This window comes from Phyllostomus hastatus, unplaced genomic scaffold (genome assembly GCF_019186645.2).
Source record: "Phyllostomus hastatus isolate PE091 unplaced genomic scaffold, TTU_PhHast_1.1 phas_contig_209, whole genome shotgun sequence".
NCBI classification, from domain to species: Eukaryota; Metazoa; Chordata; class Mammalia; order Chiroptera; family Phyllostomidae; genus Phyllostomus; species Phyllostomus hastatus.
Window position 1 is genome coordinate 3916887 of NW_025333735.1, and position 144179 is coordinate 4061065.

At 37.6% G+C, this 144179-nt stretch overlaps 4 protein-coding genes, 1 non-coding gene and 1 pseudogene across 5 annotated transcripts; 4 read left to right on the forward strand and 2 right to left on the reverse strand.

The window, feature by feature from the left end:
• The first annotated feature begins 17037 nt into the window (after positions 1-17037).
• CTBS (chitobiase) lies at positions 17038-35563 on the forward strand. The gene is made up of 7 exons (XM_045835582.1): positions 17038-17267; positions 20124-20262; positions 20765-20973; positions 28625-28796; positions 30575-30672; positions 31268-31429; positions 35016-35563. Exons 1-7 carry the CDS (start codon positions 17091-17093, stop codon positions 35205-35207), a joined length of 1149 nt encoding a protein of 382 aa, XP_045691538.1. The 5' UTR covers positions 17038-17090; the 3' UTR covers positions 35208-35563.
• On the forward strand, positions 27472-27575 carry LOC123816600. The gene has a single exon (XR_006785306.1). It is a non-coding gene; the product is annotated as a U6 spliceosomal RNA (small nuclear RNA).
• Positions 35564-36851: 1288 nt separating the features above from the next.
• Positions 36852-77096, reverse strand: SPATA1 (spermatogenesis associated 1). The gene is given in 16 exon segments (XM_045835317.1): positions 36852-36879; positions 36881-36939; positions 38970-39068; positions 43949-44127; positions 47904-48026; positions 48686-48809; positions 53366-53426; positions 54089-54203; positions 57682-57910; positions 58015-58068; positions 60819-60841; positions 60844-60913; positions 60915-60939; positions 69789-69895; positions 76991-76999; positions 77001-77096. Coding segments are annotated over 16 exon segments (1401 nt in total).
• A 1681-nt stretch (positions 77097-78777) lies between these two features.
• Positions 78778-79113, forward strand: LOC123816400 (annotated as a pseudogene).
• A 12886-nt stretch (positions 79114-91999) lies between these two features.
• Positions 92000-99648, forward strand: GNG5 (G protein subunit gamma 5). The gene is made up of 3 exons (XM_045835440.1): positions 92000-92200; positions 95803-95946; positions 99428-99648. Exons 1-2 carry the CDS (start codon positions 92120-92122, stop codon positions 95926-95928), a joined length of 207 nt encoding a protein of 68 aa, XP_045691396.1. The 5' UTR covers positions 92000-92119; the 3' UTR covers positions 95929-95946; positions 99428-99648.
• Positions 99649-100360: 712 nt separating this feature from the next.
• RPF1 (ribosome production factor 1 homolog) lies at positions 100361-117041 on the reverse strand. The gene is made up of 9 exons (XM_045835427.1): positions 116800-117041; positions 115347-115403; positions 113840-113920; positions 104026-104121; positions 103297-103450; positions 102040-102122; positions 101476-101657; positions 101160-101286; positions 100361-100587 (listed from the first exon to the last, which is right to left on the reverse strand). Exons 1-9 carry the CDS (start codon positions 117013-117015, stop codon positions 100546-100548), a joined length of 1038 nt encoding a protein of 345 aa, XP_045691383.1. The 5' UTR covers positions 117016-117041; the 3' UTR covers positions 100361-100545.
• Positions 117042-144179: the final 27138 nt, after the last annotated feature.

Below are 144179 nucleotides of genomic sequence, written 5' to 3' on the forward strand. Positions count from 1 at the left end.
TCCCACCTTGTGGAGCTTGCTGGTTTGGGGGGAGGCTGTCACATAAACCGTGAACTACAAGGAAGCTTGGCATACGAGCAATAGAATTTCTCAACAATTTCCATGGAAGCCCAGGGGAGAGAGGCAGTCGTGGGGCAGGGTGGAGAGGGCTGCTCAGGAAATGATTTACAGAGGGGTGAACCTTGAGAGGACCCTTCAAAGGGGAGTGGGAGGGAGAGGAGCCTTCTGGGCAGAGAGGACAGCAAGCAGAGAGGCTTGGAGGTGTCCCCCACACAATGTGGCTTAGGGGGCCGCCTAAGAAACAAGACCAGTGGACCTCACACTGAAGCATGCATCCTAATGCCTGGAAGCCTCAGTACAGTGCATATTGCTGGGCTCCTCCCTCAGAGTTTCAGCTGCATTAAATCTGGGGCAGGGCCTGAGACAGTGTTTTTAACAGGTTCCAGGTGGTGCTCCCCTTGCTGGTCCAGGGCCACTCTCTGAGAGCACTGAGAGGCCAGAGCATCTGGGTGGGAGTGGGGAGCCAGGGAAAATGTGGGAAGTAGAGCCAGGATTCACAAGCTAACCCAGGAGCTCAGATTATATCACATCAAAAACTATAGGCATGTTTAAGGTGAAGAGCGAACAATCAGATCTAGGTGGCAGAGTGGATGGTAAGGGCGCACTACTGCAGACAAGAAGACACATGCGGAGTTGAATCGGGGAATTGTGGGAGGTCTGCACTAGCTGGGCAGAGTCCAGACCCAGTGCTGGGTCCCAGCCCCTCGGCCCAAGCCCCTTTCCCTCGGTTGTCCCTTTCTCTTCATCACAGAAAAAGAGGCACATCTCTCACTCCATCTCCTCTGGATCTGCTCTCTTCCAGGCACGTCTTTCCTCCCCTACGTCTTGCCTTAAACTGTGTTGGGCCAATCCTTCAAACACAGAGGAGCTCCCAGAATCACACTATCCTTTCATTGCTATTATTGATCATATTCATTAAACAAAAACTTCTCAATGAGGGGTCATCACCTGCCCCGTTTCCTCACGCCCAGTCCATACCCCTCAGTCCCGCTCTGCGCCTGTACAAACAACGAGATAGCAACTTGTTCACTTACTTGCCTTAACCACAACCCCCGTGTCAGCACCACAATGTCTTAAGAGAACCCTGCATGGAGGCTCCAGTAAAAATAGTTAATAAATGTTGAACATGTCACAACAGAATTGAATTTTTAAGCCTCCAACCATTATTAACCTTTCTATTTCAAAACAGCGTACATGAAATTAATGCAGTAGAAATACATTCTTGTTCCTAACTTAGCCAATATAACCCAAAAATGTCTAAATGATGAAGTTAAAATAAAATGGTGGCTTATGTAAAGTATAATTTCATTGAGATGTATGTCTTCTCCAGATCTGACTCTCTACCCCTTTGAAAATGGACTTATGCAACTTTGTATTAATTGCTGCAATAAAGTATTTATGAATTGCCTGTCCTTCATTTGTTTCTAAATTTTTAATAATTTTTATAGGCTTGAGAAAAAATGGGGCTTATTTGACACTGGGGGCATAAGCAAAGCCTACTCCTTTTTAAAAAGATGTTACTTATTTATTTTTAGAGAGGAAGGAAAGGAGAAAGAGAGGGAGAGAAACATTGGTGTAAGAGAGAAACATTGGTCAGTTGCCTCTCCTAGGTGCGCTGACTGGGGACCAAACCTGCAGCCCAGGCTGTGCCTGGACCTGGAATCAGCCGGCAGCCTTTCTCTTTGCAGGACAGCACCCAACCTGCTGAGCCACTGCAGTCAGGGTGCAAAACCTACTCCCAAAGGCTGTTCGTTCACATGTTGTAAAGAAACACGGGATGTCCACTGAATCCAGCTCAAGCTCTTAGATGTATAAGAGGTGTACACGGGATTGGTTGATTTCCTAGTAGGCAATTTTCTGTGTTGCTTATCACTAGAGATCTCACACTTTTGAACTTTTCCCTCTCCTCTGGACCATTTATATTTCAACCGTAAATCTTTGACGTCTATAGTCGTTTCACAGATACTTTCCAACAGTGAGGGAGTTGGAATATTTCCAAAATAAATTTCTGACTCAGGAAGGGTGCATTTTATAGTGTCAATGAGTCAGAAGAGCTAAGTGATACAAACGAGACAGAGAGCCCATTCATTATCAATGTATTTGCTCCTTTTCAACGTTTTTCTTCCACTTTCTTTATGTTGTGACTTTGCAAAAATCCTCAGTTTTCTCAATGGTTCATATTCTTTCCTGGAAGCAAAATGAGTGATTTTATTTTTCTAATCAGTGAGAACACCAGCAGAATTATTATTATCAGAATTTTCTAGGATTAAGGGTTTCTCTTTGTAAGGCAAGACATGTCCTCTTTTAAATACAGTTCTAGGTCCCTTTACTTTGTTTGATTAGGGAGAACAGAAAGCCTGTGATCTTATTTCCCATGATCTCCTTCCACTGGACCCCTCCCCTCCAGAGCGCTCACGTGGGCGGCGGGGAGGGAACTCCCCACAAATGTGCAGGCAGGGCTGAGGCTCCCTCTGCTGCATTGCTGAAGGGAGTCCTGAGAAGCCGGGGGAGGTGGTGCTGCAGGAAGGGTAGGGGAGGGAGGAGAGGAGGTGCTCTCTGTCCTTCTCTGACTCCATCAGAAGAGGAAATCGGCCACATCAAACATGTGAGGCTCTTCAATGAATTCCAAGTGTTTATCTTACTAGTTTAGTTTCTCTCTCCAGTGCAAAATATTTTAGAGGTTATTTAAAAACTGCCAGATTATTTTCTCTTTCACATTCGTTCCTGACTACTCAATTTGAAATTGGCTTTCTTGGTTCTCCTTTTCTTTTTTTAAAAATTTTTATTTATTGATTTTATAAAGAGAGAGAAGAGGGAGGTGGGGAGAGGGAGGGAGGGAAAGAGAGAGATTTGTTGTTCCAGTTACCACTGATGAACTCATTGGTTGATTCTTGTCTGTGCCCGGACCAGACACTGAAACCACAACCTTGATGTATTTGAATGACGCTCTAACCAACTGAGTGACCCCGCCAGGGCCTTGGTTCTCCCTTTGTCATTGGGGAGAAACCCAGCCAACCTCTGCCTGCAGAAATGCCACACTAGATCTGCCCCTTCTCATTCATATTGTTACAGGGTGCAGCCAAGAGGGGGGACCCCAAATGGGCATTTGAAATGGGCTCCAGAACTTAAGGTGTCCAGGAGATTTTAAGATGTCTCCATCCCCCCACAGTGTGGGTTGGGGGAAGGGACAAATGGAGCAGGGCCTTTGAGATCTGTTTTGCATAGCAACAGCCTTGCAGCTACCCTCTGGTGTGGTCATTTAACTTATCTATAGCCTTTGGCTGGTCACTTAGATATGTTAAATAGCTGTGATCATCTCTGAGCCAGGGGAATGGAAGTAACTTCCCCACCAAGACGTGACTGAGGGGCAGATCCCCCAAGCTACAGCGCCTGCGTGGGAGCTCGGAGAAGATTGGCTCCAGGACATGGGGCCACACCTGCCCAGACTCATGATGGCAGCCCAGTAAAGCTGGAAGATTATGAATTCTGGCAAGTGAAGTCGAGTGTGGGAGGAGTCGGAAATGAGGCTGCAGAGGAAGATTGGCCGCGGGGATTTAAAACCCAGACTTGGCGGCCATTAGGAGAGAGAACCACTCGGCTTTGACGGAGTGGGGAGTCTCCTCTTCCCGCAGCCCTGAGGAGGGGGAACCACGAAGCCTGGACAGAGTGGGGACCCCCACAGCTTTAGAAGGGGGAACCACCACCTAGTTTTATCAAAGATCCCGGCGACTCAGCCGAGGGTGCTGAGAACCCAGGGAGATCTCCCAGTCGAGACGGAGGACTAACTAAGAACCAGAGGACTGCCTGAGCCATGGACTTCTATTTCCTTTCCTGAGATACGGTACTCTGGACTGGGCAAAGGGGGAAGGAAGGAAGGACTGTGTCTGTTTGTGGGTGTTTTAAGGGACTTTAGGATTTTTGATGAAGACATTAGGTCACTACTTGAAGTCTGTATAGCATTAAATAAACATTTCCTTTCCTTTTCACGAATCTCTGGCATTGAGAGACGTCTTTCCTAGAGCGGCAGACATAACGGACCCGGGGCCTTCTTTCAATAATAGTATATTGTCCCAGGCCCCCCTTATTGTGTTCTGTAACAATATCAGAGGCCAGTCTCAAAATGACAGTGGTGACCACTGGGCCACTGGTGATCCTCCCAAAGGGCAACCTCACTGCTGCCCTGGGCACGGTGGTTTTCCTGAAAGCTTGTAGTTTTCAGGAATAAAAGAGTTAGGGAATTGGGGAGAAATTATAGCATGTGAAGGTCTAGCATGTCTTCAGGTGTGACATCATGGAAATGTTCTCTGGCTCTTTAAATGCTATGTCAAAGTTTAGCCCATTTCTGCAGGGTCTGACACCAAGCAGACATTTGATAAATATTTATAAGATGAATGAATAAACAAATTGATAGAATGAATTAAACAAATGCTTCATAAATGCTAGGAAAATTTGTTATATATTTTTTCAAATGCTTTGATTTGAGAAATGTCTTAGCCATTTCCCGCAGCCCTGTTCCCAGATTCAGTGCCCCCCCACTGACAACATGGTGGCTACTGGCCCGAAGACACCCACCTTCCTACCATCACCAAAGCCGACTGCCCTAATGGTGCCCGCCTCTTGGTCTCTGTTAAATCTGAGTTCACCAATGGGACAGTTGGAGACCATTATGCCCCTAAAAGTATTTTGAACACGATCATATTCTGAGGACTCTGTCCATATGTTGCGTGTGATGCTGAACTGCAGAGCCACACGGATGTGAACTCGACCTTGTGCTTGCTGACGTTCCTCTCCACCAAAAGGACAACTGGATGATTGTAGGCAAGATCAAGGACGTCAGCCCAGCCAAGAGAAGCTTACGAAGTCCAATAAGACCATGTGTGTGAACAGCCTCCCACTCAGCGCTCAGCTCCCCGGCACCTTCCCTGGGTCAGCACCACAAGGGGCATGGCAGCAGTGCCCTCTCTCCTGAACCAGTGCCATACGCATGAGATCAGAGGTTTTCAAATTGTGTCCTACCCAGTCTGGGATGATCTGTCAAGGACCCTGGTGGCCAGTGGGTCTTGCTGTGGAGCCGGTGCAGGGAGACGATCTTCAAGCCCCCTTTTTAGTTGTAGGTCATAAGCCCCCTTTCCTCCTCACCAGGAGCAGATATGACAGCCAGGCTGGCTGGGTGCCACGCGATGCACACACTTTAAGCAAAACACAGCACACATGAAACTCAGAATTGGGTAAGTTATTCACAAGCAAGGCAGCGAGCCCAGTGCAAACAGTGAGGGCTCCTTCTCTCCAAGGAAGGGATGTTTCAGGCTGGAGGCCCACTCTTAAGCAAATACAATAATGAATGGACAGGAAAAGAGACTGCAGTAACAGCTGTGCTGTCCGGAGGGCGAAAGCGGGCTCAGCAGTGACACACACAGAGTCAAACGAGCAAAAGCAGCCTCGGGGGCAGCAGTAACCAGGGCAAATAGGGGATTCACTGGTGTCTTTGCAGAAGCAAAGGACTAGAGTTGGTGATAATCATGCCACCAAATTCAAGCACTGGGCTTCAGAAATACATTCGGAATACACTGGATAGAATCTAAATCTATAGTTATTCACTGGACATATTTTGATGAGAGGATATATATTAAAATGTTTTGTAAACAGCAAAATGGCAATTAAAATAATTATTTATATACTTGTTATTAATGATATAATGATCACAAATATATTATTAGTAATTAAAAAATGTCAAACTTTTTACTCTATATTAAAGAGGCATTTAGTCATACTATACTAGAGGCATACTAGTCATACTATTTGGCTATACTAATAATTTATTTTTTTTTATTTTTTTTAGATTTTATTTATTTATTTTTAGAGAGGGAAGGGAGGGAGATAGAGAGAGAGAGAGAGAGAAACATCAATGTGCGGTTGCTGGGGGTTATGGCCTGCAACCGTGGCATGTACCCTGGCTGGGAATCGAACCTGGGACACTTTGGTTCCCAGCCCGTGCTCAATCCACTGAGCTACACCAGCCAGGGTGCTATACTAATAATTTGATATGTAATTTAAACAGGCCTTATATCCTGAGTTTCTAATTCTGTAAACAATCGCCACATGGTAAGGTACCTACCTTGCAAGGACGACCAACTGAACTCTGTCAAATAAATCTGTGCTAAACGAGGCCAACATTCTGCATTTTAAAAATTTTGCCCCATTCCTATTCTTTCCAAAATGAGTCAGCCTGACTTCAGAATTCTTCGAATTATCATTTTAATGGTTTCCCATTACATCCAATTTTAGTTTTTTGTTACATGGTATGTAATGAAGCTTCAGTTTTGACCATAGAGTAGACATTATTTTAAAAATTTTACCTGATCTGTGATATCGTGGGCTCTCTCTCCACTTAAAATGACAGCAGTGTCGTTTTAGTCTTACTAATTTATTTCCTTTAGTTCAAACACAGCAGGGACCTATCAATTAAAACTCAAATCATCCTACAAATCTAAGGTAGGTCTTATTTCTCAAGTGAATTCTAATTCTGCAAGGAACCCATCTTCCATCGCTGAAGAAAGCGAGCCCTCGCTAGGGTCATCCGGGCAAGACATGCACCACGGGGTTTGGGAATGGACAATGAGAGCCGCTACTATCACGTCTCCTGCATGCCAGAACAGCTCAGGGCATTTCTATTATTTTATTTTTTTTACTGTATGACTCATCTTTTTTGAGGTATCTAAGTAGTCAAATCCATAGAAACCAAAAGCAGAATGGTGGTTGCTGGGGGGACGAAGGGATATTGCTGAAGGAGTAGAGTTTCAGAAATAAACAAATTCTGCAGACGGGTCGCACAACAGTGTGAATACCCTCGACACACACAGCTGAGCTGCACACTTAGCAATGGTTAAGAGGGCACATTTTGTTACATATTTTTAACTACAATTAAAATTTTAAAAAGTCATATGATTTAAATTAAAAAAATAACCAACCAGCAAAGCAGGATCAAGGGGCGGTGGTGGAGGATATTAGCAGTTCTTCCTTTCTGAGAGCAGGAGGAAATAAGAGGTCAACCCAGGTTCCCACTCCCCTCACCTCAGCTGCCCCATCTAAGGACACCCCCTTGCCTCCCTTACTGGGGACTGGTGAGGGGCAAGTGGCAGCTGGAGGGGCAGAAGGATGAGAAGCCCTGACCATTTAGCTGGTACCCAGACGGCTAAGGATCATAGCTGCTGTTTTCCCTAACTTCACTGTCCCCTCTGAACACACATTTACAACTTACTTTCCCCTCAATATGAGTCTTAGCCTATTTCTTCTCTGTAAACGTAGTGTGGAGGCTGAGAGGTGAGAAATGTGATGTAGACACTCATTTGGGGTGTTTCTGCCATCCTGTTTATCCCACCTGTTTCTTCTCCCCAGGAAACTGTAGCTGATGTTCACCTGGAGGCGGGGTGGATGGGGTGATAGGTGGTAGGTGATAGGAAGCCCCTTTTGGCCATGAGAGGAAAAGTCAGCCTGGAGGGGAAGGCCGCCATTGCTTTCCCTTTTGCTCAAATGTGATGTTGCCCTTTCTCATGCCCCCTCTGCCTAAAGCAGCCAGAGCCACTGGGGGTCCTGGGCATGGGCTTGACTGAGGGCAGACATGCCCTTCACCACCACCTCAGGGGGTTCCTCCAGCCTCCACCTCCTTCTGCCATTTGGCATGGCCCATTGCATTGTCCATGTTCCCAGGACCTTGACCATGAACACTGCAGTTGAATTCCTTAGTGTGCTGGGTAGGTTTTCCTAAGCTTTTAGGTCTCTTTTTCTCTCTTTCTTAAAAAAAAAAAACAACTCCTCTCCATAGGATACATTTATTGATTTTAGAGAGAGAGGAGGAAAGAGAAACACTGATGTGAGGAAAAACATCAATTAATTGCCTCATGTATACCCTGACTGGAAATCAAACTCCCAACGTTTTTGGTGCACTGGATGATGCTTGAAGCAACTGAGCCACCCAACCAGGACTAGGCCTCTCCTGATTAGGATGTGGTTAGTTCCACAAATGAGACAGGAAGGAAGAAAAATGGAAGTAACGGTACATGTACGTCTTTTTCTTTCCTTCCTTCCTTCCTTCTTTCCTTCCTTCCTTCCTCTCTCTTCCTCTCCCCTCTCCCCCTTTGCTATTACAGTTGTCCTGGCACTTTTTTTCCTTACAATGGAAGGGGATATGAGAAAGAAAAAAAAAGCTATGGGCCAGAATTGGATAACTTATTATTTTACTCACACTTTTCAAATATTTAAATTGGTTTTAAACCAAAACAATGTTATAGCACTGTAAAATATTTTTATTGCCTAGTAAAGGCAAACCATAAATTACAAATAAGCTGTCTTCTGAAGTTTTGATGTTATATCAGGTAAAAACTCAATTATTTTGAAAAGTGTATCTTCATTAAAAATAAGAGATTACACTCTCAAAGCTTTAAAAACAGCACCCCTCTCCCCAACTGCCAAAGAAACATTTGTAGACTGTTCGAGGTCGTTCTGTAAATTCTATACAAAAGTTTTTGTGTCCTTTTGTGTTTTGAAATCTATTCTGGTTGTTTGAGAATTCAAAAAGAAAAGATGTGGAGGGCAACGTGAGTGGTAAAGGCAGGAGTATCAGGAGCAGCCCAAGCAGTGGCAACCACAGCGACACCCGGAGCTCCGACACTGGCGGCAGCAGAAGCCACGCCCAAAGCGGTCCCCACAGCCACCAACACGGGGCAGGAAAAGCAGATTCTTCCAGGGGCAGCAAAGGAAGCGGAGCTCAGGCCGTACCTCTGTCCAATGCTGTCTGCCAGTTTTTTAGAGCAAGAGACCATGCAGCAAAAGCATGAGTTAAAAGATGGTTGGTCAAGGTAGAGGGGTGCCCTATCGCCGTGTTTTTCAAATTTTATTTTTTAATCAGTGAAAGCATTTTATAACAGCCAATATATGTTAACATAATACAGACAAAATAGGGGATATTAGAATCCAAATTTTCTACTTGAACTTTTTTGCTTCTTTATTATAGAGTCCAATGTTCTGTTTGAGCATGAGAAAAATGGTCTCAAGTTAACAATCTATGATTATGGCACTGAACACTTTTTATTATGGGAAAACATGCAAGCTAATTCTTCCTTTACTATTACCACTAACATTATGATTACATGTTATCATTTTTATGTCTGTCTACTTACTAAAAATACATAATTATATTTTTTGTCCTCTTTTAAAAATAAAGAGCCAACATTCTTTTTAGATGACTGGAGAAATCTGTGGTGTATGTGAAACAAACTGGAATTCCGAATGTCCAATAGCTACCGAGCTAAAGGTGCAGTGAGTGTTAGTCAGTCTTCGCTGTCTCCTGCAGAGTGAATCCAGATTTCTGCTGCATAATCTGAAATGCCAATTTCTTACCATCTTTTTACTTTTAGTTAACCAAACAATATTGCTAGGATTAAACAGCAATAAAGATATGAACCTGGGACTAGAATTCAGGTCCTTTGATTTCATCCAGAGGTGGCCCATCTTGGACCTACTGAATCACAAATTCTAAGGGTGCCCAAGCAATCTGTTTAACAAGTTCTGCCAGTGATTCCTACACATGCTGAAGTCGAGAGAGATCTTAATTCAGCAGAGCTAGGGTGAGGTCCGAAAATGTGCATTTCCAGCTAGTTCCCAGGTGGTGCTGATTGGATACCACACTTTGCCAACCACTGCTCTCCGGGCTCTGAGCATCTTTGGAAGGGTGGGAGGGTGGGGGGGCGGTGGGGCGGAGCATGAGCTAAGACTGACACATAAACAATTAGCAATCAGATGAGTCTCTGAAACTGGGTGGTGATGCCTTGATGCCCGAGAGCAGCAGAGAAGAGGGAGTGAAGATGACAGGAACTAGGGTGAGAACAGGAGGCTGACTGGAGAGGGGGTCCTGTAAGCAAAGACCCACAGGCAGGACAGAAGGCGGCCACCTGGCTGGACAGAAGGGCAGACGCGGAGAAAAGATTGGCTAATCCAGATTAGGCCAGATCATGGAGAAATTTGATAGTCAGGCAAAAGAATACGGACTTGATGCAGGAGTTCTGGCTGCTCTGGAGCAGGAAAATGACCAGAGGGTGCAGGATATCTGACAGGTGAGTCTGGGTGGACTTCAGGAGGAAGACAGGAGAATGGCTGCTGCAGCTGGAAAGCTGGGAGGCGGCAGGATGTGGCACAGGAACTCGCTGCAATGGGGCGGGGGTGGCACAGCCAGGGCTTGAATGCTGGCTTCGCTCCTTGTAAGGAAAGGGCTTCCAGGGCAAGTCAATCCACGTGCCTTAGTTATGTTATCTGTGACATCTTGGGAAAGTCAACCTATGTGCCTTAGCCTTATTACCTGTAAAACGGAGCTGAGAATCATCCAAGATCTATGATTTAAGAACAAGGATTTGAATTGGTAGCAGCTAATAAAGAGGAAATGTTCCAAAATAAAAACAAACAAGCTCCTCTCAAAGTTCTGAGCATGAAAGAATGAAAGAATGGTAATAGCAAAAAGTACAAAGGGGACTTCAAGATGAGGAACATAACCTGACTCCCTATGAGAAACAATATTTCAAACTAAGCTTGAATCAAATCTATGAAAAGCAGAAACATATTATTTGTGTTTCTAGTTACAAAGTATTGTCTTTTCCTGAGAGAATTGAAATAAGATCTTTATTTTGATAATATTTTAGTTCTGGGAAAAGAATTTGCATTGTAACATTTGTCACATACAAAAGTGCAGTTAGTCATGACCTTGAACCTATGTATGTACCCAATATATGTTACAATATTAGTATCTTAATTTTAATTATTTCATGAGGTCTATAGTATTCAATTTCCATTATAGTCATCAAGAGAATTTCTAAAGACAAATCACTTTCAAAATGTTCTTTTCTTCTAGACTACACTGGTATTGATGAGCAGCAGAATCTAGTCCACAAGCCTGAGGATTTGGTAGAAATGGTTGATGCTCTCACTTCACATTCCTGTAATAAAATGCAGTGCTGCATAGGAAACTGTACTCCACAAGTTTAGACCATTGGTCAACTCATTTTAGATTTATTTATTTATTTTTATTTTTAAAAGATTTTTAATTATCTATTTTTAGAGAGAGGAGAGGGGAGGGAGAAAGAGAGGGAGAGAAACATCAATGTGTGGTTGCCTCTCATGTGGCACTCACTGAGGACCTGACCTGCACCCAGGCATGTGCCCTGACTGGGAACCGAACTAGCGACCCTTCCGTTCACAGCCCGCGCTCAATCCACTGAGCTACACCAGCCACGATTAGATTTATATTTTAATGGGAGCTCACAAATACTATTGAACTGGATATTTGATGATGTGAAAAAATATTGTTCCATCTACTTTATGGTTTTCCAACAACCTGTTTTGAGACTTGGAAAAGAATGCCCTTAAGTGTGTCATAGCCAATAAATTCTGATTTTTAAAAAGAAAATGTGAGTGTATAAAAATGCAGCTGACGTTTGTGTGGTGATTTTTGGATCCTACGACTTTACTGACTTTGTGTATTAGCTCTAACAGCTCTTTTGGACCTCTAGGGTTTCCTGTGTGTGCGATCATGTCCTCTGCTAATGGAGACAACTTTGCTTCTTCCTTTCTGATATGGATGCTCTTTATTTCTGTCTCCTTCAATTTACTGAGATCTTTTAACATTTCTCTCAATAATTTTTGTACTTTTCTAAACAGAGTTCTTGCACGTTGCACATATTTTTGTTCAATTGAATCCCAGATGGTTGATGTTTTATGTTGCTACTGTAATTTTTCTTTTTGTGTTTTGCTCTGTGGCATGCTACTATAGGATACACAATGCTGTAATTTTGCATGGCTCTATTTTAATAAAAATAGTTAATTAGATTTAAATTGCCAAAAATAAATTTAAATTTATGCTTTGTTTAAAAATGTAATAACAAGACAATTTGCACAAGAATGGTTATGGAAGCTTTGTTCATAATTGCCAAGTTGAAAGCAATTAATATGTCCTTCAGTAAGTGAATGGATAAACTGTGGTACATCCAGACAATCAATGTTATTCAGAACTAAAAACAAATGAGCTATCAAGCCATGAAAAGACATGGAGGAAATTTAAATGCATTTTACTGAGTGAAAAAAGCCAATCTGAACAGGCTCTGTACGATATGATTCCAAACATACGAAATTCTGGAAAAGGCAACACTATGGAGATGCTTAGAAGATGAGTGGTTGCCAGCAGTGCGGGGGGTGGAGGGAGGGCTGGGCAGAGCACAGAACACTGTTAGGGCAGTGAAACGATTCTGTCTGATTATACAATGGTGGGTACATGTCATTCTACATTTGCTAAAACCCCTGAAATGCACACACCAAGAATGAACCCCAGTGAAAACTGTGGACTCTGGGTGATGGTGATGCGCCAATGTAGGTTCATTGTAACACAGGCCCTGCTCCTGTGTGGGACGCCAGCAAGTTTGCTGTGAACCTAAAACTGCAATAAAAAAGGTATAATCATTAATTAGTTCATATGCTGCCTATTCTAGGATAAAAATAACTTTTTGGAAACTTAAACACTTTGTTTTACATTTACTTTAATCTACTTTTTAAGTGAAATGTATTAAATTTCATGTTTTAAACACAACTACATTAAAAAATCCAGCTAACTACACTTTACTTTTGAATTCTTAAGATCATTACTCTCAAGAGAATAAAAATAGTGTGAAAATCTTGATTATTATAGTATAACTAGTGACTTTATTGAACCAAAGACATGAAAATAAATCTTATGGAATAAGTAAAAAAAATAAAAAAACCATCAACGTCTATGTAATAAGTAAATGTTATCACCTTAACAGTTCATTGATTTTCAGTCATAAAAACAATAGGTTTACAAAACACACACTCACATACGTAGATGTATTTATTTAGTCATTATAAGCCATATTTCTCAAGGTAGAGCATAGTTCGTTGGCTTGGTTATAGCTTTAAAGTCTTTAGTCTTCAAGTGTGTGAACTTCCACGCACCTATGCCCTGAAGCAGCACAGGTTAGAGGCGTCTCTAGAGATGCCGGGAAGCCAGGGCTGTTGGCAATCATTTTACTGTAAGGGGAAAGCCTGCCTGAGAATGGAGCCAATTCCAAGAGAAGCAGCAACGAGAAGTGGAGAATGAGACTGAGGACTGGGGATATTATTGGAGTCACTGGGTCCTGAAGATTTATACATGAACTTTCAGTTTCTTAACCTAATAAATTCCCTCTTTTTCACTCAAGCCAAATGGAGTTTTCTGTCATCTGTACTGTGCATCATAACTTACATGGAATCCTGATTTTTGGTTTAGAAAATGTGATACTTTCACATGTTAGCAGCGGGAATAAGATAGCAGTGGGCAAGAAGAATAAGAAGGAGCCGAACCTTGGAAGTTTTGGAAGAAATCTGGCACAAGTGAACTGTGGCAGTAAAATAAATATGAATGCCACTTGAGGTCTCTATCTGTCAACGATCACTTCTTAGCGTTATGCCTAAGATCATATACTCTAGTAGTCCATAGAGAAACTTAAAGACTATTTACAAAATTTGCATATGTGTATGCACTTTTCTAGAGACAGTGTTCATAGCTATTTTTAGGTCCTCAGAAGGAATTCTGAACTTCTATATGTTTAAGAAACTCTGCTGTACTAAATAGGGAAAGAATTTTGAAAAGGTGGTAGGATGTAAAAAAGAATAAAAACTAGCAAATGATAAACAAACAAACAAAAATACCTTGTACTTTAGAAAGACTATGAAAGCATTAATTATGGCGGTGTTCTCCCCTTACACACCACAACCACCTGCAGGACCATTACCTGGGGCTCTTGTTTCAAATAGTCATTCCTGGTCCCATACAGACCCAGTGAATCAGAATGTCTGTGGGGAGGGCCTAGGACTCTACATTTTAAGCCTGGTAGGTAATTATTATCAAGGCTAAGGTTTGAAAACCATAGAGTTACTGCTTGTATTAAGGGGGGGAAGACTGGAGTTCAGAAAAGTAGAAGATTGCAATAAACCACATGAAACAATCTGAGTGTTCTCATCATCTGAATGTGTTACTTACTGGTAACTAGGCTACTTATAGGTTTCAAAGCAACTTTATTGCAAGTATTCAAGTCTTTGTTTTTTCACCGCATACTACTGAAAGACTACAGGAAATACTGCTTGAGTCTTTGGATGTTAAACTTTGTGAGCTGCACATTCCAGACAGACCTATACATGCCCTTGGAGTTTTTTACTTTAAGAAACAGTTTGCGGCAGGTTGGAGTATTTTGTTCTGTTCACATCTACGGAAACAAGAAAACTTTGAGTAAAGGTGTGTAAAGTTACAGTTCTTTAAATATTGCTCTGATGATGTGTATATATGAGTTTCAAAAGGAGCAAGAGAGTAAACAGTGAGAAGCAAGTCTGCCTCATCCCATTATCTCTCAGGTACACAATTTTCTCTTCTCAGAGGCAAACACTGTACCAGCTTTTCTTGCACCCACAGCATACAGGTGTCCCATGCATACACAGGTACATAGCAATTCCTCATTTGGGTAGTATGTAGAAAAGAGAGTAACAGGCCTGAGAGTGCCACCCTCAGAAAGGCCTGTTTGCAAGGTTGGCCCTTGGCTGGCCTCAGGGAACTTGGATTTTGGTTGGTTTCTACCATCTCCTTAGTCTCTAATGAGTTTCCATGGTGGACAACATTTCACGGGTCAAAATTTCATGCTGCGGTAATTAAGCCTGTCCTATGTGACTCCATGGGGAGTGAACTCTTAGAAGCTTCTGCTTGGTTTCCTCCAGCCTTTGCCCCATGTGTCTTTTCCTGTTGCCAATTTTGCTTTGTATCCTTCTGCTGTAATAAATCTTACCTGTGAGTACAGTTTTTGCTGAGTCTTGTGAGTCCTTCTAGTGAATTACTGAACTTGGGAGAAGTCTTGGGAATCTCCAGCACAGGGAGATATGCGTTTTCTTCCGTATTACAGAGTAGTCTGACACTATAGGAATCAGAAGTCTCTTTCCTTGTTGGTTACAAGACAATTAGATTTAGTGACACCATTCATTTAAGAATGTACTATTTTATTGAGTTTATCAATCAGTCTCATTGCTACACCACCATTATTGTATATCTCAGTAATAAAAAGATGTTTTCCCTGACTTTCATTTGACTATCTGTTTGTTCTGGAGAGAGGTGACTACAGGCAAGTGGCTCTACATGTTATTTACAAATTCTCTAGTATGGTTTAATCTGACCTTGATGTTCTGTGATGCTTAGCAGTTACGGGATTTACCATCTTTTTTGGGTGGGTAGGGGTTGGGTGGTTATTTATATCTTTCTCCTGTTTTAAATCTATTTCCTGGGTCTCTTTTATTCCTCTTTCATTTTTTGTTTTGGTGAAACACATTGTCTAGTAGTTTCTTAAGAAAGCATGTATAATAGGTAATACTTTGAAAACTTGCATGCCTTTCCACTTGACTGATATTTTGGCAGGATTTTATGTGGAATTATATTCTTTCAGAATTTCAAATACATTGCTTCATTGTCTTTGAGCTTCAGGTGTTGATGTTGAGAAAGCTGATGACATTCTGATTCTCCTACATGACTTTTTTTCTCTTTGGAAACTTTTAGAGTCTATATTTTGCTCTCTCATTCTGAAAACTTATGTCTTTCAGTCCTGAAAGTTTTCTTGAATTATTTAATTGATTTCTTCCTTTCTGGACTGCTCTTTCAATTTTCTTTTCTTTCTCATTGAAGAGTATTTTTGCTCTATTTTCCTCAAATTGTCTTTAATTCCCTCTCATTTTTTGCTATCTTCTTTCTAATTTCCAAGAACGCAATTGATCCATCCACTCCCATTTTTTGTTGTTACATCCTATACAGGCTATATTTTCTCTTAAAGTTTTGGGAGTATTTCTGAGAGTTTTTAAAAAGTGTTTAAAACACTGCAGTGCCTGTTTCTCTCATATTCATTTTTTAATGGTTGTTGTTTAGGTCTCTTCCTTTTATATTATTGGGTTTTCTTGTTTGCTGTCCATGACTTAAAAAGATAAGAAGTAAAAAGGGAGAAAGCTCTGAGTGGGTCAGGCTCTTGACTTTGAATTTCAGTACAGAGTAATCTGGTGCATGGTTTGTGGAGAGCCCTGATGTCGGTATCTGTGGTCAGGCACAAGGTCACTTAGTTCCCCTTTTAGATGCAGTATCCAAGCACTTCTAGAGATTTTACTCCCTTCAGAGAATTAAACCTAAAACTTCAGCCTAGGTGGGAAAGGCGCAGCTGCATAGAGATACAACACTGGAGGGAAAACATACAGCGATCTAACTGCTTTTCAAGCAGCTTTCACTAATTCCCCCTTATTTTCAGAAACCCACTCCACCCCCCTTGAATCCCATTTTCTCAGTTACCTTTTGCAGCTCCAGAACCTTTCCAGGTGTCTAGTTTAAACTGAGTTCTCAGCTTTCCCCACTGTCGGAGCTGGGGCGCGTACCTGTCATACTTGTGCTTTCCAGCTTCCAAAATATTGTAGCTGTCATCTCCTCCTCCCTGTGGGCTTAGGTCCCCGCTCCTCCGAGGAAGTGGGATTGTGGATGACCATATTCAAACAGCCATCTTAACTCAAAATGTATATCTCTACCTTAAAAAAATCTTTTGGCCATTCCAATTCCATCATTCTTCCTTCCTTTTAAAGGACACCTACTTCTCCACTTGGGAGCAACTCTGCAACTGCAGACTCCACAAGGAGTACACAAGCAACTAAGAGCTGCAGGATGGTTGGTGGGGATACGAAAGGTACAGGTGATACTTACTCGATGAGCCCATCTGGTGGGCAGAGGCCCTGGCTCAAGGCAGTCGCCTTTTAGAGATCCCCTTCTTCTCTATCCAACCCTGAGGCAGCCAGCCTTGGCGAATGCCCAGCCCTTCCCCTTCCTAGGTCAGGAGCACCGCCCTTGCCCGCCCCCTTCCTTAGAGCTGCAGGCTCCGCCCCTCCGAGCCTGGCCAGAGAAACCCACTTGCGCCACTCGGTGACCCACCGGCATGTCCAGACCGTCGCTCAGACTCCGACGCGTGCCAAGGCAGGGTTGGAGCAGCACGCCTGGGATTGCTCCGCTGCTACCGCTGCTGCTGCTGCTGCTGCCACTCCAGGCTGAGGCCAACTGCCCGTGCCAGGATCCAGCGCTGTGCCAACCCATCCGCAACCACCCCAACTTCGAGGTAAGCGCCTTTCGCGTCGACCCCCACCGTGCCCCTCCCCGCCCCGGTCTGGTCCTGCAAGCTTGAAGAGAAGTTAGAGTAGAACCTCTAGAAAGAAGTGGTTGCGGCTGCTGAAACCCTTTTGACCACTCGCCCAGGGCTTTTCTATTTATGAATTTCCTTTATCTGGTAGATGAAGAAATTCTGGCTCAAGAGAGGTTGAGTAACTCCTCCCACGTCTGACAGCAAGTGATTGGAAGAGGCAGGCAAGTGTTCCAACCCAGATCTGACTCCAAACACAAGCTTCTGTCTTTACACAGCAGTGTCTCAGCCGTGCACTCTAGCCTTACAAGCACAGGGCTAGGATAATGAGCTGTTCCCTGAGCTGGAAGACCCACTGGTTTTCAAGCGGACGAGGATTCCGTTTGAAGGAATCTTTGGGCTCCAAGAATGCACTGGAGGGCAGAACGTTTTGCTTATCTTTGCTTTTCTATACTCACCACGCCTTTCCTTCAGGCACCTCAAAAATCATCCTCGAAGGTGGATAAAAATAGGTCTGTCAATAAATTTTCCTTCTACATCTAGCAATTTGTAAGGCCTTTGCAACTTTAATCAAACTGTTTTGTGGGCAACATGAAAACTGTCTGACTGCTAGATTTTGATGACTGCAGCGGGAATGGACCTCAGAGAGGTGTAAAGGCTTAGTCCAAAGAGTATTATTGTGTAATGTAGGGACAATGGCCAGTTCTTAATCTAGCAGATAAGTTTGATGCTGTGGCATTTCAATGCCAATAAAAATAACACGTAACATTGTTTAGAGAAAAAATAAAAGTGGTGAAAGTGTTTATGATGGAGAACACTCTTAGCAGGTTGGACAGGGTTTATGGGCATTTGGAAAGTGAATTATGCAAACAAGCAAAATTGTGTTCATTGTATGTTCATGGTAAATGGTCTTTTTCTCTACTGACCTTTTCTATATTTTTCAAACCCCATGGCTAGATTCCATAGCTTTTTTTCCCTTGTATTTTCAATTAGTTCACCCAGCTATTTTCCAGGATTTCTATTATATGATAGAGTCTCAGTAATTTTTTTTAACAAATTCAATTTTAATTATCAGAATTAAAATAGTGGTTAAGGTTTATGATGGAGATATGTGTCTAAAAACAATGAGCTGTTCAATTTCACATTTTCTAATTTTTATCATTTCAACGGAAAACTCCTTAGCAGAAAAATGAGTTATGCACAGTGAATTCTGAAAAGTGAAACAAAACATAAATCTAGAAATTAGAAATTTGAGAAATGTCCAGTTTAACTTTAATAGCTAGCTCTCCCCACCAACCTTCCCCATCTGATCCACTCACAGTGGACCAGTAATCAATCAATCATGCTCCCCTGTCCCCCTACTTCTCTCTTTTATTTCTTAATGCAAATCTTAAGCTACACCCCTGCTTAAAATACTCTAATGACTTCTCATTGCTCTCAGGATAAAACATCAAATCCTCCCTGGCCTACAAAACTTTACTTGGTCTTGCCATGACCTACCTTACTAGTTTTACCTGATCCCATGTACTTACAGGATTGTGTTCTAGCCACACTGACTTTCTTTTGGTTCCATAAAATCGGAAGTCTCTTGAGGGATTGAAACCTTTGCACTTTTTGTTCTCTTTACTGAAAATGCCTTTTTTTTTTTTTTTTGGTTCATAGGTATGTCCCTTCCATTCTGTCCAGATCATTCCACAGATTTCAGTCCTTCCCTGAAAGTGTGTAGTCCTCAGGGAAGTTTTCCTGCTCCACCAGGGAAGCAGCTCCCCTTCCCTAGGGAGTGCACAGTTCCTGCACTCCCAGGCAGCCCTGAACGTTATTGTACTTGGACAATGGACCTGTTCTCCCTTTTTAACCTCTTTGTCACTGATGCCTAGCAACATCCTCTCCCTATTCCTTACTGGAGTTCAATAACTATTTGCTGAATTAATTAACACCTTATTTGGGATAAAATAATAATGATCAGTGAGCCTTCTGTGCTTCTAGAATTATCTGTGTGGTAAAAGTACTGGAAAAACATAACATCTCCTGCTTTAGAATTTAACTTGAGCACTATTCTAAGAAGTCAGGCTGACTAAAATCATTCATAGCAATGCAGTATCTGTGGCTCTGCCTACAGCAGCCAGAAACCTGAGGATTATCAACTCCCTCTTTTTCTTTTGCCTTACTCATTCAAATAGTCACAAATCCTGTTAACTTTGCCTCCTTAGGATCTTTCAGATCTGTATGTTAATCTCACGTATGTCTGCTGCTCCACCGTGTCAGTTGAGGTCACCATCATTTCTTGTTAGGATTCTTCCAACAGCTTCCCTATTAGATATTCTACCTCCAGTTTTAGCCTCTCTTGAATCCATTTCCACTTCAGCTGAAGGGATTGTTCTAAAATGCATACATAAATGCAGACCTAAAATGGCAATGTGTAGATTCTCCTCTAAAACCCCTTTCTTCAGGATAAAATATTACTAGTTTTTCAAGAGGGCTTTCAAGGCCTTTATGATTTAATCCCACTTGCTACTCTCTGGCTCTTCCCTGCTGTTGCAGTCCAGTTTTAGGGGAGAGCCATTCTCAGGATTTAGTTACACCACTACCATGCTCTCTGCCTCCAGGCCCTGGCACTTGCCACCCTCTCTTCTTAGCTATCCTTTCCTACCTTCCAGGCTGGGTAATTTCCCCTGCCACCAATACACTGGTACTCCTACCCCAATGTCTTCTTCACTGTTATACTCTCAGTACCCCAGTACTTGACGTATGTTTGGTATTTAATGTTATTTTGGGGGGTCAGCATGATATTCTTCTTGGTTTAAGTGATGGTGTTTATCCCTGGTGTCCTGACAGGTCTTTGTGTTTGACGTTGGTGGCAAAACTTGGAAATCTTATGACTGGTCACAGATTACAACTGTGGCACTTTTTGGAAAATATGACTCAGAACTTATGTGCTATGCTCATGCAAAAGGAGCCAGAGTAGTGCTAAAAGGTGAGTACAGTTTTCACCAGATGTGTCCCCACAACTGGTAAGTTTACTTGCATCATTTGCTATTGTTGTTTTCCAAATACTTCCCTTTCATTGTTCATCTGGCATATTTTTTAACATTCTAAACTCAATCTTGATATTTTTAATTCATTTTACAAATGCAAATATTATTAAAGAATTAAACAACCACAGCATTATCTTGAGCCAAATGTGACTCCTCATTGGCATGATGACTTTTAGCTAGTCATAGTCCCCAATTTCTGCTTCTACTTTGAGAATGATTTTACTAATTACTCGAAACAGTTATTTTGGAGGTGAATAAGTAATGACTTTTTATTACTTTAGTATATTATTTTTTCATTTGGAAGACAAAGTGGGAGCTTAGTATTCCAAAATAATGAGATGTTTAAAGGACATTTTGATCTCTTTAGAATGGGTTTGTGAAGTAAATGTCATTAAACTGTGAAAAGCATATATGCACAAAAGATGTATATTTCTTTCACAGGAGATGTATCCTTAAAGGATATCATTGATCCTAATTTCAGAACATCCTGGATAGCTCAACAAGTTAACTTGGCCAAAACACAATATATGGATGGAATTAATATAGACATAGAGCAAGAAGTTAATTATTCAACACCTGAATATGATGCACTGACTGCTTTAGTCCAAGAAACTGCAGACGCTTTCCATCATGAAATTGAGGGATCACAGGTAAAAAATTCCTTTGATATATTTAGGAACCACCTAAACTTATTTATCAAAATGTATTCTTAAATGTATAACTAATAGAATCTAGGATAAAAGTTCAGCACTTATATCTTAGAAAATATTTCTGGAACTCTGACAGTTTTATTAAATAAATTTTATAGACTGTTTAAAAAAGATTTTGTTTATTCATTTTTAGAGAATAGGGAAGGGAGGAAGAGAGGGAGAGAAACATCAGTGTGTAGTTGCCTCTTGCATGCCCCCTACTGGGGACCTGGCCCACTAACCCAGGCATGTGCACTACTAGACTGGCAATCAAACCACAACCCTTTGGTTCACAGGTCTGTGCTCAATTCACTTAGCTACACCAGCCATAGCAAAATTTTATAGACTTTAAATGTGCTAAATCTAATCTCTGTGGACATCAAGACACAACATGGATTCCCCCACCTTCTAGCCTCACAACAGGACTAGAAATATTAGAGAGACAAAGGGATCAGCAAGAATCAGGAAGGGCTATGTTGTTCCAGCCCTGCTTTCACCAGTGAAGGACAGACAGCTCTTGCCTCAGAGTAGAGGCACTTCTGGGTGTCTCAGCTGCTCCACGGACTTTGAATTACTTGTAAAGCACCTAAGACCCACTAAGGCTCTAAGAACTAACTCCACAGGACTAGTCAGAGCTATGACAAAAGGCAGTATGCTTTCCCACTGCCATAATGAGCATGATGATTAGAGCAGTAGATCAGAGCACAAGACATCTTGTCAGGCAATGTATGGGTAACAAAGGATAATGTGGCCCCAAGATTAGTGATTCTCAAACCTGGCCATATATCAAGATAACAAGACAGTCGTAGAAAAAGTATACACACACACTCACACTGGGACCCACTCCCAGGGATTATTATTCGCATGGTTTAAGTGAGCCTAGAATCCATATTTGTTTTTAGAAAGTTTTATAGGTGATTATGGTTGATATTCTGGACCAAATGGAGACTCAAGAAACTCCTTCATTTCCCTCCTCACATGGACACACAGAATGTACAGCTACAAATGGAACAATTTCCTTAGAGAGAAATCCAGAACCTAGCTACATATATAGCGACTGAGAAAATAACCACATTGAAATTGGTAGGAAAGGCTGAGACACACTCTGCCATAAACCCCACCCCTAGCACCATATAATAGGGAGGGAACCCTCTACTCCAGCTTCTGAGGAGTGAGGGGTTTGGAATGTACCTTTAGTGCCCCAACTTTTAAGGCTCCTATGTGAGGGATGAGTCGCCCAAACACCTAGCTCTGAAAGCCAACAGGGCTTGCATTCCTCAGTCCCACAGGATTGTAGCAAACAAAGAGGAATTTCCCAAAGCACCCCAGCACTTGTAATGGGTATTTGCCCAAGAGCTCAGCTCAGAAAGAGCAGGAAAAAAAAATCCCTAAATTTTCCCAGGAAGGGTTTGACTGCATACATTACAAGTTGCTGCCTAAGAATATGGCTTCTAATTAGCACACATTTAGGTAGTGACTGCAATCCTCCCCAGACCCCAAAGAAAATAACAAGATGAAACATTATAAAAAGATCTTAATGTAACAGATAAAGTGATTTACTCCATAATGAATTCAAAATAATAGTCATAACGTGGCTCACTGAGAACAGGAGAGCAATGTCTGAACAAAATGAGAATTTCAACAAATAGAAAATATTAAAAAGTACTAAACAGAAATCATAGAAATGAAGAATAACAATAACAGAACTGAAAAATTCAAGAGGGGTTCAACAAAAGACTGAACCAAACAGAAGGATCAGTAAACTTAAAGGCAGAGAAAGTCATCTAATCAGAAAATAAAAAGAAAAAAAAGAATGAAAAAGACTGAAGATAGCTTAAGGAATTTATGAAACACATCAAATAGAGCTATATGTTACAAATATTTATACATCCAATACTAGAGCATCCAGATATACGAAGCAAATGCTAACATATCTGAAGGAAGCAATAGACAGCAATGCTACAATAATAGAGGAGGACTTCTATACTCCCCTGTCAGTGGTGGAAAGATTATCCAGAAAGATAATCAATAGGGAGGCTTCAATAAGGAAATACATATTAGAACAAAGTGATCTAACAGACATACAGCAGAACAATCCATCCAACAACAGCAGAATACATATCTTTTCAAGTGCCCAGAAAACATTTTCCAGGAAAAAGCATATATTAAGCCACAAAATACATCTTAATGATGTTTATGTTACTGGGGAGACCTGAGTCAGGGGCTGCCTCTCCTCAGTTCTTGTCTTGCTTGCAATAGAAGAATTCAGGCAAGAGACAACACATGTAGTGGAAATAAGATAGCAAGTTTATTTATGAAACACGTACAAGCACAAACTGCAAGCAGGCACCAGGCTAGTCTGAATGCCCCATGTATAGAGGAAATAAAGTGAGTAAGTTTGTTGTATACACTTGAGCACCTGGCTACAAGTGAGCACTCAGCTAATCTGAGTGCCCTGACTCTCGGGAATCCAGGAGTTATATACTTTAGTCAGCTTCTAGGTTCCCCCTCCTCCTCCTCTTCTAGACCTTGGGATCAATACACAGTTTTAAAGATTTTCTTTCTCAGCTAGTGGAGATGCATTACAAGGACTCCCCTCCTCCTGAGTTATCATAGTTTTGGCTATCATAGTTTTGCTTGTGATGTTCAGAACACCTGGCAATCTTATCAGACTAGGCTCAAGGCTGCTGAGTTAATTGTTGAAACATATCTCCCTTTTGTTTCTAGCTCCTGTTTTAAGTTCTTTGTTAGATTGTAATGGTGGGGGCACTGCCTTTATTTCCCCTCTGTCTGCTCATTCCTAGCTGCTACCTAACATTTAGAAGACTGAAATTATATCAAGCACCTTTTCTGACTACAATGGTATGAAACTAGAAATTAATTACAAGAAGAAAACTGGAAAACTCACAAGCACGTACAAAGTAAATACTATGCTACTGAACAACCAAAAGGTCAAAGAAGAAATCAAAATTGAAATAAAAATATCTTGAGTCAAATGAAAACAGAAACACAATGTGCTAGAACTTACGGGATGTGGCAAAAACAGCTCAAGAGGGAAGTTTATGCTGATAATTGCCTACATTAACAAGAAAGCTCTTGTCCTGGCTGGTGTGGCTTAGTGGATTGAATGCCATCCTGAAAACTAAAAGGTCGCTGGTCCAATTCCCAATCAGGGCACAGCCAAGGCTGCCAGTTGGGGGAATGTGAGAGGCAACCAATCTATGTTCCTCTTGCACAATGATGTTTCTCTCCCATCCTTCCCCTCTCTCTAAAAATAAATAAATAAAACCTAAAAAAAAAGAAGAAGAAAGCTCTCGAATACCCAAACTCACTTTACGCTTCGAGGAAACTAGAAAAAGAACTACTGAAGCCCAAAGTTAGTAGAGGAAGGAAATAACAATGATCATAGTGAAAACAGATGACTCTGGCTAAGATGGAGGTGTAGATACACTCTGCCTCCTCACATAACCAAAAGGACGACAACAAATTTAGAAACAAAAAAATAGCCAGAACTTCCAGAAAAATCTAACCGTATAGAAGTCTGACAACCAAGGAGTTAAAGAAGAAACATTCATTCAGACTCGTAGGAGGGGCAGAGATGGGCAGCCTTGGTGGAGAGGACACATGGCAAGGCGGTGGCTGGCATACAGGGCAGTCCCATATTTGCGTGTGGGTAAACCAAGAGGAACAACTGGGGAGTGAGACAGACTGTGCAGGGTTCCAGAGTGGGGAAATAAAGCCTCAGAAACTCTGGCTGTAAAAACCTGTGGGTCTTGCAGTGGTGAGAGAAACCCCCAGCCTCACAGGAAGTTCATTGGAGAGACCCACAGGGTTCTAGAATGTACACAAAACCAACCACCCGGGAATCAACACCAGAAGGGCCCATTTGCTTGTGGGTAGCAGAAGTGACTGAAAGCTGGTTGAGAGCCTAGCAAGCAGCATTGTTCCCTCTTGGACCCCTCCCCTACATACAGTGCCACACCAAAGCACGGGCTGCCCTGCCTTGGTGAATAGCTAAGGCTCTACCCCTTACAGTGTAACAGGCACATGGAGACAAAGAAATATGGCCCAAATGAAAGAACAGATCAAAGCTCCAAAATACAACTAAGCAATGAAGAGATAGCCAATCTATCAGATGCAGAGTTCAAAACATTAGTAATCAGGATGCTCAGACACATGGTTGAGTATGGTCACAAAATGGAAGAAAAAGTGAAGGCTATACAAAGTGAAATGAAGATAAATGTACAGGGAATCAACAACGATGGGAAGGAAACCAGGTCTTAAATCAATGGTTTGGACCAGAAGGAAGAAAAAATATTCAGCCAGAACAGAATGAAGAAATAAATTCAAAAAAATGAGGAGAGGCTTAGGAACATCCAGGACAACTTTAAACGTTCCAACATGCAAATCATAGGGGTTCCAGAAGGAGAAGAGGAAGAGCAAGAAATTGAAAACTTATTTGAGAACTTCCCCAATCTGGCAAAGGAAATAGACTTCCAGGAAGTCCAGGCAGCTCAGAGAGTCCCAAAAATGATGGACCCAAGGAAGCACACACCACGGAACATCATAGTTACATTACCCAAGATTAAAGATAAGGAGAGAATCTTAAAAGCAGCAAGAGGAAACAAGACAGTTACTTACAAAGGAGTTCCCACAAGACTCTAAGCTGATTTCTCAATAAAAACCTTACAGGCAAGAAGGGGCTGTAAAGAAGTATTCAAAGTCATGAAAGGCTGGGACCTACATCCAAGATTACTCTACCCAGCAAAGCTATCATTTAGAATGGAAGAACAGATAAAGTGCTTCCCAGATAAGGTCAAGTTAAAGGAGTTCATCATCACCCAGCCCTTACTATATGAAATGTTAAAGGGATCTATCTAAGAAAAAGAAGATCAAAACTATGAACAGCAAAATGACAACAAACTCACAGCTTTCAACAACAGAACCTAAAAAACAAAAACTAAGCAAACAATTAGAACAGGAACGGAATCACAGAAATGCAGATCATGTGGAAGGTTATTGTGGGGAGGAGTGAAAGAAGAATGGGGGGAAAAGTACAGGGAATAAGAAACATAAATGGTAGGTACAAAATAGACAAGGATGAGTGAAGAATAGTATAGGAAATGGAGAAGCCAAAGAACTGATATGTATGACCCATGGACATGAACTAAGGGGTGGGGGTGCTGGTGGGAGGAGGGGTACAGGGTGGAGGGGAATAAAGGGGAGGGAAAAAATGGGATGGCTATAATAGCATAATCAATAAAATATATTTTAAAAAGAGTGGAAACAAATGAAATGGACTATAAAGACAATAGAAAAGATAAATGAAACAAAGCTGGGTTTTTTTTGAAAGAATGTTAACAAACTTTTAGCTATGAAAAAAGACTTCAAATAATGAAACTCGCTAATGAAATAAGAGACATTACAACCAATAAAACAGACATCCTAAGGGTCATAGGAAACTATTATGAACAATTATACACCAATAAATTATATAACTTAGAAGAAATGGATAAATTTTGATGAACATACAACCATGTTACTGTTGGTAGGAATGTAAACCAATAAAACCACTAAGAAAAACAGTTCCTCAAGAAACTTAGAACTAGTATATAATTCAGGAATCCCATGTCATATATCCAAAGAAAACCAAATCACTATCTCAAAGAGATATCTGTGCTCCCATCTTCACTGCAGCATTATTCATAAGAGCAAGGATATAAAGTAGCTGAAATGTCTGTTAACAGATGAATGGATAAGAAAATGTGATCACACACACACACACACACACACACACACACACACACGCACATTGGAATATTATCCGAGTTTTAAAAAGAAGGAGAAAAGGAAGGAAATCCTGCCATTAGTGACTACTTGACTAACCTGGACAGAATTATGCTTAAGGAAATATACCAGGCAGATAAAGGCAGATACTGCATGGTATCACTTATTCTTGACCTTGTGTGGAATCTAAAACACAATTTGAATGAATAGAAACAGAGAGTAGGTGGTTGTCAGGGGCTGGGGGAAATGAGAGGCTAGTAAAAGGGTATAAGCATTCAATTGAAAGATTAATAAATTCTGAGGTTTACTATATAATATGGTGACTATAGTCGATAATTATTGTATAAATGAAATTTGCTTATAAGGTAGAACTTATATGCTATCACCAATAAAAAAAGTAAATATGTAACATGATGGATGCATTAATTAACTTGATGATGGGAATCCTCTCATAATATTTATGCATATCCAATCATCCCATTGTATACTTTATATTTCAATTTTGTCAGTCATACTTCATTAAAGCTAAAAACATAGATTTTTAAGCCTAGACCATGACTTTTATGAAGACAGGGACCAGCTCCTTTAAACATGTCTAACACAATGTTTAAGAATTGTTTACTGAATGAATGAAGGATACCTGCCTTTCAAAAATTTAAAATCTAGTGAAGGGTGCTCCCTTCGGCAGCACATATACTAGAATTAGAACAACACAGAGATAAGCATGGTTGCTGTGCAAGAATGACATGTAAATCTGTGAAGTGTCCCGTATTTTTTTAAAACAGAAAATCTAGTTAACTAAAAAATATATATATACATAAAATATATTTTATATTATGTATTATATAAGTAATATGAACCAGTGATTCTAAACCTATCTCAGAATCACTTGGCAGTACTTATTAAAAATATACCCAGTGATTGATTCAGTAGGTCTGGGATAGAGGCTAGGAACTGTATTTTAGTCAAGTTGTGCTAGGTTATTCCAGCATATTTGGTCAACATGAATTTGAGAATTGTTGAAAAATTAATAAATGGTATAAGCATTTATCTGTGGCTTTATGCAGATAGGGGAAGTTTGTCAGTGTGGAAATCAGCTTTGCAGATGAGTACGATTTTTGTAGATCAAGAGCAGCAAATCTCTGGTATGCAGGCTACCGATGCTCTCCTCACATAAGTCTCAAAATCTCATTCTTTACATTGCTGTTATTAATAAATTAGAATTGGTATGTGCAAAAGATAAAACACCACTATTCTTTAATGCTACCGTTGGAATGAACCTATCATAAAAATGTAATTGTAAATCAAGGGCTCAGATTTCCTACGCTGGCCAGTTAGCTTGTGCCAACATATGGCCCGTTTAGCCTGCACAATTTAAAGGGAAAACTTTTGTTTTTTAAGTCTTTTAGTGTGCCGCTTTCATTTTCCAGTTGCTTAAAGCCCCCATCACACCTTACTGTCATTACACCTGTTCCTTTCAATCTGTGAGTTTCCAGTGTAGCCTCTGAAGACATTTGAGCTTAAAACTCCCCTTCTACACCGTTCTCTACTCCTGGTCATTGTACACATCCAAATATGTCTGGTCCAAATATAGGTCCATTATCCAAATGTAAATAAAAAGCATTGTCCAAATATATGTATGAGTCCATGTAAGTAAAAAATATATTTTTTAGAACTGTTCTACTTCTCTACATGAGTTAAACCCTACATTCATATATGAAAGCAGTTCTGTTGTCTTGGGTTGTATGAGGCAGAGAATATGTAATCAACAAAACATCTGATATAATACACATATGTTAAAAAAATGGTGTGCATTTCTCCGCAGGTAACCTTTGATGTAGCTTGGTCTCCAAAGTGCATAGACAGAAGGTGCTATAATTATACTGGAATTGCAGATGCTTGTGACTTTCTCTTTGTGATGTCTTATGATGAACAAAGTCAGGTCTGGTCAGAATGTACGGCAGCAGCCAATGCTCCCTGTAATCAGACATTAACTGGTAAGATACACCAAATAATCATTTATTACTGATATTAATTCTGTAATCTAACACTAATATTTCTAAGTCATCTGTATACATTTTCCAAATGTAAAGCTTTCTTGAAACATTTAAAAAGCACTTAATTTGGAGAACTTTAAAGTTTACAATAAGTTTTAAAGTTTTCACTTATTCTTCTGAAAGTCTTGTGGGATAAGTATGTTATTTAATAACTGCCTAATACAGATGAGATGAAAAGTTATCTTGATTGCATAGCCATTAAGTGATATGTAGTTGAAACTCAAGCAAGTGTTTTAACTTCAAGTCAACATACTTCCCTCAAACTCACATGAAGATATTTGCCTATCTAGAATCTGACAATATATTTTTGTTGAAATGCCCAATGTTAATTTAATAGCAGAGATAGTTATGATGTGACACTTTCTATACATGATTGATAGGATTGGCTTTACCTTCTTTGACATTTGCTGTTAGTACACATGCTGTATTACAAACTACCTGCATACGCAGGAGATATTGTGGGCTCCATCCTGGATACCGCAGTAAAGCCAGGGTCACAGTAAAGCAAGTCATGGTCATTTTGCAGGTGGACAGTCTGTCTTTAAATTGTAAAACAAGCAACTTCTTTTCAATGCAGTAAAGAGGGTATGCCTGTATAGCATTAGAACTGAGAGTACTTCCTCTCATTCATATGATGTGGTCTTTGCGTTGTCTGTTCCAAAGTTTGGATTAGTTTGTATTCCATCAGCCAACTGAATAAAAGGTTGCTTGTTATCTTATGGATTCAAGGGAAATTTTCTGAGATAGTTGGCACTGACTAAATTGTTGTTTGGTAAGTAAGTAAATCCTTTCTTTTTCATATAGAGGTAAAACCTTACAACCTGGCCTCATTTTATCATGTTGTAATTGGACAGAATAGTCTGATCACAAGCACATACTCTTAAAAATTTGGCAAATAATGTAACTGTGTTACAATTAGGAAGTAACTAATCTAGTGTTCCCAAACTGTGTTTCATAAAAAAAGATGATAATTATGTTTTATCAATAAAAAGTTCATAATTAAATATATTTGGGATATATATCCCACCCATCTCTTGGATATTTAATGGTATACAGTAACTTCAAAGGCTCTGAAAAGTACCAAATTTATTTAACATTCTACATAGTCCTGAAACCTCTCTTGGTAGGAAAACATATTTTGTAGCATTAAGCATTTAGAGATTGATAGTACTAGTAATTTGTTTATTTTTCTTTGTTTCTGTAACTAAAGATTATATAATACAGAGTAAGAGGGTGACATTTCTCATCCCCAGCTGTAGTTGACCCTTTTAGGATATTTATAAAACATGAAACACTTGTGGTTTCTCTAAGAAATTCTGAGACCTTCCTGGACAGATAATTTAAGACTTAATAGAGCTTTATCAACACTTTAGAATCTTGAATATCAAATATATATCTTAGCAGTTAATAGACACAATCACCATGCTTTTCTGAAATGTATCATTCTTCCTAGGGTTAAATTTTGTAATTTTTGCATCAATTTGAACTTAATTGTTCTGAATGTTTTTATTATTTAAAAGAAAGGGCTTAGAAAATGATTTATAGTTTATAATTCTTAAGGGATGACTTTCAGAATATTAGAGGAACACTGTGCTAGTATTTTGTATAAATTTACCTGTTTTTATAAATTTAGATTCTGAGCAGCTGTATAGCTTGTATGAACATATTAATAGTCATATAAAGATAAAAATATGCCTTTTCTATCCCTATTTGATTAGCATATGATGACTACATCAAGATGGGCATTAACTCCAAGAAACTTGTAATGGGTCTTCCCTGGTATGGTTATGATTATACCTGCCTGACTCTATCAGAGGTAAGAACAGCTCATTTCTTTCCTTCTTTTTTTAAGATTTTATTTATTTATTTTTAGAGAGAGAAGGGAGGGAGATAGAGAGAGAGAGAGAGAGAGAGAGAGAGAAACATCAATGTGCAGTTGCTGGGGGTCATGGCCTGCAACCCACGCATATACCCTGACTGGGAATTGAACCTGTGACACTTTGGTTCGCAGCCCGCACTCAATCCACTGAGCTATGCCAGCCAGGACAGAACAGCTCATTTCTTATGTAATTTTTAATCTTTCTTTTCTATTTTATATCTTGTATTTATATATATGTATATACAATATATACTCTATTTGGAATTTATAAACTATTCTATATAGAGAGTATGTAAACTTTAGAATTTCTGAACTAAGTTTGAGACCAAAAAGGAGAGTTTATTTTTAATTATTCAATCACATAAAAGTTCCAAGTGTTTTATATTTTCACTTAATAATGAAATTTTATTTTCATACTGTATAGAAAGGACATCTATTTATAGTATATATTTTTCTAATAATAGTTTTCTGACGTAGTTTTTAACATATGCTTAATCGATACTCTATAACATGAACATTTTTGTATTTCTAGGATCATGTTTGCACCATTGCAAAAGTCCCTTTCCGGGGAGCTCCTTGTAGCGATGCGGCAGGACGTCAGGTGCCCTATAAAATAATTATGAAGCAAGTAAACAGTTCTATTTCTGGAATCCTGTGGGATGAAAATCAAAAGTCTCCATATTATAACTATAAAGTAAGACTTTTCACAAGTTATGAACATGTACTTCTATTAGTTTTTGAAGTTGCATATTGTGTATTTGATATGGAGAATTTTTATCAGTTTTCTTTTAAGGTACCACATACAGACTGTTGTTTAAAGATTTGACTTGCTTGTTTATTTATTTATTTAGAGGGAAAGGAGAAAGAGAGGGAGAGAAACACTGATTGGTTGCCTTCAGTATGCACCCCACCCAGGCATGTGCCCTAACCCAGAATTGAACTGGTGACGTTTCACTTTGTGGGATGGTGCCAGGGCCAGACTGCTGTTTACATTAGTGAACTTGTCTTTAAATCTGTGTAAACATTAACTTTACTTCCCTGTGAGCAATGCAAGTTATGGTCATTGTGGAACTGTTCTGCACGGGACACTTGTCACTGTGGGTGGTGTAATAAAAACATGCCTATCACAAGCAGGATTACTGCCCTGGCCAGTGTGGCTCAATTAGTCAAAGCATTGTCCCGTAGCCAAAAGTTGTAGGTTCGATTCCAAGCTGGGGCACATGCTTAGATTGCAGGTCTGATCCCCAGTCCAGACATGTATGGAAGGCAACCAAAAGATGTTTCTCTCTCACACTGATGTTTCTCTCTTCCTTCCTCTTTTTCTAAAAGCAATGAGAAAATGTCCTCAGGTGAGGATTAAAAAAATAAGATTTCCTTAATAATTAACAAATATGCATAATGACTATGGCTTCTAATGAGCTTTGGGCCAAAACAGGTTGCTAGCTCCGAAAGCCTCCATTTCAAAGTAGATAAAGACACTGATAAGGCTCCTATACAGGAAGCTAATGAGGCTGAGAGCAAGAGATGCACCATCATGGACTTTATAATAGAAAAGGGCATCATTTCAAATTAATTTCACAATTCAGTCAAACTATATGATATTAGACAAATGAAAGACAATGTTAAAATTAGAGACTGAAAAATATTACAAACAGACTTGAAGAAATGGAGTGAATGATCAGCAGTTCTGTCAGGTAGTGTTTGATAAATAGGAATTGCAAAAGAGGCAAAGAAGTTATATTTTTTTGTAATTTACCTTTAGTATAATAAGAACTATCCATACCTTACAAATCTAAGTACAGACTGTATTTGAATTTACTTTGGATTATGTTACTGTAAAAAGGAGCCCTAAAATGATATGCCTTAAATTAATTCTAGTAAGAATATATATTTTTAAAAAGATTTTATTTATTTATTTTTAGAGAGAGGGGAAGGGAGGGAGAGAGAGAGAAACATCTATCAGTTGCCTTTTGCACACACCCAACTGGGGGTCTGTTCCCGCAAAATGCAACCCAGGCATGCGCCCTAACTGGGAACAGAACCGGTGACCTTTTGGTTTGCAGGCCAGTGCTCAATCCACTCAGCCACACCAGCCAGGGCAGAATATTCTTAACAAATTGTCTGGTACTCTAATTAAAAAATGACTGCAAATATATGTATTTAATAAATTACAATGGATTTAAATCTATACATGCCTGTATATCAATTACATAGAAAGCTTTACTGTAAATTTTTCTAAACTTTAGAATCTAGTGTACATGCCTAGTAATTAAACTATGACATCCTGTAACCTTGTCTTTGCCAAACAGTATTTATAGAACTGTATTCTTGGAACTGTTAATATTACACACACACACACACCCCATGGTCAAATATATTTGGAAAGCAGTGCACACTATATGTCCCTCTTGGAGATTTAAAATGTACAACATTCTATTAAAGGATTTGAGAAGTGCTGCAGTACATAATCCATTTAATTGTTTCACATAGAATCTTGTTTTCCAGCACTCTTAAAAACATGTAGGGGGATGAGTGTTTCGTGGATATCAGTTTTGGAAAGACTGTAACCAATTATACATAGAAATATAGAATATAGAACAACAGTTGACACTGTAATGTAGTATCTTTGAATTCCTGACTTATTTTTTCCTTAGTGAATAAGAAGACACATTCTTTAAGGTCTTAGAATTCAGGAAACATTTTGAGGAGCCTTGAAGGCCATTCATTCACAGGCACTTTAGACAATGATCTAGTTATACCTCTTTTGTTCCTCTTTTTATTCATTGTAACATTTGTAGCAGCCGAAATTAAGTTTCCGGTGTGACTGAAGAGAATCATTTTGCCTTCTTATGCTGTCTCAGCAATAGTAGCTTCATCTTGGTACTTAATATTCTTGAAGGCATTTATGCCTTAACCAAGCATATATCAATGTTATATATGCTCTGTTTTTCAACCTTTAATCATTCACTATTTTGAGGCATTTGAAATTCTTAATAGTGTCAAAAGTGCTCAAAGTACAAGCTAGAATGATGGCAAATTCAAAGATATAGGTATTTGGGTTTGTTCCTAAATCTTCAAAAAGAAATACTTCTATATTTAGGTACAAGTTCTTCAAATAGCCTTTAAATGGTGAATTACAATTGTTACTAAAACATGCATGGCTTTTAAGTTCTAAATATTTGAAAGAACAGGATATAAGATATAGTACAGGATATACTTGTATGTAATGAGTCTACTATACTTAAATATGCCATAGTTTTATTTATTTACCAAATGACTATTGTCCTTCAGTGTAGTCATGTTGAGGAAACTATTCTAATTCCAGTGGTGCTACCATTAAAAAAAATGTTACTGGCTTTAGTGGAGAACTGCCTTTAAAAATTTTTCCCCAATGTATATAAAAATCAGTAAATTATTTTTAATCACAGGTTATTCTCTTTTTTACCTCCTATTTTCCCCCTTCTCTACCCTTTTGCCTAGATCTTCTCCTTTCCACTTTCCTTTGTCCTTTATCCAATCAATGATATACCTTCTAAAAGGGACTCTTTGTACTAGATGGAATAACTGTGGGGGAGGAGGACTTTACAGGGTGAAGGTGAGCATGACAGCATTTTCTAGTTCACAGTTCTTCATCAGCTGTGTGCATAAGGCATCCATGGAGTCCAGATCTGACAGGCTCTTCAATGAGTGCTGTAAGACCTAGAAAAGGAGTTACTTTTCTCATGTATTGTCATTACCTTCTTTTGATTTGACTAATTCATCATAAGCAAAAGCATCTGTTGAGGTCCTAACTAGAAACTGTAGAGAATTCAAAAAAAGGGTGTAAGTTGGATTCAAAGAACCACAGCAGCGATCTTCTTTAGTCTTGGCTGAATATCCTACTAACCTAATGGAACATAAAACGCAAAACAGACAAAAACCTATCAGCACACTAGGCCTGGAAAGTTTTGATTCAGTAGGTATCATGTAGTATGGGTTCCATGAATTCATACTTTTTAATCATCAGATTAGAGCAAGGAAAGAATTTTAGGCAAGAAAAAGACCTTAAATATAAGACATTAGGAGGTTTATTTATAGTAATCTCCATTGTTGTAAAAGTGCCACAAGCAATGATATCTACAAAGTCTCACATGAGAACCATGGAGTCACAGAACTGGGAAGTGTTGTGCCCTTAAATTTTTATTATTCACTGTATCCTTTTTGAATCCTTGAAATTAAGAAATGCTTTCCCTCTTATTGTACCGAATACTCAAAATTTACATTTTCATTTATTTGTACAGGACTCTGCTGGCCGTTTTCATCAAGTGTGGTATGATAACCCGAAAAGCATTTCTTTAAAGGCAACATATACACAAACCCGTGGCTTACGGGGCATTGGCATGTGGAATGCTAACTGCCTTGACTACTCTGAAGATGCTATAGCCAAACAGCAAACTGAAGAAATGTGGAAAGTCTTAAAACCGAAGCTGTGACGTATGTGAACATCTTTTGTCAAACTTAAGATTTAGAAAATCATCTATGTAAACAGATCTGGTTTCTTGAAAAGACAAAAAAATTTATGTTGTTGACATGTACCTATATATGTTACTTATCAGTATAATTAAAACAGACAAAGAATAAAGAGATATTTTGATTGTTTATATTTGAAGATGTATAGATATCTTAATTATCCAGCAACATAAAGGTAAGAAGTCGACATCCTATATTAATTATTCCTTTATAAGATGCTTTAATACTATAATTAGGAACTACTGCTTTCAAAATTTTATTATGCTGTTTTCCCCTTAATATTAACATGTATGCTTACAAATAAATGCTGATTTTTAAATATGTGTAATTTGAAGTGAAAATATTTGCTTAGAATAGATTTTTTAAAACCTAGTCTTTGAGAAGCAGTTTACTTTGTACTTTTTTTTCAATAAATCTAAACTTAAACCTGCAATTCATTCTCCTCTTTAGGTTCATCACACTGCTGTAAATAGTTTTCCTGACTCCATATGGTACTCATGCTCTCTGAGGCATATGAGCTAAACTCAAACCTCTGGAGAGAGAGGGGAAAGAATATAAAAGATTAAAATGCAAAGTACAAGAAGATAACTTAGTAATATTTTAAATTAATAGGTTAGAGCTACCTATTATTTTCCGACTAGATTTTTACAGGTAGTTATGGATGACATTTTTTATGTGTGGGTATATCTGATATAGGATATCAGATACAATAGGAAAAGCTTGCTGTTGAACCTGATTCTACCCCTTGTCACGTACCCTTCATCTGTTGTCATTTACCCTTCCAATTACTAATATTCCTTCACTTATGGACATCTATACTTTACTTCTTGGCTAGTTTTCTTTTCATGGTTAAATTTTTATTTTTATGTATCTGCATTTTACTTTAAATTATCTAAACATCCTGTTTTCTCAAGCAGTTCCTCTTTCAAAAAGAGATATTTTGTGCAAAGAACCTTTATAAATGTTCTTTATCTCAAGGCAATTAAGAACAACATTGTGTGCACTTTATTAGTTCCTTTAAATACTTAGACTAAAAGTCTGTATCCTTGAACTCTAGACTTACACAAATCCTGCATTCCCTGCACATTTTCCCCTCTAAACTGAAATAAATGACTCAGTCATCTGTTATGAGAGTATTCCATCTCCTACTTACACAGTTATTATGGCAGAGTAACAGCAACCACTTTCCATACAATTTGCTGAATTTCTAGTGTCTTTATATAAATTACTGAAAAATTTAAATTCTTAGACACTAAACTGTCATAACTCTGAATGCAAATTCAGTATCCTTATTCTTTTGTATTTCCAGATTGCTTTTAATTAAAGTGCAATGAGTACATTAAACAGTATCTATTTATATGCAAATATATTCCTATTTATTAAGAATATGATTTTAATCATATTTACAGTCATATTAGCTACATTTAAGATTATTTAACAATAACCAAATGGGCATCATTTTACTTTTATTTATCTGTTTCCTGAAATCCTTTTTATTACCAAAGGATTTGGTGAAAAATATAAACTTTATGATTTACATAAAATATTGCCATGGAGAACAAATGTCAAACAAATCTGATCAAATAAATATTTAATATTTTACATACCTAATTGAAGCTGTAAAGATGTATTAATATTTTTCTGTGTCAGTGCAGCTTTCAGTGTGGATACATCTGAAATTGCTTGTTTTCTCATCTATAAATGAATTATTTTTCATAAATGAACTTCATTTTACCCATCTTAAATTACATAATTGTCATCTGAATGAAGGTTTTTTTGTAACTGTTTTAACTGTCTTCTTTCATTTCCCTTTAATGCCTTCACTTGCACTGAATTACTAGGTTAAACTTATAAATCAAAAGTCCTGCTTATTTACTGTTGGGTAACCTATCAAATAATTTTACTTAATAACATAGTCATAATAAAATTAAACTGTTCTAAAAAACCTAAAGTGAAACAATTTTTTATCTTTTGCTAAAGCTTCAAACCTTGTTCTAAAGTGAAAAGGAATAGTTAAAAAAACCCATAATTACAAAAAACCTTAATTCCTAGCCCTGAGAAACTAAAGTTAAGAAACATAATACAGTAGTGTTATTCCACTCTTCTAAGTGAATTAATCCTTTATTCTACCAAAAATGTCATTGAGACCTATACTACTAGTTATCCCCTTTTTACAGTTGAGCAAACTGAGATGCCTAGAAGTTAAGTAACTCACTCCAGGTATAAAACTAGTAAGTGGCACAGCCAGGATTTAAACTCAAGTCAGTCTGGTGCCACAGCCCTTACTATTCCGTGTATTGTCTGTGGACCGAAGCATTCATATCACCCAGGAGCTTCTTAGGAATGACGACTCTCAGGCTTTACCCCAGGACTGTTAAGTCAGACCCAGGTGATTTCACACTGAACTTTGAGAAGCACTGCTTATGCTATACCAACTTGAATATGGTTGCAACAGACTCTGGCTAGGTTTCTTGCCCCTCAGTTCTGACTCTTATAGGTAAGTTTGAAGTAAATTATTCCAAATATAATAATCAATAGTAATGATGTCTACTATGTGCCAATTAGACACTATGGTTAAATGTAGAATTTCCCCCTCAATCTGTATGCTGAAAACTGTTCTCTTTTTCCTATTAGTCTTTCCTCTTTTTTGTGCCAGAAATTCTAATATGGGTTAAAACCATTCATAAGTGATATTTATAAGGTTAAAATATACAAAGATGGTAAGATCTAATGTGCATCCTTTCCAAAAGAAAAGAACAGTGAGACTCTTGATTGAAGACTCTGGAGGCATTTGTATTACTTTCTTTTACCCACCCAACTATCAGTAAGTGCACAAGTTTCCACACTGGCTTTCTCTCTGTTTTTTTGAATATACAAAGTTTCATTCATTGAACCAATTATCTTTTGAGTACATACTGTATAATAATGCTAAATATTCATGTTTACTTAAAAATGCTCCTTTGCCCTTTTCCTTTTCTGTATTTTAAGTTTCTCAATGCTGAGCCAAGGGCTAGCCTTGAGAATGCCAGTAGTGAAAAGAATCTAGAACTCTGCTGTGCAGTATAGCAGCCATTTGCCAAATGTAGCTATTTAAATTAAAATCTATTCAAATTAAATAAAATTTGAAACTCAATTCCGTAGTCATCCAGCAAGCTACATTTCAAGTACTCAATACCCTTATGTGGCTAGTGGCTACCATACTGGACAGTGCAGGTATGGAACATGTCCAGCATCACAGGAAGTTCTCTTGGATAGGGCTCAACCTAGCAAGGGGTCATTATTCTGTCATCAAGCTATTTCTGGTGAAGAGGTGAAACGAGAGCATTCATACAAGTATATAAATGAAAATAACTGTAGAAAGTGAGATAATTACCCAAGAGAGAGGGAAAATTAATGAAAATTAAATTTTAAAAAGTCAAACTTATTCATGAATGACTCTAGCATATGAAAACTACTTCTTTGAAAATATTTTATTGAGCCTTTGTAGTGATTCACAGGGTCCTTTTCCTTTAATTCTTACTGGAATTTTTACTGAATTTTACTTTGACCTTGATTTAACATGCATCTTTTCAGGATTTAGTGGTCATTCTTGCATTTTTTTTTCACATGTGCTCTTTGTCAAGGTAACAATATTAAAACAGTCAGTCCTTCCTTCTTATGCTATTAACACCCCAAGTTAAAACACCAACAAGTTTTATCATTTAATCAGGAGAAATGAAAATTACCTTAGCTTCTATGATGAGTTTTATTTTCTGAATATCTGATTTTCTCTTAAGTTGGTCAATTGCACACTGTACCTCGGTGATATGAAGTATAAGGTTATTCTGTGTGAGATATATTAAGATGTCTTTATTAAGGATAACACCTATACATTTTAATTTTTAATTGCCTTGCTAACATAAACTATGATGTGATTAACAAAAACCAAAAGCACAAATCGTGAAAAAAATCTATTCCATAAAATAAACATTGCTTTGAAGTAAATTACTATTAACCTGTTGATTTCTTCAGTTTAGGGACTGCTTTCTCTTTTGTTCTTCTATCATCATTCATGTATTATAAAAATAAATAGGCAATTTGCAAAAATTACCATGAAATTAGTACCACAAATGCCAACTATTACTACAAAAGGAATATGCTTAAGATATTAGCAAAGCTTTAGAAATTGGCATAATGCTTTATTAGCTGAGTGAGATTAGCATTACTTTAACATACTTAATAATAAAGTGGTACATTTCATATAAGAAAACTTATTTAGTACAAGTAAACCTATTTAATATAAGAACACTTTTGGTTACTTTTGTTTGAAAAGTTTATGAAGTATATGGTCAACAGAAATTACTTAAAAATTTAAGAAGCCTTTATGAAAATAACTGTCATATATTGAATTGATATAATGGCTAAATAGATACTACTAGGTATGCTAAAAATTTGTATCAGCTAATATGGACAAAGCATTACTTGAGCTTATTTAGATTTTACATTAAATTTATCTAAAATGGTAAACATTTGCTCTGGCCAAGTAGCTTGGTTGATTGGAGCATCATCCTGTACACCAAAATGTTGCAGGTTTGATTCTTGACCAGGGCACATACCTAGGTTGCAGGTTGCTGGTTCAGTCCCAGGTCAGGTGCCTATAGGAGGCAACCAACCAATGTTTCCCTCTCACATTGATGACACTCTCTCTCTCTCCCTGCTCCTCCCTGCCTCCCCCTTCCTCTCTTTCTAAAATCAATAAAAACATATCCTCAAGTGAGGATAAAATAAAATAAAATAAAATAGTAACATTTTACTCATAGAAACAGAGAACAGATTGGTAGTTGCCAGGGGTGGGGCACAGGGGAATTAGGTGAAGGGGCCAAAAGGTACAAACATCTAGTTATAAGTTAGTAAGTTCTGGTGGTGTAATATATAGCATAATGACTATAGTTAACAATACTGTATTGTATATTTGAAAGTTGCTAAGCAAATAGGTCCTAAAAGCTCTCATTACAAGAAAAAAATTGTAACTATAAGGCAATAGATATTAACTAGACTTATTGCAGTAATCATTTCACAGTATATACATATTTCAATTCATTGTGTTGTGCACCTTAAATCAATACAATATTACAAGTCAATTATATCAATAAAACGGGGAAAATATAAATGAGGAAATTTTTAGTATTTTATTATATTTTGCTGATTATGATTTTTCCCTGTTTGCCCCTTCCCCCCAGCACCCCCACTTCCTCAGGCAATCTCTCCACCATTGTTCATGTCCATGGGTCATGTGTATAAGTTTTTGGCTACTCCACTTCCCATACTGTATTTTACATCCTCATGGCTATTCTTTAACTGCCTATTTGTGCTTCTTAATCCCCTCACATCTTCACCATCCTCCTCCTCCCCCCTCCCATCTGGCAAACTTCTGGTAACTAACTTCTTTTCTCTTGCTGCTTTTAAGAGTCTTTATCTCTAAACTTTGGCCTTTTAATAATGACGTGTCTTGGAGTGGGCCTCTGTGCATCCATCATAACTGGGACTTTCTGCAAATTCCTGGACTTGCATGTCTGTTTCCTTCACCAAATTAGATAATTTTTCTTTCACTATTTTTTCAGATAGATTTCCAATTTCTTGCTTTTTCTCTTCTTCTGGTACCCCTATGAAGCAAATGTTAGACCTCTTAAAGTTGTCCCAGAAGCTGTTTATACTATCCTCATTTTTTTGGATTTTTTTTTCTTGTTCTGTATTGTTGTTTTTTCATTCTGTATGTCCCAAATCATTGATTTGATTCTTGGCTTCATCCACTCTACTGTTGTTTCCCAGTAAATTGTTCTTAATTTCAATTAGTGTATCCTTTGTTTCTAACTGGATCTTTTTTATGCTGCTCATTAAGTTCCTTGAGCATCCTTATAAAGTGTTTTGAACTCTGCATCTGATAGATTCCTTAACTCCATTTTACTTAGCTCCTTTTCTGGAGTTTTGATCTGTTCTTTCATTTGGGCCATGTTTCTTTGTCTCCCCATTTTGGCAGACTTCCTGTGTTTCTTTCTACGTATTAGGTAGAATTGCTTTGACTCCATATCTTGATAGTGTGGCCTAACGTAGTAGGCATCCTGTAGCGTCCAGTGGCACAGCCTCCCCTATCACCCAAGCTGGGTACTCAAGGTGCACCCTTCATGTGGGCTGAGTATACCCTCCTCTTGTAGTTGAGCCTTGGTTGCTGTTGGCAGATCAATGGAAGGGATTTACCCAGGCTAGCCAGCTGCAAGGACTGGCTGTTGACCACTGACCACCCACCTCCACCCTCCGTGAAGGATCAGTTGTGCAGGGGAGGGGCAAGGTGGTGGTGCTCTGACGTGGTCTGTAGCTGTCAACTGGGTGTGTTAGATCTGGGTTTAGATCTGGGTTAGATCTGGGTTTCCCGAGTGGTGCAGGCCAAGGTCATCCCCCACCTGTGTTTTGCCCAGTGCACCCTGCCTGAGCTGTAAAGCAATCTGAGGTGGCTGCTACTCATGCTGGGCTTGGAGATTCCCAGGTGACACAAAGCTGTGACTCTAACCTAGCTGCCACGAGGGCTCACTAAAGCCAGCTGTTGCTTGTTTGATAGGATTTAGGAGCTAAGACCAGCCATTCTCATGGAAAAGCTGCTTGGATGGGCCCCTAAGTTAGTTGGGGTGGAGCCTCTGTGGATCTCCAAAGTAGGTCACACAGTGCTAGCCAGGTTGATGGAGTCTCAGATATGGCACCAGCCTACTGATTCTGTAGGGGGAGGGGTCAGCAAAGGGACAATGGCCTCTGCTCACCCCGATGTCAGACACTCCAGTCTCTCCCTGTATACCACTGGTGCTCTTCAAGCTGGCAGCCCAGTGCTGGAGCTCACAGGGAGCGAGTCTGAGTATGTTAGTCCATGTGTGGGTTTCCCAAGAGGAAATGCTTAGAGATCCAGCAGCCACTTCCACTGATTCAATCCCTGCCAGTTGTTGCAGCCAGAAGTTGTGGGGACTTATCTTCCTGGCACTGGGATCCTGGGCTGAGGGCCCTGGTGTGGTCTGGGACTCCTCACTCCGGAGACATCCCTCCAGAATTTTTATGTACGTGGGTGTGGGGCCAGCCCCTCCTACGAGACTGGGTGGATGTGGTTTCTTTAATTCCATGGTTGTCAGACTTACATTCAGCTCGATTTCTGACATTCCTGAGTGATGGCTGTTCTATATTTTATTTGTAATTTTGATGTGGTTGTGCAAAGAGGCGAGCCACGTCTGCCTACATCACCATCTTGACCAGAAGCTGAACTTTTTAATATTTCATCATGTCTAAAGTTAACTCGATAATCTTAATCATGATTAAGTTTTTATATGGTTAACATATAAAAACTTTTTTGGGTAAGTGGAATAGGGTAATGAAAATTAAACAGATATGTAACTCCTGGAATTTGTTTTTTAATTATATGGTGTAATTACTCAATTTAAAAAATAAACTTCATGTCTCTGATTTTTCAATACTCAAGACTATCTTAAGAAAAAATAGACAAAATTTTATATAATTTAATAATTCTAGAAAATCAATAATTTGAGATTCCATGAATGTTATTAACCTCCCCACACATAAAAGAGGAATGTAGTAAATAACTGTTTGTCTCTCACTGTATTTCATCATGTGTTCATCTCTTTCCCATAGAATCAGAGAAAATAAGCCTAACCTCAGGGACAGAGTTGTTTGTAATTGATCTAAGTCAGCATATAGCATTCCCTGGTAACTATTATTATTCCAGGGTAGGCCTGGTTGATCCCCCACCAAGCAAAAGGGCAAGTTTTGTATATTCCATCTGTCTGGAAGAGGTTCTTTGTTGGTTTGGAGGCATATAACCCTACTTGCCATTGGCAACTCTATTGCTACCATGAAGGAAAGGCATTCTGTAATCAAACCAACATTTGAAAATAATCAGGAAATACTGGGTTGGCCAAAAAGTCCATTATGTTTTTTCCATAATACAAAAGACACATTTTTTTCATTATCACCAATATCTTTTTTAACTTGGATATTTTCAGTATGTTGGCTATTGCCTCACGGTATAAAATTGATTGTTCTCAATTAATGTCTCGATTTGATTGCTATCAACTTCAACTATTCTATTTGACTATGGAGCAGCATCGTCCAGTAAGAAATCTCCAACATGAAACTTTGCAAACCATTTTTGACATGTTCGATCAGTCACAGCACCTTCTGCATACAGTGCACAAGTCTTTTTGCATTTCAGTTGTGTTTGGACCTTTCTTGAAATAATAAAGCATAATATGTTGAAAATGTTGCATATTTTCTTCCATCTTCAATATTTAAATGGCTACACAAAAACTCATCGATTTTGATAAGTTTTTTAAAATGTACTCTGATATGACAGCTGTCACAATACAATCTAACAAAACTGTTTCGGACGAAGCTGAAGACAACTAAGTGCTATGAGAGCCACTATAGGGCAAAAAAATGATACAAACTTTTTGGCCAACCCAGTACCAGAAGCACCTAGACATTTAAAGACATCATCACACAGGTGATTGTATCTCCTCAGCATCATGAATTTTCTTATTGTTTAAGCCAGGTTTAAGTCAAGGTTTATTTTATCTGCAGCCCAAAGCATCCTAAATATAATAATACTAACAATTATAAAGCAAATATTTTAAATAGAATTTCTCTAATAGAATGTGAACACATTTAGTAGCACCTTAGAGTTTGTGATGTTTGCTATAGTCTTCAATCTTATCTTGATCTCCCTAGCTTTAAGCTGCATGAGCAGTTTTTTATAGTAGAGTTCTAAATCTTCTTGAAATTTTACTAAAACCTCCTCCAATGATGCTGTCACTTTCTTTGTTTCAAAGTATTTTTTCTTCGAACTATCACAGGCTATAAAAAAAAAAGCAAAGGCTATAGTTTGAGTTTGATTAAAGGATTCAACTTTTAAATCTAAAAAGGACCCTAGAGTTAAAGTCTTCTATTCCCTCCTCTCCCTCCCTTATATGCCCAGAAAATTAGAACTAAGAGAAATATTTCTTAAATAATAAAAGTATTTATCTACAAATATAGTGAAATAGTAGTATATACAAAATCCATGACCAAGTTTTTCTTTAAGCTTATAATTATTTCTGGAAAATATTTATTAAAAATATTATATATAGCAAAATGCCCATAATTTTTATTTTGATTACTATTCCATAATCTGATTTGATTATGGAAACTTTATTTATAATTATGAAAGAGGCATAACATACTTTTTCTGATTTTTCCTTAATTTCTTCAGCCCTCAAAATGACATGTTTTGTGATATCTGGTGATGCTGATTCATCTTCTATCAAGATTATTCCACCTATATCCCCAAAATTGTGTGGATCAGATATCTCAAACCTGACACTCTGAATTAGAAATTCAACACTACCAGCTAGGGAACTGCTCTGGCACTGATGAGATTCTAACTATAAACTTAACAGCAACACCAACTGCATGCTAGCATACCAGATTATGTTCGTGTTCATTTTTTTCAGATTATCAAAAAGAATGTAAACCCCATATTTAAAAACTCTATATAGTGATTTTATTAAAAATATACAACTACATTGAACTTAACTCAAAATTTTAACTATTGCCCTATATATAATCTTTATACCTTATAAAAGAAAGAAAAGAAAGCATTTCTTTCTTTCTTTTTTTAAAAAAGATTTTATTTATTTATTTTTAGAGAGAGGGAAGGGAGGGAGAAAGACAGGGAAAAAAGAAACATCAATGTGTGGTTGCCTCTCCTACGCCTCCCACTGGGGACCTGGCCTGCAGTCCAGGCTTGTGCCCTGACTGGGAATCGAAATGGTGACCTTTTGGTTTGCAGGCCAGTGCTCAATCCCCTTAGTCACACCAGCTAGGGCTTTTTTCTTTTTCTTTTTTTTTTTTTTTAAGATCTTTCTAACTGATCTCTCTGCTTCTGTTCTTGTCCCTCTAAAGGCTACCATGTAACAGCCATCCTGAATATTCTAACATATTTTAAAAATCACATAAATTCCTAGCTTAAAAAATCCTCCAATGGACTCCCACTTTACTTAGAATAAAATCCAAATTCCTAGAATTGGCCTATCTGTTCCTTGCTTTTATTTTTTATTTTTTAATACCACTCAAGGATATGTTTATTGATTCTTTTTTAAAGATTTTATTTATTTATTTTTAGAGAGGGAAGGGAGGGAGAAAGAGAGAGAGAGAAACATCAATGTGCGGTTGCTGGGGGTCATGGCCTGCAACCTAGGCATGTACCCTGACTAGGAATCGAACCTGTGACACTTTGGTTCGCAGCCCGTGCTCAGACCACTGAGCTACGCCAGCCAGGGCTTGTTTATTGATTTTTTAAGAGAGAGGCAGGGAGAGAGAGAGAAACCTCGATGTGAGAGAGAAACATTGATCAGTTGCCTCCCATATGTGCCCCAACCAGAGATTGAACCCACAACCTAGGTATATGCCCTGACCGGGAATCAAACCTGCAAACATTTGGTATATGTGACAAGTCTCCAACCAAGCCACCCAGCCAGGGCTTCTTGCTGAACTTTTGATGTTAATTCTCTCTACATTCCTCCTTAGTTATCATACTCCAGCCACACTGGCCTTCTTTCAGGTCTTAAGACTGAAAACTCATTCCTATTTTCAGACCTTGACATTTAGTATTCCTTTTGTTCCTACTATTTTCCCCCTATCTCTTTACATACTTGCTTCCTTAAAAAGCAAATCTTAATGGTATCTCCATAGAAATGTAGCTCTTGGAAACCCTAGTTAAAGCATCTCTCCTGCCCATCACTCTCCTACACTCTTTTCAAGTGACACCTCAGCTCTAATTAATAGCTGATATTGTCTTATTTGTTAAGCAAGCTCCTTAGAGGAAGGGCCATGTTTGTTTTATTTACTGCTATATCCTCAGCAGATAAAACAATGCTGGAGCCCTGGCCAGTGTGGCTCAGTTGGTTGGGCACTGTCCAGTAGGGCATATGCTTGGGTTGTGGGTTCAGTCCCCTGTCGGAGAATGTCTCACATTGATGTTTCTCTCCCTCCCTTCTCCTCCATCTAAAATCAATAAACATGTCTTTGGGTGAGAATAAAAAATTTTTTAAATCAATGCTGGAACTCTAACTGGATAGCTCAGTTGGTTAGAGCATCATCCTGATACTCCAAGGTTTCAGGTTCAATCCCTGGTCAGGGCACATAGAAGAATCAACCAATGAATACTCTCTCTCCCTCCCCCTTCCCCTCTCTCTCTAAAATCAATAAATAAAAATTAAAAAAACACAGTGCTGGAATGGAAGCACATAATAGGCTCAATAAAAATCTAATGGCTAATACATGCCTTTAATTTGAAATGTTCCTGTTAAAATGGAAAGTGACTGATCATTCTCATTTTATAAACCAAAAGAGTGAGGCACAAAGAGGAGGAATAACTTACCTAAGTAAAAGACTGATCTGGTATTAGAATCAATCTTTCAATTTCTAGTCCATTCCTTGAATCTGTCTAATAAAATTGCTCATTTAATGTGCAACAAGGTTGAGTCACTGCCATCACTTTCAGATAACATTTTAATACTAGGATGTAGAACATTCAAAAATGTCTCCTGAAATTGTCTATAACCTTCCGTCAATTCTAGTACTGAAGCAATAATTTTGCCGTAAATTGAGAATCCTAAAATCAGTTAATTCCATATGAACCTGTTACCCTTATAATTCTCAAGTACAACCCAAAACGCAGGACTCTAAAATCATTTGACATCTTTCAAACCATTAGCCTATACTTTCTCCACCCTGGCTCATTTTTTTCACTTCTACCAGTCCTAACAGCAATGTTTCTATTTCCATTGCAAGGAAACTACCTACTTCTACCTAATTCCTATTCATTCACTCATTCACTCATTCTTTCATTCATTCAGTTTAGCAAAACAGACAGACACACATAAAAAAATTAAGCACCTTGAGGAGACTAAGGAAACCCAGGATTCTAGAGTGAGATATAAGCTGAGGTTGAATGGTTAGTGAGAAAATAGCCAGTTGAAATGGGGAGAAGAGGATAAAAGGAGAAGGTAGGACAAGCAGATGGACATGGCAGAAGGAAAACCATGCCTGAAGGCCTGAATCCAAGAGGAGGCACACTTCAGATGCTGGCACACCTTTTCCTGGATGTGTTTCTTATCTCTTCCATCTAGTTTAGGTGTTCTTCCTCTGTATTCCTGCATAGAGTTCTGTAATTCCTTTATCACAGTACTCATCAGGATATATACCATTACTGCTTAACTTGATTATCATTTCCCCATTGGACTGTAAACTCTTGAGGGCAGGGACAAGACTGTGCCTGCCTATTAGTATCAGCTGCTAGAACGGTGGCCAAAATCAGTAGGCACTTAATAGTTATATAGTAAATGAGTAGAAGAATGAATAAATGAATGTCCCTTATGAAAAATATTGGAATTTTAATAAAAATACTCTACATAAAGCATGTTGCATTTATTGTATTAAACAGAGTTAAACAATGATTTAATGTTTTCTGAATTGAACTCATATCAAGTATACCACTTAAACCATAACAGTAAAATAGTAAATACTAAAAAGCATAAATTCTATAAAACTTAAGCTTTTTATAGTGATAAAAGATATGTAATAAACTTTACCACGATATTGTCTCAATGTGCTTTGTTCATACTGCTTTTCAACTTTTATTAGCTCCTCTTTAATTCTTTGCAGATACTTTCTTTCTTCCTTTACTTGTTTTATTTGTTTGATAACCTTCCTTCCTAAAATATAACCCATGCTCATCAATGTCTGAAAGCTAAAAGATGGTTCATTTCCTAAAATATAGTGTATAAAACTTAAATGTAGTTTAAAATAAGTTCTACCCAAAATTTTATTTTTCTTCCTGCAATATAGTATTTGCTGCTATAGAAAACTCTGAGGAATCAATTCCCTTTCTGAGAATGATACCTAAGAGGATTTACATATATGTGAAGAACACAGACGTCCCATACATGTGTAAAGCTAGGTAAAGCTCAAGTAGTTATATGTCTTGGTTTAATTCTTTTGGTAAATTTATCTTGGGCCCAAAGTTATTGCAATGAAATCTTACATGAAAAATGTAAATTTTAGAGTGTATTTTTTAAAGCAGAAATCATATTAGTGACCAAAGATATGCACTAATTAACATAAAATGTGTATACTTTAAAATAATGTAACTTCTTTGTGGTAAAATATGCATTAAGTTATGATTTTAACCATTTTTAGTGTATAGGTATTATGTTATTTACAATATTATGCACCCATCACCACGACCCATCTTTGGAACTTTTTTTAAACTTCTCAAACTGAAAGTCATTGCTCATCACACAATAATTCCCCATTAACATCATTTAACTTTATCTCACAGAATCATCTGTACTTATGGTATCATCATACTTACTATGAATCTCTAGTGAAGAGATTTCAGTTATTCCTGGAAAATCAGCAGGGACATCATTTCCTTGACAAGGAAGTGAAGGAAAATCTTTAAGATCTGGTAAGGTGATGTATTCTTTTTTACCTATCTGAAAGAAAACATGAAAATCAGTAAGATTTGGTAGGGCGATACATTATTTTCCCCCCATCTGTAAGCATTTGATAATATGTAACAACAATACATTTTTTTACTTATATGGTGATTTTTTTTTGCTTATAAGTATTTATACTTACAGACTCTTTCTTGTGCTCTAGCTTCTCCATTCCACTATTACTTAGAATGGCTTCCAATGTAAAATTTAAGAAAAAGAATCTATTATTGTTTTCTGAATATGATTTTCTTCGAAGGTTTCTGGCCTTAGTTATTTTTTATGGTAGATAATGTTTACATTTTTCTAAGCTGGCTATGATTTTTTTCCATATTGAGTAAATTTTGATCATTTAAATTTGCTTAGAAAATTGGATTCGCTATAGCATTTTCAAATTTTTGCACACATTTTGTTTTCATATATTTTATCTCTTCTATATTTGTGTTATAGCACCTTTATCTTTTCTGATTTTTGAGTTTCTGCCCATTTTTGATAAACTACTACAAGCCTTAGCAATGTTGATGTTTCTCTTTCTACCACTTTATGGATCTTGAATTGTTTCAATTCTGCTAGTTTTTTCTACTTCTGTAACTTATTAGTTTCTACTTTATATTTCCTTAAGCCCTTACCACTACTTTGTTTTATAATTCTTTTTCAAGTTTATATTATTTTATTTTCTTAACTTATAAAATCAGTTTCTCACAGGATAATGGCAACCTCCTAAATCAGAATCTTTCCATGTATCCTCCCAACTACTATAAAAAGAAAGCAAATAAAAGTACCCATAATTTATACCTACAGCACAGCTAGGACACAGAATCCTTTAATTTACACATGCTTTAATCTACATGTAAGTGGAGAAATAAACATAGTAGGCCAGCAGATTGTGTTCAGGAGCCAACAACTAAGCAGAGTCATACATGACTATGCATTAAAGAGAAGTATGTGGATCCTGAGAAAGAAGATAACTATGAAGAAGGGCTTCTAGTGGCTAACTGGGCTCAAATTCTAAAAAAAAAGAGTCTAGCAGCCATTTCTATACAGGAGCCTCTCATACATACTGCACTTCACAGAGAAGCCTGCATGCACCTATGCGTCGCTGCACTGAACTGCTTGCCTGCACTGTCTGAGCCAGCCCTTACAAAGGAGTTCCTAGAATCCCATTTTAATCCTAGGAGCTGCTTAGCGATATCTCCACCAGCATCTTCACTGACCAATCAGAGAAGTGCCATTTGGACCACACTGCAAGAGAATTTGGAGTCCTCATTTGCATGAGAACAGACCAATCAGGGACCAGGGGCAGGGACTTCCGTATCTACAAGCAGCTCCCTCTTTGGCTCAGGGAGCACACTTTCCTTTCCACCAGAGGCTGAAGGTTGTTTCCCTGGCTGAGCTGAAACACAGAGATGTCTCACCACAGCCGAGTAGAACAGACGAACAAAGGACAGAGCAGAGTGGCATAGAATGGAGCAGACAGGCACAGTGCAAAGCAGATGATAATGGAACACAACAGAGCAGAGCAGACCATCCAGAAAGCAAAGCACAGCTGTCTAGATGAAGAGGGGCCTGGTCCCACATCACAGCCCTGCTGCATCACTATTGAGCTATTTTGCACTGAGTAAAGTTTCTGTCTTCACCATAGACCAAACTGGAGATTTCTGTTGGTGTTGAATTGGTGCCAACAACCATGAATTGACAACTATGAACAGATGACACAGGAAACATCAACCACAGTTATATCTGAAATAAGAGGCCCTTCCCATGCAGTGAAGAAATAGTGAGAGTAAGAATAAGATCTGGTTAATCAGAGCACTTTCTATGAGGAATCTAGAAGAAAAGGGCTTGTAAAATGTAGGGGGCCAGAGGTGGTAATCATGAGAAGACGTAACTTCTGAGAGGAAAATGCTTTGACAATAAGAGTTACTATTCCTTTGGGCATAGATGGTAAGAAAGAAGGAGAAAGTAGGTAAGATAAGACTTGTGAAGAATTAAATTAGTAAGAAAAGTATCCAAAGAAAACAAACTCCTTCCCTGCCAAACCCCATTTATTTAAAAATAAATGGCTGCATTTTGTTGTACCAACAGAAGAGGGTGCTCCTAACTAAGAAGCAGAAAAGCCATCAAAATACGGCTCTCTCTTCCTCTATAAGAACACCTGTTTGTTATTACTGATAAAGAAAAGTCCAACACAAGTAAACATGAACAATATCTATAAAACAATCTAGCATTCACAGTTAGTTTTTTTAAACCCTCAAAATTGATCTAACAAGCAAAATAGAGATAGACTCATAGATAGAAAGCGAGCTGACAAATCTGGGCGGGGGAACTAGGAGGGTATAGGGATCAAACAAAAAAAAAGAGAAAGAACTCATGGGCAAGGAAATAGTGTGATGACTGCAGGGGTAGGGGGTTGGATGGCGGTGGGGGAAGGTATGGGGGATAAATGTTGATGGACAAAATAAAATATAAGTAAATAAATAAATACCCTAAAAATAAGCACATTTTTGCAGATATTAACACTCTAAATTAAAAATTTAATAACTAAGAATAACAATAAAAACATAACAGGAACATGTGAAATAAAGTTGGCCAAGCAGAAGAAACTAAGGAAAAAATAAAATAGTCTCAGAAATAAATAAATCAGTAATTATCCAAGGAGGATCAGATATGACCAAATATATAGTAAGGATAATGACGAATATAAATTAAATGGGCAAAGAAAATGAAACATAAAGATAATAGTAAAATATATCAGAGAAACAGTAACAAATATAAAAGGCAAAGATAACACTAATTGTGGTAACTGAGAAATAAATGGAATGGATCTGCTCTTTCAAGTGTTTGCTAATTTTAGAAAACATTCTTGAAACAAAAGAATGGCTGTGTTCCACATACACAATGGAACATTACTCAGCCATAAAAATGAAATTTTACCATTTATGAAAAATGGTAAAATGAAAGCATGAAACCATGAAAGCATGGATGGACCTAGAGGGTTGGTTTTATGCTAAATCAAATGTCAGGCAGAGAAAGTCATGTATTGTACCATATGATTTTCCTTATATGTGGAATCTCAAGAACAACATAAATGAACAAACGAAATTGAAACAGACTCTTATACACAGAGGACAGACTGATGGTTGCTAGAGGGGAAGGGGGTTGGAGACTGAGAGAAAAAGTGAAGGATTATGAAGTACAGATTGGTAGTTACAGAATAGTCATGGGGATGTACAGTAAAGCATAGGGAATATAGCCACTAATACTGTACTATGTATTGTGCCGCACGGGTACTGGAAATACCAGGAAGACACTTTGTAAAGTATATGATTGTCTAACCATTATGCTATAAACTGAAACTAATAAAAAATAACACTGCATATAAACTGTAATTGAAAAATTAAAATAATAAAAATATAAAAAAACATTCTTAAGTCACAGGCCTTACTAAACAGACTGCAGGCATAGTTTGCCTACCTCATTTCTCCACAAAATTTTAAGTGTGGAAGCAGTAAGGGAATATTGTACCAACAATATTATTTTATAATATTTCTATTATAAGTTGAGACTTATCCATCTAACTGATGATTGAAAAAAACATAGAAAGAGAATTTGGAAAAAATAATATGTGGAATACTTAAACAATGTACTCAGCAAGGTACACTATATGGCATAGAATAGAGGAAGACATTTGCAATATACATAAGCATCAATTTTCAGTGTATACTAAAAATTCCCACTAATCAGCAATCTATGGCAGGTAACCTAATAGAAATACTTGAAAAGTTACTTCCAAAAAAGTTTTCAAAATGGAGTCCACATAATACAAAATCATGATCAACTTTAAGGGTATCCTGGGAGGTTAAAATTCCAACTTCAGTGAAATAGCATTAATCACTCATCAGACTGACAAAAATTTTAAAGCATGAAGGTAGCATGTTTTATTAATACCCAATAACAACAGAACATAATTTGTTGGAGATGGCATGCCTTTGCTCCAATACATATTTAATTGTAAATCTATGGGGGCTCTGAGCTGTGATTCTCCTACCAGTGCTTGTCTCAGACTCCATTCAGTATTCCAATCCATGACAGACTGGACATCACTGGATCAGCTGGACTATACAACACAAGTGGCAGCTCTACTTGCAATGCCTCTGGGGTCACCTAGTGAGCCATTTTGCTTTGGGCCCACTCAAAGTTGGCAGTCGTTTAGATTACTTGATTGAAAAAAAAAGATTGGCACAGCACATCCAAATGTGGTAAATCTCTATCCAAATTCCAAAGAAGTCCATCAAGTGACTCATTCTCAGTGGTAGCTGGGGCGAGATAAAAACCTAGCTTTCCTTTTAAAGGGCATACCTCAACATGTCCCAGACCATGGAACTTCCAGAAATTTCACTGAATTGTCAGGTCACTGAATTATCTTGATGCTTATCTCCCATTTTCTAACCTCTAAGGTTAGACAATTTAGATATTTTAATATGCAATTTTATTTTAGTTTCAGTATAAATATTAGGTTTCAATATCACACTTAAACAAACACCTTAAAATCATACCTGACTGTCATGTCTTCTAATGTTATTAACTCCATCATCTTCATTTCTCCAGAGAAACTGACTTAAAAGAAATGAGATTTGAAAGTCATGTTAAAAATGATTCCATGTATATTAGCCTTTCATATTTTATTTCATCTTCTATAAACAGATGTAACACTAAAATTTTTTAAAGTTAGCCTGAGATCATTATCATACTACCTTTCAATCTCTTTAATAATCAATATAAACTACACTTAGTATTTGCAATAAAATTGTGTTTCATTATATTACAGCTAAATTCAAATCATAGTCCAATGTCTTTTGCAAGGGAAATAACTGGAAAGTCTATAAACATATTTTGTTTGTGGTTCTTTTGTAAAAAATAGTTTATAAAATTCCTTATTTTTATATAATTTAAGTACTATAATTTTTTAAGTACTGATTTGAATGAAATGATAACAATGTGAAACTCAAGCATACTGATTAGTTTACCCATAACCAAGAATCAAAGAGAGGCTGAAAAATTAGTTCTAAGAAATGCAAATGAAGACAGAAAGTTTTCTGTAATTAGGTTGGCCCTGATGACAAAAGGATTACAACTGAAATAAATTTAATTTAAAATATCACTCATTTAACTCATATCTTTGTTTTAGTTAGAAATCCTTATAACAGTACTCTAGATATCTCACTCTTCTTCTTATAGTTTAGATTATGATATGTGCGCTGAATATTTATACTAATTACCTCTTTTTGGTGCTAAAATAGTCATTATTTGAATCTTCCAGTGATCCTGGCAATTCAGAATTCCTGAATTGATTTTTTAAAGTCTGGTTTTCTTTCAGAGTCTCTTTCTTCCCAGCTGATGTTAATGTTCATCCAGGGCAAACAGAGTTCATAACATATTAGAGTTTATAACATAACAAAGAAAATATTAAAATTTTGTTTTTATATGAACATATTATTATCTTGTCCTATGACTCAGAATATTCATGAAGTTTACTATACATAATAAAAGGTAACAATTTCCAAAATAAATTTTATGAGATATTTCATGAAAGTGAAAGGGGAATTCTTTGGTCAATTCAGTTTGGGAAAAATTGGTAAGTAACTCTAACAGAAACACAACCGTGTACACACACACACACACACACACACACACACACACACTCCTACTGCAAGATTTCTCTGTTTTTATGTACAATGTGAATTTTCAAGAGGGAGGTGAGTTGGGTTTTACTCAAACTTAATTGTCAAAGTGTCTTTTTTTTTTCATGTAGCATTCTGAAGAACCCTCTTTGGAAATTTCTGGTGTAGAGAGCATATATTTTCATTTGCATTTCACTTACATTTCCACTTATAATATCTCCCTTTATGTTAACAGAATTTTGAATCTGGCAGTGATTATATAGATTTTTTCCCCTTGGACAAATCAACTTTTTAATTTAGAAAAAAATAATGAGTCATATTAATATTTGAAAAGTAATTTTATAAGGACTATCACAATATTCTGCAACCTGAAAGCCTATTGGTTTAATTTTAGTCTGGCTGCTACCATTTATTTCCCAGGTGGCACTAGAATAATCATTTAAGGACAGCAAACAGAATTTTTGTAAAAAATATATTCAATGCAAAATGAACAAAAAATAGGTATGTCAGCTGTTTAAGAGCTACTGGTAAGGTACCACCCACACAATCCACTGCCCCCAAAAGAAACAATACAGAACTGATTTGATTCTGAGTGACAGTTTGATTGGTGTGGGACATGTTCCTCTTATTAGTAGTAGCAGTTTGGAGCATAATGCACTGCATTATTTTTAAAAATAGAGAGGGGGTTGATAACTGTGTTTTTGAACTGTGAAATGTTTGCCTGGAAAAGAAAAGAGTAAAGAATTTGAGCAAAGAAAATAGCATTTGCAGGATACAGAGTAGTGATATATGTAGCATTTTTGGCAATCAAGAAAAATTCTGTATAACTCTAGCACAATGTTACAAAGCATGGGCTTTTAGTCAAACCATAAGATTTCAAGTCCTGGCACTGTCATAGTAGGTATGACCTGAGGTAAGTTATTGCTCTAACTTCAGTTTCCTTATCTCTAAAATGACACAGTGCATGTAAAGCACCCTGCACAGCACGCAATCCTTAGAAGTCTCTTCAAGTTCTGATTTCTATTCCACTGCATTTCCCAATTCAGTTATTTCCTCAGTCTGTTCTCCATATGGTTGCCTAAGTTGTTTTTCTGGAACTTAAATCCAATCATGCCACTCCTGTTAAAAATTCCAGAATGCTTCCCACTGCTTACATAATTCCTTAGCTCTTTGCAAGCAAGGTTCTTAAGGTTCAAATCCCTACCTACTTCTCCAGTCGTACTTCATGGTACTTGTTCCTCCTCTTCCTACCCCTAAACTATAATAATAATGGTGCTAATAACAATAATAGCTAAAAATTATTGAAAAATTATTGAACTTATTACCTTATTGAGAAAATCCTGAAAGCTCCATTCATATCATGATCTATATGAAAGAAAGGCTTCTGGAATTAGGCAGTGACAAATCTGCACAGCCCAACATTTGTAACCCTGGGTTTGAAGTCAGAGTATGAGGGTCCTCTGTGCCACCTTAAGGAACTTGGGCTTGAAATAGTAATCAATGAGTGTTTCAAAGGTGTTTAAACAGGGGGACAGATAATCCAACTTGTAACAAGAATGATTGACAGGATCTAGAGGGTAGACTGGACAGGAAATTATAAGCAAGGGGGGTAGTTAAGACGGTTTTTAAGGTTCTTTTACCTCAGAATTATTCTACAATAAAGAAAATTTCAAAGCTTAAAGTCTGAACAACTGGAAATATGATGAAAGAAAAGAAAGGAGTCAAGAAAATATACTGCTTTGGGGGCAGTGATGGAGTCAAGTATTAAACATGTTAAAGTTATGTCAACACTGAGCCCTGGCTGGTGTGGCTCAGTGGATTGAGTACTGGCCTGAGAACCAAAGGGTCACTACTTCAACTCCCAATCTAGGGCACATGCCTGGGTTGCAGGCCAGGTCCCCAGTGAGGGGCGTAGGAGAGGCAACCACAAATTGATGCTTCTCTCTCTCTCTCCTTCTCTCCTTTCCTCTCTCTAAAATAAACAAAACCTTGAAAAAAACCCCAATCCTTACAAAATGAGAAGACATAGTACACAGACTAGCAGGAAAGGACAGAAGATAACTAATATAAGGGAATACCCATTTCAATGTGCAAAAATGAGTAAAGCAATACTGTACTCTTTTTTTTCCTTTATTAAAGGATTTATAAAACACACTGTGCATGTTATTATCAGCCATATTTGATAATATCATGATATTATTGTGAGGGCTCAGATAGTTTGAATTCTCAGGCAGTACTAAAGGACAATTTGGCAATTTTAAGAACTACACAACTATCATCAATAAATGGTAGTATATATATGGAAAAATACTAAGAAATCCTATCTCATATCACACATGAAAACTAATTCCTGGTAGACTAATTAATACAAAATCACATGAGAACAGTAAATGTCAAATGTGCCTGTGGTTAAAGAAGGTGCTAAGTTTGGAAGGTCACTGAGTATAGTGTAAACTTAGAATATAAGAATTGCTTTAATTGCAGATAGAAAACAATGCAACTGTTTAAGATCAAATGTATTTTGCAGCTGGAATGGCTGTTGTCATTAGCCTTGGCTAGGGAGATTCATTTCATTTGCAAATGTTTAGTATATTTACTTTTTCATTACCAACAGTTTATTTAGTGCATAAATTAAGGGGGAAAAATAGAGTGTAGTACCAACTTTATTTATATAAGTTTAACTTTGATTTTTTAAAATTACCTACCAGTTTTTAAGAGCTGAATTTTTAGTAAATTGATTGGTATAGTAAGATTAAAAGTTTAACATTTTTAAAAATACAAATGTCTACCAAGATTAAAATTGTTTTGCATTGGTTTAGAATACTGTTTTGCTAACTAAGAGCCTTCTGGATTTAAAATAATACCAAGATTTTATGCAGTAATCACTTCCTTCTTCTCTCATTTAGCCTTAACTTTATCTGCAACTATAATGTTATAAAAGAAGTAAAGGTGGTAGAGTTAATTTAAGCACAGTAAATGTTTTGATTTTGTTCCTATTTTAGCATAGTACTTAAATTACTTTTTTCTCCCACCTAGTGAAACTATTTTAATATCCCCAAATTGAATTGTAGCTTTCCCTTTTATGGTGCCTATATTTATAAGACTAAATTGGCTCAGAATTTCCTTACAGGCCTGAATACTAAAATATACTATAATAACCTCTTTGTCTCTCCCATTGCAGTTGAAATCACCTTTTTCCTTATTTTTGTTGAGAGGCTTGTTCAAAACATTTTCTAAAAAACTTGGATCTGTCCCAGGTTCTTCCTTTGACAGAGTTACACTAACTGGTCTGTGAATTACTTCGACAGCCTCAGCAACACCATCATCAGTCTGCCGCCCATCTAAAGAAATTGTTGATACTGAGTAAATATTTCCAAAATGATCCATTACAGGAAGCAAATATAATTCTGATTGAAGAGCCTAAAACATATAGGAAATATTAGATAATTAGAAATTTAAAAAACAGTAAGTTAAAAAATTAGCCAATAAGATAAAGTTAGCATAGATTTAAAATGTCATGTTACATACATATGGAGGAACAATTTGAATTTCAGTTCTGATTCTTGTTTTGCCTTCACCTAGAAATAAATAAATGAGAAAAAAATGAAAGCTTTTGTGAGATTTTTCAATTCTTTTTACCTCTACTTTTTTTCCCCTCAAAGGCACACACCTATGTCATAGAAATCTAACCTGAAAGCTGGTAACTAAGGCTAGATTCTAGAAAATGTAGAATATAGTCCTATTTCTATTTTCTGTACTAAACATAATAGAAATTCCTTGTTATTTAATAATAATTATGGCCATCATTTGCATGAACTTACTGTGTGCCAGGCACTATTCTAAGTGTTTTTCATAGGTTATTTCAGTTAATACTCAAGATTTCAAGTGATAGGCACACATATTGTCTATAGTTCACAGGCAAGATTGACGCAGAAACTAAATAGCTTCCCAAGATTTTATAACTAGAAAGTTTCCAAATTGGGATTCAAAACCAGGTAATCGCTCCAAAGTGCAACACTGTACTCTTTATTTCTTAAATATTTATTTGTCACCCATTCATTCAACAAATATTGAGGGCATACTATGTGTCAGGCAGTGTTATATATAGTAGGGGTACAATGGTAAACAAGGCTAAGTTCCTGCTCTTATGTAGCTTAACATTCTACTTTGGGAGAGCAGATGTTAAGTAAACATGACTTAGTATAGGGATTTGTGATAGAATAATGTAATAGAGTATGCCTTAGAGAATGAATATCTGAAAACTAGGTGGTCAGGGAAGGCCATTTTAAAAAGACGATACTTGAGCTGAGACCTGATTCATGAACAGGCAAGCTACTAGAAAATCAGGGGTGATTTCTAGGCAAGTACAACTATATTATAAATCAGAAGTGAGTTCGCTGTTGGAGACCAAAGGGAGATTTTTGTGTCTAAAGTATAGAGCCAAGTAGAAAATAATAGTATATGAAATCTGAAAATCAGCCCATTCTTTAGGAACTCCTTATCACTTGCCTAACTTTTGCAAGAGTTTCCTGATTACAACCCCTGCCTCTAGTCTCTGAAGGCTTTCATCATGTCATCTTTTGTTCAAAAAGTCCAACATTTCAAAAAAGAAATCTAAACTCATTAATCTGGCATTCAAGACATTCAACAAACTACTTTTACAATTTATCTACTATTCCCTTTCACATGATCAAAAATGAACCACTTACTCTTTCTCAGCTGCCTGCTTCTCCACTCCTGTGCTCATTCTATTTTCTCTGCTCAGAAAGCTTTTCCCACCCAACATCTTTGCAAGATCAGATATTTATCTTTTAACATCCAAAATGAACATCACTTCTTCCTTGAAGTTCTCCATCTCCCCTTTTCTCCTGCTGGAAGTAATCTCTTTTTCTTCTGAACATACAAAATATGCTATTTTATTTATTAATGTATTTTATCTTCACAACATTGAATATTCTTTAAGGGCATAATCACTATCAAATTCTTTTTTCTCACTTTATATGCAGAAAAAAATCAATAAATATTTGTTGAAAATAATAAAATATTAGAAGAATTTTAGAAGTTGACTTTAAACTACCTTTAAGATCCCTTCCAACCTAGGATTCTGCGCTTAATATTTTATAACTTTAATATCATGAAAAAACTTATGAGAGTTATTATTCATTTTTTTCCTCATTTGAGGAAAACTAACCTAAAAATCAGTAATTTAATATCCTGGCAGATTAAGTACAACTCTGATGACAAAAAACATCAAATCTAGCTGTTGATTCTAAAAATTCCACATAGCAAATTCCTCTACAGTCCTACTTTGAGGGAAAATGTTTACTTTTTCCATTAAGAGTCATAACTTAATTTGTTCAATTAACATTTAAATGTCTCTTGTTAGGTACTGATTATAAATATAATAATGAATAAAACAAACTCCCTCCTCATAGGGAACTAGAGTCTAATGACAGAGTTAAATGTTAAACAAATAATCACATTAATAAATATAAAACAATATATATTATGTCAACTAGAGTGGAATAGGAATATACTGAACATTTACATATGAAAAATCTTGACTAAACAAATAAACCTTATGTACATATGAGAAACCACAAAATTTAAGATCTGATGGATTCCTGGATTGAGAATTTCAGCTAGGAAGCTCTCTGCTTAGAAAATCCTGGAACTAAATAATAGAAACTACAAATAGGAGCAATCAGTAGATAATAATAGCTGATACAAAAAAAAGATACGTAGGAGTTATATCATTTCACACCAACCAAGGCTAGTTGTGGCACATGCAATGAGAACCCATTTTTCTTTAGAACACATGTACTTGCTTAAAAAGCATTTAAACACTATCATTTAAATCTAAAGATATGGCCCTGACTGGTGTGGCTCAGTGGATTAGGCATAGTCCCACAAACCAAAAGGTCACCAGTTGGGTTCCTGCCTGGGTTGTAGGCCAGGTCCCTGGTTGGAGGTGTGCAAAGGGCAACATATTGATGTGTCTCTTCCTCTCTTTCTTTCCCTCTCTTTCTTCCTCCCTTCCACTCTCTTTAAAAATAAATAAATTAAAAAATACATTTTACTTATATGATTACATTTTAAATTTGTCTTCATGTTCTTCCCAGGGAAATTTGCACATAAAAAAATACCCTCTTCATTTTAGTGCCTAATAATATGCCAATAACATCCATGTGTTCTTGATGATTTTAGTGATACTTTCATTTCATTGTGATTGTGTAGTTAAGGAGCTGAGTTGATTAGCATTTAAAAAATATTATTTGTTAAGATATACTTTTCTTTAATCAAAAGGAAACAAAATTTTAAAATTTACCACAGCTAGATTATTTCCAATGTATTCAGAAATAAAAATTTTTCTGCAACAGCATCTTCACCAAGGAATTCACCAAGACACTCCCTCAGGGCTTGTCTTATAAGTAAAGTGAGGAGATACTCTGAAATATCATGACATTGCCTTATAATGTAAAACAAAGTAAGTTTCAGCTGTATTAAAGATTGATAACTTGCCCTGGCTGGGTGCTTCAGTTGGCTGGAGCATCATCTCATGCACCAAAAGGTTTCAGGTTAATTCCCAGTGATGGCCCAAACCTAGGTTGCAGGTTTGATCCCCAGTTGGAGCACATGTACAGGAGGCAACCGATCAATGCTTCCCTCACTTCGATGTTTCTCTCTTTCTGTCCCCTCCTCTCTCTCTAAAATCAATTTTTTTAAAATATCCTCAGGTAGCCCTGGCTGGTGTAGCTCAGTGGATTGAGCGTGGGCTGTGAACCCAAATGTCGCAGGTTCGATTCCCAGTCAGGGTACATGCCTGGGTTGCAGGCCATGGCCCCCAGCAACCGCACATTGATGTTTCTCTCTCTCTCTCTCTCTTTCTCCCTCCCTTTCCTCTCTAAAAATAAATAAATAAAGTCTTAAAAATAAATACATTAATTAATTAAAAAAATATCCTCAGGTGAGAATTAAAAAAAATTGGTAAATTTATGTAGCTATCTCAAACACAAATACTAATTAAATGTATCACATATATCTGAATATATAATTTCTATGTTCCTTGGCACTTCATAGGCCTTTTAAGGTATTTTTAAAATTTTATTTATTTTTTATAGAAGGAGTGTAATGGGGAGGGGATGAAGAGAGACATAGAGAGAAAGAGATTGATTTGTTATATTCATTGATTGCTTCTTCTATGTGCCCTTCTACGTGACCAGAGATCGAACCCACAGCCTTGGCATATCTGATGAACTGAACTAACCAACTGAACTAGTTGGCCAGAGCTATAAATATTTTGAAAATATATGATTAAAAGTCTGCCTTTTTAAATTGTGCAAATGAACACTTAATTAAAAGCCCTTTTTAAAAAATCCTCACCTAAAAATATGTTTTTTTATTGATTTTAGAGAGAGGGGAAGAGGGAAGAGGAGTAAGGGAGACAGAGAGCCCAAAACATCCATGTGAGAGAGAAACATCAATTGGTTGCCTCCCATCCATGCCCCAACCAGGGATTGAACCTGCAACATTTTGGTGTATAGGATGGCACTCCAACCAAGGGGACCACGCTCCAATTAACTGAGCCATCTGACCAGGGCAAAACTTTTTTGTACTAAAAGAAAAATGCAGAGCAGAAGATGGTGGTGAGATAGGTGGGAGCTGAACCCACTTGCTCTTGCACCCAACTAGGACACCTAGCCGATCTTCCAAAGAACAGAGTGAACAGCCAATAGAATTCCAGCTGATATGAAGTTTGAAGCCAAAGGTTGCCAAGGACATCTAAAAGCAGATGTGTAAGATGATAAGATGTAGAGCTGTGAGAAGACCAAAGACAGATCCAGAAAGAAGTCAGACGGCTAACACCAATAGCTGAGACAAATTTCACTTCGCTAGCCCTCAGAACTTGCATTTTATTTTATTTTTTTGTTTTTATTTTTTTAATTTCTTTTTTCCATTTTTTGTTGTTTGTTTGTTTGATTCCATTGATCAGTTTTCTTTATTCTCCCTCTCATATTGCAGTTTAATTTTTCTTCTTTCACTTCACTTGTATTCCAATAACACACTACTCTTGGTCTTTTACTTTTTATTCTTTTTATTCAGATGATATGTTCTTTAACATATTATTGTTATTCCAAACCCCACACACCACCCTTCCCTGGTCTTAATCCATTTTGCCATCTTTCTGAGCTTTATTATTGTTGTGGTTAACTTTATTCTCTCACACACTATGCCAAGTTTCTATCCCTTACTCTCTATCTCACCATCTAACCACACATAAGTGTTCTGCTTTCCAAAGTCAGCTCACATTCTTTTTCCCTTCTAATATGAGTGTTATTTATTTTCCACCTTTTATAAAAAGTGGCTAGTTGGGTGAAGTATCATGGTTATTGCTGTACTTCTCCAAAGGATTTCCTATCTGTTCTCTACTTATTAGTATTTTAAATCCCATAGAATACTCTCCTGCTATCTCACTCCATTTTGCCTTCTCCATGCCCCCAATCACATACAAGACAAGATGGGAGTTGTGAGTAGCAGCAAACCTGCTGGAGGAGAGGACCCACCAACAAAGGAGCCACTAACAGGTACAGCCCAAGTACAATAAGAGAGCCCATACAAATGGAAGAAAGGGCAACCCTAGAGCATCAAAACAAGGAGAAAATGACACTGTAGCACTGAATCCCATACAATTCCTACCACAGAAGTTCATCCTACGAAGATAGCTGGCAAAGCAGAGCCTCAAGGATCACAGAAACAAACAAAAAGAGTCACCTAAAATGGGGAGAAAAAGAAAGAAACCACAATCAAAAGGAATGGAAGACTCCCCAGTAAAAGAGCTAAATGAAATGGAGGCTAGCAAACTATCAGATACAGAATTTAAAAGAATGATTATAAAGATGCTCAAGGAACTCATACACAACTACAAGGAACTGAGTGGGAACTACAACAGTATGAAAAGGAAACAGAAAATATACACAAGAATCAGGAAGAAATGAATAATACAATATCCAAAATAAAAAAACACACATACACACTAGAAGGAATTACAAGCAGGCTGGATGAAGCAGAGGACAGAATTAATGAGCTGGAAGACAAGGTAGAAAGAAATACCCACATAGAGCAGTTGCATGAAAAAGACTCAAAAAGAATGAAGGGTTATGGGAACTACAGGACAACATGAAACGCAGCAACATTTGAATCATAGGAATACCGGGAGAACAAAAGGAACAAGGGATAGAAACCCTGTTTGAAAAAAATAATGACAAAAACCTTTCTGAACCTGGAGAGGGAAAGAGCCACTCAAGTTCAGGAAACACAGAGGGTCCCAATCAAGATGAACCCAAAGAGGCCCACTCCAAGACACATCATAATTAAAATGCCAAGTTTTGAAGACAAAGAGAAAATCTTAAAAGCAGCAAGGGAGAAACAAGGATTAACATACAAGAGAGCTCCGATAAGGCTAGCAGCTGATTTCTCAACAGAAACGCTTCATGCCAGATGGGAATGGCAAGAGGTATTTTAAGTAATGAAAACCAAAGGCCTGCAACCAAGACTACACTATCCAGCAAGGCTCTCAGTTAAAATGGAAGACCAAATAAGGAGTTTTCCAGACAAAAGTAGACTGAAAGAATACACCTCCATCAAACTAGCACTGTAAGATATGTTAAAGGGATTGCTTTAAGAAGAGGAAGAAAAAGAGTGAGAGAGAAAGGATATAGGTACAAAGGGGGAAAATAGCAATAGCAATGAATAAGTACCTATCAGTAATAACCTTAATGTTAATGGATTAAATGCTCCAATCAAAAGACACAGGGCAGCTGAATGGATAAGAAAACATGACCTGCACATATGCTGCCTACAAGAAACCTGCCTCAGAAAAAAAGACCTACACAGACTGAAAGTAAAGGATTGGAAAAAAATACCCCAAGCAAATGGGCAGGAAAAGAAAGTTGGTGTAGCAATACTTATATCAGAAAAAAGAGATTTCAAAACAAAGGCATAAAAAGACACATGGAAGCACACTTCCTAATACTCAAGGGAAGAATTTATCAAGAACACACAAGCATTATAAACATATATGCACCCAACATAGGAGCACCCGATTATGTAAGAAAAATCTTGCAGGACTTCAAGAGATATATAGATAGCAACACACTTATACAGGGGATTTCAACACCCCACTGTCAAAAATGTGATTTTAACACCCCACACTTATACAGGGGATTTTAACACCCCAATAAAAATGGAAGGATCTTCCAAGCAAAATATCAACAAGGATACTGTGGCACTGAACAATGCCCCAGATCAAATGGACTTAACTGATATAAATAGAACCTTTCATCCAAAAGAAACAAGATACAAATTCTTTTCAAATGCACATGGAACATTTTCAAAGTTGGACCACATGATAGGATAGGATATAAAACAAGCCTTAAAACATCCAAGAAAATTGAAATCATATCAAGCATTTTCTCAGACTACAAGGGCCTGAAACTAAAAACCAACCTCAAGGAAAAAACTCAAAAACACTGAAATTCATGGAGATTGAATAGCATGCTATCCAACAATGAATGGGTTAATAATGAGATCAAGGAAGAAATTAAAAACCTTCTGGAAACAAATGAAAATAAACACCCAACAATCTAAAACTTATGGGACACAGCCAAGGAAGTCATGAGGGGAGAGTTCATAGTGATAGAGGCTTACCTAAAAAAGATGGAAACATTTCAAATAAACAACCTAACCCTATACCTACAAGAACTGCAGGAACAAGAACAAACAAAGCCCAGAGCAAGTAGAAGGAAGGAAATAACCAATATCAGAGCAGAATTAAAAGACATAGAGACTAAAAGAACAATTCAAAGGATCAATGAATCCAAGAGTGGTTCTTTGAAAAGATTTATAAACAAAATTTATAAGCCTTTAAGCAAACTCATCAAGAAAAAAGAGAGAGATTAAAATAAATAAATAAATAAATAAAATCAGAAATGAAAGAAGAGAGATTACAACTGATACCACAGAAATACAAAGGGTTGCAAGAAATTACTATGAACAAATATATGCCAAGAAATGTGAAAACCTGAGGAAATGGACAACTTTTTAGAAAAATAGAATCCTCCAAAACTGAATCAAGAAGGAGGAAGCCTGAACAGATCAGTAACAGCTGGTGAAATTGAAGCAGTAATCAAAAAACACCTGGCACTCAAATGCCCTGGACTGGATGGTTTCACAGGAGACTTTTACAAAACATTAAGGAAGAGATAACCCGTATCCTTCTCAGACTATTCCAAAAAATCCAAAATGATGGAAGACTCCCAAATTCTTTGTATGAAGCCAGCATCATCCTAATCCCAAAACTAGATAAAGACACAACAAAGAAAGAAAACTTCAGGCCAATATTGTTGATGAACACAGAGGCTAAAATTCTCAACAAAATATTGGCAAATTGCAACCAGCAATACATTACAGAGTTCATACACCATGATCAAGTGGGATTCATCGCAGGGAATGCTAGGATGATACAATGTTTGCAAATCAAAAAATGTAATACATCACATAAACAAAAGGAAAGACAAGAATCACATGATCTTATCAATAGATGTGGAAAAAGCATTTTGTAAGGTACAACACCCATTTATGATAAAAAACACTCAGCAAAGTGGGAGGCAGCATACCTCAACATAATAAATGCCATATATGAGAAACCTACAGCCAACATCATACACAACAGGCAAAAACTAAAAGCTTTCCCACTAAGATCAGGAACAAGACAAGAATGTCCACTTTTACCACTTCCATCCAACATACTATTGGAAGTTCTAGCCTCAGCGATCAGACAAGAAAAAGAAATAAAAGGCATCCAAATTGGAAAGAAAGAATTAAAACATTCTTTGCCGATGACATGATAGCGTACACAGAAAACCCCATAGGCTCCACCAAAAAAAACTACCTGAACTAATAAGTGATTTTGGCAAAACAGCGGGATACAAAGTCAATATTCAGAAATTGAAGGCATTTTTGTATACCAACAAAGGAATATTAGAAACAGGAATCGGGGGGAAAATCCCATTTGCTATAGCAACAAGAAAAATAAAGTACCTGGGAATAAACTTAAATAAGGAGGTAAAAGACTTGTACTCAGAAAGCTACACAACTCTGAAGAAAGAAACTAAGGAAGATAGAAGTAAATGGAAGCATATACCATGTTCATGGATTGGAAGAATTATCATCAGAATGTCCATACTACCCAAAGCAGTTTATAGATTCAATGTAATCCCTATTAAAATACCAATGACATATTTCACAGATATAGAACAAATATTTCAAAAATTTATATGGAACCATAAGTGACCCCATAGCCTCAGCGATTCCTCAGCGAGAAAGAGGAACAAAATAGGAGGGATCACAATACCTGATATCAAACTGTATTACAAGGCCATGGTAATCAAAACAATCTGGTACTGGCATAAGAACAGACACATACATCAATGGAACATAATAGAGAACCCAAAAATAAACCCAAGTGTCTATGGTTAATTAATATCCAACAAAGAGGACAAAAGCATAAAATGGAGTAAAAATAGCCTCTTCAACAAATGGTGTTGGGAGATCTGGACAGCTACATGCAAAAAAAATGAAACTTGACCACCAACTTACACCATACACAAAAATAAACTCAAGGTGGATAAAAGACTTGAATGTAAGTCATGACACCATATAAGTCCTAGAGGAGAGCACAGGCAGGAAAATCTCAGATAGTTCATGCAGAAATATTTTCATCGCTATGTCCCCTAGAACAAGGGACATAAATGAAAGAATAAACAAATGGGATTTCATCAAAATAAAAATTCTGCATGGCTAAAGAAAATATCAGCAAAATGAAAAGGGAAACAACCATATGGAAAAATATATTTGCAAATCACACCTTGGACAAGGGTCTGATCTCTAAAATATATAAAGAACTCACATGACTTCATTCTAGGAATATAAACAACCCAATTAAAAAAATAGGCAAAAGACCTGAACAGACACTTCTCCAAGGAGGATACAGAGGGCCCAGAGACATATGAAAGGATGCTCAGCATCACTAGCCATCAGAAAGATGCAAATTTAAACCACAATGAATTACCACTTCATACCAGTGGGAATGGCTATCATAACCAAATCAACAAACAACAAGTGCAGGTTAGGTTGTGGAGTAAAGGGAACCCCAGTACACTGTTGGTGGGAATGCAGACTGGTGCAGCCACTGTGGAAAACTATGGAATTTCCTCTGAAAACTAAAAATGGAATTGCCTTTTGACCTAGCAATTCCACTTCTGGGATTATATTCTAAAAATCTTGAAATGCCAATTGAAAAGAACCTATGCACCCCAATGTTCATAGCAGCACAATTTACAATAGCCAAGTGTGGGAAGCAACCTAAGTACCCATCAGTAAATGAATCAATAAAAAAAATGGTACATTTACACAATGAAATACTATGCAGTAGAAAGAAAGAAGGAGCCCCTACCCTTCAAGACAGCATGGATGGATCTGGAGAGCATTATGCTAAAGGAAATAAGCTAGGTGGTAAAAGACAAATACCATATCATCTCACCTATAAGTGGAACATAATCAACCAACCAAACAAACAAGCAAAATATAACTGGAGTCATTGAAATAAAGAACAAACTGACAGTAACCAGAGGGGAGGGAGGAGAGGGATAATGGGGGAAAATAGAGGAAGGTTCATCAAGGAACATTTATAAAGGACACATAGACAAAGCAAAAGCAGGTAGGATTGAGGGTGGTAGGTGGGGATGGGTGGGGCAGGGGGAAGTAGTTGGGGGAAAATAGAGACAACTGTACTTGAGTAACAATGAAAAAAAAAAGGAAAAATGCCTGTGTACTTTTATTAACTACCCCAATTTTATTGTTAAAATAAAATTTTGCTATTTATATTTATTTAATTTTTTTAGAAAGAGGGTAAGGGAGGGAGACCGAGGAAAGAAACATACATTGGTTTTCTCTCACACACCTCCAACCAGGACCTGGTCAGTAATCCAGACATGTGCCCTGGCTGGGAATCCCAACAATATCTTTTTGGTTCATAGAGAGGCACTCAACCCACTGAACCACATCAACCAGGAGGAAACTGCTTTTTATGTCCTTTTATACATATATTAAAGAATGATTTAGCTAAAGGTATATATTTTGAAAGTTTGATAGGACTAACTAGGGATTAAAAATTTCTTTGATGCTCAAATATTGTCAGGCTCCACACAGCTTTGTTTATTTAGGGATACTTCATTCCTCAACATCTAAAATATAAAGCCATCATTTATGCTATTTGTTTTGAGTTCCTTTTTTTTTGGATACCATTAGAAACATTATATAATTAATTATTCAAACAATAAATATTTATTGAGCACATATTAAGTGTTAGGTATTTTTCTAAGCAATAGGAATATGATAATCAACAAAACAGACAAAAATCTCTATCCTTATAGACTTTACAATCTAGTGGTATGATAGAAAAATTAGCAACATATAAAAAATACAATTCATAAGACACTGCTAAGTACTATAGAGGAAAATAAAACAGGGAAGACAGTTTAAATTACAGTGATCAGAAAAGATCTAAACAAAAGATAATACTTGAGTAAAGACCTGAAGGAGATGAGATAGCATATGCAAAGGGAGAAAGAGCATTCTGGACAAAAGGAACAAGTACAAAGGTCCTGAGGAGTCTCCATGTCTTGCGTGTTCCAGAACAGAAAGGAGGCTAGTGTACTTGAAAAAAGTGGTGGGGAAGACTGAGGTACACACAAGAGAAATAAGAACAAGCAGTCAGATCACGTAATGTAATGTGTGTGTCTGTGAATGTGAATGTACATATATATGTACATATAAGGGTACATACATATATAAATATACTGTTTCTATTTTAAACACTTCAGTGAAACGTCATTGTTGATATACTAGTTTAGCCCCTATTCATAGCTCTTCAAAAGGTTTCTAATTTCAGATAATTTCTCTCTTAATTATCTTTGTGTATAACAATAGTAATGCAGATTATACCCTGTTTTTTGGGTTGCAGAACTATGTCTAAGTGACATCTGTTCCTGTAGAATTTTTTGATTTAACTGTTATATAGCACTAGTTATTGATAGTATTCATTAAGTTAAGAACTGGATCCATCACATGGACAAGATATTTTTCACTTACAACTTTAAATTTCCAGAAAGCATTTTTTTCTGTAGAAAAAAAGATTGCTGTTTCAGGAATGTTGTAACATGACTACAAAAATACTCACCTTAGAAATCCAGCTGAAATGAATTTGTCAACAACTTCTACTAAAATTGTGTTTAGCTTATAGTTCCAAGATCCCTCAGGGGCATAAAACACATGAAGTTCCAAGAACTAAATACAGTGAGAAGAACATCAGCTATGATGTTTTTCAGCTTGATGTTTTTCAAGAACATCAGCTTGAAAAAAATATTTTTCAAGTGAAAAAACCTCAACTGATGTCCTCTAAATTTTAAATTTAATAAACATAATTGAAATGAAGATGTACTACATTCATCCTTCTGAATAAACACAAACTGAAGAGCAAAAATTTGTTAAGTTGGCTACTTGGATCACATTTTCCTTTTGAAACAAGGTCACAGATGTGGTCCTAGATTACCCTAATCTCTCTGACATACAGTGTACTTTCTGTGGCTTGCAGTAAGCATACTAGACTACCAAGGTCAGTTTTCTTACTACCAACATTCCCTGCTTCCCCAATTTCCTAACTACTTAGTTCCATTGGGGTGACCTTGTGGACTCCTTATCATTTATGTATTGTTCTCATAGCGCAGTGTGAGGCTTGCTAGTTCTCAGCACCTACAAAAGGGTGTTTTACTGTGGTTTAGGGGATATTTTGGTTTCCAAGAATTCCAGGAAGAATCTGTTCCTGACCAGTGATGGGGAAAGGCATGGTTATTGTTAAATAGAGCATGACTATAAGCTTAGCTTCTCCGTACTTACATATACTATCTTCTTTTGTATTAAAGTTACATTATGACTTCAATTAAATTTATCTATTTAGAAGAACACTTAGATTACTACATATTAAAAGTCAAAGCATTTAAACAATCATTCTCTACAATATTAAATATCTGAAAAAGCTAACATTTTGGAGTAATAATGACACAAAATGTTAGTAATTTTTTATTTATTCATTTTAGAGAAAGAGAGAGGAAGGTGGACATAGAGAGAAACATCGATTTGTTGTTCCACTTATTTATGTATTCATTGGTTGATTCTTGTATGCGCCCTGACCAGGGATTGAACCCACAATCTTGGTGTATCAGGGCAACATTCTAACCAACTGAGTTACTTAGCCAGTTGGCTAATCAAAGATAAAAATGTGTCTTGAACTGAATGTTTTGCTCAAGCTATTTTCATAGACCAAGTAATTTACTTCCCCATTTTTTATGACAGAATATTAACCAAGAATTAAAAATGTCTCTACAGCTCTGATAGTTAAGTATGCCATATGCTACATGGTATTTTGAACACCAGAGTATTTAAATATTATTCCAACCTTGGCCAGGAGAATCAGTTGGTTGGAGCCTCATTCCTTATAACAAAATATTGTGGGTTCAATCCCCAGGTCAGGGCCCATACCTAGGTTGAGATTCAATCCCTGTTTGGGTCACATACAGGAGGCAACTGATCGATGTTTGTCTCTCTCCCCCTCCCCCACTTCCTCTCTCTCTAAAAGCAATAAATATGTACTTAGATAAGAAATTTAAAAAAGATTATTCCCTAGCTATGCTCTATTGTTAATAGCTAATACTACATTATACTATTATTTCCCTAACATTTAATAGCTATTAAATATTTGCAAAACTTTCAAAAGTCTGAAGTAAATATGACCTTACCTTTTATAAAAACATATTAATATTTTATAGAAGAAAAAGTATCTCTGGAAATAAGCATTTTACTCTATTTGCTTTTATAAACCAAATAAATTACTTCAACATTATTATAACAATTCATGAACTAAAATTCAGGGATTTGTATAGATTTTAATTCCATAATTGAATAGGCAATACAAGAAAAAATACAGCTAATAAAACATTTCTTAGCCATTGAAACATTTTGTGATGTAAATTTACTTATGGTGAATTTATGTTTATTCACTTATTCAACAAATATTTATTAGTGCCTACTATGTGTTAGCACAATTCTAGACACTAGGGATATGTACTGAATAAATCAAATATCCTTCCCTACAACACAGCTTACACTCTAATGAGGTACCAGGATAAGAATAAGGGTGGTAAAGGGTAAATGGGGTCAAATATGGTGACAAAAGAAGATCTGACTTTGGGTGGTAGGCACACAATACAATGTACAGATGATATATCATAGAATTAGATGCTTAAAACTTATATAATTTTATTTACCAATTTTACCCCAATAAATTTAATTTTTAAAAATCCAAAAATAAATATTCATTTTGAGCAAATCCTCATATTTAGCACATAGATTGACTTAGTGTGTATTACTAAACATTTTAAATTATATTAGAAGCAAGCTAGAAAGCTAGGAAATAAAAAGGTACTTTTTCTTCACATACCGAGTAGCAGCCTGGTTGACGATGGGGAAGGAAGAGGAGGAGGAGCAAAAGGAGGAGGAGGAGGAGGAGGAAAAGAAGAACAGGAACAGTGAGGCAAGTGAGGTGCTACCCTCAGGTGCAAAATCTAAGAGGGCATCAAAAGCTCAGTAATTAAGGTAAATATTTTTAAAAATCTATTAAATGCAAAAAAAATCATCATAAATAAAATATCAAAAACTTAAAGTACTATTAGAGCCTGAGGAATAAGGAAAAATATGGACCCCAATATACATATTTCTTTTTTCTACATTTGGTTTATTTTTATTTTTTAATATATTTTATTGATTATACTAACACAGCTTTTCCAGTTTTTTCCCCCTTGGCCCCCTCCACCCCGTATCACCCATTCCCTCTGGTAATCCTCCAGCCCCCCTTAGTTCATGTCCATGGGTCATACATATAAGTACTTTGGCTACTCCATTCCTATCCTGTTCTTAACATCTCTGTTTATTCTGGACCTACCAATTTGTACTTCTTAATCCCTGTACTTTTTCCTCAATTCTCTCCCTTCCCCCTCCCAACTGATGACCCTCTAAATGACCTCCATATTTATGATTCTGTTTCTGTTCTGTTTGCTTGCTTAGTTTTTTAGACCCAATTGCTGATAGTTGTGAATTTATTGCCATTTTAATGTTCATAGTTTTGATCTTCTTCTTTTTCTTAAATAGGTCCCTTTAACATTTCCTATAATAATGGCTTGGTGATGATGAACTCCTTTAGCTTTATCTTGTCTGGAAAGCACTTTATCAGCCCTTCAATTCTAAATGACAGCTTTGCTGGAATGAACAATCTAGATTGTAGGTTCTTCTTTTCATCACTTTGAATACTTCTTGCCAATCCCTTCTAGCCTGCAAAGTTTCTTTTGAGAAATCAGTTAACAGTCCTAACAGTCTAACGGGAACTTCATTGTAGGTAACTCTCCTTTTCTCTTGCTGCTTTTAAGATTCTTTATCTTTAACCTTTGGCATTTTAATTATGATGTGTCCTGGTGTGGTACTCTTTGTGTCCATCTTGTTTGGGACTCTCTGTGCTTCCTGGTCTCTGGAGTTTTATCCATGAGGAAGCTGTCCGCTGGTACTTGCCCTGATGCCAGACACTTCAGTTTCTCCCTGTGTGCCTGTGTGCCCTTCCACCTGCTGCCCTGCTGCTGGAGTCTAGAGGGAGTGAGTCTGCATAAGTCCTAAGTCCGTTGCGGGACATTTAAGAGGAACCTGACAGCTTTTTTCTGCTGCTCCAATACCTACTGGTTTTCACAGCCAGAAGTTAGGGGGACTTACCTTCCTGGCACTTGAACCACGGGCAGGATGATCTGGTATGGGGCTGAGACCCATTGCTCCTGAAGTATCCCTCCCAATTGTTATTTGCCACACAAATAACAATGGGTGTGGGACTGCCCATATTTCTAAAAAAATGCATTTTTTAATGGTTAACTTTTTGCAGGACAACAAACTAACTGAAAAAATGTTGAACATTGTAAAAGTACATATTAAAACTCATAACATTATTTTAGGTTAACTCTTCTGTTTATATCAAACATAAATTTATTATAATTTCACTCTTCTTTTTTTCTTTATTCTTACTTTCCTTGTTTTAATGGAAGCAAACTCATCAATAATAACTTCATAAAACTATTAATCACTTAAAATACTGGAAAAGTTATATATATATAGGGGCACATATTTTGTCTTTTTTCTTGGGCCCTAAAGTGGCTAGGCATGGTACTATCAAAAATGTTGATATCTTGTTCATTATGGATTTTTGGCATTAATATTTCATTTTTGAAATCTTGTATTACAATATCTTACTGAATTTTTGGTGACCCCCTTAAAGTTTTCACACAAGGCAAAAATTGATCCATTATACAGTACATTAGAAAGTGATAAGTTTCTAATAAAGAAACTTTATTAGATAAAATAGTCCAGATAGTTCTCAGAGAAAAGGTGAGTGCTGAGTAAAAACTTGCAGGTGAAGAAGGAATTAGCCAAGGGAAGATATATGGAAGGGAAGATCTCTGGGAAGATCTCCAGGAAGAACTAAAACAAAGGCATCAAGGTGAGAGAATTGTAGTACTAGTATAATTGAAGTAGACAGTGCAGAGGAAAGAGTAGTAGAAGATAAAGTAAGAAAAATGGGGAGGATGAGGAACAAATTATATAAGGCCTTCCAGGACATTGTTAGATCCTCATCTTACAAAATGGGAAGCCAATACAGGGTTTTAAAAGAAGCATGAAAACATCTGACATATTTTTATTGTTTTAATATAGAAAATTCTAAATATACTTACAAATAAAAGGAATAATACTAGGGATGTCCAAATATCTACTATTTAGATTCAAAAGTTAACACTGGGCCACATTTACTTCCTCTCTCTCAGCCACTCAAAGTAAATCAGACATCAAGACCACCTACTCCTAAATACTTTGGCATCCATCTCCTAAAAATAAGCATTTCTACAACATGATCACAATACCATTTTCACATCTAAGAAACATAACAATTACTAAATGTCAACTAATATCTAGTCCATATTCAAATTTCCAATTGTCCTCAAAATTTTTTTTGGATCTAGGATTCAAACAGAACACACTGCATTTGTCAAGTTTTTTAAAAATCTTAACCTGGAAGACTTTTCCCGAAGGCTTTTTTTTCTCCTTATAGCTTTGACTTTTTAAAGACACTAGGGGTGTTTTCTTACAGCTTCTTCTGCATTATGAATTTACTTTATAAAATCCTTATGGGCCAAGAATACTTTATAAATGATGCCCTGTATGTATTTATTTATTTTATTTTATTTTACTTTCTTTCCTTCCTTCCTTTCTTTCTTTCTTTTCTTTCTTTCTTTCCTTCTTTCCTCTCTCTCTCTCTCTCTCTCTCTCTCTCTCTCTCTCTCTCTCGCTTTTCTTTTCTTTTTTCTTCCTTTCCCCTTTCCTTTCCTTTCTCCTTTAATTTCCCTTTTTCTTCCTTTTTTATCCCCACCTGAGGACATTTTTTCATTGATTTTAGAGAGAGAGGAAGGAAGGGTCAGAAACATTGATGCAAGAGAGAAGCATCCACTGGGCTTCTCTTAGGTTACCTCTTCAGGAGACCCATTGCTCCTGAAGTATCCCTCCCAATTGTTATCTGCCACACATGGGTGTGAGACTACCCACATTTCTAAAAAATGCAGTTTTTAATGGTTAACTTTTTGCAGAACAACAAACTAACTGAAAAAATGTCGAACATTTTAAAAGTACATATTAAAACTCATAACATTATTTTAGGTTAACTCTTCTGTTTTTAACAAACACAAATTTGCAACTGGACTGAAGATTGAACCCGCAACATAGGCATGGTCCTGACTGGAAATCCAGCCCTCATCCTTTTAGTTATGGGATGACACGCCAACCAACTGAGCCACAATGGCCAGGGTTGGTGCCCTGTATTTCATATTTCTTCACATAAGGACACACATAATACGGTACTTCCAAATCTTGCTATATTTAATAATGACTAAAGGGACAACAGAACCACCTTTAAGGGACAAGAAAATGGAAACTGTTATGAAGCTATTTGAATAAAGTGTGAGATGATGTTGGCTCAGTCCAAAATGTTAGGAGTAGACGTGATGAGAAGTGGCCAGATTTTGAACATAATATAAAGCTAGAAGTCAATCCTTTAGAAGTGAAGTTTAAGAAAGGAATCAAGTATGATTCCAAGGTATTTGGCTTCAAATACAAAAAGGCTGGAATAGCCATCAGCTAAGATAGGGAAAGGGTTTTGGTAACAGAGGTTTTAGGATGGGGCAAAGATCCATAGGTCAATTTCACAAATGTTAAGTTTCAGATGTCTATTGGTCATCCAAGCAGAGATGTAAATAGGCAACTGAAAATATGAACATGGGGTTTGGGAAAGAGGACTAGGATAGAAACTTAATTTTGGAATCCTTAGCATAAAGTTAGTATTTAAAGTTATTGGGCTAGATGAGATAACCAAGGACTAGTGCACATAGAGAAGAGAACAAAGATCTGACCCCTGAAATTTTCCTATATTAAGAGATCAGGAAGAAAAAGAAGACTGAGCAAAAAAAAGACTGAGAATGAATAACAAAAAAGGGAGGAGGAAAAGCAAGATAATGTGTATATTAAAAGCCGAAAGAAGGAATTACGTTAAGGAAGAATGAGTGATCAACAGTGTCAACTGCTGTGCACAGATAGATCAAGTATGCAGGGGACAAGAATTAAGCAGTAGATTTAGTAATGTAGAGGTGAATTTAAAAACAGCGGTTTTGGTGGAGTATTGGAGTAAATGGTTGGAGTTGTTTTAAAGGCAAAACAGGGCAAAGCTATGAAATAGTTGTCTAGAACAGTGAAAGACTGAATGAGTGAGTAGAAGAGAGTCTGGTTGCAAAAGGCTCCAGTGGAGGTTCATGGTCATGAATTTAAAGTGAGAATAGTCCTTAAGCTGGTATATTTTTCTCCAGCCATGTTCTGCTATAGCCATAGGTGTAGAATTAGATTAACCAGGGTTTTGTGTTGCCAAGGAGTAAAATGAAAAGAAAGAGGAGCAAGGAGTCAAAAGCATTGGCAAGATAGTGATCAACCCTGTCCTATGGTATTTAAGCCAGTTAAGGAGGGCATCACAAGGTAGGAATAAAAACAAACAAACAACAACCAAATAGGTGACTGGAGTTCCCAGTACAATAGGGGTATTTAGAGGAAGTGCGCTAGAGATCAGACAATGGAATACATGGAGTTGGATTCAAAGTGAAGTTAATATCTAATATTTTATGTAATCCATATTTTTGCTTTGCCAAAATTTTTCAAAAATAGGGTTTTCTTATATTTTAGTAGTATAAAACATTTTCTTACCTCTGATGAGGTAGGAAGGTCGACTTGGATTGAGGGACAAATTTGCCAATGTCTGAATGGGGTAATTATCAGCTGGAATTTTGTGGGTGTTTTTACTGTTCCTCATTTAAGTAATATAAAGGTCATCACAGATTTTTGACTTGTTTAAGATAGTATTCCACTCATTTCTGGTCCCTGATTCATTCAAAAAGTGAAAAAAAATGCATAAAAGGCTTTAAAATAAGGTCAAATGACAACTCAGGTATGTATACAATCTTATTATAATTCATATAGACATATTACTAATAAATATGGCTAATAATTGCAATACAATTACCATACATCCTATACAACTAAATAAAGTGGTAACTTATATTATGATAGACTTGTGACCAGATACATTTTAAATAATTCATTTTCTGTTGGTCAGGAATGAAGATAAATACATATAGTATCTTCTATAAAATAGAAATATACTTTTGGAAGTGAGAAGACTAAATTTATACAAATTGCTGTAAAATGATAAAAACTGTTTCACCATATGTATTTCTTCCCGGCCTTGTATATCTCAATAATAAATGTTAATGATCATTCCAGATGAAAATGCTACTCTTTAAGTATACCAGGCTATATTTTTGTATTATTTCCTGTGTTTTTCCTCAGAGAATTTATAACTTACAAGAATACACAATAAAATTTAAAATGTATAATAAAAATTAAAAATTAGGTAGCTGAAAAGTATTTATCAAAGTTGGAAATCCTTAAGAATATATACATTATCTTATATTTCTGCTCCCTATGTCAAATATTAATTGACCATAGAGACTTGGATTTATTTCTGGGCTTTCTATTCTGTTCTATTGATCTATGTGTCTGTTCTTATGCCAGTACCAAACTTTTGATTACTGTGGTACCCTAATGTTCATAGCAGCACAATTCACAATAGCCAAGTGTTGGAAGCATCCTAAGTGCTCATCAGTAAATGAATGGATCAAAAACTATGGTACATTTACACAATGGAATACTTTGCAGCACAAAGAAAGAAGGAGCGCCTACTCTTCATGACAACATAGATGGATCTGGAGAGCATTATGCTAAATAAAATAAGCCAGGCAGTGAAGACAAATACCATATGATCTCACCTATAAGTGGAGTATAATAAAAAAACCCCAAAAAAACAAGGAAGCAAAATATAACTTGAGTCACTGAAATAAAGAACAAACTGACAGTAACCAGAGGTGGGGGGAGAGGGGTAATGGGGGAAAACAGGGGAAAGGGTCATTAAGAAACATGTATAAAGGACCCATGGACAAAGCCAAAGTGGGGGAAGGATTGAGGGCAGGAGGTGGAGGTTTGTGGGGCAGAAGAAAGTGGTGGTGGGAAAATGGAGACAACTGTACTTGAACAACAATAAAAATAGATATATACATAAATAAAATAAAATTTGCCCCTTTTGGCACACACACACAAAAGAATATATACACTATCATGGCAACAACAGAGCAGAAGACTTTTCAAGATTTCAAAGCTTTGTTCCACCGTGGTTTATGTTAAAACAGTGATATGAATCCAACAAAACTTAAAATTCTTGTGACCTGGTACTGATTACTGCTCTGTAAAGTCCTGCCAGAAATGACTAATCGTTCTAATGGCACAAAAATTAAAAGATCACATCTTGGAACACACAAGCTTTTAAATCAAATTAGTTTCACATTGTACTTCCTATATAAATTTCTTACAATTAAAACTTAAAAATGTGCTTTGTGGTGGTTGCACCGGTGTGTTGAGCAGGAGAGGTGGCTGCTGCAATGGATGTGTTCCTCATGATCCAGTGCCACAAGACCACCATCTCCACAAACATCAAGGAGTCTAGCACCATGTTTGAGCTGATGTACATTGTCAAGGGCATCATCAAGTGGCCACCTCAGAAGCGGCCCTGTGCAAGGATGACCAACTTCTGGATGAAAGCAAGACACTGGTGAGTATGGCTTCACAAGTCAACAGCTCTGCTGCAGGCCCCAGCCACTGTGGGGCTGGCCTTTCAGGCAGATGATGCATTTGAGGCCCTGCCCATCAAGCCCTTTTCCAGCCTGCCAGAGCTGCCTGTTGTTTTGAAGGCACAGGACTTCAGTGAGAAGGCCTGAGGCCTGCCCCGCTCACCCAGTGCCCCATTCCCCCATCCAGTGTTCTATTCATCCCCCCCAAAAGAGATTTGGGTGCCAAAAAGAATGTGCTTTGTCATTTTAACCATCTCAAATACTACTTAAAATACATTAGTACTTTAAGAAAACAAGATCTGCCCTGGCTGGCGTAGCTCAGTGGAGTGAGCTCAGGCTGAGAACCAAAGTGTCGCAGGTTCGATTCCCAGTCAGGGTACATGCCTGGGTTGCAGGCCATGACCCCCAGCAACTGCACATTGATGTTTCTCTATCTATCTATCTATCTATCTATCTATCATCTATCTATCTATCTCCCTCCCTTCCCTCTCTAAAAATAAATAAATAAAATCTTAAAAAAAAAACAAGATCTTTTCCATTTCTGTATCTACCCAAAAGCTCTTTCTCCCATTGTACTAATATTAATCTCTATTATAAAACTAAGTGAACCACAACTCAGATACATCTATAGTAACTTCCTCATTAGCTAAGAATTAGTAGTAATAATCTGTAATAATTACAGTACATTAATTGGTATGCAAATAGAGGACAAATTTTAATTCCTGTGGGTACATTAAAAACTTGATATTTTTAATAAGAACAAATTTCTAATTAAGCAAACTCAAGAAAGATCAATCAAGACCTGCTTTATTATTGTCCTAAGGTAAACTGACTGACCCACTATACTATGGAACAGCAAAGAAGGTATGTTTTAAACTATAATTCTTTTTACCATTTCTGGTTGGATCAACACTGAAGATCAAATCCTGGTTGACCAGAAACAAATAAAATGGCCGAGCATGAAAAGATGAGCTCTTGGGAATTAAAACTGGAAGAACTCAAGATTCAAGTATGTAGTTAGTAGATACTGAATCAAAAACAATGGAGAAAGGGAAGTCACAAAGTAGTATCATAGCCATGAGGTAAGTCTATGTTATGAGAAACCAGTAATTATTTGTAAACAAGGACAGAAAAAGAGACAAAGAATAGAGAGAATAACTAACTGGCAGTGAGGAGGAAACTGAGGAGATACATAGGCAATTCATGTTTATAAGCACTAGAGAGGAGAGTCAAAACTTTTGTGGTTAAGCTCTCTAGCCTTGCATCTACTCCCAGTTTGGCCTATCAGTGAAGTATAGTATTTGTTTTATGGATTTCCATGAGATAACTCTCTCCACTACTGCTCTGTGTTGCTCTTTACAATAATATCTTAATTGCTTGAGGTAACTGAAGTCTCTACTATACTGAACCAACACAGGCTTCATTAGCCTCTTTAGGCATGTTTGGAATTTGTAGTTGATCTTAACCAAATCACATTTCACTTACTAACTCCTAACACATAATCTTTGATATTTTCAAATTCCTTACCTATTATTAATTAGCTAATTAACAAAACAATGGCAACTCATACAAAAGAAGATTGAGAGCTTAATAGCCAAATACAAAGTGATGGTCTAATGTTCTAGTCTAATCTCTCACTTACTGCATAATTTTGCTTCATAACTAACCCCCTGCCAGAAATAAAAAATTAGCTTTATCTTGCATACTAAATCCCATCAACTGATAATTGGCATATTGGCTGCAGAAAAGTGAGAAACTGAAAAGGACCCCAAAGCCACATCAGGCCTCAGGAGGAAGATACAGAAATAGATTATTAACCACAGGATTAGGAAGAGTAACTGTTGGTAGATATATCATCTATCTGAGTTTTCTGATTACCCCCTACTTTAAAGACAATTAGATATCATTTATTTCTCTGCACTTTCCCAAAATGATTTTGGGAATCAGTAGCAGAGCTGAAAATCGAGCTTAAGAATTTCGTATTTAGCTGTCCAGTGTGGTTAGATTGGTTGGAGTGTCATCCCATAACTAAAGGGTTGCAGGTTTGATCCCTGGTCCAGTCCAGATGAGAACGGGAGGCAACCAATTGATGTTTCTCTCTCACATTGATGTTTTTCTTCCTTCCTGTCTCTCTGAAAGCAATGAAAGAAAATGTCCTAAGGCAAGGATTTTTTAAAAAAGTAATTTATTGTTTTACTTTTTTATTGTATTAGGGTGACATTGGTTAATAAAATTATATAGTTTTCAGGTGTACAATTCTACATTATCTGTACACTGTATTATGTGTTCACCACTCCAAGTTTCCTTCCATCACCATTTATTCCTCCTATATCCTCTTCCACCTCCTCCAACCCCTCTTTCCCTCTGGTAACACTATACTATATTGTCTGTGTCTCTGAATTTTTATTATTTTTTTACTTAATCCCTTCATGTTTCTTACCCATCCCCAAACCCTCTCCACTCTGACAGCTGAAAGTTTGTTCTCTGTCTAGGAATCTGTTTCTATTTTTTTAGTTTATTTTGATTTTGTTCATTAGATTCCACATATGAGTGAAATCATATGATACTCATCTTTCTCTAACTTATTTCACTTAGCATAATTCTACATCCATCTATGCTCTCACAAAGGGTAAGATTTCCTTGTTTTTATGGCTGAATAGTATTCCATTGTGCAAATGTACCACAGCTTTTTTATCTACTCATCTATCTACTCATGGACACTGGGCTGTTTCCAAATCTTGGCTACTGTAAATAATGCTGCAATGAATATAGAGGTGCATATATTCTTTTGAATCAGTGTTTTGAGTTCCTTCAGATATATTGCTGGAAGTGGAATCAGTGGGTCATGAAGCAGTTCCATTTTTAATTTTTTAAGGTTAACTCTGTACTGCTTTCCATAAGTGGCTGCATCAGTCTACATTCCCACCAACAATGCACAAAGGTTCCCTTTTTGCCACATCCTCACCAACACTTGTTCATTGATGTATATAGCCATTCTGACAAATGTGAGATTATATCCCATCCTGGTTTTAATTTGCATTTCTCTGGTGACCAGTGACATCAAGCATCTTTTCAAATGTCTACTGGCCATCTGTGTGTACTCTTTGGAGAAGTGTCTACCTAGGTCTTTTGCTCATTTTTTCATTAGGTTGGAGTTTTTTTGTGTGTGTGTTGAATTGTATGAATTCTTTATAAAGCTTGGATATTAACCACTTATCAGATGTATCATTGATGAATTTGTTCTCCCATTCAGTGGGTTGTCTATTTGTTTTGTTGATAGTTTCTTTTGCTGTGAAAAATCTTTTTAGTTTGATATAGTTCCACTTATTTACTTTGTTTCCCTTGCCCAAGGTGATATATCAGAAAAAATACTGCTACAAGAAATGTCAGAGATTTTACTACCTATGTTTTCATCTAGGATTTTTTGGTTTTGAGTCTAACATTTAAGTCTTTAATCCATTTTGAGTTTATTCTTGCGTATAAGAAAGTAGTGTAGTTTCATTTCTTTTGTACATATCTGTCCAATTTTCCTAACACCACTTATTGAATATACTATCTTTACCCATTGTATTTTGCCTCCAAATATTAATTGACCATAAAGGCAAATGGATTTATTTCTGGGCTCTCTATTCTGTTCCATTGATCTACATGTCTGTTCTTATACCAGTACCATGCTGTTTTGATTACTATGGCTATGTGGTATCGTCTGATATGAGGTAGCATGAGTCCTCAGCTTTGCTCTTCTTCCTGAAGACAGCTGTGGCTATTTGGGGTCTTTTGTAGTTCCATATAAATTTTTGGAATATTTTTTCTAGTTCTGTGAAATACACCACTGGTGTCTTGATAGGAACTGCATTGAATCTCTAGATTGTTTGGGGTAGTATGAGTATTTTAATGATATTAATTCATCCTGTCCATGAACACGGTAAATGTTTCCACTTATTTGTACCTTCTTCAAATGTTAATCATAGTGATTAAGGGAGCTGGGGTTGGGGTTATTGGCTCTTCTTCAATTTTTTTCTTCAGTGTCTTATAATTTTATGAGTACAGGTTTTTCACATTCTTGCTTAAATTTAATCCTAGGTATTTTATTTTTTTGATGTAATTGTAAATTGGATTGTTTTCTTAGTTTCCTTTTCTGATAGTTCTTTATTAGTGTATAAATATGCAACTAATTTCTGGATATTTTGTATCCTGCTACTTTAGTGAATTCATTTATCAGTTCTAATAGTTTTTTGGTGGAATCTTTAGGGATGCTTAAGAATTTCTTATTCTCTGTTCAGTGCCCAGAAATAAGGATTCTGGTGATTTTTTACTTCTTGTCTAATTTGATAATAGGGCATATAAAGAAATGTTCAAGGGATTTTAGAAAATTCTAAATAAATACTAAAGTTAGAAACCCCGAATGGGCTACATTTAAACATAGCAATACAGAATCTCAAAAAAAGTAATTAAATTGACTGAGAGGGAAGCAGGTTTCAAGTTCTATATAATCTATAAGACCATTCATTCATGTTATCAGGCTAGAGGGATTCATTTGCCTATGCACATCAAAGCACAGTAAGATGTGAACAGGAGTTTAAAGAAAAGAAAGTAAAGATTGATTTAAGGAAATGCACCAAACCCAGAGTCACAGGTGAGATATTGTTCTAAGACCTGGCTTCCTGATGGCCCACACAGGAACAGATTGTATATGGAAAAAATAATTAACCACGGTGATTAACGGAGTTGGGATTGTGAGCTCTATTGATTGGTTGGGGTCAGGGTAGAGAGTATTAGATCATTAATATCAGGTCCTGATGTCAGCCATGGAATCATTCTGTCTGGCTTCATGAGGGTGTGGCCAGTAGGGTCTTTGTGCTTTCATGCACCTGGGGCTGAAACACAGCTAAGGTCAAGATATTATCTGCAGTTTGACTGAAACTCTTTTCTTGTGGTCAACATGCCTGAAGCTTATTCTTAAACATTTGGATGCTGACCAGAATCTGATATCCTAAGGGCTTAAATATTACAGGAGTGGACCTGTAAGGAAGGTAGGGAGTAGGTGAGTCAGGTATTATTAGACTGGATGAGGTCAACTGGAATCAAGAAAAAAGGAGATAAAGTCATAGTAAAGAAACAGAGTTTCTGTACAGCTACATTCATTCTAAGCCTCAGTTTCCCAGTCTGTAAAGAAAGTGGCTACAACCTTTACAGCTCTAATATTCTTGACATAATTCCCAATTCTTTTTTTGTGGGAGAGCTGGTGTAGAAAAAAGCTTTATTCAGTGCAAACAGCTCTTTAGTGCTACAGTGTAGCTGTGAAAACAGCATGGCTGTGGAATAGCTCTGCAGCATAATTCCTCATTCTTAAATCACCAAGGCATGATGTCAAATCTGTTCAGGATAAATTCAGGTTACATGTATGTCTTGAGAATTCTGCCTCATTCATGGTTAATCTGTAAATAAAATTCTCTAATCTGAATTCCAGCCAAGATGGAGGTATAGGTAGATGCACTTTGCTTCCCTGCACAACCAATAGAAGGACAACAACAAATTAAAAAAACAAACAAAAAACCCAGAACTGCCAGAAAATTGAACTGTATGGAAGTCCAACAACCAAGGAGTTAAAGAAGAAACATCCACCCAGACTAGTAGGAGGGTCAGAGGTGGGCAACTGGGGAGGAAGGCACATAGCAAGGTGGCAGCTGGCAGACTAGATGGGTGAGGCAGCAGTGGGCAGACTGGGCAGTCCCATATTCATGTGTGGATAAACTGGGAAAAATAACTGGGGAATGAGACAGACCACACAATCCAGGATTCCAGCACAGGGAAATAAAGCCTCAAAATTTCTAGCTATAAAAACCTGGGGGTGCGGTTGTGGCAGTGGGAGAAACTCCCAGTCTCATAGGAGAGTCTGTTGGAGGGACCCACTGGGTCCTAGAATGGACACAAACCCACCCACCTGGTAATCAGCACAAGAAGGACCCAATTCACTTGTGGGCAGTAGTAGAAGTGACTGAAAGTGAAACAAGAACTGAGCAAGTGGCATTGTTCCCTCTCTGACCCTCCTCCACATATAGCACCACAATGCAGTGAAGTGTGTTGCCCCACCCTGGTGAATACCTAAGGCTCTGCCCCTGATAATGTAATAGGTGCACCGAGACAAAGAAGAGATAATAGAAGAGAGGCCCAAATAAAAGAACAGATCAAAACTCCAGAAAAAGAACTGAGTGGTGAGAAGATAGACAACCCCTCAAGCACTGAGTTCAAGGCACTAGTATTCAGGATACTCACAGAAATGATTGAGTACGAATGTAAAATACAGGATGAAGTGGAGGCTATACAAAATGACATAAAGGAAAATGTACAGGTAACCAACAGTGACGGGAAAGAAACTGAGTCTAATCAATGATTTTGAACAGAAGGAAGAAATAAACATTCAACAGGAACAGAATGAGGAAACAAGAATTCAAAAAAATGAGGAGAGGCTTAAGAACCTCCAGGACAACTTTAAACATTCCAACATCTGAATCATAGGGGTGCCAGAAGGAAAAGAGGAAAAGCAAAAAATTGAAAACTTATTGGAAAAAATAATGAAGGAAAAACTTACCCAGTCTGGTGAAGGCACTGCAGAAGACTAATGCAAGTCCAGGAAGCTCAGAGTATCCCAAAGAAGTTGGACCCAAGGAGGAACACACCATGACACACAATAATTAAGTTACCCAAGATTAACTATAAGGAGAGAATCTTAAAAGCAGCTAGAGAAAAGGAGACAGTTACCTAAAAGGAGTTCCCATAAGACTGACAGCTGATTTCTCAAAAGAAATCTTATAGGTAAGAAGGGGCTGGTAAAAAGTACTCAAAGTCATGAAAGGCTAAGACCTAAATCCAAGATTATTCTATCCAGCAAAGATATCATTTAGAATGGAAGGACAGATAAAGTGCCTCTCAGATAAGGTCAACTTAAAGTTCATCATCACCAAGCCCTTATTATATGAAATGTTAAATGGACCTATCTAAGAAAAAGATGAAAATCAAAACTGTAGTACTAAAATGACAACAAACTCTTGACTATCAACAACTGAACCTAAAAAAAAAAGGAAAGAAAAACCTAAGCAAACAACTAGAACAGGAACAAAATCACAGAAATGGATTCACATGGAGGGTTATCAGTGAGGAACAAGTAGGGGGAGGAAGCAGGGAAAAGGTACAGGGAACAAGAAGTATAATTGAGCCCTGGCTGGCGTAGCTCAGTGGATTGAGCGCGGGCTGGGAACCAAAGTGTCCCAGGTTCGATTCCCAGCCAGGGTACATTCCTGGGTTGCAGGCCATGACCCCCAACAACCGCACATTGATGTTTCTTTCTCTCTCTCTCTCTCTCTCTCTATCCCCCCTCCCTTCCCTCTCTAAAAAATAAATAAATAGAAAGAAGAAGAAGTATAATTGATAGGTACAAAATAGATGGGGAGGTTAAGAATAGTATAGGAAATGGAGAAGCCAAATGGCCGAAGGACATGAACTAAGGATGGGGGGTAATGGTGGTGGGAGGGGGGGCAGAGCAGGGGGGAATAAAGGTGAAAAAAGTGGGACAACTGTAATAGCATAACAATAAAATATACTTAAAACATTCTCTAATCCATTTAAAGAAATACCAGTTCTAGGCAAATACATTAAATGCCTGAGGGCAGTCCAGAATTCCTAAGTATTTTATAGTCCTTAGACTTGTAAGACCCATAGAGGAACAAAGTTAATTTTCCATATAGGCCCTAGTGTAGACAAAATGGTACACATCTTGATTTGGGATATTCTCAGGATTGTGGACAAAACCCTTACTTGTCTGCTTTTGTCTCACTGATCTGTAATTCATTACTATGTCAGTAAGAAGAACCCAGTTTCCACTAACACCATGATGACATGGAGCCAGGATGGCATGAATCCAGGATGACTAAAACAGGATGATACACACCAGACCATCACTTGCCTTATGCGAAAGAACTGTGCTCATCTGCACATAGAGAACTTTTCAACCCCATTCCTCAATTTTTGTTCTGTTCCCCCTCTCTCCTTACGAAAATCTCGTCTCCACTGAGATGTGGAGATGGGCTTTGGGACTCAAGTCCCCCATCTGCCAGGTGGCCAACACCTGAAAATTAACCACTTTCCTATACATCAGTACCTGCCTCTAGAGTATTGTCTTTCATGGTAGCAGGCAGACGGACCTGCTTTTGGCTACCATATCAGCAAAAAGTATATATTTTTTGGTGTCCTACAGAATTTTTGTAATTAGTTTATGTGTGCCACAAGATGAAAAAGGTTGAAAATCTCTGATCTAGATGATCACAGCCTTGAAAAGCCCCTTTTCAGACCCCTCCTTTTAAGATGTAACTACCCTAAAGAGAGCAAATAATCTTAACTAATCCTGTTACCCATTTCTGCCCTGCTTGTTCCCACCCTCAGGTTCCCTCCTTAGTTTCAAATGTGTAAAGGAAACTGCAGATTCATTCTTGGGAACATTTGAGATTTTGTACTTTGGTATATATCCTCTGTTTGGTCCAAATAAACTCATATAAATTCTCTACAGGTTTGAACTTTTTTTTTTTTTTTACATTAACAGGATATATTGGGGGCATCTGAGGGTGGAGAAGGGTCTCCCAGAGAGTAATAGAATGATAAAGAACTAGAATCTATGTTTGAAAAGGAATTATAGAATATGTTTATCCATATATCTTTTCAAGCTCTTTTAAGCAAGTATAATTTTCATAATCATAAAACAGAACATTCACACAAATTTCTGCTGTTAAAATTAGTTATTAGTTTTTATTAAAGATTTTATTTATTTATTTTTAGAGAGAGGGGAAGGGAAGGAGAAAGGGAGAGAAACATCACTGTGTGGTTGCCTCTCATGTATCCCCTACTGGAGACCTGGCCTGAAACCCAGGCATGTGGCCTTACTGGGAATCTAACTAGGGACTCTGGTTCACAGGCCAGCATTCAATCCACTCAGCCACACCAGGCAGAGTAATATTTATTAGTTTTTAAAGAGACATAGACACCTTTTTGCCTAGAATAAAACTTGATGTCTGATGCACAGTGCGATATTTCTCTTGGTAAATGGTATTTGAATGCCTGCTTACAGGATATCTCAAAGTTTATATTCCCCAAAAGAGAGCTCAAGACCGAAATGACTGAAATAATTGAGCCTAAAACATATTTAGAGCTGAATATATAAAGCCAAACCTTGTCTCACTTTTTCCTCACTGTCAGTACCAGTCAATATGGAAAGCACAGTATGGGTTTTTAAGAGGTAGAAAAAATACATCCCCTCCCTGTGCCCTCAATCTCATTCTGTGACAGCACAGGGACTTGGGCCCAGGAGTTTCCACTGGGTGGCCAGGAAGCCAAGTTAGAAATAGGTCGTCAAAAGGAGCTCAGGATAAGCTGACCATAAAAATGTCAACACCCCTCCACTACCTGCTCAAAAACTCTCAGAGGTAGTTGATTTTACCTCTCCTCTAACTGCCTGCTTAAGCTACTGGTCCATAAGTACAGTGGATCAAGATTTGACCACTATACAGGATCAAATAAGCAGTCCATCATCTTGCCCCCACAGGGCAGGGGTGGACATAACAACCAGGCAACTGCAATGAAAAAAGGAAGTCACAGAGCCCTAATGAAAAATTTGGCAAGCCTACTTTTCCTCACTTTGGCTCCATCTTATAAAAGCAGCCAAGCTAAACCAGCCCCTGAGCCAGTAAAGAGAACTTTCCTTTGTGCTGCCTTCCTCGTGCTTCTGCATAGGCTTAATTTTCTGGAAATGTATCTGGGGTTTCCTCTTGATTTCCATCTTGGGGAACCCAAGAACTCCAACACCATTAATAATTCCTTCCTATGAAAAAACAGAGTTTTGGAACTACACACATGTTCAGTGATGAAAAGAAAGGCTGTTTTCACTTCTGCATGTATCTTCTGGGAAACCTTCCAAAAAGGGACAAAGCACAGTGATAAGGTGTTTCTGACATTCTGCTCTTACTGGTGTGGTTCAGTTGGTTGGGCATCGCCCCTCAAAGTGAAAAGTTGCTGGTTTCATTCCTAGTCGGAGCACATGCCTAGGCTGTGGGTTTAGTCTCCTGTCAGGGCACAAACCAGAGGCAACCGATCAATGTTCCCCTCTCTTTTTCCCCCGTTCCCCTCTCTAAAAATAAATAAAATCTTTAAAAATTGTTTGTCATTTTTTGGACCAGAATTATAACTGCTGAGATGACATGTTTCTGTAACATGAAGTAACAGAAAAATAGAAAAGTGTATATTTTAAAATTAAAGGGTATTTAATGGTATCACCACCCATTCATAGATATTGATTTAAACATGCAATAAAGTCTTATAGTGCTTGTACTGGGTACCTAAATTAGGTCTTTGTTAACAGTTTCTTTTAACTAAATTTCATTATAGTTCCATACCCAATGAAAACTAATTATTGCTCTGATATATGAGCAGCTCCATGGAAACAAATGTTACTTACATATAATGGGATAAAAATCAGGAGATCTAAGTTCTAGTCTTGTCTATACCACAAACTAGCTTAGTAACAGTAGGCACGGGCCCCATTCTCTCCAAACCCCCATCTGCTTGGTGACTACAGAAACAAAGAAATATAAAGTCACTCTTTGAGGAAGAAGTCAGAATTCTGATTTTCCCCTTAGAGATTCAACTTGGGGGGCGGGGAGAGGGAAAGGGGGGGGAGAGAGAGAGAGAGAGGGAGGGAGAGAAGGAGAGAGGGAGAGAGGGAGAGAGAGAGAGAGGGAGAGAGAGAGAGAGAGGGAGGGAGAGAGGGAGAGAGAGAGAAAGGGAGAGAGGGAGAGAGGGAGAGAAAGAGAGAGGTGTATGTTGACCATTGGCTTTTAACTATAAAGCAAGGCACTTAAAACTTAGAAGTATTGGATTTATTCAAATACTGAATCTAGACTCGATAAACTAAAAAACTTAGGGTACTAATCGAATAAGGCAAAGATTTCAGGTAAATTTAAATGGATTGTGCTCTGCTGACAAAACAAAACAAAAAAAGGGCAGATTTCTTGGTTGTGTTTTCTTGCCACTCATTGTTATAAGAATTCTCTTGAAGGTCTTAGTTTTAAATCACTGTGCTGGGTCAAAAACCATGGCTCGTTTAGGGGATATTGATAGTTCATAAACTGTATTTATTGCTAATTACTTCAGATGCAACTGCATTTAAAATGAACTCAATTTTTCTTCTTTCCTACTCTAAATTGAATCCTTTATAGATGGACACTGCACAAATTTGTATATCTTAACCTGAGACAGCAATCCAAACCCTGTGGTCGATTTGTGTAGTATTTCTTAAAAAACCTATAAAACTTTTTCTGTGGATATTTAAGCTTAAAACAACACAGGCTTTGCTTATTCCTCAACACTATTCCTCACAGAAGAGGAAATTGAACTATGTATTTCCTCCGATCCCTTCTAATACTAACATTTCACGGTTCTTAGAATTTAGAGGCGTATTCTACAACTACTGTGAAATGAATAAAACATTCTTTGAGTAAAGGTATTTATTTTTAATCTTCTAAATCTGTAGGGCATAAATGATATTAGCCAACAAGCTACCCAAAGTAAAATAATTTAAAATGCTGCTGGGAAAGAGGGAGAAGTGACAGTTATCAAGATTATTCTGTCATATTCTTTACAAGTACAATTTCATCTCATTCTCAAAAACAATTCTGTGAAAAAAGTTTTATATTTATTTTTATTATTTATTATTATTTTTTTATTATTTATTTTTGAAATGAGAAAACAGAGTCTCAGCCAAGTTTAAGTAGCTTGCCCCGGGAGACCAACGGCAAATAGAGCCAGAATTCAAACCTTCGTTTATAACCCTAGTCATTACATCCATTATATGAATTAAGTACAATGCTCAAGTACACTGTACATTTTTTGTGAAATGATTTAAATTGTTCAATAAATAAGTTAGGTTTTGTTGACATACAGCAAATTATATATGGAATTTTTCATTATAAAAAAATTGAAATGCATTAATAATGAAATTATTCATATTCATAGAAATCATCAGTATATTCGTTGATGGGCTATCGCAACAGAATAGGAAACATTTGTCGTAAATGCTGTGACATAACACATAATTTTCCCATGGGTGCAACAGCCTATTTTGCTTGATAAGATACTACTTTCTCTTCAGAAAACCCCCCTGGAAATCAATTTCAAGCAGCAGGTAATAAGTTACAATTGAAACACAAATGAACAAACTTTCCCGAAACATGCACAAAAAATTAGTTTTATTTTTTAAAGTAAAATCAGCACTAACCCCCCAAATGAAATAGGTAACAAGAGAAGACACGTGTAATCTACAACCAGCACCTTGGCTTTTCCACAACCTCTTCCAAAAAACCAAGAGGTAAGAGGCAGCAGAAGCTACACCTTGAGAAGATCCTTTTTTCTCTAGGTAACCGGCGCCCCTGCTCCCCGCAAACCGGCTGCTCCCCTCGGTGGGTGGCGGCGACGTCCGCACTCTTTCGGAGTTTGGGCTCCGACCTTGGGGAAGCGGGAAGCGGGATGAGTCGCGCGTAGGGCAAACTTGGGTCTATCAGAGACGCGTCTCCGTGGAGATGGGCTCCAAGTGTCGAGCCGGTTACTTCTAGCTCCCACGTCCTGGCGGGGCTCTCAAGTTCCCAACCTCAACCTCAGCCGCCAACTCCGTCAGGAAAACTGGAACTTCCTTGTCAACTCGCCACGAGGTATTTTATATAACTCCCTCAAGCGTCTGACTTTCACTCACCAGTCCTCTTTAGAGTCTCTCTGGAGTGTCCGCGGCCAACGACAGTCCGTACTTCTCCCCAATCGGCCTCCGGGTAGAGAGAGAACGGCTGGGCTTCGAGTCTGCGCTCCCGGCCCGCAGCTGCCACGCCCACCGTCCGCTCCGCCCCCTTCTCGATCCCCTCTCCGCTTTCCTCCGGCTGGCGCAAAGGGGAGGAGCAGAAACTGCGCGCGCAGAGGACGCGCAAGCGCGCCGAGGGTGGAGCCGCTGCGCGAAGAACCGGAAACTTAGAGACAAAGTTCCGAGCCCCGCCCCTGGCTTTGCTACCCCGCCGTCTGGCTTTGCTGACCCACTACCGACAAATCGGCCTAGTTTGCGTGCACCATGTCTGGTTCCTCCAGTGTCACCGCTATGAAGAAGGTGGTTCAACAGCTCCGGCTGGAGGCTGGGCTCAACCGCGTGAAGGTGTGCGGGGGCGGGCGGCCGAGGGGGAGGGGAAGGCAGCGTCGGTGGCGAGGGCTGGTGGGAATGGGCGGCAGAGCTCGCTGGGGCGGGCGGGACTCCTTTCCCCTGGGGAGGTGTCCGCCGGCCCAGGCGTCGGCCGACATTTAGAGACTGACTCGCGTGGCTCGGCGCTGTGGTCTTGAGGCAGGTTAGAGCTCCCTTCCGCCCCAGAACTTTCCAAAGCGGCCGGCCGCAGGCCTGGACTGCGACTTTCGGCATTCCGACTCTCCTCCTCTCTCCCTTTCTCCGGGGAGACTTCTCGGCTGGGCCAGCCGACAGCTAGCTGCCCCGCGCGCGGTCCGCACCCTTCCCGTCCCTCTCTACCAGCCTCCACCGTCTCTTGTTACCCGACAGGGTTTTATTGTACTTTTGGTTGACAGTAGACGTATTTTTTCTTTTCGTGTTCGTGTCAAGCCACTCCCTTTAGTAGTAGGTTTTTTCCTTTCACCCAACGAACACATACTTGAGAACGAATTCTTGCATAACTTGAACTGTAGATTAAAGAAGCATGTTTTTTTTTTAAACCTTCCCGGTGTATAAGGCCACCACTGGTGCCCTGTATAACCAGCCTCACACAAAGCGTGCAATTCATACCTATTTGGTAGTTTGCCGTTACCTGACCTTGGGGATATCTACAGGTCTGCATACCCCAAAAGTGGTTAGTGTGGGCTAGTTTTACTTATTTTGGTGTCTGGTTAGCATTGACCTTGTCTTTTGTTCATGAACTTTGGGGAAAAAGCTTTTTAAGTGTGTTGATGTGACAACCTGTTATGGAAGTGCTAGTTCAAGTTTCTCCTGATTTTTAAAAAAATTCCAAGTGGATTGGCTTCGTTCTGTTACGTTAGCTTACATATAAAACTACTTGTAATTAAAAAAAGAAAAAAAAAAAGAAACGGGAGTAGAATATAAATCATTTATTCTATTCAAAGCAGCAGCCATTTTCCAAGATGATTTGATTCTTTGCTCATCAGTCTACTCTTGACTTCTCCCAGAAATGTTTTGTAGAGTAAGATGGTATCTCACTTACTTCCTTTAGTAGAAACGTCAGGGACCTCAGGAGGACAGGGAAATTCCCATTAGTCTTGGTGTGGGATTCCCCTCCCTGTCCTGTAAGTTCTGTGGACCCTTGCTGATGGAATTCATTTCTCTGATCTCCAGATTCCTTATCCTTTGGGATTTATGGTCAGTCTTGGTTGGATTTAACTTTGAAGTTTGACATACATTTCTTAACCGCCCATTACATTATCATTCAGGTGTGCCTTTATCAGCCCTGGAAATAAAAAAAAAAATGCTGATTGAACGAAGCTGTGTTAATTTAGTTAGGGGTACTTAGCTCTCATCTCCAAAGAAAATGAGGTGAAGTACTCAGAATAAAGTACTCGAGGACTTTGTTGTGAAAACCTTAGCCCCTCTAATAACTCCTCAGCATGATGCCTGCATCCTATACTTAATTCTATAGGAGGCTTCTGGTTGGGATCATTAAAGCCACCACAAGTGACTTGGTTTTAGAGTTCTCAGTTTGTCTGATGCCAGGGCTGGGGGAGGAGGGGCACATTCCACCTTGGGACTTGAAATGAGCTTTTCTTTAGATGAGTTGCAGAATGTGGTTAGTTCATTTTGTGCATCTTTTTTTATCCCTGAGCCTGGCTAATGCTTTTTTTTTTAGTGATATTTTTAAGCTATCACAAGTTTACTGTTTAAGCCTTTGAGTACAGTTAATAGAAATTGTCACAAATGCTTGATAAATTCTCCCATATGTAGGATGACCATACAATTAGTTGCTATCCCAGGACACTTTTGAGGTTGAAAGAGGGCACTAGTAATTATGCAATATTATAAGGTTTTCACCTCCTGGATGGTTACTATTACAGTGTCTTAGGGACTAGCAACTTGTTGAGTTTCATGACTTTTGTCTCAGTTTCCCCACTCCATGGAAATTCTCAGTGACTACTTTCATGTTGATGGATACTTGGCTGGATTTCTGGGCATTGAGATCAGTTTAAATGTCACCTCCTCAGAGACAACTTCCTGTAGGTCACATTCTAACAAGGCACTTTAGAGCATCTTGTCTTTTTCTCTTAACTGTCAGCTCCATAACGGCAGGGGCTTTTACATATTCTCAGTGCCTAGAGGTATATTTGTGAAAGGGAGTTTCATTGGATCTTACTGCACTTCAAGCAGAAAATTAAGATACATTACTGTATTTTTACTGCTGTTTAATGTGAATGAAATCAAGTTGTAAGATTGTGAAAAATGATACCACTTTAGCTTTATACCTTCTTTTTGGAGGGAGCAGAGTGGCCATTTAGCATAGTACTTGGTACCAGGTATTTGAAAACTACTTTATACAATTACTAAATAAACTTGTGGAACTCTTTACTTGGACTGTTGTATAAGTCAAACATACAAATAGATTCTGAGAGCAGAGTTTAGATTCCTGTCAGAGTGATGGATCCTTTTATCAGGTTAATGTTTGGGGTACAGGAGTAGTCTACCAGCTGTCTTGGTATAGAGACAATCTTTGACACTCTTAACTTCCTTTTCAAAGCCAAATACCCCAGCTGGACTGGACACCTAACTGCTCTCACTCTCCTTGAGGATAGTTAAAACTGAGAATAAATGATTATTTTTCCCATCTTCCTGTACTTCAATTCAAGACTTAGGATTTTATTCATTTGGGGCATCTTTTAGGCATCCATATTCCACACCTGAACCATTCAGTTCACTGTTTTTATACCCTGCATCTCCTTACCAGAATATATACAAATAGTAGGTATTTAAATGATACAGTATACTGTAAAGCCATGAAGTTCCTTAAGTCCTGTTTCAGTGGCATTGCATATATATAGCAAAATTATTAAATCACATTTAAGGCAAATACAATTTCTTAAAGGCAGGCTGCTCAGATTGTTAAAATTAACTGAAGTTTGCTATCAGCTTTTCAATCATCTGACACTGGGGAGAAAGCTGTCACTTTCCAGTAACATTAAACAGCTGATGATACATAATGCCAAAACAATGGACTGAGCGGTTTATATTTATTTATTTTTAAATTATTTTATTGTTCAAGTACAGTTGTCTGCATTTCCCCCCGCCACTCCCCTCCCCACCCCCCTGAATGGTTTAGATTTAGAACACTGTATTCATTCACAGTAGTAGCATTTTTTTCCAGTAATATTGCTTTCAAGGTGAAATAATAGTTTGCTAGAATTTTAATGCTTTTTGCTTTACCTGTTGTATGTACTGCTCTTAATAAAAAGCACGATGTTGCTTACCCTCAAGGTTGCACTTGAACAGCCTGCTTATTAATAAACTAGCAAAATGTGCTGTACTTTGCAGCTAAATGGAATTGTACTGTTTGTACTGAATCATTTGATGCCTTTAATAAGCAAAAGAAAACAAATTATAGTCTTACATGCAGTGCTTTAAGAGCTCAGTAGTGACCTTCAGTTAGCTTGTTTTGAATTAAGAGAAATGTTTATTGCAGGTATTTTGAAAGATTTGAGAAAACTTTTCCTTAAAACATTATCACCTTCTACTCTTTCCCCCTTTGTTATGTATAGGTTTCCCAGGCAGCTGCAGATTTGAAACAATTCTGTCTGCAGAATGCTCAACATGACCCCCTGCTGACTGGAGTATCTTCAAGTACCAACCCCTTCAGACCCCAGAAAGTCTGTTCCTTTTTGTAGTGAAATGAATCTTTGAAGGTAAGTAAAACAACAAAACCCACACAGAGCAGGAATAACTAGTTGTCTTTTTCTTTGCCGTTGTGCACTCTTGTTTGGCACTGCAAGTTTCCCGTCTTGTTTTGTGAGAATTGACAAAATTTACTGTTTTAGTAGTCATAAAGACTAATTGTTTCTATTTTATTATAAAGAGGGTTAAATAGATGATTTAATAAAGAGTATAGAAGAATAACTAGGAAATTACACTGCTGTAAGAAGTGACAGTTCTTACAGCATAGCCTAATGGTGTATTTTGAGGCTCCTAGATACTAATTTTTGTGTATGTAACAAATAGTTTTTAAAAATTTGCACTGTTTATGGTGATTAATAGAATTAAACTGTAGGGCAGCATAGCAAAGAATGGGGATTTGTGAATGCAAAGTGTGACAGTTCAATATGCTGATTTCTAAATTGTAATGTGTGCCTTCCAGATCAAATGTCAGTGTGTGCAAAAACATATTAGTCCAAAACAGATGTGACCAACACATGCTCCAGATAATTTAAGAGTGTTTTTAATAAACCTTCGTAGTCAGCCTGTGTGCTCACTAGTATTGACCTATGAGAAGCAACCTTAAACTAATAGTGCTTTTAAAAAAAAAAAAGGTATGGTACACACCCTTTACAAACATTCTAACTCCTCAAAGTCCAGGAAGCTGCTTCCTAAAATACCATGTTACATAGTTGTGCCCTCCCTAATTACTCTTTGTAGACTTGGGAGTGTCCAGGAAGCTTCTGTAAGTGCAACCTGTTTCCAGTAAATGCAATGATTGGTTAAGTAGGCTGATTTTTGAAACAGCAAGGGGGTTGCAGGGGGGCACCTTTGAATAACAGGTTTCCATACAAAAGTAATTCTTTTTAAGTCTATCTCCTATTTAATAGTTCCTTGCTTCTGGCAGTATTAATTGTTCATAGCAGTTTTTGGAAATTGCGTATTTTTATGGTATATGAAGATCTTTTTGAAACTTCTGTTTCAGTTCTATTCACTTTACAAAATGGCTTATTTTCATTTGATAAAAAGTACTGCTAAGAAGCCTGGCTCTTAACTGGCTGTTAAGTCTATATTTCACAGCAGTCTACAGGTAAGTGTTTAAATATGGCTGGGATAATAACCCAGGCTTCAAAGTAATATAGTGGTTATTAATCTTGGCAGTATTTGTGGCTATAAGGATTTGAGACATTTTTTGCCAGTTAAAAAATATTCTGATGTGAAAGCATTTCTTCTCCAATTTGATGTATCTACAAATCACTTTGTTAAAATGCAAATTCTAAATCTGGAGTGAGGCCCTAAATCAACATTTTCTACAAGCTCCCAGGTTATGCTAGTGCTGGTGGTCCTAGACCCACAATGAGTGGTAGTAGCATGGGTACAAAGAATCTACAGGTGAATCTACACTCATAACTTTTAAAAATATATGATTTTTATAATTAAAAAGCAAAACAAAACCCCAGCACAGGTAATTTATCAATAACTAGTATAAGGAAAATGACAAATTACCATGATCAATATTCCTAGAAATAACCATGGTTAGCAGGTATTTCCATTGAAGAGAAAAAAATTTAAAAAAAGAGGATTGCCCTAGCTGGGTGGTTCAGTTGGTTGGAGCACCATCCTGTACACTTATAGGTTGAAGATTTGATCCCCTGCCAGGGTCAGGGTGCATACAAGAGGCAACTGATTGATGTTTCTCTCTTTTTCTCCCTTCTTCTCCCTCTGAAATCAGTAAACATATCCTTGGGTGAGGATTTTTTAAAAAACGAGGATTATAGTATGTAGGTTTTCATTCTGCTTTTAAAAACACGTATTTTCTTATTTCATTTAATATTATTTGTAAATGAGATGTTTGGTGGTTATATTGTAACTTAATTAAACTTTACTGAATATTGAAGTTTCCAAATTTGAGGCTACACTAAAAGGGATGTTTTGACATTTAAATTTTATTAACGCTAGTCTTATGAAATTTTGGTATTCCACCAGGATCTTGATGCTGGTCCCTTGCCAGCCTATTTGCTACTATTTTTCTGCCCCCCCCACCTTTCTTTCTTGGGTTGGCCAAAAACATCTGTATGGATTTTTCTATAAAATAAAAGATATTTTTCATTTTTACCAATAACTTTATTGATTTTGGATATTTTTAGTCTGTTGGCTGTATCCCGAGTTATATAACATTGATGGTTCTCAGTTAATGTCTTGATTTGATCACTATCTACTTCAACTGGTCTACCCAACCATGGAGCATCATCCAGCGAGAAATCTCCAGCACAGAACTTTGCAAACCACTTGTGACAGGTTTGATCAGCCACAGCACCTTCTCCATACACTGCACAAATCTTTTTTTGCATTTCAGCTGTATTTTTAACCTTTCTTGAAATAAAGCACAATATGCTGAAAATGTGTATGTTTTTTCACCTTCAATATTAAAGTGGCTACATAAAAATTCACCAGTTCTGATAAGTTTTTTTAATGCATGCTGATATGACAGCTGTCACACAATACATTGTAACAAAATTGTTTCGAATGCAGTTGAAGACAACTAAGTGCTACTAGAGCCACCTTAATGGAAAAAATCAAACGACCTTTTGGGCCAACCCAATAATTTGCACTGACTGCACACTTTTGTTATAGAATATCTCAACCTTTTAAGTATAAAGATGGACCTTGTATCTATCATCCTGAATTAAATAATTTTCCCCATCTCCCCAACCTTTGTCCTTAAGCCTAATTTTCTTTTCTTTATCCAGGATTGATTTGTTCAATAAACACACAAGATTAAACCCATCTTTAAAGAGTTTAATAAAAGATATACTTTTACTACCTTTCCACATAGGTAGCATCTTAAATTTGGTGTGCCTGTGTTTTTGCTTTTTACAACACACATTTCTTAGTTTATCTCCCACATGTAGATATTTTAATGGCTGTGTATCTTTTTATCTACTACCCTGTTGAGTTACAGTTAGGCTACTTCCAGTTCTTTGCTGTTAAACATCACTATAGTGCCTATCAGTGTACAAATCTCCCTTTGTGTATAGATTTATCTAGGTAAATAGAAGTGTGATTGCATATTCTATTTTACCGGATATTACCAGACTGTTGTCTGCAATGCTATTGCTTATTTTGTAGGGGTGTTCAGATTTTTCTCAGCATTAACAGATTTTTGTATTAACCTTTTTAAAAATTAAGATCAGAGTGTATTCTGGAAATAATCTTGGCAAGTTAATCTTTAAGTCTTTAGTTAAAAACCATAAATGATACATACTTTAGAGTGGCTTTGAAATTAAGTTACATTATAGTCATTTCCCATCCTATTTTTCACTTTTTCCTAGAAATTCTGTGATGTGTCTGCTTAAAGTACTTGATAAACTGTCATTTAGATGAATGCTGTGAAAGTAATATAAAATATACTGCTGTTAAAAAAAATCTTGCTCTTTGACACTTAACCCTGATTCACCTTTTTTTCCATTTCAGGTGTTCTAAACCACTTTTCATGAACCAGTGAATATTCGAAGAGAGCTAAATTTGAAGCTTGTACAAAAAGCTTATCCCTATAACACGTGCCACACTATACAAACTTCTGCTTTGTCAGTCCTTAACATCTACCTCTCTGAATTTTCATGAATTTCTATTTCACAAGGATGATTATTTTATATACACTGAGAGAAGCATTCAAATAAATACTTACTATAAAAGGGTTTTTGCTTAATTATTGGTAATATACGATATATTAATTTGTTTTGAACACCTAAGATAAATGGCAATTTTCCCATTGTCATTATGGGTTAAGTTATTACTGTTTGTTCCACCAACTCCTCTCACATAACTCTATGTCTGCATTTCCAAGACTGCTATAGAAGTAAAGGTAAGTTGCATACTTCTTTTAAGGGTCAGGGGAAGTTACTAATAGTACAGTTTCTATTCATGAGTTATTTATAGGGTTAACTGTTTTAATAACAAATTAATAAACTCCTTATAAGGGTATTACCATTATACATAAAAACCTAAGAACTTACAACCTAGAGTACCACAATACAACAAATGAGGTACAATGTAGTAAGAAAAAAGGACCAAAGATTGGCTTTAATAATTTGTAACTTTGCTTCAAGTCCTTGGGAAACTTTTGCTTTAAAATATTTACCTTTCTGACAGGCTTAAGGGAATGTTAAAACACTGCAGACACCTGGCCTCTTAATCATTCAGAAAATTGAGTTAAAAACTATGTGCCAGATCAAAGATTAGTCTGATATAAAACCAGTGTGTTGGTTACCTAGTAATCTACCGGGCACCATTTTTCTGACTCACATGTTCCATGAAGGTGCATAGGGGAATACTATATTGATTTTTGATTCCAACTTAATTACTCAGCTATCAAAAATTTAAGAAACCTAAATTGCAACAACTTAATCTCTTACCAAAATGACATTTATTTGTATTTCTTACAGAAACAGTAAGTGGTAGGTAATTCATGGCACTAGGTAATTTGTGCAGATTCGAAAGGTGTTATCAGCAAATGCCCTTTTGAAGTGTCTTCTGTCACAATCTCAAGATAGACCTGCTCAGCAAAATCCAATATTACTCCTTCAGTTGCTTTATAAGTGGAATTTTCTTCTACTTGTATCCATTTCCCGGGGCTGAAAGTTAAGGGGTAAAAAAAAGTTAGTAAACAATCTATGGATAACAGTGCTTAAAAATTTGGGTCTCTGAAGTATCAGTCTTTAGGTCTAATATAAAAGGTGTTGGAAGTTAACTTTTCCAATAGCTGTATGTGTAAAATATATACAAATTTAAAGTAAAAATCACATATCAGTGAAATACTGGTTACTAGATAGAAAAGAATGTTTTAAAATAATGTTTTCATTTACAATTTATTATGATCTCCAAGTGTCTACAGTTCTCAAGCACGTACTAGAATCAGGGTAACACGGGCTTATAGATTGCTGGGTCCAATTCAGTATGTCAATGGCCAAACAGTTTACCTTAACAAATTTCTAGGTGATGCTCCTGGTCCTACTTTGAGAAGCAATGATCTTTAGGATACTTCAGTTGAATGAGGATTAATCACCAGAGCCAAATACCACATCATTGAGGGAAGACATTCAGAAGCATAACTTAAGGTATAAAACCCAAAGTTTAAAAAGACATGGTTTCCTTCTCATTCCATAATTAAAATCATCTAAATGGCTTTTCAAGAGCAAGCACGTACCTTATGGACCCATTCATATTCTCCATATTTAGAATCAAAGGTTCCTTTCTGAAGAGATCTTAATTTTAAGGTAAAACGTGGTCCTAGTTCCTGAATTCCCACTTTCTTTTCACTCTTGAATATGTATCTTCAAAGGCAAAGAAAAAAGGTGAGGACATTAGTTTGTATAAACCCAGCTTCGTTTACATTATGACAGGGTTCAAAAGACCATTTCTCATTTACAATAACTGTCATAACACATTAGAAAACTGGTTTATGTTGAAAACATATTTCATGATTAAAGTCAAAGTCCAAGGAGTTGAGGTACCTCCCTCACCTGTGAAATCTGAAGAAGATATAATCCCTTTGATTGTGGAATGTGGCAACCTGCCTTCCAGTAAACTGAGGATTATGGGGGAAGAGAGATGCAAACATCCGTCCAATAGAATGACCCAGCCGTGTTGTAAAATTATTCAGAATTATTTCAGGTATGTGTTCTGTGGGGTCCTTGCCTCTTCTCTAGAAAAATGGTGAAAAATCAACGAATTAGCAAAGCTAGATCACTGCAATTTTAATTTTATAATTTAAATGACAAACATGAAAATTTATCTTAATGACAGACCACAGATGGCTAACCAAACCTGTGAATTAAGATATGTCTAAAAGTATTCTATATGCTGTGAATGCACCAACGTGTTCTAGAAGAGTAACATGTTTTATAGTGTTGAAGGCTATTGGCCTGTCTGCCATAATCAGTCTCACAAGGAAACTGTTAGTAAGTGAAACTATTGTTTTAATCAGGAGAGCAAATGCCATTATTAAAACCAATCTCTTTAGTTACAGCATTCACTTAAGCAAACATTATGAGACCAATGCCAATCCAGCAATGCCTAAAACTTACCTTTATTTCTTTACGCAGACGAACACTGCTCATTTTAAAATGAGCAGTTGGTCCATTTGGCAAGTGACTCAGAATTAATCCATCTGTTCAGAAAGCTAAGAACATACTGAACTCCAGTATAAATCTTGAATTGTTTAAATAATTGGTCCTCTATGCCCGAAGGCTCCTAAAACCTGTAGCTAGGTGAACAGGCATGGGTTCCTCTGCATTAACAGATTTTCTTACGAAACCTCAAACTCAAGACACGTAAGTCAACATACATCTTTCAGAAAAATGTATTAACCTGTTGTCCTACCGTTTCTCTTTTCACAATATGAAAAATAGCTCATCATCATTTTCAAAAGGGTATTTGAGTATTCAGCTGAAGTCCACCACTCTTAACAGAAATGAGGAGACAGGAAGGGATTCTAGAGTAATTAAGTTCACCTCCATGTAGATGTTTTATAATCCTAAAAATGCGCTTTTATGTTTATACAGACATGTTTGTAAGGTTAGGATATGCCATCAGCTTTGACTGTCATCCCACAAAACCAGAGACTCCTAAGCTCCCTTCTTGATATCAAGATTATTAGCGTGGCACTCACAATGTGGCTCCGACCTGCCTTTCTAAGCTGTCTCCCCATGGTGTTCCCTAACCAGTAGGCAGTGATACAATCTCTTATACACCATACACATTAATTTTACCACAGCTGTCTTTTTTTTTAACTCTTGCTATTTCAAATACCTGCAATAGTTTACTCATGCATTAAGTCCCACTTCAAATGCCACCTCTTTTTTACAGTCAAAATTAAGCTCTGAATCTGTTTTCACTGTTAATATAGCACTTGTCACTTATTTTGTTATAGTCATGTAAATGCCATTTTTCCCAGCTCTTAAAGGCTCTATTTTTGACAGACACCAGTGCCTACCACATAGCAGATTACCAGTAACTGTTTGAATATTTCTTTTCAAGATTCACCACAGGTTCAACTTCATGACACACAGCCAAAAGTACTACTGTGTCATCTGCACACTGAAAAATGTAATCAAATCTTACGGGGGTTAAGAGAGGTAACAGTCATTTCTTGCAACCTAAATCAAGGTTTAAATCCTTTTGAAAACATTCCTACTAAATACGGTGTGTGTCAATAAGCAAACTACAAAATCCAAATTTATTAATTCCTAAGTACCTGTACTGTACAAAAAGTTGCTGTTACTGTTAATCTCTTAACACAAACCATGTAAAATAGGGGCCCTCCCTTAAAAAACAAAGGATACTTGGGGTTTTACGATCTTCATTAATAACGATCAGATCTGTGAAATCTCTTGAGATGCACTGTGGAATAATTTTTTTCAGAGCCAGTCCTCTTCTGTAATAAACATGTGAATTTGGTATAACTGTGGAGAGCTGTTCACAGAGTCGTACTGTTCTCTGTAAAACAAAATTACAAAAATCTTCAAAAGTGAAGACATTAAAAATTTACTTACCAGCAAAGATACAATGAGTATTATAAAATGTTATTAGAGAGCAAGGTCAGGAAAAGAATGAAATCTGAACAGTGTTTCATTCTTTACCACAAGCTGATTATCCTAAAGCAGTGACTTTTATTGGTGGTGACTCTGTTCCACCAGGAGACTGTTGGCAATGTCTGAAAACATCACCATTTCTGGTGATTATGGCTGGGGATGGGGGATGGCTGCTACTGGTGCTATCTAGCAGGTAAAGGCCACAGATGCTGCTAAGCTTCCTATAATGAGCAGGACTACCCCCAAAACGAAAAATTATACAGCCCAAATGTTAACAGTGCTGAGGTTGAGAAACCCTATCCTGAAGAATCATGCTTGGTAAACCTACATTCCATCAGTGTTACATTTTATTTAGCTTATTCACAGGCATCATCTAACACAATAACTATTTAACTCTTCTGAACAGGGTTCCTTTAAGTAGTCTAAGTAATAAAAGAACATTAGGAATTCAAGAACCATACAAATTAATGTATTTATTACCCCATGAGGTCTATCTGATGTTGTAATGAGAATCTTGGGAGAAGTTTGTCTGTTGAAGTAAGAAGCAAATTCATCTGTAGCTTCATCATAAGCAACCTAAGAATACAGAAAAACAAGATAATTTTAATCAAATGCTCTCCTGCGTCAAAATTTTAAAAGTAGTTCTAGAAGGATTCAGTGACACTGACTACCTAGCTGATGGGATTTAAATAAGGCCTAGAAAGGACTTACATTAATAGCAACATGAAGAAGTTAGGTGATTTCCTCTGGAAAAAAATGTCAAAAACAGTTTCAGGGCACAAACTGAAACGTGTTTGTCCTTGAAAAATCGCTTCAGCCATAGCCAAGAATATCAGGAATCTTCCTAGAGCTATTCTCTCCCCCAACGACGTCAGTAAAAAGAACTTTTCATCAACTTTAGGTCTGATGGTAGTCAAGAACCAGAAGTCTTGACTCCAGAGGTGGTGGGGCCCAATTCAGGGTGGGAGGATGTGTGTGAAAACCCTAGCTTTGCTAGTCCACGCTTACAGATCCACTTCAGGATAGCTGTGGAAATTTAAAGAAACCATAAATTTAAAGGAGAGCTTTGGAAGTGAAAGAGCCATAGAAAGGCCGACAATGTCTTCACAGATCCCTGCCTGATGGCTTAACTATACATGGAAGATATTATACATGGGAGAAACCCGAGACTCTAGCACACATGACAGGCAACGGAGACTTGAGAACTGGCTGCAACTTTGAAACATCCCTCAACCCAGACACAGCTTAGCTGGCAGAAGCTATGTATGTCAGAGTGGTTCAAAATGTCTAAACTTCTGTCCAAATCATTGGCTGACCATTAAGCCACACAAACACAGGGGAAATCCCCACAGAGTCAGTTTAAAAATAACAAAACTGGGTACAGACAGTGCAATTGTCAGACATAAACTACATTTTAGTTCTAGGCAAATTACTAAAACAATAACAAACCCAATAACCCTTAAGAAAACAATCCAGATATTACAATACGATGTCCAGTTTTAAAGCAAAAAAAAAAAAATAAAATACAAAGAAAAAGGAAAGTACAACCACAATCGAGGAAAAAAGCAGTCAATAAAAGTTGACTCTGAGGGCACAGTGTTGAATTTGGCAAACATTTCAAGCAGCTATAATAGATATATTCAAGTAATGAATGGGAAATACGGATTTAATAGATTTGAGATGACAGAAAAGTCAATGAACTAGAAAACATTAATAAATATCCAATCTGAAATCAAACACAGAAAAAGGTGCAAGGCAGGAGAAACTTGGAGGGCAACGTTAACCATTTCAACAATGTTAGAAAGAGAGTCCAGAAAGAGGAGTGAAATGGGCAGGAAAAAAATAATCAAAGAAATAATGGATGAAAACTCCCCAAATTTGATGAAAAACTAACTTGGCTTTCCAAATTGGAGAAAATTCTGAAGAGAAAAATTAATCATGTACAGATAAATGATGCTGATTTCTCATCAGAAATAATAAAGGTCAAAATACAATGGCGTATGTTCAAAGTAATAACGGGAAAAAAGCCAACCAAGAATTCTATATTCTAAACACTGTCTTTAAAAAATGAAGGTAAAATGAACACATTTTCAGATAAAAATGGAGGTAATTAGCTTTATACCTGGGACATTTACACAATAGAATACCACTTGGCTGTAAAAGAAGAAATTTTACCTTTTTCAACAGCATGAATGGACATGGAGAGCATTATGCCAAATGAAATAAGCCAGTCAGAGAAAGATAAATACCATACAGTTTCACTCCTAAGCGGAATCTAATGAACAAACAATAAGCAAAATACAGACAGACTCAGAGAGAGCAGGATGACAACTATGGAGGGTGGGGCTTGGGGGTAGACGGATTGAGCAAAAAGGAAAAAGGACTCAGGGATATGGACAACAGTGTGGTGATTGCTTGGGGGGGGGGGCGGATATCATGGAGATAAATGGTAACATAAAAATATGGTAAAATAAAGAAAAAGACAAGAAAGTCCTGTAAGATGAAAGAAAATGACACTAGATGGAAACGTGAAACAAGAATCTATAGGAAGGAAAGAAGAAATAATACATATAAAGGTAAACACACAGGAGAGAGAATGTGTGTGTGTGCATATAGTCTTTGTGTGTGCATACAGTCTTAATTTCTTTTAAAAATTGTTTAAATAAAGCAGTAATCACAACACTGAGTTTACAGCATAAACAAAATTAGTATATATGACAATGGCACAAACAAAAATGAAGAAAATGAAGCTATACTGGTGCAAATTTGTTATATTTCACCAGAACTGTACCAGTATTTATTTAAATAGTGTGATAAATTAAAAGTGCATGATGTACTTCCTAAAGCACCCACTAAAAAAAGTTTAAAACATCAATAAGAATGAAAAGAGCATACTAAAAAATTATTTGTTTAATAAAAAAATGGAAGCACCAAGGAAGAAGAGATGAAAAATAAAGACATAAGATACATAAGATGTGAAAAAAGGGAAAGTGGCAAATAATAAATCTACATCAATAACAAGTATTAACTGTTAAACTGAAAAAGCAATATCCAACCAAAGTGTCTGTGACATTTTAAATTCAAAGACACAAGTTGGTAGAAATATTAGAAAAGGCCATGAAAAACCCATCAAATAAATTTAAAAAATCATGGTGTAGAAGGAAAAAACCAAATGGGAAATAAAGATTCAATCGAGAGAAGCAAAGATAAAAGTAGTTTAAAAAGAGCAACAAAATAGATACATTTTTGGTGAAAAGCCAAATGAATAATAAGAGGTATGAAAAGGGGACAGTACTGCAGTCTCACTCATGTAGATGTACATTTCTAAGCAAAGTATTGGCAGAAAAAATACATAAGCTTAGGATTTTCAGAAAAAGTATCTGATAACATTCTACATGCCTTCTTGATAAAACAAAGAAGAAAAAAAACAGCAAAAAAAGAGGAATTTCCTCCTTAACTCACAATCAGAATATACCAGTAACACTAATATTAATGATGACACATTAGAACAGAAGTATTCTCTTTTAAATCAGGATGCCATTAATGTTTTTCCATGTATTTGACATTATGCTGAAGGTTCCACTCATCAGAAAAGTGAGGGGAAAAAAAACTTAATGGATTGAAAGTAAAAAACTTATTTGTAGAAATGATTTATCTAAACATGAAATGAAAACAATATGTAAAAAACTATTAGAAATTAATTTGGGAAACTACTGGTTGAGAACACTATTAAAAATCAAGGGTGTTTTTATAAATCACCAAATAAAATAATTTTTCAGAGATGTGTCATACACTAATAAGAAAAAACATTAAGATAACCAGGAATAGCTCTAACAATATGTGTAAATGTACATGAAGGAAATTAGGAAATTCACTGAAATACATTTTCAGTATTTAAAGAAGTCCTAATAAAGCAGTATTTACAGTGCTCCCCGCCACCCCTGCACATGATCTGCTTTAGTACAACTTAAATTTTTATACGGAAGCCCTGGCTGGGTGGCTCAGCTGGTTGGAGCATTGTCCCGTACACCAAAAGGTTGTGGGTTCAATTTCGATTCCTGGCAGGGCACATATTTAAGTTGCGGGTTCAATCATTTGTCAGGGCGTGTAAGGAAGGCAACTGATTAAAGTTTCTCACATCAATGTCTCTCTCTTTCCCTTCCTCTCTGTCTAAAATCAGTAAACATATCCTTGGGTGAAGATTGAAAAAAAAGAAAAGATATTTTCATATGGAAGATCAAAAGTCCAGAAAGAGAACACTACTATGTACAGACTGGGATTTTAGGATAAGGGTGGGAAGGGGAGTCTTATCATGAAATGAAACAACTGAGAAAGCAAAGAACTGATATAGTAGCACCTCTGGTCAAGATGGTGGTGTAGGTAAATGTGGTATTTGAATCCTCCCATAACCACATCAAATTTACAATTAAACTAAAGAAAACCATCATTCAGAACCATCTTAAATCTAGTTGAATGTATTTAAAGAAGAAGCCACACTGAGAATGGTAGTGGGGTGGAGATGCAGGTCGGACTGATCCAGCACCCGTGTGTGGCAAATGAAAATCGGGAGGGATATCTCAGCTGCAATAGTCCCCTGAGGAGAGAAGGGTCTCAGCCCCACATCGCACTCCCCAGCCCAGGGTTCCAGTGCCAGCGAGAGAAGTCTCCATAACTTCCAACTATAAAAACCAGCAGGGATTATGGCTGAATGAGATAAAGGATTTCTGGAATCCCAGATGTTCCTCTTAAAGGACCCATATATGGACTTACTTGGACTCATTTCCTCTGAACTCTGGCACTGGGGCAGCAGCTTGAAAGGAATCAGGGACACAGGGGAGGAACTGAATTGTCTGGCATCAGGGCAAGAGCTGGAGGGGCAGCTTTCTGCCAGACAGAAGTCCTGGCAGAAGCCATTGTTCCTTTTCTGAGATCCCCCACTACACAGAACTGGCAGACAGTCACATCTGAGTCTCCATCATCCTGGCTCAAACTGTTGGCCCACCCTATATTAGGGAATCGTATTAGGCTAATACCATGCCCCACCCAACCTGTGAGCCCACCCAAGCTGTTTCCAGCGGCTTATCCATCAAATGACCTGTCTTAGCTCATACTTCAGACTTTCCTAAAATCCCTCAAACACACAGCATCTGGTCTCAGCCTGTCCCATACCTCTGGCTATGTGACCTGAAGTCCAGCACTAGCAACAGTTGGCCTTGGCCTTATTTGCAGCTTCACCTCACCTGGGCACCTCTAAGCCCAGCACAAGTAGCAGCCATCTGCTGATCACTTTGTAGCTCATGCTGGGTGGCCCCAGGTCAGAACACAGGGAGTGGCTGCCCTTGGCTTGCATCTCCCAGGAGGCCCCAGAGCCAGCACACTTGATGGAGAGCTTCAGACCATGTCTAAATACCACATTGCAAACACCTGCACAAGCGACACACTCAAGGGCTGGACTCTGGGCATCAGAGCCCCTGCACAGCTAATCCTCCGTGGTGGTCAGTGATTGCAGCCAGTCCTCACAGCCTATAGGCCTGGGGCGGTAAATCCCTCCTACTGAAGTGCCAAAAGCAATTAAGACTCAACTATAAGAGGAGGGTGTTCACTGCCCACATGGGGACAAGGGAGGCACATGTGTAGTGCCCAGCTTAGGTGATTGGGAAGGCTGTGCCACTGGACCGTATAGAACACCTACTACAAAAGGCCACTCCACCAAGCCTGGAAGATGTAGCAGCTCTACCTAATACATAGAAACAAACATCGGGAGGCTGCCAAGATGAGACAGAGAAACATGTCCCAAATGAAAGAACAGAACAAAACTCTAGAAAAAGAACTAAACAAAAGGGAGACAATCAATCTACTAGATGAAGAGTTACAAACACTGGATATAAGGATGCTCATTGAACTTAGTGAGAATTTACAACAACGACAACAACAACAAAACACACACAAAACCACAGTGATAAATGAAGGATACACAAAATGAATTGAAGAATAATTTACAAAGCATCAACAGTAGAGAAGATGAAGCCAAGAATGAAATCAGCAATTTGGAATACAAGGAAACAAAAACCATCCAATCAAAACAGCAAAAAGGGAAAAAAAGGAATAAAAAAAAGTGAGGATAGTGTAAGACAAAGGTCCCCAACCTTTCTGGCACCAGGGCTGCATTTTGTGGAAGACAAGAGGCAGAACTCAGGCAGTAATGTGAGTGAAGCTTCATTTGCTCACCCTCTGCTCACCTTCTGCTCTGTAGCCCAGGGCTTGGGGACGCTGGTATAAGAAGCCTCTGGGACAACTTTAAGCATACTAACGTTCATATCATGTAGGTGCCAGAAGAAGAGACAGTAAGACACTGAAAACCACTGTGAAAAAACAATGTCAGAAAACTTCCCTCACCTGTTTAAGAAAATAGACATACACGTCAAGAAAGCTTAGAGAGTCCCAAACAAAACGAGCCCAAAGAGGCCTACACCAAGACACATCATAATTAAAATGCAAATGCTTAAAGACAAAGAACCTTAAAAGCAGCAAGAGAAAAGCAGTTGCCTAAAAATGAGCTCCCATAAAACTGTCAGCTGATTTCTCAAGAGAAATTTTACAGGCCAGAAGGGACAAGAAGTATTCAAAGTGATGAAAAGCAAGGACCTACAACCAAGATTACTCTACCCAGCAAAGCTATCATTCAGAATTAAAGGACAGATAAAGAACTTCCCAAACAAGAAAAAGCTAAAGGGGTTCATCACCACCAAACCAGTATTATATGAAATGTTAAAGAGTCTTCTTTAAGAAGAAAATGAAAATAAAAGATCAAAAATATGAACAACAAAATGGCAATAAATACTTGCCTATCAACAAGCAAATCTAAAAAGATAAAATAAATAAACAAGCAGAATCAAAAAATGGTCTCACAATAAATCCCTATGTAGGTATCACATTATCTTATTCAAAATAGCTTTATAATAAACTTTTTTATTTTTTATTAAAAAAAAAAAAGAACTGATACAGTGACAAATTTGCCAAGCAAACTGAAAGCCCAGGAGAAAAGCCAAGCATATATGGATAGTTCATATATGACACAGCATTACAATTCACTGTAGGGAAAGGATGCCGCTACTCCCAAAATGGCAATAGCAAACTGGTTATATAATATTATGTTAGGGAGAGGGCAGGACAAAAAGGGAAGGAATTAGTTTACTTTCTCACACCAGAAAGAGAAATTAATTCCTGATGATCAAGTACATAAATGTAAAAGGCAACTCTTCAATTCTTCTAGGAAAAAAATATGAGAACATATGATTCAAGGATAGAGGAAGATTTCTTAATTATGACAAAAAGCATAAATATTAAAAAAGTTAGATCCAACTATATTAAGGTCTTTTGTTTATCAAAAGATATAATAAAAAAGTAAAAAGAGAATACATAAATTGGAAAATACTTGTAACACATAGAATCAGTATTCAAATTATAAACAGACGTTCTACAAATCAGTAATATACACTGTAGGACAGAAAATTGGATAAAACACAGAAGTTGGCACATCTCTACCAAAATCATAGTACGTGCCTGAAAAGGTGCTCAGTAACATTAGAAATCAGGGAAATGCAAACTCAAATCAAAATGAGCTAGTCCTTTATCATTAGTCTGACTATAACAAGCAATAGCCAGAATGTGGATGACCAGGCACATTGCTCTTATACTACGGAAGTGCAAACTGAATGTCGTTCTGCAAAACATTTTGGCGCTATCACGTCAAGTTTAACACATTCACACATCCTTATGACCCAACAAATTCTCCCTTAGGTACACATTTATGGAAACTTTTACATATATGTAACCTTGATATGCCTACGATCCCCAATTTATCTCCAGCCAAAACCTCTTCATTATCTTGACAATAATACCACCATTCTAACTGCTCTGGCTAAGACCTCCATACCATTGTTGAATCCTCTTTCACAATGCATACCCAATTTTTCAAGAAATTCTAGTGCTTCTAATTTCAAAATATACCCGGGGGCAAGGGGGAAACACCTCAGATTCAGAGCAATTCTCAATATCTAATTAACCACCAAGGTCCAAATCATCTTGTCATCATTGTCATCATCATCTCTTTGCTAGATTACTCTAGTAGCTAACTAGTCTGCTTACCACATTATATCCTCAGTACAGCAACCAGTCACTTTTAAAAATTACGTCTGATCACATAATTCCTCCGTTCAGAACCACCCAATGGCTCCCCATTTCACTAGGTGTAAAAGCCAAATTCCTCACAGTAGCCAACAAAGTCACTAATCTGGCTCTACATTTCCCCATACTTTCCTGTCACCTCTTCTATAATTTTCCCTCATTGCTCACTTAATTTCAGCATGTTAGCTGCTTTGCTTTTCCTCAAAAACATGCTAAGCACATGCTCCTACTTCAGAGCTTTTCCACGGGCTGTTTCCCCACTCTAGGGTACTTTCCCCCCAAAGATAGCTAGTCTCTTCACATCCTTCAAGTCTTTGCTAAAGGCCATCTCAATGAAGCCTACCCTGTTCACTACATATGAAATTGCAACCCAAACCAACAGAAAAATGAACAAGAAACATGAACAAATAATTGATTAAAAAGAAAGATATTCAACCTCATTCATTACGAGAGCAGCAAATTAAAACTACAGTGAAATAATTTCTCAACTATCAGACTGAAAAAAATTATTTATAATTACAAAAATCTTGAAAGTTTGAAGAGTAACATTTATTTACAAAAACCTCAAAGCCCCCCCCCCCCCGCCAAATACTTATTAATTAATTACACAGGGAAAAATTGTAGCTATAACAGAAGAAACCTGGCAGGCATTTTAATCAAGTAATGCAAGTTAACCAGGAATGGGAAAATCAATAATACGAATTCTGATAAGAGGTACTGAAAAGAACATAACATCATTTCTGTAGTATTCCTGTCAAAAGTACATACACTGAATGTAATCATGAGCAATCCTAACTCATTTTTAGTGAAATTCTATAAAAATATCTGGTTTGTACTGTTCAAAAAATGTAAATGTCATTAAAAGCAAAGAATGTCTGAGGAGCGGTTCCAAATTTATGGAGATTAAAGAGTCATTATAATAGAATGAAATGCATAATCTTGGGGTTTTTTTGTTTTTTTTTTGCTAAAGATGGTGTCATTGGGACAACTGGTAACATCTGAATAAGCTGTATAGATTACATAATATTATATATCAATTGTCTGATTTCGGTAACTGTTCACTGTGCTTATTTTAAAAATACATTTATTTACAGGTAAAAACATACTAAAAGTATACAGAAGTAAAGAGGCTTCATGTCTGCCATTACTCTCAAGCATTTCAGAAAGAACATAAATGAAAGCCAAGTGTGGTACAATTTAATATTTAGGGAATCTGGGTGAAGGATATATGTATGAACTCCTATTTTTTGATTGTCTGAAATTATGTCAAAATAAATAAAATGTATACATTCTTATAAACTCCTATATATATATAAAATTACAAATTCTACTCCAGGTAGTCCTGAATCTCCTTTACCACTTGTTAGCTCTAGTAACCTATCATCTGCTAACATATAATAATTTACTTTATTATATTCATTGCTTGTGTTTCCTCCTGCAATGTAAGCTCTGGGTGGACAATAATTTTGTGTGTATATGTGTGACAGTGTTTTGTGTACTGATGGATCTCTAATACCAAAAACAAATTCCAATACATAGTAGGCAATCAATAAACATTGGTTGAAGACTGACTGACTGAATGATTATATTGGGAGATATGTGAAAATACTTTGATAAAATGCATGGTTTGAAAACAAACGACATAACAAAACCAAGTTTCCCTTATAAAGATTTAAAAAAATATATTCAATGTTTTAAAAACCTTGATTCTCTGACTGTACTGTTACAAGCTATTTAAAGGTAAAATGTGAAAAGTAGATTATTTTGAAATGAAGAGTTTTATGAGGACACAAAAAATAACATCAAATATTATTCCTAAGTATCAAAATGTATAACAGGTAATACAAAATTCTACAGTATGAGAAATACTTTTCAAATGATGTATAAAAAAGGAGTATTAATGACAGGATGTTTATGTAGGTATAAAATAGAATATATTTCTGGAAAATAAATCACTGCCTTTTCCTATAGCATTATTGGGAAATTTAATTATTATAAAGTCCATAGCAAATAAGATAATATGCCAACAGTAAAGCTGTATCAATCCGTTACAGAAATTCACTAGCAAGTACTTTAAACAACATATTAACGGATAATTTTTCGTTACCTCTTCATCAGTAGGGTCTACTGTGGTTTCATCATACACTCGCTGGTTGTCAATGGTCTTGGGTATAGGTTTTGGTGGAGCCTAAATAAAAGAAAAAAGATTAAGTTGTAGTAAGAAACATTTTACATAAATAATTTCGCATTACAGTGGGAAGAATAACAGAAATTTGTAAAAAATCCAAAAACTCAATCTGTTCCTCATTTCAACACACTGCTAAATCAATCCTAACAACTCTGAGTAAAAAAAACTTTCTAACTCTGAGCAGAAACACACACATACTAAAAAAATTGCCAACATTGGATCAAATGACTTAAAGCCAGACAGAAGTCACAGAGAAAAAAGTCCATTAAGAATAGAGATATCAAACAAAACAGAAAAAGTTACAAAAGTATATATACATGTAGTTTTGTCCCAAGACTTCCAAAAAACTGTTCAGAAATACATAACAAAAGCTTCAAATCTGTTTCCATCTGCTGAACTAGTAATTCTAGTTTGGGGGATTTAAAGAGGGGAGCAATTTACATAAAGAAAGATGTAAGATCACTATTCTTAATGGAAATGAACAGCAAATAGGGCAAATGTCCAACAGCAGGATAATGACTATAGTACTTCAACATAATGGAATATTGTTGCAATCATGCATACTCAGCTTAGACCAAAAATTGGGTAAATGAAATGGTAAGGAGTAGGCAACAGAATCGTAAGCATATACTAACTGAAACAGATTTAAAATGTATGCACACTAGCAGAGATATGAATTGATGGTATTTAGTATTTTATTTTTTATTACTCTATGAAATGAATATTAAGTTTTAAATAGTTTTTTGAAAGAGGTAGTTCTAGGAAGTCATCCTTCAATACAAAAAACCAGAATGGTAGTATTTTCAAATGGTGATCAGCATATTAAGTTACTATAACTGACTGATTACTGAGAGCTAAAAAGAGACTAACATTGCTTAATAGAATTTTGCAGGTCAAAATAGTGTAATGTTGGCAATTTCATGTCATTTAACATAATACTATTAAGAGAATGCGTGAAAAAGCAGTGTTTTATTTCTATACCATCTATAATTTTCCCTTCTTCAAACATTTACCTTTACTTGGTACCTCATCATAAGAAATGGGAGGGGGGAAGAGTTGTATGTTCTTTTTCTTTTTTTTAAAGATTGTATTTACTTAATTTTTAGAGAGGGGAAGGAGAGAGAAAGAGAAGGTGAGAAAAATCAAGGTGTGGTTGCCTCTCATGTGCCCCCTACCAGGGACCTGGCACACAACCCAGGCATGTGCCTTAACTGGAAATCAAACCAGCAACCCTTTGGTTCTCGGGCCAGGACTCAATCCACTCAGTCACACAAGCCAGGGCTAATGCATTATATCTTAAGATGGGTAGAAAGGGGTTTGTTATGTTATTACACATCTGAAATACTTCACAAATTATGCCATTCAACATAAATATCACTGAACATTCCTTAATACTAGAAAGCAGATAGCTAAAAACTTTATTTACCTTATCACCAAGAGCCTCTCTCTCTTTTTTAAGTTTTTTCTTAGCTGCCAACTTTTCCTAAAGGGTATGAAAAAAGAACAATATTGAGAAACCATTAGTTATATCATAAACACAGAAACTACAAATTACTAATGCTACAAATACTTACACTGAGTAATCTTCGTAATGTATTAAAATTAAAATGTTGACATAGATTTCCGTAAGTTATTGTAAAACAAACGAGCTGGCCCATCAATAAAATTTCTGTAACACAAAGCCTGCTTCTTAAAAAAAAAAATCTAAATTGGCCAATTTTGAATATTTAAAATTTCACTAACTTTATTTTTTATTGTAAAATCTGAAACTAAGTGAAAACACAATGTATATCTAAAAAAACTTTTGCTTTTTTTCCCCTGCATTCCTAAAGAAGGCCATAGCTATGCTGGTTGTTTCTCTGGGAAAGTACTAAAAATAAATGGGAATGGGAGATTCATTTTCACGTTGCTTCCAATAAAAGCATCACTAGCTCTCCATGTATTTCATAATCAAAATGTGCTTTTAAAGGTATTAAGAACTTGAAAGGTGAGTTAAGATTGTACTGTGAATGTGTATCTTCTGGACATTTCTGAACACAATGCTTGACACACAACAGAAAATGCTCCCTCCCCTCCTCCCCCGGTGTTATTAACTCTCAATCTATCAGGTCACAGGAAGTCCAGGTCTCAGGTCTTCTAGGACACCCTTCCCCCATACTAGCACAACAGAATGGGTAAGATGCTCCTTCAATGTACTCTTTACTTAGCAATCAGGCCGAGTAAGACTCAGTCGAGGGCTTCAAACAGCTCAGTAAGAGGCAGGCACATAAAGAGTATTATGTGTATGAACTTTTACAATGTGCAAGAATAAGCAAGTTTTACTTTTAACTGCAATTTAACCACAAATGAGCACTGTCAGCTTGGGCTTTATTTATCTCTCCCTATTTGATTACCTTCCAGACGAGTATGAGGGCAATGCTGTAAAGAGTAAATACAATTACTAGAAACATTACAGCACTAATTTCAGTTAAGAGTTGCATCAGAGAAACATCACTTTGGATTTATGTACTGCCTCCGTTAGATTCTGTGAATTAACCAACCGGAAGCGGGCGGGACCAAGGAGAGGGAGACTTGCTTCCTAGATCAGTAAGAAGTAATTTTCACTGCTGGGAGAGGAGTAGTGAAAATTGCTTCATTCTCAGCCAGAGTCCCCCTAGCAAAAAGCTGGTAAGAAAAGGAATCACGGACGCTCAAACAAAAAGCAGGACGAGGGGACCAGGACAAAACATGCCCGGCGAGCGTAATCCTTCGGATTAGTCACCACAGCTTGGAACCCCTGGCAGGGGGACCACGCAAATTCAACAACCCCATCCACGTCCCCACAACCCGCGCGCAAAAGGAGCCGCGCAAGCGCTCTACAGCCTCCGCCCCTCCGGTACCTTCCGCTGTTGCTGTTTCCACCGCGTGAACATTAAATGTCTCCGCTGTTTGTTTTTGATCTCGGAAATGCTGAAGCCTGGAGGAAAGGCAGACGCTTTGGGGGGTTGGACCTCGCTTTCTGTCGCCCCATCCTTAACAACTGCCGCCTCTTGAGGTTCCTCGGTAGCACCTTTGCGTTTCAGGGATTTCTTTCGGCTACCGCCGGTCTTCTCCATAGCGTTCGTTCCTGGGCGTCTGTACGGAAACGGAAGTAGTTTCCTACTCTGAGCCGCCTTCTTAGACTTTTACTTCCGGGGGAGGGAAGTTTTTAATGAGAACTGTAGAAAGCCGTGTGAGCTTTAGCCATTTAAGAAGTTTATGAAATTTAGGTCTGAGGATAGTTAGGTGGGATGCCCAGCTGTATGGACAGTGAAATGATGAATTCGTGGAATTCTATATTGAGCGTTTTCTTTGTGCCCAGCCCTCAAAACATTGGAACAAAATCTTTGCCATAGAAAGTTTACATTCTACTACAGAGACTTAAAATGAGCTCACAAATATGTATGTGTATATATATATACATACATATACATATATATGTATGTATTACTTTATATGTATGTATAAGTAGAACAGGGTAAAAGAAGATGACAGAGTAGAATGGCATGTTGCAGCTTTTTAAAAGGAAATCATATGTGCCCTGGCTGGGTAACCTGGTTGGAGCCTCCTCCAGATGCATCAGAGTTGCTGTTCTATCCATGGTCAAGGCACATGCAAGAGTCAATCAATGAGTGCACAGATGGGTGGGACAATAAATCTGCATCTTTCTCTCCCCATCCTCTCTAAAATCAATACGTAAAAAATAAACAGGAAATCATATAGGCTTTGTTGAAAAAGTTACATTGAGCAGAAATTTGAAGGAATTGATGGGGGTGGAACTGCTAATCTGAGAAAAGCTCTGCAGGCAAAGGAAACTCACAGCTCCAAGGTCAGTAGCAAGCCTGGCGTGTTTGGGAAATACCATGGAGGTTGGGAGTCAAATGAGAAAGGAGAGTAAGGGGAGGAAGGTGTTAGGAATGACAAATTGTGTAGGGTTTTGTAAGGACTTTGGTTTTTATTTTATGTGAGATGCATATCTCTTGGAGGATTTGAAAAAAAATGGTAACATGACCTGGCCTGTATTTTAAAGGTAGCACTCAGACTCTTCTTTTGAGAATAGACTCCAGGGGAGAGAAAGTGAAAGGAGGGGAGAAATGATAATGTCTTGAACCAGTGTGGTTCTAATGGAGGTGGTAAGAAGTGATCAGATTCTTTTGAAAGTATTTGATGATTAGAATGAAGGACATGAGAAAGAGAAGAGTCCAGGACAACTCCAAGACTTTTGAACTGAGCAACTGGAAGAATGGAGTTAAATCAGTTGAGATGGGAGAGACTTCGGGTGGAGCAAATTTGAACGGTAATATCAAGATTTCAGTTCTCCAAATGTTCAGGTTGAGACACTAGTCATGAATGTTGTTTTCAAGTAGTTAATTGGGATGTATGATTCTGCAGCAGGAGAGACATAGGCTAGAGATAAAAAATTGGGAGTTATCAGCATATAGGGAGTATTTCAAACCATTATAGTGAGTGTAGCTAGAGAACTGAAAAAGAAAAGAGTATGAAGGAATGACCCCTGTGAAAGCCCCACATGAAGAGCTGAAGAGAAAAGGAGGATCCAGTACAGAAGAACGAGAAGGGAAAATCAAGGTAGTAGAGTACCATGGAAGCCAAGTGAACAAAGTGATTCCCAGTGGTTAACTTTTGTTTTATTCTTCATTTCAATGTTATGAAAATTCCCTTCAAACAGAGAAAAAAAGACTTCTTTTTGGTTGCCTATTAGTAGTTAATTTTCCAGAAATTTCCTGAATTTCAAATTATATGTTTCAATATCAATACTGTTTTGATAATTTAACATTTTGATGTCCATACTGCATTTCTCACTCATCCTTGTTCTTTTTTTTTTAAGATTTTATTTATTTTTAGAGAGAGGGGAAGGGAGGGAGGAAGAGAGGGAAAGAAATATCAATGCGTGGTTGCCTGTCATGCACCCCCCACTAGGGACCTGGCCCGCAACCCATGCATGTACCCTGACTAGGAATCAAACCAGTGACCCTTTGGTTTTCAGGCCGGCACTCAATCCACTGAACCATGCCAGCCAGGGCTTGAGTTCTCTTAGACAGGATATGAAAAACATCAATACTATGTCTTCCCGAATAAGCCCTATCAAAGCCTGCCTTGAAGCCATAAATCCAAAATTGTGATTAAGAAACAACCCATTATGTTTAGATCCCAAAGAGCTGCTGCTTCTACTGGACCTGGGGTCATGCTGAGCCAGATTCTGCTTGTTTGAAAGATTTTAGGAAAGTCTGCAGCATCAGTCAAGACAGGCCATTCATATGGTTAAGCCCTTGAAAACAGTTGGGTGGGCTGGGGTCTCAGAGAATCACCAGGCAGGGTGAACCATGTGAGCCAAGTTGATAGAGACTCAGATATGGTGCCACCTTTCTGGAAGATGGGCTTTGGAAAGGAACAATGGCCTCTGTCAGCACTTTCGTCTGGCAGACAGTTGTGCCTACCCCCTGCTCTCACCCTGATGCTGGACAATTCAGGCCCTCCTCGTGTGTCCTTGGTGCTTTTCAAGCTTCTGTCCCAGTGCTGGAGTACAAAGGGAGCGAGTCCAAGTAAGTCAGTGCTTGGGCCCTTTAAGAGGAACATCTGGGACTCCAGAAGCCCTTCATCTTACTGATCCAAAATCCCTGTTGGTTTTTACAGCCAGAAGTTATGGGGACTTCTCTTTCTGGCACTAGACTCCTGTGAAAGGTCTGGAGTGGGACCAGGACTCCTCACTTCTCAGGATAGGCAAGATATGTCTCCCAATTTTTTTCTACCACTTGTGAGTGTGAGACCAGCCCATTCTGAGTCTCTGCCCTCCTACCAGCTTTGATGTGGCTTCTTTAAATCCCTAGTTGTAAAACTTCCATTCAGCTAGATTTCAGGCAGTTGTGAATGATTTTTTTTTGTAGTTTAGTTATAGTTTTGATGCCTGAAAGGATTTCTATGATCAGAATAAAATCCTTATTCTGAACTCACAAAAGCATTGATCAATTCAGCAAACGTGCATTTAATGCTATCAATAAATTACTATGGTGAGTGAATACGGCAAACAGTGGGCTCTATGTTCATATCTGTGTTCAGATCTTGACTCAGTCCCTTAGATGATATAAAATCTCAATTAGATCACATTATCTCTGAGCTTCAATTTCTTCATCTGTAAACTGAGGCTACTTATACTGCCACATAGGTTCTTGAGATTACATATATTGAATAAACACACATACTCAGTAACTGCAAACTAGCTATTTTTATTAATTCTAGGTATAAGAAACTATGCTAAACACTGTGGAGAAAATAAAGACATCATGTTTGCTCTCAAGAAGCTTACAGTTTAGAAGATGAAACACAATTCTAGAGTAAGTATTGGATAGTGGTCAATAAAGAGTGCTCCTGAACTTGAGATCCATTTCATCCATCTACTGTTTCTCACTAAGCATTCATTGTCCATTATTTCAGGGCTCATTCACAATAGAGTATATATTATTTTTAAGTAAAACACTTATTTTTAATATTTAATAAATTTTTTTGCTTACTTGTTTTAGTTTTGACATTTCAGAGTCCCTGTAATACAATGCTGGGACACCAGATGAGTTCAATGAACCAAACAAATATATGACCAAGATTCTGTTCAGAAAATTTGATTTATTGTTTTACAGTATGATTTAAGCTCTTTACATCAGAGAAATCATTCCTAAGGTGCAAAATATTAATCCACTGCATAGGAATAAGGGATACCAGTTTTGGGGTTAGAAGTTTTTTTATTTACAGTGTGATATAAATACTTGACAAACATAGAGCAAATTAATGCTTCCTGAACTTGAATTATGGTGTACATTTAGAACAGGTAAGAACTGTTAAGGAAAAAACAAAATGGAGGCCACAGTTCGAATATACACTTAGACCAAGCCTCATAGTCATGTACCAAAACAGGCAAAACTGTCCTGATTTCCCTAAATGCTGACTCTGACCTGAAACAAAACTTAAGCTTTCTTTATATTAATGTGACCTTATCACTTCCTAGCTAATCAGCTATATACACACAATTAAGCTTATACAGTGCTACTACCTTTAAAAGATTTTAAGTTTCTAGTAACCAATCACAATAACAAAAATTTTGTATTCCCTCATTAGTGCTTTATAGACTGATCTATAGCTGCTAAAAGTGAAGCTTCTGGCCTCCTTCAGCTTTAAGTCTCCCTATTGTGAGTATTTTGTTTCTTGCTCAATAAAAGATTCATATCAAATAAGGCTCTGAATTTTCTTTTTTTTTTAAAGATTTTTAAAATTTACTTTTAGAGGGAAGGGAAAGGGCACAGGAGGGGGGAAGAGAGGGAGAGAAATAGCAATGTGCCAGAGATATATCAATCCATTGCCTCTCACAGGTCCCCATCCGGGCCCACAGTCCCATCATGTGCCCTGACTGGAAATCAAACCAGTGACCCTTCAGCTTGCAGGCCAGCACTCAAGCCACAGAGCCACACCAGTCAAGGCTGAATTTTCTTTTGACAGAACTTTATATAACTAGCCTCTCAGCTGTGGATATTTCATTGGTATCAAAGAGATATTTTGGGCATTTAAACTACTATCTCAAGCAATTTTGGAAGTTCTCTTTTCTTGTTTATTCTATACCTTAAGTTATCTTAGTGACTGATGAGGTTTTGTTCCCAGACTTTACCGACTCAGGAGATTGGTTGCAAAATTGTCACAGGGATTTGTAATGCCAATAGAACTTGCACAATGTCAACTCTCCTTCAAAAGATCTTGAAGTCAATAAGAATACAATTAATACAAGTTTGTGAAGATATATTAGAGCCACACACCTTCCTACCAAAAACTGAATTAGAGTGACTGAAATATGAAGACTTTTCAAATATCAAAAACCTGGAGGGTAGTTATGTGGTGAATACCATCATCTCTATATAATTCACACTATGAAGTAAACATAGTGCATGTGATGGCCTTCCCAGAAACCAGACATGTAAGGAAAGCAGAAATTCTTTTCTCAAGAAATAGGTCTTCATATTGTGTCTTTGAAATAATTTTTAATAATTTCCTCAAGGCATTTAACTTTTTTCAACACTCTAATCTTGGCCATGATGGTATAGGATGCAAAGGCAAACTTCACTGTATTTTTCAAATAGCTTGAGCCCAAGCAATAAGGTGAACTGTTCGGATAAGTATGATGTTTTTCTGCCTGTTACTATTTCCAGAAAGTCCTACAGTTCACACGTGCATTTTCTTGTGATACACATTTCTAATCCTTACTTGACCACGGAATGTGATATCACAATCAGTGTAGTTTCACTAAAATATCACCTCCAGAAAGGATTTCTGGTTATTTGAATTCATCAAAGGATCTTTTGTTTATATCTTTGAAAGACATATAATTTCTTAGGCTGGTGTTTCTGACTATGGAGGAACATAAATATGTTTAAATATCACTCTGGAATGACTTTTGTGTGTCCAAGTATTTATTTTGTGGATTGATTCATTCAACAAATATTTAAGTCATACTTTGTGCCAGATCCTCTGGCTCTAGCAGTCAAAAAGAAACCACTCTGTCCCCAGAGAATTCCAGTGGATCAAGATTAACAAGTATGGAAGCAAATCCAAATATTGTGAGAGGTTCTATGACTACTATCTTGTTGTATAATCAAGTCCAAATTTAGAAGTATACCTTCTCTTGTCTTTTTCAAAGAGCCAGAATAGGTATATTTGTAAGGCACCTGTTGATCCTGAGAATATATTTTCCAAAGAGAGTAACTCATGTGTAGTGATTATATCACTCAGGCCAGAGACACAAGTATTTATTCATTTGTTTGTTTTTAGCTAATACTGTTTATTTTTTCCTTATATTTATGTGTCACTTTTCCAAAATCATAGAAAGAATTACCATGTGAAATAAAATATCTTATATAATATTTAATAAACATAAAATATAGCAAATATTCTGTACAATTATCAAAGATACATATTTAAAATAAAAGGTAATGAAGCATAGCCCTTAGCTTAGACTAACAATTCTCAAACTTTCCTCAAAACTCCATACACTCTTAAAAATCATTGAGAACCCCAAAGAGATTTTGTTTAAGTGAGTTATACCTATCAATATTTACCATGTATAAATTAAAACTGACAACAAATATGTATGCATTTATTTAAAATTAATAACAATAAACCCATTATATAAGAAACATACTTTATGAAAATGACTGTATTTTCTTTAAATTTTTATTATTAATTTTAGAAGGGGGGGAGAGAGAGAGAGTGAAAGAGAGAGAGAGAGAGACATCAATTTGTTGTGCTGCTTATTAATGCATTCACTGATTGATTCTTGTATGTGCCCTGAGTGGGGATCAAATCCGCAACCTTGGTGAAAATGACTATATTTTTCAAAACAAAAGATTGAGAAGAAGCATTATTTTATATATTTTGCAAATCTCTTTATGTCTGGCTTAATAGGGGATAGCTGGTTTTGTATCCACTTCTGCCTTTAACCTGTTGTGACATACCCTTTTGGTTGAAGTACATGATGAAATCTGGCCTCAGCCAGGCATGTAGTTGGAAAAAGGAGGAGTATTTAATAGGTTTTTCTAGATAACTATAGATATTCTTTTTTGATATTACACCAAAATTTGAGAATTTGTTAGTGTCTCAAAGGTTAGTTATAATGTGTAATGTGAAATATCAGTGAGCTCTTCTTACTCTATTACATTAAAATCTATTGGTCTATCTTGGCTTTGGAATGGATCTTTTACCACCAGATAATTTTGTAACATCATGCATTCATTGGCAATTCAAAAATATTGATTCACTGAGTTATGCATATCTTCCAAAAGTTAACACATTTCATTATACAATATAAAAAATCACATTTGTTAAAATCACTACTAATTTCATCAGAAAAACCTTCAAGTCAAATTTACAGTGCCAGATACAAGTTTTCTGAAATTCTGATTTTCAGTTTAACAGCTAGGCATTCTCATAATGCAATGCAGGAGGTGGAGTAAGAGGTTTAAGACAGTGAGGAGTTATGGGTGATGCGGGCTTCTTGTTCATGTACATGACCTAGTGCTATTTCTCAGGCTAAGCCATCTCCCTGTTAGCTTTTATCTGTGGATCCTTGAAGATTGGCTTACTTTTCCATTGCCACTATCATTATCAAGGGCAACCTATTGTAAAACCTGAATGTATGCTGGGAGTCTGATCCTAAGGCAGCAACTTGGGGAGCCAAAGTTATACTGTTTATTAAGGTCTTCCTTCTTTTTTCAACCCACTGTAGAAAAGAATGCATTCTCATAGCCTCTCCTCTTCTCCTTGAGGCCATCAAAAAACTTTTAAACTTTCTGAAGTTTCTTTTTCCTCCTATAGCAACCAGATTAAATGGAGGTAAAAGCTTCCTTATACTTTATTTATTTATTTTTTAAGATTTTATTTATTTATTTTTAGAGAGGGAAGGGAGGGAGGGAGATAGAGAGAGAGAGAAAGAGAGAGACACATCAATGTGCGGTTGCTGGGGGTTATGGCCTGCAACCCAGGAATGTACCCTGGCTGGGAATCGAACCTGGGACACTTTGGTTCCCAGCCCGTGCTCAATCCACTGAGCTATGCCAGCCAGGGCTATACTTTATTTTTATATAGCCTAATAAGGATTATAAATTCTATAATGTTGGTTCTTGGCTCCACAAAAATTGAAATAAAGCTAAGCTTTATTAGGGGGAATAACAAAAGTCAGTAGCTTTCTTGGAATTTCCATGACAAGAGCCAGGAGGGTTACTGGGAGAGAGAGGTAAGAAGATAGAAGAGAGGTTTGAAAAACTGAAGATGTGTTTATCAGATAAATATTAACAGTGGTGATATGGGCAGAAACTACAGAATTGGATTACACTCATCTTCTATCTTCTGTATTTTTGTTTTCTCTTACTTTCTAGATAGATACTAGGGTAAAGAAGTGGAGATTAGAGATGAAATAACCCTCAGTAAGTGACCAGGTTTGAAAGTTTCCACCAGATTCCATTAGACTGCAGGGATATTTTGTGGATTTAGGTTCCTGACAGTTATTCCTTCGTATTCTAAAGCCAAGAGTTCAGGATACAGATTAATATATTCTAGAATTTGCCTTAGTTAAAGGCTATTTCTATGACACAGACATGCTAGGAAGTTCCAGTGTTCTCCAGGGATCTCTAGATACTAAAACAACTTGTATTTGCTAAAACTTCACAAAAGGCCTATAAAGCTACTTGAGGTATGATTGATGGACTGGCAACAGTGGCATCCTGGAAGCCTGATAGAAATTCAGGATCTTCAGGTTCACTCCCAGACCAACTGAAATATTGCCAGGTGATTCATAAACATATTGAAGTGTGAGAAACACTTCTGAAGAAGATATGTACTACATCTTTCACCCCTATTAATTTCTATAGATCAATCAAAGGCCTTGTTTCAGGACAAAAATTATGGTTGGCTTTTAAGAAAATTTTACTATAATTAAAAATAATATTTTACTATTTTAGAAATTATTGCATTACTTGAAGGGAATACAGACTAGTGAGAACTATTGTGGAAAATGAATATATTTGTTTTCTTAGTCCTTGCACAGGCTTGGAATGATTATTTAATAGATCCCTTATCTGACTCATAGGCAAGATATCAATCCAGGGACCTATGATTATACCTCCTCAGAACAAAATGGCTTTTCTTTCCTTTCAATCAACTATCAACAAAAGTGATTCTCAAAGTGCAGTACCAGGACCACCTCATCTGGGAACTAGTTATAAGTGCAGACCTCATTCAGAGGGTCTGAATTAGAGGCTTTGGAGATGAGACTCAGAAGTGTGTGTGTGTGTGTGTGTGTGTGTGTGTGTGTGTGTGTGTATTTTTAGAAAGAGGGGAAAGGAAGGAGAAATTGAGGGAGACAAATTTGATGTGAGAGAGAAACATTGATCAGTTGCCTCTCACACGTGCTCCAGCTGGGGACTGAACTTGCAACCCAGGCACGTGCCCTGGCCAAGAAGACTAGGAATCAAACCAACGACCCCTTAGTTTGTGGGACAGAACCCAACCAACTGAGCCACACCAATCAGGGCAGAAAACAGTGTTTTAACAAGCCCCCCAGGTGATCCTGATGCATGCCAAAGTTGGAGATACACTGGTTTTGGTCCAGTATTATCTTCCGATACATACAAGCAGACTATTTAAGGTTTTGTTTCTGCAGTGGCTATGGTAAGCTCCCTTAATGGGGAACCAAATGTCTTTTCCCATGTCTTCATATAGGAAAATCTAGGTGCCCACACTTGGAGGTACCTAGTAAATGTTTTCACAGATATAAAAAAAAACTGTAATAATGACGGTAAAACTTGCATTGATATAATCATTATCTTTAGGTAAATAAATAGAGATTAATGGAAGCTTCCAATCAAGATGGCAGAAAAGGTAAACACTGTATTTGCCTACTCCTGTAACCACTTCAAATTTACAACTAAACTACAGCCTCTCACCAGGCCCTCCAGCCCAGGGTTCCAGTGCCAGGAGGAAAAGTCTACATAACTTCTGTCTGTGAAAACAAGCAGGGATTGTGGCTGAGATGGAGTGCTTCTGTGATGTCCCAGGCATTCCTCTTAAATGGCCCGTGCTTAGACTTACTCGGATTCACTCACTCTGAGCTCCAATGCTGGGGCAGCAGCTTGAAAGGTGCCAAGGACATACAGGAAGAAACTGAATTGTCTGGCTTCAGGGCAAGGGCTGGAAGGGCAGTTTCCTTCAAGATAAAAGTGCTGGCAGAAGCCATCGTTCCTTTGCTGAGCCCTACCCCTGCAAGCTCAGATAGGTGTCATATCTGAGTCTCCATCAACTTGGCTCACACTGTTAGTCTGGCCCTGGTGATTCCCTGCAACCTCACCCCACCCAACTTGCAGGCTCACCCAAGCAGCTTCCAGTGGCTTTTTCATATGATCAGCTTGTGGGGACTTTCTAGAATCTCTCAAAGGTTCACAAACCCCAAACAAGAAGCATCTGGCCTCCAGATGCCCCATACCTCTTATTAAGCAGTCTCAACTCCAGCACCAGTGGCAGCTGACCTCAATTTACAGCATGATTTCTCTGGGGCACCTCCAAGTGCCAACCACCTGCAGATGGGTACATAGAGGGCAAGCATAAGCTGACCAAGACCTATACCTTCCTAGAGGTCCCAGGGCCAGCACACTCAGTGGACACATTTAGACCACGTGGAAGTACCAGCCAACCTCCTCCACAAGGGACACACTCAAGGGGCAGACTCAGCAGGCACTGGAGCCCTGGTGAAGTAAATCCTACTCCTGCTCCATGGGGTGGGTCCCTGCATAGCTGATCCTCCACAGTGGTTGCAGTCAGACCTTGCAGCCAGTTGGCCTGGGAGTAAATCTCTCCAATTGAGATGGCAACAGCAATCAAGGCTCAATAACAATAGGGGGATATACAGAGCCCGCATGGTGGTTGGGGGATACAACTGGAGTGTCTAGCTCAGGTAATTGAAGAGGCTGTGCCATTGGGCCCTACAAGACACCTACTTCATAAGGCCATTATGCCCAGGAGATGTAGCAGCTCAGTCCAATACATTGAGACAAAAATAGGGAGGCAGCAAAAATGAGGAGATGAAAGGATATGTCCCAAATGGAAGAACAGAACAAAACTCCAGAAAAAGTACTAAATAAAATGGGAATGAGCAATCTAATAGATGCAGGGTTCAATACACTGGTTATAAGATGCTCAATGAACTTAAGGGGAGAGTAGATGAACTTAGTGAGAACTTCAACAAAGAGATAGGAAATGTAAAAATGGATATAGAAAATATAAAAAAGAACTAGTCAGAAATGAAGAATACTTTATTGGGAGTCAACAATGGAGCAGATGATGTAGAGGATTAAACCAGCGATTTGGAAGATAAGAAAGCAAAAATGCCCACTCAGAACAGCAAAAGAAAAAAGAATCCAAATAAATGAGGCTAGTGTAAGGAGCCTCTGGGACAACTTTAAGTATAACAACATTTGCATCATGAGGGTGCCAGAAGGAGACAAGAGACAGCAAGTCATTGTAAAACCTTTGTAAAAAAAAAAATAATGACAGAAAACTTCTGTAAACTGGTAAAGGAAATAACATACAAGTCTAGGAAGTGCAGAGCGTCCCTAACAAGATGAACCCACAGAGGCCACCACCAAGACTCATTATAATTAAAATGCCAAAGGTTAAAGACAAAGAGAGAATCTTAAAAGCAGCAAGAGAAAAGCAGTTAGTTACCTACAAGGGAGCTGTCATAAGATTGTCAGCTGATTTCTCAACAGAAACTTTGTAGGCCAGAAGGGAGTGGCAAGAATATACAAAGTGATGAAAAGTAAAGACCTACAACCAAGAATATTCTACCCAGCAAAGCTGTTATTTAGAATGGAAGGACAGATAATGAGCTTTGCAGACAAGAAAAAGCTAAAGGAGTCCTGGCTGGTGTAGCTCAGTGGATTGAGTGCTGACCTGTGAGCCAAAGGGTCATTGGTTTGATTCCCAGTCAGGGCACATGCCTGGGCACATGCAGGCCAGGTCCCCAGTTGGGGGCGCACAATAGGCAACCACACATTGATGTTTCTCTCCATCTCGTTCTCCCTTCCTTCCCCTCTGTCTAAAAAAATAAATAAAATCTTTTTAAAAATTAAAAAAAGAGAAAAGCTAAAGGAGTAATTCACCTCCAGCCAATATTATAAGAAATGTTAAAGGGTGTTTTAGAAGAAGAAAAAGAAGAAGAAGAAGAAGAAGAAGAAGGAGAAGAAGAAAGAATAAAAATATGAATAAAATCACAATAAATGCAATCTATTTTAGTTGTTTAAATGTCTAACTACTATGTATAAATGTCTAATCACTATATGGTAAGTCAACTTCAATTGAAAAATTTAAAACATTATTTTAAAAATCAGAAGAAAAAGGATGAATTGCTGGCTACAAAATCATATTTACCTTTTACTAAATGTTAGTTAAGAATCTGACACTATTGTGTTCCCAAGTGGCTCCTGTACACTGAACTTATGTTTATTACTGCTCACAAAATTATTTTGTCAGTGATTAGTTTTACTGCCCAGAAATGGCTGATTTTTGAATATCAGCACTGAGACATTAAAATGTCTGTCTGCTAAATGCAATATCATATATGGACTGACCCTTAGAACAGAAAACAGATATTATTGGAAAACAAAATGAAATCGGAGTAGTGTCCAAAATTTAGTTAGTAGTAATTTACCAATATTGGTTCTTAGTTTTGAGAAGTGTATTATGGCAATATAAAATGTTCATACTAAGTGAAAGTGGATGAGGGTATATAGGAACTCTCTGTATTATTTTTGTAACATTTCCATAAATCTAAAATTATTAAAAAAAATCCTTTAAAAAATCTCTCCCCGATCTGTCACTTAACTGTTTGAATTATTTCCAGGAAAAAGAATTTAAGCTACTAACAGTCACAAAACACATTTTCTATCTAGGACAGGCATTTGAACTTGTATGTATAGAGTTTCCACTTAAGTACTTTGCACTTGATGATATGTTGTTTTAATAATAATCTTCAAATCTTTTCATGGATGACTGATTTCATCCACCCCCGCCCTCCCTCAGAGCACTTAATGTAGTGTGCTGCAGGAAGTAAGGCATTCAGAGCTCAGATGTCTCTGACTAACCAACTGACTCAATGTGCTACCTGTAATTATATTTTAAAATTTATTCAGAACAGTTCTAGGAGCTCAAGAGGATAAAGTCAAAATCAGCTCTTCAAGTCAGGTTTGCATAAATTGTCTAGAGTGAATAGACTTCATCAAAACTTGTCAAAATGCAGGATTTGTCAGTGGAAACCAGAATATCAGAAATTTAATCATCCATATGAAATATGCTCAAGACTGAAGGTGAATAGTTCATGATGAAGTTAACATTTCTAAAATAAATTTTGGGCTGCAGAGAAAGTTATCAGTCTTACTTCTTTCATGTTTTTTGTTTTATTGTATTTTGTTTTTTTAAGGTAGTCAAGGATAACACATATTATCTTGCTCTGGCAGTAGATATGTGTTGAGAAATTCTGAAAAAGGCCTGCAGTAAAAGGAACTATTTATCTCCCTGATCTTTTTCAGTCATATATATGTCAACTAAAGACAAAGCTACTTAAAAATGCTAAGAATAATGATACATTTTGTGGAGGATACTGTCCTGCAGTATCCATCTTGGCTGCAGATGTTCGTTGAAACACGAGAAAAACATACACAGAGACAACCAGGTCCTGTGGGGGAATAGGGACAGAAGGGCCACTCCTCATGTGGGGAGCGCCTTTGGCCACCCTCTCTCCTGTAGGGCACCCTGTGTCCATACCCAAGCAGATTTTTATTGAGAAAACAGACTTAGTTTGTGGATTCACAGTCTGGGAGAAAAGATCAAAAGATGTAGGCAATTTACAAAGGTGGGGACAGAACTCCTGCTGAGATTCTGGGCAAGGGTTTGGGGTTTTAACATATGGCTCAAAGGGCTAGTTTTGGTTTCCTGTCTGTGCTTTTAAATTCCAAGTTAATAACATCCTCCAGCAAACAGATCTCACAGTATCTTGCGTATTCTATGTCCCAGGCCTGATCACCCCAGGAGTCCACCGTTTCTGGTCTGGGCTGTTCTGCCCCTGTAGGCCTGAGAAGGGCAGGAGACAGAGGCAGCCAGGAGACTTGGATTTCTCACATCTAAGTATAAAGACTCAGGCTTTGACAAAGCCAAGGGGACAGGGGTTGATGTCGATCACCCCTTCATTTCCACAGCCCCGTGAATTTCTTCCCTCAGGCCATCCCACGTGATTGCGTCTGCCTTAAGTTCATTCTCTTTCTTAGAGAATTGTTACCCATCATTAACTGCCGATCATGCCAGGGAAATAAGTTTTTGTCTCCTTAGTGGCTCCTGGTCTGGAGGTCTTTCACTCAGCCTAAGTCATGGGGGGGTTACAGCTTCCTGAGACCAGGCAGGGCGGTCCCCAACAACATTTAATATTAGAAATTTGTAAAGTGTTTACAGTTAACATCTCAATCTTCCTAAAATTCCTGTAAATAGATGCAAGGCAGGAGTTACCCTCGTTTTTCCAGTAGGAAAATGGAAATTTGAAGAGATTAAAAACAGCACCAGATAACCCACTAATCGTAATTCTTAGGCTCTATCTCTTTCAACTAATTGTCTGTCATGCCCTTAGATCCATGGGCTTACAGTAAATTGTTGAGTGAACAACCCCATACATCTGCATATACTCATTTTCTTTTCTTGTCTCTGCAGTGTATTTCCAGGAACAAAGCACTTGATGAAGTGCAATGTGTACCCTTTAAAAGAAGCAGATGCATGGTGTTTGGAGCAGTAAATATAAGGGCAGTGTTTCTCTTTTATTTAACAAATTCAACTGATGTTTTCTATTGCAGAGAGGGTAGCAGTTGATACAATTCTGGCAAAATGAGTTTAAGCAAAAAAATGTATATTTGATACATTGTTTTCCATATCTATAATTAAAGTATGCAGACTTACCTTAGGGAGTCCCAATTATAGAAAGTGGGAAAGAGTTTTCTTTATGATTTCCTGAGATGAGGTACCACATTGAGAAGCATTTGGTTGACACCACTACAACATTGTTGATCAGATACCTGGAAGAATTATTGATTTTTCTTCTAGGTTTTTTCCTTGGGAGTAAAACAGTTTTTACCTGAATTAGATTTTATGTTGAAACCGTTCATAAGGACGTTTAATATTTGAGCAGCAAACAAGAGGTTTATCATTTGAATTGCTAGCAGACTGTACCTCTAGCTTATAGGTGGCAAACACAAGGCCCGTGGGCTGAATCTGGCCCTCCACCTTGTTTTATCCTGCCCAGCACCTTGTTTCTGCCCTGCAGCAGTGCCGAGCTCCTTGCCCCTAGTTAAGGAGTAGTTACATTTGTACAGTCCTAAAATTACGTTAGGCCCTTTGAAGGCAACCGCAAGGCTGGTGTGGCCCTCCGTGAAAATGAGTTTGACACCGCTGGTTTAGCTTATACAAAATGAAGATGTACCTAATGTACCTTACATAGCTAATAAAAGATACCATTTATTTCATACTTTATCTCAACTTAGGATAAGCATTTCAGTATTTGTTGTGAAATTAACATCTAACATGGTGTGGTCAGGGCTCGGTGCTCTAGATAAGGAAATACAGTGTGTTATCTTTTTCAGAGGGACATTGTAGTGTCATATCACACATTAAATAGGAGTTATAGCACTGATCCACAGTCATCTTCATTAAAAGTGGAAGTCTTCCTGAGCTTGGAGTTGTATATAATGAATATAGCACATTTGGTCTATATGAACTATTAAGATAAGTCCAATACTTACTTATTCACTCATTCTGTAAATATTTATGAAGCTTCACAACCAAACATCATTGTGAGGAACCCAAAGAACAAACAAGGCCCCCTTCTGCCTTAAAATATAATGAAGGAACTTAAAATGTAATGAAGAATCAAAACATACAACATGAAATCTTGTACCTCAATTCAGGCATTAAATAGCACTGGAAAAGAACAGTACTGTAGAAGTTAGAAGATTACATCTGTCAGTAAGTACTGTGATATTACATAAAGAGTGACCCCTGGTTTTGGGAAGAAATGTATTATAATGCTTAGGAAAGAGGTTTAATTTTTTTAAATTTTATAGTACAATATTATTGTCTATATTCATTATACTGTGCTTAGATCTCCATGGCTTATTTACTACTCGTTGCAAGTTTATACTCTTAAACATGATCATTCTCATCACCTTCCCCCACCCCAACTCCCTGGTAACCACCATTTTACTCTTTGTTTTTCACAAATGTAACTTTTTTAGATTCCCCATACATGTACTGTCATACAGCACCTGTCTACGTCTGACTTATCTTGCTGAGCATACATAATATGCTCAAGGCCCATCCATGTTGTCACAAATGAGAGAATATCCTTCTTTCTCGTGGCTGAATAATATTCCATTTTGTATATGTATCATATATTTTTTATCCATTCATCCACTGTTGGGCATTCAGATTGTTTTCCTATCTTGGCCACTGAGGAATACAAGTAATACAGGTTTTAGAGTCAGCCAGACCTGGGTTGCAGTCCCTGCTTACTTACATTAGCTGTGTGATTTTGGGAAAGTCCCTAGTTTCTCTGAGCCTCTGTTTCCTTTTCCTGTATAAGAAGTAGATAATGAAAGCATCTAGCCCAATGGATGAGTTGTGATGGTTACACGAGATCAAAATCCATAAAACAACTTTAGCACAATTCATTTGCCATTTAGTATGTTCTCACTGACTACCTCCTATTACAAGTAGTTTACTATTATAATCAAGTAAGATTTCCCAAGAAGACAAACTAAGGTGGACCTGCTCAGTGTTTGAGTTGAGTGCAGGCCCTATCTCATTGCTGACACTGAGGAAAATAGATGATCAGTGATGCCTCAGTTGGAGATCTACTCAATGACATTGGGTAAGTTCATTCATTTATTCATTCACTGGTTCATCAAATATTTCTTGTGCCTTTTCTTTGCTGGCTACTGTGCTAGGTGACAGGAATACAAAAGTAAGTAAAAACACTCAGACAGTTTCTTCACTGAACAAATACATACATATAAGCATTACAATAAATGGTATGAAGGTAAAGTCTGTGCTCTGAGAGTGTGTAGCAAGGGGATATTTCCCTAATTCAGGGAAGGCCTTCCTGAGGTGGTGATACATGAGCTGAACTCTAGAAGGGTGGGAAGAGAGAAATGGAGAATGGTGTATGGGCAAGGGGAACAGCATCTGTGAAGGCTGAACTTCATGTGTCTGAGTCTGAAGAGACCAACATGAACGGAGTGCAGAGAGGGGAGGCAGGTCAGCTTAAACTGGAGGCAGGGCTTTGGAGTCAGTAAGGACTTAGATCATTATCCCAAGTGTATTAATGGTAGGAAATTAAAGAGTTTAAGTAGAGTCATGCCATAATCCGATCTGTGTTTTACAAGAGCACTGTGGCTGCAGTGCAGGAGGGCCAAGCGTGCTGGAAGAAGAAAGGAGTCTCTGTGATTGATTATATAACCAGGTGATGGAAGGGACTGAATTCAGTGAGGCATAAACACGAAAGGATTCTGCTGTTGTTGTTAACTACTGTCTTCAATGTGTTGATACAATTTCCATTAAAATTCCTTGCAGATAATTATAGATTCTAGATCACATTTTGTTATTAAAAATCCTGTCTGGCCTTGTCCAATCTTATACCCAATTTAAACCTTTCTCTGCCCACTCCACTCCAAAAACCTTCCAGTTCAATCATGACCCAAGCACTGGGAATGTTCCTTGGAAGTGGGGTTACATACAGTCCTTTTTCTTACCTTCTCTGGTATTGGTTTTCCTTTCCCTGGCCAATGGAGTCTTAGTGGAAGGCTGGGGAAAAGCCTCACATATCTTCCACTTAATCTGTTGGGTAGGTATCTAAATGCTGCCTCTGTCTGATGTGGCATTTTTCACAAGGTCCTTTGGAGGCCTCAGCATCATTCTCTGATATGGGAAGGACCACCTCTTTGACACTTTACTTTAGCAATGTACCCCACGGCCTCTTGGTGTTGGGGTCCTTGTGCTTGGGTATGGCCCTCCTTGTCAGGCACCAGCAATTTATTTCAAGCTTGGCTTTCTTCTTTTGTGTCTTCTGAAAAATCCAAGTATCTTGCCACCTCCACTGGTATCACTTCTTTTTGCTGTCCAATTCTTGTTTTTCTGCTGCTCAGAGTGGCTCAGAGAGCAGATAAGCAAGTCCACTACCAAAGTAGATGTTCAACCCAGTAACGAGATGTTCCTTCATGTTACTTTGGTATATAAATGTATAATGCAGGGTGAAGGATAGGAGACCGATACTCGGAAGAGCAAAGCCGTTCTGCTTCGTCCCATTAACCCACTGGTTCTCTTTAGAGATGGTGATTCCTTGACTCTCTCTCTATCAGGGTACATGCCTGGGTTGCAAGTTTAGTTCCCAGTCTGGGCAAGTGTGAGAAGCAACTAATTGATGTTTGTCTTTCACTTTCTTCCACCCTTTCTTTTTCTAAATGAATGAATGAATGAATCTTAAAAATAAAAACACTACCCTTGGTTGGACATGAATTTTGTGTTTATCCTGTTTGTCCTATTTCTTTATCAGTTCCTTAAGAGTCCCTCTATTGAAATGTTTTTGAATTGTTTCTTAAATCCTGATAATCATATCACCAAAGAATCTGAATCCTGGAAACAAATAAACTCATGTTTGCACACATTTTGTTATTATAGTTTTCATTCACTGTGTTATTTTAATGACCAAAAAATTGTGGTAATATAGTAGAGAGTACATTTTATTGTGATGATAATGGTGGCTAACATTTATTTAGCACCTTTTACATGCCAAACAATGTTCAAAGTTCTTTACAATATGACTCATTTAGTCCCTTCAATAATCCTGTGCATTGAGTACTATTATGGGCCTCACTTTTATGTATCTGAGATGCAGAGAGATTATATGTATTGTCCAGGGTCACCCAACCAGAGCTAGGATCCACACGCAGGCAATCTGTCTTGTACACTCATCTTCTTTGGGGCTATACTATAAAGTGATCCACCATATAAAGCCAAGTGATTCATTAAAAATATGATAATATTTTGGAATATAAACCTTATCACTACAGATCTGAAATGAGGATAAATAAAAATCAACAAATGAAGTTGGCAGAAAATGGTGCATTGTACTTGTAAGTAGACATGGAAATTAAGTAAGATAGAATATTTGGAAATTCTAATGAAAACCTTGTGTCCTACCTAGACCACTCTTTTATCCTCACTGATGGTCTGCACACTCTTAGTAGAGAATTACTGTTTTGGTAATCATCCTACATACTTCCTACTATGCCTTCTATATATGATTCCAAGCAGAGTGGGATCTTGGTGAATATTTTTCACCAAGGAATATTCACTAGTTCATTCAACAACCATTTATTCAGAACCTGTGGAGGAGACAAACATAAACAAATTATTACAATATTGTAAAATAAATTAAAAAAAACAGAGACATGTGCAAGATATATAGTGGTGATACCAAGATGAAGAAGAGAAGTGATGGAGGAAAGGATGATAGGGAGAAGAAGGTATCAGAAAAGCATCATTAAAGAGGAAGAGCTTGCATTGGACAGGTGAGTTCTCCAGGCAGGTAAGAAACAGGGAAGGCCATTCCAAGCAGAGGGTGGCACGTGTGTAAAGACTCATGGATATGAAATAGGGTAATGTGTTCAAGGAACTATAAGTCTTGTGAAATCACGGGGACATAAGTTGCAGGGAAGGAAGGGAGTCGAAGATTAAGCTGAAGGGATAGGAAAGGACAAGAGGACTGTGAAGGAACTGAGAGCTTTAGGGGACAGAATGGGGAGTCACTGAACAGTGGCAAGAAGGGCAGTGCCACAATGAAGGTAATGCTCAGACAAATTGAACTCCAGCTTTTTCCAACTGATGATCACACATGAATAATATATTAAAAAGTAATCAAGCATATGAGATTTTTATTTATCTGAAGTGGCTATCTGTAGTGAGCATATATTGCTTATGTCTGCCCAGCATCTATTCTTTTATTTATTTATTTATTTATTTATTTATTTATTTATTTATAGAGTGAGAGGAAGAGAGAGAGAAACATTGATTTGTTTCTCCACTTATTTACTCATTCATTGCTTGATTCTATTATGTGCCCTGACTGGGGATCAAACCTGCAATCTTGATGTATCATGACAATACTCTAACCAACTGAGAACCCCAGCCAGGGACCTTTTTTTTTGTAATAGCTTTGGGCTGGGGATTAACCTTTCTACAAGGCCTACAATCTCCTACAACTACTAAACAAGTTATTTATACAACTCTCCTTAGCTGGAAGTTGAGCAAGGGTTCTGAGCAAGTTTCCTCTGACTCATCCTGAAACTTAAATTTCGTGAAGAGTGACCCAAGGATGGGGAAATGTTATAGTTGATCCACTTGGTGTTATGTTAACACCTTGAAGGAAACCCACATTATTCAGGTCACCCTGAAGGAAACCTGTTACTCAGGTCACCAAAATGCCCAGAATTACCTCAGTCTTTCCCCTTCTGAAGCTAGGTGCTCCCAGATTGCTTTTGGTTCCTTGAGTTTTCCCATGACTAGCTGATAAATTCCATTTTGCTGAGTTAATACATTCTCAAATCAGGTTCGGTTTGCTTCGAAGCTATGAGCCATGATTTACACATTACTTATGGGGACAATCTTCTTACCTTTACCTACTGGAATTAGCTGGAAATTTTGACTAAGGTTGTTGTGCTGTAGCACTCTAGCAGGTTTTTACTCTCTGGGTCTTGACGCTTCACTAGTAAACTGACAAGTACATTCAGGTTCACTTTGCTCTGAGAACCTGCCGTCGTCCTACTCTCTCCTTCTCTTCTTCCCTCAGCCACCAACCTGGAACTGAGAGAATCTCAACTTGTGAGAGTCTTCTTTCCTTTATATTTCTGACCAAGACACATTTCCCATGTTTAGTACAGAAACTTTCACACCTTTCACAAAACTACTATGTTCTCCTAAGGTCCAGGAAGGGTAATAAAAAACTTGTAGGCCTTTCTGTTTTCCACTTTGCCCCAAAACTATGCAGAGGCAATAAACACTAAACTAACATTTTTTTCTCTTTCTTTCTTTCTTTCTTTCTTTCTTTCTTTCTTTCTTTCTTTCTTTCTTTCTTTCTTTCTTTCCTTCTTTCTTTCTCTCTCTCCCTTCCTTCCCTCCCCCCTTCCTTCCTTCCTTCCTCCCTTCCTTCCTTCCTTCCTCCTTTCTTTTGTAAAGATTTTATTTATTTAGCTTTAGAAAGAAAGGAAGGAAGGGAGAAAGAGAGGGAGAGAAACATCAATCAGTTGCCTCTCACAGGTGCCCAAATTAGGGACCAAACCTGCAAACTAGGCATGTGCCCTGACAAGGAATTGAACTGACAATCCTTAGCTTTGCAGGATGAGACCCAACCAAATGAGCCACACTAGTCAAGGCAATACATAATTTTCCAAGTGCTTGAATTGGGAAACAGGTTGGAGGCAGAAGAAAAACGAAAAGACACAAAAGAGGAAGAGAAAAGAAGTTAGCACTTCAAAATACTTCAATAGTTTAATAACAAAAATAATAGCTTTCAAGAGATCTTTATCATTATTCTTTATTGTATTTTTGTTTGTATGTTTTCTGTTATTTTATATTTTACTCATGGATGGAGAGGGTACAGTTATTACTAGATGTATTGGGTTGTTTTCCTGGGTACATAGTGGGATCTTCTTAGTCACTGTAATGCTAGCAATGATTAAGCCTGTGCCCAAAGATGAACCATCTTCATACATTTTTCAAATCTTAGATACCACTCTCTCATCAGGATGTTTGGGACACAGCCTGTCCATCTTAATCTCTAGCTTTTGGATCATCGGCTAGATGTTGTCCTTTAGTCATCTTTGTCATGCACACCTTCTGGCCTCTGGCATTTAAAGGTTCCTATATGCTTTTATGTGATATCAAAGCCAGGTGGTGGAATGTGTCGGGGTACAATAAATGACTGGGAGTGTTTTTACAGGTTTTGTAACTAGGATTTGTAATGGTGGGCCTTTTCCCTAAGTCTCCATTGCTGCCATGTTTTGCAGTCATTTTCACTGGGTTATGTAGATATCCTCATAGGACCAAAGCTCATGGGAGAGACATGGCTCAGCCTGTAATTCTGATCACACTCTCATTCTCCCTTCTCATTTCATTTCTTTTATTTATTTTTTTTTGCCACAGAAACTGGGAATTTTGAGTACAAAAAAAAAACTGGGAAAATGAGACACAGAGGAAAAGGCAACAAAAAGAGAGAAAGCTAGTAAAGGAAGCTGAAGAGAAGAATGAAAACTTGAAAGAGGTGGAACCAATACCCATAAAATATTTTGAAAGTATTCCAAATAATTATAACTACTCAACAAATGCACAAAGAAGTGTTACTTACCTCTGCTCTCCTCTTACATCTGCACCCCCACCATCATCCGTATTTCCTTCCTCAAGCCTTTCTGATCAGGACGTTTCCCCAGGCCACAATGGCTTTGAATATGGTTTTTCAATATACATATTAGAGTTACTGCTTGTCATTACTTGGGTGCCTCTAATTAAAAAAAAATAAAAGAATTGCTCTTGACTGCTTTATCATTAGTAGTAGTGAAGTTATCTTTCTTGCAAGGGACTGCCTGAGAGATGACCCAAAAAGGGAATTGAGGTTTGAACCCACCTCTACTACTATCCTCAGGATGGAGGTAAGCTCATACTCTGGACTTCATAAAGTCATTTTCTATTCTGGTTTATGTTTCTACTTTATTTTTAGGATTTCTTTTTATCTGCATATTGTTGGTATTATTTAAAAACTTCCAGCCCTGGCTGGTGTAGCTTAGTGGATTGAGCACAGGGCCTGTGAACCAAAGAGTTGCCGGTTCTATTCCCAGTCAGGGCACACACCTGGGTTGCAGGCCAGGTTCCCAGTGGGGGGTGTGTGAGAGGCAACCACACATTGATCTTTCTCTCCTCCTCTTTCTCCTTCCTTTTCCCTCTCTCTAAAAATAAATAAATAAAATCTTAAAAAACAAACAAACAAAAAGAAACTCTTGAAAAAAAACTCATTTGACTTCAGCTGTTTTCTTGGATATGAATATAGCTGATAATAATACTAATGGTACTTTTCTCAAGAGGGATGGCAAAGAAACCTTAGTTCATTTTTTTATTATAGGTTTGCCTTCTAAGGAGAAGCCACACTGAGATGACGGTGGCATTATTCTGCTAGCCAATGTGATTTGCCTGGGGTGTTCTGGTATTTCCTACTTTCCTTCCTCCCCCTTCCTTCCTTCCTTCCTTCCTTCCTTCCTTCCTTCCTTCCATCCTTCCTTCCTTCCTTTCTTTCTTTCTTTCACTTCCTGATGTAATAAGAAATCTCTTTTTTTCTTTCATCCAGTCATCTTAGAGGAAGCTAGTGAGAGGTAGCTTCCTCCAATGATGGGATTGCTTTTTGTGAAAATTTGTTTTAGTAATTGCCCAGACTTTAATGGCTATGTTTCCATATTTGTTGTCATTCCTTGATGCCAGACGTGATTTCCCTCATAATCTTTTATCCTCGTAACTTTACTCCCCAGAGGCAAAGGACGTGCTCTGTGCCTGACAGCATTACGAAACACCTGGATCCGTCTGACCCATCCCTCCACGGGCTGTGCCACCCAGGACAGGACATTATAAAAATGAGGTTGGCACTGACTGGAAGTCAGTAGTAATCTGCTGGATTAATCAGATGAACTTAAACAAACATGGAATCCCAAAGACCAGGCTGTGGAAGATCATCTCTGAACCTCCTTGAAGTAAGTTTTCAGACAGATTATTATTTATTTTCATATTGGTTTTTGAGATGCCACTTCACTGGGTTTTTAAAAACTTGATGCTCAGCATAGAAGCATATGGCCTCTAAATCTAGGATTTCACTGAATGAGGGTGATCATTAGTAGGATCTCCCCTTTTTCTCTTTGCAAATTGTCTTTGTCCTTTGTTATATTTTATACTCAGTGCCTTGGGAGAAGCACTTCCCAGAAATTACTTTCCAAAATGAAAAAGGAGAGAAGGGTGATGGAGATGAAATTCAAGAATTGATTTATAAAATATATACATTTTAGTTTAGGTTTTATGTGGCCCATCTTTATACTGTAATTTGTCTGATTTCCACATATTACCCCAAATATCATTTATCATTTATTCATTCAATAAACATTTATTAAACTGGGCACTTTAAAGATAAAGAGGGAGAGATTTCAACCAGAGTATAAGCTCCATCAACACAGGATTTTAGTGTGTTTCATTCACTGCATTGTCCCTAGCAATTGGAACAGTTCCTGTGCATAGGAGGCACTCAATAAATATTTGTTGATGAATGAATAAATGAATGAATGAATATTAGTGGGATATTTAAAAAATCATCTTAGAGTAAAGGATATACTGAATATATTGGCCCTGGTATTATAAATATCACAGAGCCTGTCATTCCAAAAAGGACCCCAAGGAGGACTGGAAGCACCCATGTGTCAGAGGAGGTATGCTTTATATAGCCAGAGTTGGTCTCTACTTTATGTTTCAGATGGTTTTTGCCTCAAAAGGGGCATGTGGTTAATTAAGTTCATCTCTTGCTTAGAAGGTAAACAGATTATGGTATATAAAAACAACGAGTTGGTTGTATTGTCTTTTCTGTGTTTACTTCATGTCTATCTCTAAGGAATTCCAAGGTGTACCGCAGGTGGTTGTATTAAACCCCACAGCTCAGCCAAACAGGGATTGTAAGCAGAGTCCATCCTTGGGGTGGGCAGTTAGTGTTTCTGCACACAGCTCCCAGGCAGCACCAAGCTGATCTCACTAGAGTGTTCATTTTTAAATTTTGTAGGATTTGCCATTTCTCTATTTCTGTATCCTTCTTAGGGCCAGCAGTAAAGAGAGGGGTAATTGAAGGCAGGGACTGGGGATTTTTGCAAAGGACTTACTTGACTGGTCCCCTCTGTCACCTACTTTCTCTCCTGCCTACCCAGCTCAGAATCTGTCTCTCTTCTTTGCTCCTCCAGCGGCAAAGTAAAAGTGGGAACCAAATGCAGGCTTGGCCAAGAGCACTCCCCAACCAGGAGGGCCCCATCCCTTCCTTTTTTTTGTCTTGGGAGCCAAGGATTCAGAGTGACTTTTCTGAGGTTATGCTGGTGTCTGCTGTGGTGAGACCAGAAGTTCTATCCGAGGATTTAGCCATTATGCTGTGCTATAAAAAAGCATGTAACACCATCTACTACTTTTATGTTGCAGTTCAAGTGTTATGGGGTTTCATTTTATAAGAACCTTCAGTCTAACACATAAATCTCTCTCGGGTCAGCAAGGCTTTGTGTCTATGCATGTGGTTTTTTTTCCCCTTTATAATTCACTCCGAGTTCATCCAAGGCAAACATTTTTAAACTAGACCATTAGAAAAGACGCTGTGGTGTCGTGGGGAAAGCAAAGCATGAGATTGAGAATCAGGATCTCAGTTCTAGAGAGGACTTTGTTGCTCACTAGCTCTTTATCCGGAATGAATCAAGACCCCAACCCAACCTCATTTTCTTGATTTATAAACAAAGGGAACTTGCATAAAATGAATTGCAGCAACACTTCTAGCTGTAATGTCTATTGGGGCTCAAGACCTTTTCTCCCTCCTTCCTACTGTTTTGAATAATGGACTATAAAACAGTGGAAAGAAGCCTAGCATCTATTCAGTAAACATTAGTTAAGTCTGAGCTAAATTGATCTAAATGACCCACTTAGTGTACAGAGGAGGAAACTAAATGTACACAAAAATGTTTATTTACTTGTCTAAGTCACAAACTAATTAATAGCAGAAACCTGAGATTTTAAATCAATCATGATTTTTCTTCTCAGAAAAATGTGCCTTCATATCTTTTGGTGGTGGGTGAGGGGGTTGATGGGTGTAGAAGAAACAGAAGTTTTCTCCAAAAGGTAGAACTATTATTTTTGCTAAGATGGCAATGCCCATCATGATATTCCCTAACTCACCTATAGGTGGCTATTGTACAGAGGTATGTGTTGGTTGTTTTAGGGTTAAACACAGGCCAGAAGCTCCTGGAGAAAAAAGAACCACCCTGTTCTTTAAGAAACTAACACCTTTTTCGATTTTTCCTTCTGAATTCACTTTTAAAACCATGCTCACTGTTCAAACAATAAAGGAGGTGAGAAAAATTCTGTTTAGACGAGCAAGAGCCATGAGTTCCAGTCTGGCCTCTGCATGGACTTTGGGCAATCTGATGCATGAGTAACATCTTCTAATATGAAAATGATAACTCTGTGCTCCACACACTACTTCCCTGCTCTGAATGAGTGTTGTTGAAGCATGAACTCATCGAGCTGTCAGAGGCTGCCTCTTCCTGACTTTTTTTGTCTTTCAGCCGTGGCACTATCCTCCAAGCTTTGTTCACATTTCAGACTTTGCGGTGTTTGACTTCCCCCCCTTTCCTCAAAACACTGGAACAGTTGCTAAACTCTATGGACTCCTTGTTTGCACTATGTCTCATATCAGTTTTACTTAATTCTTACTATTTTTCACATACGTTACATAAAGTCATATTTTGAGAGCAGTGAAGAAGACGGGTTTGGGGTCAGAGCAAGGTTTACGAGTCCTAGCTCTGCCAATTACTATCTGTGCGTCATGGCTTAATCTCTTTAACCCTTACTTACCTTCTCTGTAAAATGGGGATCACAACTGCATTGGCCTTAAGGAGGTGTGAGAATTAAATGTCAGAATGTATATGAAATACTTAGTAGAGCACTTAGCATGTAATCAGTGCTCAACACATAATAGTAATCACAGTAATCTCCCCTGGCCCTCCATGTTGCTTCCTGCAGGTTCAGTGACCGGTGGTCAACCACAGCCTGAAATATTAAATGAAAAATTCCAGAGATAAGCCATTTATAAGTTTTAAATTGCATGCTGTTCTGAGTAGCATGATGAAATCTTGCACTGTTCTGCCCTGTCCCACCTGGGATGTGACTCCTCCCTTTGTCCACTGTATCTGTGCTATATCCTTCCCATTGGTCACTGAGTAGCCCTCTGGGTTATCAGATAGACTGCTGCAGTTTTACAGCATCTGCATTCAGGTAACCCTTATTTTACTTAATAATGGTCCCAAAGCACAAGAGTAGTGATGCTGGCAATTTGGATATGCCAAAGAGAAACTGTAATGTTTCTTTTAAGTGAACAGGTTAAAGTTCTTGACTTAAAAAGGAAAGAAAAAAATGTATGCTGTAGTTATTAAGGCCTATGGTAAGAACATATCTTTAATCTGTGAAATTGTGAAGAAGAGGAAAAAAATTCACTCTGGTTTTGCCACTGCCCTCAAACTGCAAAGCTATGGCCACAGTGCGCGATTTGTGGTTAGTAAAGATGGAAAAGACATTAGAGTTTTAGGTAGAGACATAAACAGAAAACTTGTTCCTATTGATGGCAACATGTGCCACAAAGCGTTGGGCCTGTATGAAGAATTCAGCAAGGGAGCCCCTAAAACAAGTGGCACAAAGCCCTTTATTGCAAATGACAAAAGGCTGCCCAGATTTAGGAATAGATTTGGGCTGAAAAATATTACTTGAGAGAGAGAGAGAGCGAGACTGC

Coding starts and splice junctions, on each gene's coding strand:
- CTBS (XM_045835582.1), top strand. CDS start 17,091: ATGTCCAGACCGTCGCTCAGACTCCGACGCGTGCCAAGGCAGGGTTGG. Junction 17,268..20,123: donor GCAACCACCCCAACTTCGAG/GTAAGCGCCTTT, acceptor GTGTCCTGACAG/GTCTTTGTGTTTGACGTTGG. Junction 20,974..28,624: donor ATGAAATTGAGGGATCACAG/GTAAAAAATTCC, acceptor ATTTCTCCGCAG/GTAACCTTTGATGTAGCTTG.
- GNG5 (XM_045835440.1), top strand. CDS start 92,120: ATGTCTGGTTCCTCCAGTGTCACCGCTATGAAGAAGGTGGTTCAACAG. Junction 92,201..95,802: donor CTGGGCTCAACCGCGTGAAG/GTGTGCGGGGGC, acceptor TGTTATGTATAG/GTTTCCCAGGCAGCTGCAGA.
- RPF1 (XM_045835427.1), bottom strand. CDS start 117,015: ATGGAGAAGACCGGCGGTAGCCGAAAGAAATCCCTGAAACGCAAAGGT. Junction 113,921..115,346: donor GAGAGGCTCTTGGTGATAAG/GTAAATAAAGTT, acceptor TCTTTTATTTAG/GCTCCACCAAAACCTATACC. Junction 103,451..104,025: donor CATCAGATAGACCTCATGGG/GTAATAAATACA, acceptor TTTGTTTTACAG/AGAACAGTACGACTCTGTGA.